Here is a 144179-nt window from a genome sequence, read left to right as displayed (position 1 = left end):
CTTTCGTTTTTATTGCTTGTGCGACGATATAATTATTCCATGAGAATTTCCTGCGACGATATCCGAGCATTTACGAGCGACCGCGAGATTGGCTTCGAGCAGCGTCGGAAGCAAAGCGTAGTTCTCATGAAAATATTGTCATACACAAAAATGTGTTAATTATATTTTTTTGAAATATATTTTACAAAATAATTGTTGATTTTGAGTGTTTATGGGGCTTTAAGTTGCACACTTATCTCTAAAATCATGTTGGAATCGTTATATGTTTTGCATTCTTGTATTAATCGGTGAATGGACAATTCGTATCTATTTTTCCTTCAACATGGTTTATTGTCCCCTACCGGTGAAACCGGAGGGGACTTATGGTATGCGCTCAGTCAGTCAGTCACACTTGTCTGGATCCTGCGATAACTTCATATTTCTTCATATTTTTTCATGAAACTTGAAACATGGACAGATGGCAATATGGAGATTATGCACGTCATTTCATTTTGTTCCTACGTCAAGAATTATGGTTGCTATGGCAACACATATACTAGAAATATTGCTGAAAATGGTAGAGCCTGCGATAACTTTAAACGTTCTTCATATTTTTTCACGAAACTTGAAGCATGGATAGATGGCAATATGGAGATTATGCGCGTCATTTCATTTTGTTCCTACGTCAAGAATTATGATTGCTATGGCAACAAATAGACTAGAAATATTGCTGAAAATGGTGGAGTTTACCCGGTAGGGGACCATATTGCTTGACAATAGTGTTGTTTCTCATGCATCAGGCCGATAACCAACGATAAAGCTAACATTATTCACCAAATCATAATTAACTAAATCGGTTAAAACCAAAGACACTATAAGCTTAGTAAATATGGTAGCAACATGTATACCCACCATGGGCCGCAGGAGAGAAATATGGGATAACAATGTCAATTAATGCTTGGAACATGAACGGCAGAAAGCGTACATTTGTATAAATATGTAAATGCCCACCGGAGCATTGTGAACATTGCTATACTATTGTATCAGCATTATACGTAGTTAACATTCATAATTCATTGTAGAAGTGAATGCTACAAATTACCGTGTACGAGTTCAATAATCGAGTATACGAATTGGTGTCGAAGTGAGCACAAATGTGAGCTGAATAAACCGCAATGCATTTTTACCTGTATATTGCACATAGGGACGGATCCAGATGTACATGTCCTGAATGGGGGCGGTGCAAGTCGGCATAAGGGTGTGTGGGCGTTTTAGTGAATTAAGATCTGGGCATCAAAACGACGGTCATTATAATTTCACCGATTTAGTAAATATTTGAGTCCGTCATTCAGTCAGTCATTCAGTCATTCTTCGATTAGTAATTCATTCATGTAGGTTGCCACGCCGACCAACGTCAAAACAAAGACATGCATGCTTTTTTATTCATTATTTAGTGAGACTCGTTGGCTATTGTATGAGAATCATTTTTACATAGTTGTATATCACGACAAACTATCATTGTTTCTTGTTTGTTGTCAATGAATATTGTTTGATAATATACATTTATACCTGGTAATAATACGGTATTATTCAAACACGTGTTTCTGGTGAATGCTTGTTACAACGCCTACATTGAGGGAATTGTAGACGGAACTCTCAGAAGAAAAATGCGATTCGCTAAAGCGGGAAAGGGATATCAGCTTATGTTTGAGAAATATATGCAAGTATGCCGCTCGGAAATAACATATATTTTACAAACATCGAGCAGTATATACAATTTACCCAGAGGAGACGGACAAATGGTCTCTCGATAGCATATCATAGACGGTGTTATGTCAACATAACATATTGCTGTAAGATCTTGAATAGTGCATTATTAAAACATAATCTCGTACAAACACATGACCACTTTGTGGTCAGATTCTGAAATAATTGATCACAATCTGAAGATGACACGCGGCAGTTACGTAATCATCCGATGTGGGCAGTAATCCAGGGGGGTCTCTGTGTCGTTGATTATTAAAATGACTTCATAACATATTTTTAATGGTTAATACCATCACAATTTAGTTAAAGATTAATAAAACTTTGCTTTAAAGGACATTACATACATATATATACTATTGCTCTCGATGAGATAATAACGTAATGAATAGTAAGGATATATTTAATAGTTTAATTCTAATAGACATATATCTAGTGTTGACACAAGGACTCTTCACTAAATAAAACGACAATTTACGCTATTACTTTCAAGTATTTCAAGGTGAGTGTTTGGGGAGTTGTGTCATTTAACATGGAATTATGTGTTGTTTTGTTTTTGCAATACTTTGTGTACATTTGGCAATGAACAGTTATTTTCACCCCTTTCCATATACTTATGTAGCGAAGATAATTAATGGTAATTGTTCACTAATTGATGCGTTTGGAGCATTGTGTACGATCGCTGTTTTTTATCGTTACAATTTAACTAAGTGCGTGTAACCATATTTGAGTAAAAACACCATTGGTTACGGCCAAGTAAAATATCCAGTAAATATCATTCAGTTCTTTGTATTGGAAAAGAACATCATTATAGTGAACATAATTTATCATACCTATTGTTTATATGTAATACATTACAACATGGATAACATTTTATGTCAAGTTATATTTTGTAAAACGATTCAAATTTCTTATATCAAAATAGTTGTAGAAGTATTCTTTATTCACTTGTACTGCACATTACGAATTAACTAATGAAATCCCTATTTAACGCAAGATAATAATTGTGTACGTATGCGAAACTCCGGTGAAACACATACCTTTTGAAGCGCGTTTTAGTAAAAAAAAATAGCATAAACGTTATGTTTGTTGCCAACACTTACCCGACCCGTAGGTATCTAATTAATTCTGATTGCGTTTGTTAATAAATTATTAAAACTTCAACAAAATAAGACACGATCAATTTAGGTTGACGATCATAAAGTTATTATCAAAGATTAATATTTTATTAAATAACAGAATGATGACGTCCATCAGAGTAACGTTAGTAAAAGTAGTTGTGTTGCGATTGTTAAATATATTGTGTATTATAAACTAAAAAATCGATACATATTCAAATAAACAAAATTGAGTAACTTTAACCGTGAAACGTATGACGACAAATTAAACATAAACACCATTTTATAATTTAATTTAACAGTTTATCTACGGAACATTATAATGCCTTTAAATACGCATTTCCAGCTTTCACGTCGACAGCCTTGTCCGCGATTCGTTTTATCAAGGGAAGCAAGTCCTACAAAACGGATATTGGGAATTAGAAACGGGTCCAGCTAAAATAAAACTATATCGGTGTACTTTTGGCAGGCAACTTCTGTATTTCAACAATCCATCATGGCATTTATCAAATAAAATTGAATAGTCTCAAAAATACAACATTTCACACTAAGTTCCAGCATTATTCTTATAATATTGTTATAAAATCAATAAAATAGTTTATTTAGCATGGATTATACTGTAAAAGTAAATTGTTTTAACGAAAGCAAACAAGCAAGTCTAAATAGTACTGCGCCCTATTCTAGTAAAGTTTGTGAGCTACCGAGCCAGGCAAAAGCTATATTCCCTACGGCGGAACCTCAAGACGAACACGGAACATGCTCGTGTTTTCATAAATGAGGACCTCACCCAGCGGCGTGCTCAGTTATTATTTGTCGCGCGTGGGCTTGCAAAAGCCAAACGAATTAAAAGCGCCTGGTCTGCCGATGGAACGAATTGAAAGCGCCTGGTCTGCCGATGGAACGAATTGAAAGCGCCTGGTCTGCCGATGGAACGAATTGAAAGCGCCTGGTCTGCCGATGGAACGAATTGAAAGCGCCTGGTCTGCCGATGGAACTGTTCTGAAACGAGTGTTGGAAAACGGCGAGTCGAAGCTCAAACGTATCGCCTCGGAATTCGAGTTAGAAAAGTACAAATAAATAAAGCTGCTCTATTCTTTTTTTTGTGCAGTTTACATCTGAAAAATACTTGTTCAATTTAGAAGCATAGATGTCACGGGATTAATGTAACTGTTTACACTAACTATCATGTCTTTCTTTATACCCCGATTTTATCTGTCAAATCCCGTAATTCTGCAGGACATCACAACAATGATTTATTTACTGCCTTTAGCTGTATTTTATATTAAATCTAAAATACTTATAAAACCCTATTGTTTGTAAATGATTATTATTGCAAAAAGCTGTATTTGAGCTAAATTCATTACATATAATTATTATAATTTAAAACACTTTCTACTGTACTTTCCATCAGTTTATTTCATATGTGTCGCCATTCAGTCGTTAAAGTACACGAAATAACTGTATCTGGTGTTGTCATAGAAAAAATGCCTTTTTTTAACATTTTAACTGAGAACATAGACAAATCATTTACGTTGTTGTAAAGTAGTATGTCATTACGCACTTGTTGCGTCTTGAGGTCCTAGTAATTGAAAACTCTTATTGTATGTGTCAATTGCGAAAAAAAGTCTCTTGATCGATTATATTGATATGTCAAAAATGTGTAAACTACACTTTGGAGCTCTAACTTATCGATCTTATATCAACAGTATGTCTATATTGTACTATTTTATGTCTGAATTCCAATACAACTTATGCAGTGTTGCGTCCTAATTGATCGATTGTATTGATATGTCAAAAATGTGTAAACTACACTTTGGAGCTCTAACTTATCGATCTTATATTAACAGTATGTCTATATTTTACTATTTTATGTCTGAATTCCAATACAATTTATGCAGTGTTGCGTCCTAATTGATGTAAACTAAGTTGTTCTAAAGTGGTATGTCATTACGCACTAGTTGTGACTTAAGGCTTCAGTAATTGATAACTCATATTGTCTGTATATATAGTAAAAAAGAAATGTCTCTCGATCGATTATATTGATATGTCAGAAAATGTGTAAACTGCACCTTGGGGCTCTAACTTTGCGCTTTTTTTGTTAACAGTCTTTTTTAGTTTGTACTCTTTTTATGTCTGAATTCCAATACAACTTACGCAGTGTTCTGATTGCTGTAAACTAAGTTGTTCTAAAGTAGTAGGTCGTTACGCACTAGTTGTGACTTGAGACTTTAGTAATTGGTAACTCATATTGTCTGTGTAAATTGTAAAAAAAATAATGTCTCTTTATCAATTATGTTGATTGTCGGAAAATGAGTAATTACACTTTGTGAGTCTAAGTTTTCGCTTTCCTATAAACAGCCTCTTTATAGTTTATTTTTTTTCTACCAGTACAATTTAAGCAGTTATGCATCTTAATTGATGTTAAATTGTACTATATGTGTAATTGTGCGTGTGTGGTGCATCCACTTGTGAACACGTGATATTTCAAAAATACAATGTAACAAATAGAGCTTAACATGTCCTTGGTCTAAATCTGTTGTTAACTTAACTATTATTCCTATTGTATCCCTAAAAACGCCACAAAGTGCGCAAATGCTACTTTATCTTATTTAAATTTCTCGAGTAAAGTGTAATACACAATGCACAATCTATTCAATACCAAACTAGAGGGGTTATGTGTTTTTTCGTTTGAGCAGGTGGCATCATACTTTCTGATGCAATGTATATCACTTAATTTTACTGTGTTTTGGCATACATATATATCTGCAATTCGTTAAATGCTTTCACATTCCCATGCATATAAGTGTGTTCGTCTGAGCAGATAGCATCATAGTTTTTGATGTAATGTATATCACCTTATATTGCTGTGTTTTCCATACATATATCGCTGCTATTCGCTAATTGCTCACACATTCTTATGCATATAAGTGTGTTCTTTCGAACAGATGTGACCAAAGTTTATGATGCATTGCAAATCAGCTAATATTGATGCTTTCTTTATTTATATGCTACTGTTTTCGTTAAATGCTTTTACATTTTGTATATATGTGTGTACTTTTACGACCATTGTCATTCTTACACAGATGCTCACTTTAATCATGTTCAATCACTATTTCTTTTTTCTTCAAGGATGTATTATTTATAATCGTGTGCGTACATTATCATCGTTACACAGATGCTCACTTTAATCATTTACAATCACTATTTTCCTTCTCTCCAAGGGTGATTTATTTATATGCAAACGGTCTAACTGATTTTTCTAGGTTTTTTGTTTCATATTATGATCTGCACACCCAACATAACCTAACATATCATTAAAATGTTACCAAACATTTTATCCTCCTTTAGCATCGTCCTCTTTGCCTTTCTTTCTCCTATACTCTCTTTTATCTCAATGTCCTATTTAAAGCAGTTGTGTAGCAAAAGACGTAATCCAATGTAAATATTAGCCTTGCAATATGTTTGTATGATCAAATGCATTAAACGAATCATGTCAGCGTTTCTGGCTCACCTCGTCTTTATTGGAACATATCATTATGTTGTACCTTAAACAGAGACCAGAAAACGCTGTCATGAATGCGTATCGACCACCAGCTATTTTTCCAATTCTCATACACGTAGTATTTGCATGCCAATTATGGCTAGTGTTGTTAGTCTCTTTTCATTACAAAGTAGTGTCTACCAGTCTATAAATATATCACGAAGTTTTGAACACCCACGTAAGCGTATCCCGATAGGAAAAAATATACATACTGATATTATCTTTCTCATAACTATCTTACAATGTTTCCTGTTTGGTTTAACTTGCTGCTGGATGTCTTAAGTTTTATTACGCTCGGGTGATATACATCCAAACCCAGGGCCTACCTTGTCTGAGACATTTTATAACACAAATGCAAATAATTCCTTACCCACTTCCGATATCTCTACAACACACCACTTAAGTTTTATTCATTATAATATTCAAAGTTTGATGCAAAAAAAAGATGTTTTGTATACAGGGCTACGTGATTTTGATATAATTGGTTTTACTGAAACATGGTTAAATAGTTCTATGCCATCTACTGATATTCTTTTCGAAGGCTTCCACCAGCCAATTCGCAAGGATCGCCTAGACTCTTATGGGGGCGTTGCTATTTACGTTAATGAAGATACTGCTTTCAAACGAAGACACGATCTCGAATTAAATAACGTTGAGTCTTTATGGACTGAAGTGTTCCCCTCAAAACATAAATCCGTTCTGTTTGGCTTGTTTTATAGACCGCCTAGTGCGGATAGATCGTATATGCATTCTATTGAAAATTCTATAGGACTAGCCAGAGACACACAAATAAATGATATCATTATTACAGGTGATTTTAATATAAATACTATCGCCGAATGATCAGCACGAACAATTAATGAATTATGTCTACAATTTGACTTAACGCAACTAATAATGAGCCAACACACTTTACTGAACACTCATCTTCCATAATTGATCTTATCTTTGTAAGTAATCCGAATACTGTATTACTTTCTGGAACAGGTGAACCCATTTTAAACCAAACTATTCGGTACCACTTGCCCTGTTTTTGTTACATTAAAATTCATAAAACCTTTACGTAAAACGTTCTATCGACATATCTGGCGTTACGACATTGGTGATTATTACAAACAAACTAATGACAGATACTAATTGGGGTCTACTTAAATGCGAAAATGTTGATATTTATGCGGATAATATTACCAAGACAATTTTACAAATTGCTGGCTCATGTATTCCTAACAAAAATGTAAGTATACGTTCTCGTGATCTCCCCTGGCTAAATAATATTATTAAGAAAAAAATTCGACAACGAAAGCGTCTTTACAGAAAGGCCAAGCAATTAAATAGCGATATGCATTGGTTAAATTTTCGTCGTGTCAGGAATGAAGTCGTTTTACTTCTACGTAACACAAAAAATGAATACTTTAACAATATTGCACGTAAACTGAAGTCATCTGACCTTTGCGCAAAAGACTGGTGGAAAACACTTCGAACATTTATTCCTACTAACAAAAACACTTCAATTCCACCTCTTTTCGACGAACAATTAGGTATCTTTGTAGCAAATGATTCCTGTAAAGCCGATATGCTAAACAGGTATTTTGCAAACCAATGTTCAATTGACGAAAGCAACCACGAACTCCCAATAATCAACAATTCAAACGCTAACACTCTTCAGAATATTCATATAACACAGGACGAAATAACTGACTCAATCACATGTCTTAAGTGAGGCAAAGCATCTGGTCCTGATGGAATTGATAATCGTATCCTCAAAGAAGCAATGCATCAATTAAGCTACCCATTGTGTAACTCTTGTCTAAATACTCACAAAATGCCTTCTTGTTGGAAAATTGCTAATGTATGTCCGATTTTTAAAAAGGGTGATCCAGCGAAAGCGTCCAAAATACTATTGAGAAGGTCTTTGAGAGGATATTGCATAAACACATTTTTAATTTTTTTCGAGATAGTTCATTCTTTGCGCCCACTCAATCTGGCTTCTTGCCTGGTGATTCGACTGTTAATCAGCTTACATATATTTATAATACTTTTTGCAGAGCACTAGACACTGGCCTTGAGGTCAGAGTAATCTTTTTTTATATAAGTAAAGCTTTTGATAAAGTATGGCATAAAGGTGTATTATACAAACTACAACAAGCAGGCATTCGTGGAAATATATTATCTTTCTTGACTAATTATCTTTCTGACCGCAAACAAAAAGTCATCCTACCGGGAGCGCACTCTATCCCTATTGAAATTCTCGCCGATGTCCCTCAAGGTTCTATTCTAGGTCCACTTATGTTTCTTGTGTATATAAATGATATTATTGCTGATAAACAAGCACACATACATCTGTTTGCTGACTACACTAGTCTGTTTATGGTCGTAAATTCGCCGAACGAATCTGCAGCTGTTTTGCAATAAGACATTGATAAAATATCCAGTTGGGCTGACAAATGGTTGGTATGTTTTAACGCTTAGTCTCAATAGAAGAACTTTATAATGAGCTAGGCTGGGAAACTATAAGCCAACAAAGACGCAAACACAAATTTATATTAATGTGTAAAATTAACTCTATTAATGAACCAAACTATTTGCAATCCCTTTTACCCGCTCCAGTTGGATCGTTTAGCAATTACTCATTACGAAATTCGTCACATCTCCAAACTATTCAAGCGCGAACGACACTGTACTCAAATATGTTTTTACCATCCACTGTATGTGAATGGAATAATCTTCCCGATGAAATAAAAAACGCCGAATCGATAAATTCCTTCAAAAGTCAAATTAACATAGATCGACACTCCGAATCCCTTATTTACATACGGTGAAAGACGCTCTCAAATGCTACACACGCGCTTACGAACAAAGTGTAGCGCCTTAAACGAACACCTTTTCCGACGCAATATTGTTGCATCCCCGCTATGTCTATGCGGACTTCATGAAACGACTTCGCATTACTTTCTTGAATGCACTCGGTATATACATATTCGTGGCGAATTTCTGAACTCAATTTCCGCATATTCCGTTCCTTGCATTGAAACTATTCTATATGGAGACAACTCGTGTGACTTCTTAACGAATACTAAAATAGCCGATGCAGTGCATACATTTATTATTAAAAGTAAGCGATTTGATTCGTAATATGCTACGGAAAGACGCTCAACTCTCTTGTCTTCGTTTGCACCAATCATGTCCTTCTAAACGTGTTTCATTCTCTGGCAAAGAAAATGAGAGAGAGAGATTTTAAGAAGAGAATGAGAAGAGAGAGAGAGAGAGAGAGAGAGAAGAGAGAGACAGAGAGCGAAAGAGAAAGAGCGAGAGAGAGGGGAGGGAGAGAGAGAGAAGAGCGAAACGAAAGAAAGAGAGAGAGAGGAGAGAGAAGCGAAGAGAGAGAGAGAGAGAGGAAAGAAGAGGAGAGAGAGAGGAGAGAGCGAGCGAGAAAGAGAGCGAGAGGAGGAGAGAGAGAAAAGGAACGGAGAGAGAGAGAGCGAAAAGAGAAAGAGGAGAGAGAGCGAGAGAAGAGAGAGAAGAGAGAGAGAGAAGCTGAGAGAGAGAGCGAGAGAGAGAGAGAGCAGGAGAGAGGAGAGAGAGAGAAGAAGCTCGAGAGAGGGGAAGAGAAAAGAGAGAAAGAGCTCTAGAGACTCCTCTCCCTCCCTCTCTCTCTCTCTCTCTCTCTCTCTCTCTCTCTCTCTCTCTCCCTCTCTCTCTCTCTCTCTCTCTCTCTCTCATACACATCCCAAATGTCCTGTTTCTCACAAAACAAACTTTACCCGTAGTTTATTTTTCACCATACCCTTAACAATTTTTATTATTTCAAATCCATGTATGTCCGTCTAGCAACATGAAACTGTATTTTTATAGGGAGAAGAACGAAATAAGACATCGTCTTTCGTTCTAATCCTATTCAAGCATGTTCTTATAATAAATGTTGTGTCATATTCTTTGTAAAACAAGAAATAAATATGTTTAAACTTAATAGTACAGTGTTTGACTGATATATTGCACATGTGTCCACACAAGATTTGTGATTATATGTTCAATGGATTGGGAAATAAAAGTACAAAAGTCACATCGAACAGAACAGAAGTTTATTAAGACTTATGCATATGTTCGTCGTCTTTAATGCGCACAATTTGAAATAAAAGAACGTCACTATAACAATTTATACATAGATTGTGTAAATTCAATTAAATTTAGAAGCAAAATAAGAACAGAAAACAAACGAAGCAAAATAAGAACAGAAAATTAACGATTTGGAGAAGGAGAAACTTTAAGGGCAGTAAGGAAAAAAAATCATTTACTTCCGTGTACATGATATAATTGTGATGAACAAAAAATCGAAATCCAATTATTCAGGAAATATCAAAGATTAAAGGAATATACACAGACTGATTTCAGAGGATGTACAAAAGAACTATCAATTTTCATTGAGAGGCATTTATAATATAATTTCATATAGATAAGGCATCCTTTACGTATGTACATACATTTATACATTAATAATGTCAAATTACCTGTTGATGTCATATATGTCAATAAACTAGTCTATGGAACGTAACAACAGGTGGATTCATGCAATAAACACGTTCAAGAATTGTCTTGTAGTAAACAGCAGCATGAATAAACATAAATGAAAATCAATGTGTCATATATGTCCAGTTTATTACAACAAAGGCTGCAACGTTCTTCACGAGGGTTTTTGTTGTGTGAGTATCTTTGGTCTGCATTATCTAGGGGTGGTCAGATTTTACAAAGTACACAGGTAGACTCTAAAGCAATAAATCTAAGTAGTATTCATGTTCAAGATTAGTTTATACATTCTATTGATTTCAACAATATAATACCAAGCCATGTCTGTTATAAAGGTGTCAATAATTTGATTTTCCATGTACACAAGGATAGTTATATTGGCAGTGTCAAACACAGAGGAAAAGCGGTATTCGGTTAACAATTGTTTAACATTTGTCCTTAACATATTTTTTATCTAAGGTAAACACATGGTTTGTTCACAAATGAGTTGCTTTTTAACATTTCATAATTGTCATATAGTTAGTAAAATTGAAACAGGACTTCCCTGATCATCAGATGAATGTTTCAAAAATCTGGAGTTCAGATTGTTAATTGTGGTAAATTGAATGGTAAAACTTATTCAATTTTAATTGCTGATAATAAGTTATGTAACAAGATTCCTTTATAAAAACATATGTATCTGACATGTTATGAAGCTTTTATTGGTGCATATTTGCAATATTTGTTTAAAAAAAAAAATTCAACAGTAATAAAAAGGATATAATTTTGAATTAAAAACCCGCTTCATGAATAAAAGGGTTGCGGGCATTAACTGTTTGATTTTGATTTTTGAAGCTTATACATCAAGAAAAAAATACGGTTTTAATTCAGAACAATAAATAATTTAAAAATATTTAAAATAGATATACCATATTCATTTTATTTACGTCTTTCAAATATAAGAGCATTAACATTCCAATCAAAATTAAACATAAATTGCAATATTCGTATATATTACTCCTTCATGAATTAATTGAACACAAATGTATTGTAATATCAATAATATATGTATAATTTGCCATTCAGAAATATGTATTTACAATCAGTTCATCAAATTGAATTATTGAAATATTTGGCTGATAAAAAGGTATTTATTTTTAGATTTTCTCTCGTGTTTTGGAGTGCCATGGTAATTAACATGTAAATTTGGAAAACAAAACAGTAAAATCTCCTTAAATTATGCGAATCCAAATATGTATTCCCTTAACAAATTATATGATTGCAATGTTCTAATCATTGAGTATGGTGGGTTGATTTTCTGTTAAAGCATACTCCGCAAGTTTATTGGTTGGTTTGGGTCTGATATAACGTTACGCAGACTTTGAATAAATGAAAGGCCGACTATTAACATACTTTGACGAATATCAAACGCGCTAAACTAAAGAGCATATTGACACAACAGAAATATGTAAAAAAAAATAAGTGATCATTTGTATACCGTGTAATGAATATTTGGGAACCACACCGGGTAAGTTGATATAATGGGAATAAAAATAGTATTACAGCCCATATATATATATTAAGTTATTGAAATATATTGTACAATATTTACGTTTTTTCCATGTTTTGAAACAAATGTTAAATAATGATAAATTCACAATACATAGGAAGTTTTAAATGCTGGTACGATAATAAAGAATAACAACACCGTTAAATTCTAATTAATCAAAACGTATACCGTTTTGATAAAACATCACTATACACACACCATTATATTTTATATGTGAGAAGTTCATAGCATGATAACATGGATTACGTCTTACTAGTCATCTAACTCATTGCCGGTAATATCTTTAACAAATGAAGTTTCCTGTCGCCTACCTGGCAGTTGGACACCGCCAGTCTAATGCCATCCTTAGACACACATATGCTGTGTGGGCACATCATATCCACTGGGTATTTACCGATTAAGTCCCCATCAACACTCATGTGCACGATTGAGTCCTTATACATACTGCATACTAGAACTGTGTTACCCGGTCCTTCACAGGTACCACGAGGTTCTCGTATGTTCTCATCAGTGACTGCTCTAGACGTGCTCTTCATGGTGTCGTAAATGAATACTGTGTGAGCGAACCTGTCAGTCAGTATTAACGTGTTCTTAGACTGGACATACGTGCACGTACTCTCATCTAGTTTGTACATTTTTGTAGGGAACACGACGTGATCAAAGTCATTCTCCACCCCGTCCAGTGATATTATTCTCGCAGGGAGAGGATCATCCCACGTACTCACGACCATGTGAGACGGAGACATGCAGCATATAGAGTAAAACATTGATGATGTATTGATCACCCTGGTCAGTCTGATGGTATTGTCTGTACTCACAGACAGGAGAACTACTACTTTCCAACCACCACCCGTTACACACAGTGCATCATGAGACACACATACTACGCAGTATGGATAAGTTTTGAACTTGTACGGTGTTCCAAGTGTCTGCAGTCGCTCATTCAGTATCATACATTTCTTATTATTGATATCCACGGCTACCAGTCTCCCGTCCGGCAGGAAGTCCAGTCCAGAGAGGAGAGGTTCCTTCTTATCAGCTCCAGTTTTTGGTAGATCCACGGATACGAGGAGCTCCAGGGTAAATGGCCTTGGTTGGGATGATGAGCTGATAATACTGGTCTCCACTGAAATAATAATAATATATAGTTATAATAATAATAATAATTATTATAAGAGTAGTAGTAATAATAATAATAATTAATAATAGTAATAATAACAATAATAATAATAATAATAATAATAATAATAATAATAATAATAATAATAATAATAATAATAATAATAATAAAAATAATAATAATAATGATAATAGTAGTAGTAATAATAATAATAATAATAATAATAATTATAATAATAATAATTAACTAGAGCTTTGTCACAGACGTGACGAATACCCCTTCCGCCGCATTGACACAGAATATTTTGCATGTTGTCTTCACAAAAAACAGCGGACACCATGCTCAATGTTTAAAACGCACTAAGTGACCCCGTGACCTAGTTTCTGACCTGCCATGACCCATGTTCGAACTTGGCCTAGCCATCATCTAGATACAACTTCTGACCAAGTTTGGTGAAGCTCGGATGAAAACTACTTGAATTAGAGAGAGGACACCATGCGTAATGTTTAAAACGCACTAAGTGACCCCGTGACCTAGTTTTTGACCCGGCATGATCCATCTTTGAACTTGACCTAGACATCATCTAGATACAACATCTGACCATGTTTGGTGAAGATCGGATGAAAACAACTTGAATTAGAGAGCGGACACTTAAAACGGACCGACAGACCGCCCGACAAACAAGCTCACTCCTATATACCCCCTACACTTTGTTCGTATGTGAATAATAATAATAAGAGCCATGAAACTCTACTATTTAAATGACGTTTAATACTTTTTAATGCTAAAAACCTGCAATTACATTGGTCGGGATTCGTACGAGTGATATGTTGGAGGAAATTCATGCTGGGCAATTCTGGGATGGGTGGGTATTGTGAACGCTCTGTTACAAATATACCAAATTAATCGATGGACAGCGTTACAAAGACATTATACATTTCCCTATGCATGTTTTATCAATAATCCAAATGACACGTTTTTTCTTGGGATATAATGTATTCTTTATATTTGGAACTTTTGAAAAGCGTTTAATGCAATCTGTGAACGGCTGCATCAAATCAGTTTTAATTTAATCGTTGCAATGCCTCTACTGTCGGAGTGCGAATTAAGAAATAATCATATCAACGATGTTCAAAGCACTGAGTTTCATAGTTACACACATCAATTCTTATCAAAATAATAAGAGCCATGAAACTCTACTATTTAAATGACGTTTAATACTTTTTAATGCTAAAAACCTGCAATTACATTGGTCGGGATTCGTACGAGTGATATGTTGGAGGAAATTCATGCTGGGCAATTCTGGGATGGGTGGGTATTGTGAACGCTCTGTTACAAATATACCAAATTAATCGATGGACAGCGTTACAAAGACATTATACATTTCCCTATGCATGTTTTATCAATAATCCAAATGACACGTTTTTTCTTGGGATATAATGTATTCTTTATATTTGGAACTTTTGAAAAGCGTTTAATGCAATCTGTGAACGGCTGCATCAAATCAGTTTTAATTTAATCGTTGCAATGCCTCTACTGTCGGAGTGCGAATTAAGAAATAATCATATCAACGATGTTCAAAGCACTGAGTTTCATAGTTACACACATCAATTCTTATCAAAATATTTACAGCGTAAACAACTTTTAAAAAGATGAAAACAACTCTGAGTCTAACAATAGATCCGAAAGGACCCTTGGTCGCTAAAACGCTGGACTACGGGTTTTAAAAGAGCCTAAAAGATTTAAGATGAGCTATATACATGTGTGTTTAGAATAGATTTACCACCGTTTGATTCGTAGTAACGATTTATGTACACGTATGAAACGCATCAACAAGCAAGTTTAATTTTAAGTGGTCTTATGTTATCTATTTAAGGAGTACTTTTTAATTTAGGCATTTTCAAGAACCGTATACAGTTTCCTTTGGAATGCATGTGTAAGTTAACCGTTTTAACTACTTGTGTAAATGTTTATGAATAAAACAGTAACAGGACATCGCGTTATTCTGAATTATGTTTGACTTGATTGTGGCTCTCACGTTTATATCTTGTATCCACTCTCGTACGATCACGAACGCACGATAGATCGTTCGTAGCTGATCGTGATCCGTCTCGGAGCTGGAATGGAAGATGTGATGCGAGACAATACGTCGTGATGCGATTTTTTTTTGCACCCGGATACAATCTGGTAACAATTTGTCATATTGCAGATACACACCGATGCTTTTATCACGTTTCAATGCCATGTGTAACGACGTTAAACGGGTATCTTAGAAGTGTTTTATAAATATAATTGATACTGATCTCTAACTGTTGCATGATTCGGTAAACGAAGCCTCGTAACTGATGGTCTTTGTATCAAACCTTGTAGGCTTATAAACATTGATATGCGTTTTCAAACTATCTGGTGTGCGACCAGTCCCGATTTCGAACGATATGATACTATACTTTGTGATCTGGTGTGTGACCAGTTCACATGCGATTACACGTCTTTGATTATGATTATCTGGAATGAGTCGCTACGTACAAGAACATTACCAAACGTGTATCACAAATTAAAGCAATCAGTTACGATGTAAAACGATTTCGGTCGCGACGTTCACGACCTAAAATGAAACGATCTGATAGGATCAACACAACTAGACGTTTTAAACAGCGAGAACCTAGCATGCAAACTAATTTTCGCGGTACATAGTTGTAATTTTAGTTCCTCAATCCATTTAGCGTAAACTTTTTGAATGTATGGACATTGAATGTTTGACACGAGTTATCAGTACGATCCAATTCAGTTCTTTGTTATTTACATTCAGAAAACAGCTTTTTGTCGATATCGTTTTAGATTTTCTTGAATATGTGATATTTTAAGCGACGATTAAGAGTAGCTAACATTTCGTTGTATTTGTAATAAGATATGTACGCTTTCCCCGATGCCTTATACTATTGCTGTTTAAAACTATATTGCATATACGGGAATCATACGGGATATGTATCATAAAGTAAAATCATGTGTAAAATCATGTAACACCTATTCCGACTTTTTTGAATATGCAGTTGGTTTGAGGCAGGGGGTGGTAACCTCGCATATTTTGTTTTCATTCTTTGTTAATGACCTTGAACTTTATTTGCAAAATGAACCTAATTTGGGATAATTATTTGACGATATTGTCTTAATACTTTTACTTTTTGCAGACGATATGGCAATTTTTGCGAAATCGCCAGATGAATTGCAAACCAATATTAATCTTTTGCACTCATATTGTAAAACATTGGGTATTACGGTCAACACAGACAAAACTAAAATTATGGTTTTCAGAAAAAGGGGTAGACTGTTGTAAAATGAGAAATGGAATTTTTATGGCAAAGAATTAACTGTTGTGGACGATTTTAATTACCTTGGCACTGTTTTCAATTACACAGGGAATTTTAAGCTGAATCAAGAATATTAAGCAGGTAAAGGTATTAAGGCATAAAACGTACTATTGCAACATTGTAAAAAGTACAAACTAAAGCCAAAGATATTGTGTCAACTCTTTGATTCATTTCTTGGTTCTATACTTATCTATTCAGCAGAGGTATGGGGATTCACGCAATCAAAAGAACTAGATAGAATACACCTGCAAGTTTGCAAGCGTATTTTAAAACTAAAAACTAATACATCTAATGCGGGCGTATATGGGGAGTTAGATCGATACCCTCTGTTCATTACAAGGTATTTAAAAATTATTAAATACTGGAGTAAAATTATACATACAGAAAATATATTATTAAAAAGGTTTATGAGCAGGCCAAAGCAGATTGTAACGATGGCTTAAATAATTGGGTATATAATGTTGCTAAGCAATCATGGATTCTCTAATATTTTGAAGACGCTGAAAATGTCGTTTTTAAATCATTTATTTGTATTTTTAATCATTGACAATTTTATTCAGGAATGGTCCCAAAGCATGCAGACAAACCAGGTTCTTATTAATTATGTACTTTAAAAAAAAAAAAATTCATTACGAATCATACCTCGATTTATTACCAAGCAGCCTAGGAATGTTTTTCTGTAGGCTAAGACTATCGGTTCACCCACTTAGAATACAAACCGGTAGATATGGTAGAAATAGAATTGCTAGGGATCAGCGTTATTGTCTATTTTGTAATTCACATGATATTGAAGATGACTATCATTTTATGCTTATTTCTCCATTTTTAGAAGAGATACACAAACAATATGTACCAAAATATTTTTACCAACGCCCATCGATGTTTAAATTTTTGGAAATGTTGGGCATTGATAACAAAACCAAATTAATTAAAATTTCTCTTTTTATTAAATACGCAATAAATAAACGAAACGCATTGTTAAATGTAAGTTCATCCTCGTAAAACAAGGACACATACTTTAACAGTTTAAATAACACAATATGTATGTATATCACAATCAAATGTAATAAGTTTTATAATAAAGACCAGGTATACCGTATATACAGGTATACCATAGTTACTGAAAATTCTGGTATATGATTGACGTGACATGAATGTTCTTAATCATGCTTTGTTTGTTTTGTTATACTGACGATGTACATTTTGCAAGTCATAATAAAACACATGTTCTGTTCTGTTCTGTTCATATAATTATTTCTGCGTTGCCTGTTCAAACATGTTTATTATAAGATCATTCATTGTATCACGCTACTCTGCTATGTTTGTTATCTTAAGTCAGGCACATTCGGAACTACTTCTTATAAAAATATCGCTAAAAAGTAAAACAAGCAATCTTTTTAAGATTATTATTTTAGTCATAGTTTTAAAAAGCGTTTATGTTAGCACTATCTTGATTCAGATGTTCTGACGAGACAAAAAACAATTCACATAAACGAAATAATACTTGAACGAATAAGAAAATGTACTTGCAAAAACAAATCACGTAATTACAATTTCAAGTAAACAATTGCCATCTTAACATATTATTGAATACAACAGATAAAATAATGCATATTACAACTTTAAGTGACTAATTGAAGCGTTTTTTTTTAAATGCACGCTCTACAATAATCCCCTGTGATAATTTAAGTGATCATGTTTAAGCTATTATTTTCGCCGTGTTTGCAACAGAGTAACACTTCTTATTAAACGACACACTTTAGTCTTCGATGTTGCTTCCAGCCATAAATTTCCAATTTCCTTGATACAAACGTCAAAGCTTGTGAATAACTCATGCATCATAGACATTTCTTCATCGCTTAATAATGCAAATATTATGTAAAAATAATAATAAAATGATATACAAGTTTTATTTTATTACGTTTTTGTTTCATAATTTTCAATACAAAGCAACATAATGCGATAAAAGTTCATAATAAAGCTCCTCAATTTTGCGTTCGCCCAACCAGTTAATAAACAACTTTCTCAAATAGCGGTTGCCGGTATGTCAATGTTAAATACATTACTTCGTTGCGTTGAAAAGATAGTTGAAGAAACACGTGTGTTTTTGTTGAGTGTTTACATTTCGCACATTTAAACCCAACTATGCATGTAGACTTCCTTCTGCTGACTGCGTGTGTTTATAGATACAATTACGTAATTTTATTCATATTATTTTAACTTCACCACATGAAACACTTTATCGGTTCAAATTGCTTTATTGATAACATTTGTGCCAAAATGTAACGAGTTATAACTTTGTCTAGAAGTATTTCTTAAGTATTATGTTCAATACAAAACGATCCATATAGAAGTCACCAGGGTGTCTCGTTCGCATAGTGTGCGGAGCTGCAAATCGCTGAATCTTCGCTGGTATTGATTTCTGTTTCTGTTTTTTTTGACAAGTGCATGTTTATACACATCATTTGGGTGTAGAAAAGTTGCATGATTAAAATCGGACACGTGACTACTGCTTTATTATAAGATATTGATATCTTACTCGGATGAATATCGGCCCTAAAGCTTCGGCAAGCCTCGGCTCTATGTCTTTAAAATCGTCGTCCGATATAAATCTGTTATCATAAGAAAGTAACTATGTTTTCTCTATGCGTCTACCTCTGAAGAAATTTGTTTAATATACTCATCAAAACCAGTTTCTGAATGCTTACACTCGGCTATAATAGCGTCAGCCCCGGATTCCAATGTAAGCAATGACTGTTTCAATGCATGTAGCTCTGACCATTTGTCAGCAGTTGCACCGGCTAACTGTTCTACCCTATCCAGGGGGTGGATCGTAAGCAAGTAACTGGCGTGGTTTAAGTGAGAAAAATAGTAACTGTTGTTCAAAGTGGCGGTTAACATGTGATTTTTGAATGTTTTCGTCGGAATTTTTGAAAGGTTTGTACATTTACCATACTTATTCGACATTGACCTTACGCGCACGATGATCTACTTATATTCAGTTAACCTCGGTATAAATCATGTAGATGCATTATCAATATGAAAAACGTTATTGTAAGCACCTGGTACTTGTCATAGAGGTAGCGTGCGCTATACCTTTGCACAACGAAGGCAAAAAAGTGTAAATACCCTTATTTTTTTTTGATTTTGACTGAATTTTCGTATCTTTGCTAACTTACTCGGGACACGATCGGAGTAACGGTCATTTACGAAATACGGCGATGTTGCATGAATTTCATTATAATTCTGATCCCTTAAAGGGACTATGCCAACTAAACAATACACGTCGGGAAACATTTTATACTAGAATAAAGTAACTCCTATACAATAACATACTGGTGTAAAACACATCTTGGAAGCTTTAGATGTATTTATGGTACTATTGACAGAGAAGTGTAAACAGATCCGCAAAATGCAATTTTTCATGTGTCGCCAATACGTTCGGTGGCGTAATTTTGTGAATATTCTTTACAAATGTTCTAGAAGTAAAATATTTGTGTTTCAACCTAAAAAACCCCAGAAGGATCTGATAATTCGGATTCTGTTCTGAAATGGTTTATATTGAGAAAATAAAAAAAAATCTTAAAAAAAACCACTCAATATCAACATAATGCCAACTTATTTTAACCAGATATGATCATTTAATTTAGATAGGTGTCTTTAACTAAATCGTGTGTGTGATAAAGTTCGCTCTTTTACAGATTTTGCTGAGATTGTTAAGTTAATTTGATTGATGAAAGAACAAACATGTTGTGTAAAAAGCTGTACCCTATCTTTTCAAACACTGTCCTGTGATTTCAGGAACGGCTTCCAAACTTTATTTGAAATTGCTTGAGTCGCATTTTAGCTTGGTTGATGGTCACAATACCGTAAATGAGTGCTATTTCGGTTTCCTACCACATCACAATACCAAATTCAAATTAAAAGCCTTCAGCAAAACTAAATTGCTAGAAATTGCAGCTATAATTATCTAAACTTCCTCGAGTCTATAACTAAATAGAGAGGAGTGCTGTGTAACACTATGAAACATTACAAACCTCATCGTCAAGAACTAATACAATTCGAAATACACGTACTCGCATTTTCATTGTACGTCTGCTATCAATTACTCAATACAGTGTTAATAATACTAATATTCAAATAAAATAATGTATTCTATATTGATTGTAGTAACATGAATATTTTAATTGATATCAACTTTTGTTTAGCTAAAGGTCATACAAATAATACGTTAAATGGTATAAAAGCTTCTAGAAAAGTAGCCGATTGTTCACGTTCAGATCAAAATAACTTAAGTACACAAACAGTACTGATGTAAACATTAGAAAACCAACACTGATTAACAACCAATAATATTCACATCAATATATTGACGTAGATGTTATCTACGTCTCTGATCAAACGTACGACACGCTATTTTGAATTATGAATTTTCTTTAAGTTCATCAGATACAGTAGTTAGTTTTTGTATTTCCTGACACAATGTAAAGGGAAAACTTCACGCCCAGGTTATCCCGATTTAGCATAGCATTAAAAGGGATTAACCTTCCTCTGAAAATCGGATATGTCCGCTAATGCACAGTTAATAAGATCCTCAAATATTCTTATGTGCATTTTCGATACAATGGCATGCGCAAAAATTTGCTACTTGATGCTTTCGAGCTTAATAAACCGAAACGTGTAAACGGCTCATATAAAAATATTTTTTTCTCTGGCGCGTTGCCAAGTGTTTTTTTGAAAGGTTAAGCGTCAGTTCTGTTCATGGATTAATTCTCATTAATAATATATTATTAAACATATTCTGTTTTTTTCTGACGATTCATTTACCGATTTATGAAGTTAACATTGCACGAATTTATTTACACCAAAGAATCGTTAAAACACATTTATACAAGTGCACACTTCTTAAAAATTTCTAGTTTGTTTGTTATAATGACGTTTCACATATCTTCTTTAAATGTTTATAAAACATTTGTTAACAAATAGTTTATAATAAAAGTGGCAACCACGACTCTTTATGGATATTGTAATAAACCGATAAGCTCATGCAATTTTGCAATCAGTAGAAATCGACAATCGTATTTCATCGACTATCTCAGAAATCCTACGTAAGATATAGCTCGTGTCTATTGATGAGCCATTTTTCTTTGATACACAAAATGCTTGATCCGTCTCTTGCTATAAGGCTGTTAACACCGAGCGCGTTAAACTAGCACACAACCTTCTAAAGAAAATTTGATGAAACGAGCACTGTCAACGTTTATTTGAAAACAACTGCCTTGGGCAATATTATTTCCGCACGCTGCAGTTCAAGTTAAAAATGTATTTCCGGTGTGAGCAATATTATTCAAACACAAGGTAAAACTCGAATATTTACGTTTCTCGATGTAAACAAGCAATATTGTTAACGTGAGGGCGCCCCAATGTCCCATTTTTGTGTACAATCGTATTTCCAATGCAAAGTTTCAATAAATTCATTAAACGTTCAGAGTAAAAGTAGTAGAATATTAATAAAAGAACTTTGTTAAAAAATAAATATGTAATTATGCAAGTAATACGTATATGGCATATGCTATATTGAAAATATGCCAAAGAGATACCATGACCGCGAGTAAACTTTTGATAAATTAGCACCCTGCCGTTTTGAAATCGTAGTAGGAACACTGATAACTACACAGTTTCAATCTTAGTTCTCAGTAAACTATTTCAAAAGGATTTTTATTATATATTTCTAATATCAATTTCCCCTAACAATGCAAACAATCGATTTTATGTTAAATTACCATAATCCACTGTCAAACGGTAAATTTTACTATTAAACATTCTATACGTTGCGTACTTAACATCTTTGATGTAATGCGCATCGTTAAAGGGACCATCAACCAGATTGACGAAAAAAAAAGTTCTAAAATACCGTATTTTTTTACAATTATTAGTTTATATTGATTAAAATATCACGACTGGTATAATACATTAATATTTTCGTTGTATTCGGTAATACAATTTCGCGATGTGAGATCGAAAGTACATCGCGAAAAAGGGTGACAACGATATGCACACTATACATAACGCAAGTAGATCGATCATTATATATATATACAATATATACAATTCACTACGAATGCACAATATGCATTCCTGGGTTTACCACGTGACGATGATGATCAATCTACTTGCGTTATTTATAGTTAACTGTTACCTGGTTCACATACCCAGTTATATTTTATTACCGAATATACTGAAAATATGAAAACTTAACAACGTTTTCAAGTAATCGAATATACCAGTCGTGATATTATAATTAATATAAACTAATAATTGTAAAAAAAAATACAGCTGTTAATGAATTTCAATGTAAATGGGCGCGTTTAATTATTGGAAGTAGTCCAACATGTCGCGAAATGTACCATAGATTGATTTATGCAGTACATTTTCTGCGGATCCAGACTTTTGAATATTTGTCTGTAATACACGAAATATGATGTAAATTATAAAGATTTTAAATGTAAACTGTGATTACAACTGTAACAGTATTACTATCAACAAAAACTATGTATTCGCAAACATCAGAAAGTTTAACAATTAAATTTGCAGGGAATTTCGGGTCATCGGGAATGCTATATAAACTCTTTTAAATAAGCATAACCACTTTGTTATGAACTTAATATTGGATATATTAACTTTTTCTCCAAACAAAGATCGAACTGTTAACGTTTATTAAAAACTTTATTAATTTACAATTAATGTACAAAAATATATCATGATGTCCACATACACTTTAATATATGTACATCGGAAATATAAGAAAGTATGAGAAAGTATGTGTGTGACTACATTTTAATATTTTACTCTATTGTAAGGATATCAGTCAGATATAATTTTTTGTCTATAAACAAAACAAACAAATGAAGATTGCATATCCAAGTGTTTGAATTCATGAGTGTATTTCATAATTGAAAGGTAATCGTCAGTGCTATTACGATAATGCAAATACTTCCAATACCTTTCTGGATTTGGAGTTTAATAAAATCCTTTCCCATCTCAAGGAGAGATGTCAGCTCCCTTGCGAAAGACAACGAAAGATGAGGTGTGACTTGTTGAGCTTTGATCATCCTATGCTTCTCCTCCATGCGTTTCGAAAGGATGTACTTTTGTTGTGGCGTTCCGTGTTCATACACAGCAGAGCATATTGGCAATATTGTATGCAGATCTTCCTTCACCTTTGTACAGACGGTGTGGCTTCTGTTGACTTCTTCAAACTTGAAAGCGTTTGCTTCAGATTGTACGTTATTCTGAGCCTCTTCAAAAAGTTGCATGACATAGAGTTTTATTGAATCTAACTCTTTATTCACGTTTGACACAGATTTGTTTAAATCACTATCCTGCTGCATACTTTCAGCTATGATAAAGTCAGTATCGGATTCCAATTTAATCAATGATGTCATCAACCCATCACTGTCTGCGAGTTCTTTTTCAGTTACGCTGTCTATTTCATGTAATTTGCCACATTTCCCATGTACAAAAAGGCAGGAAGTGCAACATAGAATTAAATGTTCCTGGCAGAAAAACTTGATCTTCTTGCTGTGCTCCTGACACCTGTCTAATCCTTTCATTTCCACGATGTCCAAAACTCCGACAATATTATGTTTTCCAGGCTTATAAACTATGTGTGGATTTTTGCAGGAATCACACAGATATTCATAACAATCATCACAATAAACCGTGGCTGTTTTAGATTCGTTACTTTTCATACAAGGCTCACATGATTGTGTAACAGAAAATTCTCCAATAAAGTCGCCCGCATTTTCCCGCTTTGAATCTCGAGGCCCCCCAGTTGCCATTTTAACTTATTTGTTTCAGCCTGTTTCTTATTTAAATCTCTAAAATATACTTAATGAACATATAAGCCGAAATAGATGAAACACATATTCGTTTTTGTAATAACTTAAATTTGATATTAACGCAAACAAAAATATCCAGCTTGATAAAACCGTCCGCTTGTGTGATCAATCTACAATGCTCTTGACATGTGTTAACTTCCGTTCATTGTTCGCAGTCCATCGCCTTTTCAGTTATGACTAGTAGTATACTGTAATCAAATTGCTGAAGGCACTTTAGTTGTTCGCTCTTTGGATAAATTTAACATTACAGTCGCTTGAAATGGACTTTTTTAACGTAGGCCAATCGAACGGCGACGAAACATGCAAATCCCAATGTTATTTCACTTTAATTGACTACAGTTATGAGATTTCGGAAAAAAACATCGGGGATGAAAATGGAATTGTTTTACAATCTCAAACTTTTATAAGGATTCACATAAACTCCACTTGTTATTAAAAATATGAAGCTTAGTTTAAAATAGTACAGTCATATATAACTTTATTGCAACTGAAAGGGAGGAAATCTAAAAAAACTGGAAATTAGTAAACTTTGTTTAACCAGTTGGCAACATAAAGTTTTTTAAGGTCAATAACAAAGAAACAAACTATGAAACTAAAACACTTTATTATTTTAAAAACGTTCACAAAGGTACATGCGTTTATTAACAAACGAATAGGCATAGATTGCGTATTGTAAATACAAATTAACTTCAAAAAGTGAACACAATCTTTTCCTTTTTTAAAAAGGTCAGCAAATGTTTGCCTGATTTAATTGTAAAATTCATTTCCAATAAGTTCTGCTTCACCCAATTCATAATGTTTGAACTATTGTACAATTACACATAAATATTGCATCATCAAATGTACTTGCCTGTTCTGAGATTCGTGTCAATATAAAAACAAGGCATCCCTCTCTTTTTTACTTGATGAGTTTTGCAATAAGATTCCCGTTTCACTTTGATACAGTCATCGCGCAAACATCAACTTTATCATTTGTTGTGTCCACTAACAATAGTGAATTTCGTCAGCTACACAAGTTCTAATCGACATTCTTGATAGTGACAGATAGTCGGCAAATATGTCGAGGATTTTGAATTTGCGGGGTTTAATGACCTTTCAGATGGTACCTGGATACTCCCTTTCTCGTCAACCTTTAGCACAACCAGACACACTGAAATAACAACAAAATATATCAAATATGTATTAACTTATTAAAGACATCTTAAGAGAACGTGTTCTTGTCGTTATCCGTCATTATTTGACAGGTTTGCGACATCGCGAAAAATGGTACGAACATACCGATTTCAAAAATCCATTTTTTCGTCAAAACTAATAGAAATACGCTCTTATTGATCGGTTTCCATTTCATGTGTTATTATCCACCATTGCAAAGATTAATATACGTTATACATCTCAAAGCGCGGAAATGTTCATTGAAATAATGCTTCTGAGTTATGTCGTTCGTATCAAAATGTGAAGTTTGCCATCGATGCGAAAAGCTAGTTTAAATATTTATATAAGTATTACTCAAACATAATTTCAAACACAATATAATCGAAAATACTTATTACAAACCTTTTTCTTTTTTCTGTTGAGTTTGAGCGAATATGTGAAAATTATGTCCGATTGTCACGATACCGATTATCGAATAAAACAAAGATGGCACCTCCCTCTACAGGTTAAACGAGGTAAAATTTATTTAATGCGCGTCTTCGTTTAAAGATACGGGTACCTTATTCTCATATGCGGACACAATTTTTGAGTCAACTTTTTAGAGATCCTTTTTATTTATTTTTTTGAAGATTTTGTTTGGGATTTTGTTTAGTCCATATTAAGTAGTTTTATTTAACGTCAAAGCTGGGTGCAATTTTCTCGGCGTAGGGTGGTCCTACGCCAATTATTAAAAAATAATTTCACTCTATAACAAGATGAATTCAGTTTCATTAATACTCATGATGTTTAACGCTTCCGCAGTTGTGTCCGAACATCAATATAACGCGATGAGGATATGTCTGCCAGATTTTTTTTCCAATAAACGCTACATGCATAGAAAGATAAAACGTTTTTTTAACAGCATTTTATTTTATCCAGTGATTATAACCATGTTCATAGTGGAATATTTTCAATATGCAAAAATGTTATGCAAATTATACTCGTCCGCGAACTATTGCTCTGCGCGTATGCAGGTTGGGAGTAAAATTATAGAATCGCAAAGAAAATACTATACAGGTATCACAGTTAGCCATCAATATTGTTAGAGGGATTTTGGTGAAAAGCAGTACTTCTTCAATTCGATTTAACAAAAGTCAGTATTAACCTTAATTGTTCGCACCCGAACAACTAAAAATGCAATCGAAAATATCGTCATTGCATTTCTTCCACGCTCGGAATACAGGCTTTGTACCTTGAGATCCCACATTTTTGTTTCCTTAAGAAATTGAACTACGTTAATCCTTCAAAGTTTGTATTGTAAGAGAGCACTTTCTCGATACTTCCGATTTTACTATTTAAGGCATCATGCATGGCCATCTAAATATCGATTGTCCTCCCTCTGCCCGTCTTTCATTCCCTCCGACCCTGTTCGTCTCTGTCTCCGTCTCTGTCTCCGCCCCTGCCTCCGTCTCTGCCTCCTTCTCTGCCTCTTTGCATGCCTCCGTCCCCTTCTCCGCCTCTGTCTCTGCCTCCTTGCCTGCCTCCGTCCGCTCCTCCTTGACTGCCTCCTTGCCCGCCTCCTTGCCCGCCTCCTTGCCCGCCTCCTTGCCCGCCTCCTTGCCCGCCTCCTTGCCCGCCTCCTTGCTCGCCACCTTGCCCGCCTCCTTGCCCGCCTCGTTGCCTGTCTCCATCCCTGCCTCATTGCTTGCCACCTTGCTTGCCTCCTTGCTTGCCTCCTTGTCTGCCTCCTTGCCTGCCTCCTTGCCTGCCTCCTTGCCTGCCTCCTTCCCTGCCTCCGTCTCTGCCTCCGCCCCTGCCTCTGTCCCTGCCACTGTCCCTGCCTCCGTCCCTGCCTCCGTCCCTGCCTCCGCTCCTGCCTCCGCTCCTGCCTCCGTCCCAGCCTCCGTCCCAGACTCCGTCCCTGCCTCCGTCCCTGTCTCCGCCCCTGTCTCAGTCTCTGCCTCCTTCTCTGCCTCTTTGCATGCCTTCGTCCCCTCCTCCGTCTATGTCTCTGCCTCCTTGCCTGCCTCCGTCCGTTCCTCCTTGACTGCCTCCTTGCCCGTCCCCTTGCCCGCCTCCTTGCCTGTCGCCGCCCCTGCCTTCTTGCTTGCCTCCTTGCCTTCCTCCTTGCTTGCCTCCTTGCCTGCCTCCGTCCCTGCCTCCGTATCTTACACGTATTGTGACTTATTTGAATGTGTTTGTTTAAGTTCAATCATGCAACTATCAGCAGATACCGTTGAAGCATGTTCAATTTCAAACAACATCGGGAAACATGACGTAAGTTTTTTTTTAATACTTTTTCTTCATTAAATGGGCATATGGACGGTAGTTCCCTATATGTAGGCAAATATTCCTATAACACAATTTTAAGTGAACAAAAAATAAACTTAAAATCATTAAATGCTGGTTCTAAAAGTTTCACAGGAAATATGTGTTTTAATTTTTTTAATTTTTAAAATACATGGTTGACGGAACATGTTTAACAGCTAGGTCCGTGTATTTCAGAAACATCAAATAAGTTCTTTGTAATGTATAAATTGATTTCAGAAAAATACAATACCGTACTAGCCATTGATATGCCCCTTTTAAAATAAGGTAGCTACATGTACAATGGATAATATATTTATGGCTTTGTCCGACTGTCTGTCATTATCATTTTGATGATTGCCCCTCTTCAAGTGCTATTGCAACATGGTATACCTTTTCACATCTTGCAACATGGTATACCTTTTCACAGCTTTCACTGTTTAAAACGTCAAACAAATATAAGCAGCAGTAGGTAGACATGCGTCTCTTACTTCAATGATATGGTTACATGTATATTTCGTGGTCAAAGGTCATATGCATCTTACTCCTATAAATATGAGGTCGATATACATTCTTTGTATAAAAACTGATTTGAATGTAAAATATAGCTGTTTAAACCTGTATCTCTTGATAATGCAATATTTTTCTATCGAAATGTGATTTTTTTATTCTTCGCTCTTCGCTCGCGATTTACCTGTTTTCAAAAAAAAATTCTCCCCTTCAACACTTTTTTTTTTAATCCGTAGACCAACAAATCAATTAGAGTGGCCTTTCAATAAAACACTCATTTTTTTTCCTTTATGGCTATAGTAAAACCTTGTTAACACTCTAGAGGCCACATTTATTGTTCGATCATCATGAAACTTGGTCAGAAGACCTGTCCCAATTATATATTGGATTTGTTTGAAAATAGTCCCGGATGGTTGAAAAACATGGCCGCCAGGGGGCGGGGGATTTTTCCTTATATGGCTATAGAAAAACCTTGTTTACAATCTAGAGGCCACATTTATTGTCCGATCATCAAACAATTGTCAAAAGATTTGTCCGAATTATATCTTGGACAAGTTCAAAAATGGTTCCGATCGACTTTCAAACATGGCCGCCATTTTGCGGGGCATTTTTCCTTATTTGGCTATAGTTGCAACTTTTTATCACTCTAAAACTCACATTCATAGTCAAATTTTCATGAACCTTGGTCAGAACATTTGTTCTTATGATATCTTGAATGAGTTCGAAGATGGTTCTAGTCTTTTGAAAAACATGGCAACCAGTGGGCGGGGCATTGTTCCTTATAGGGCTATAGTAAAACCTTGTTATCACTCTAGAGGCTACATTTATTGTCCGATCTTTTAAACTTGGTCAGAAGATTTGTCCCAATGATATTTTGGACGATTTCAAACATTGTTTCGGTTGGTTTAAAAACATTGCCGCCAGAGGGGCGTTGCATTTTTCCTGATTTTTTTAAATGGTCAAACGGCGCTTCTTCGATAGTTTCGACAGCATGATCTATTTATCATATGAATCACATGTAAACAATTTTTGTATCCATGTTCCTTAGCTTTTAAAACAACGGACAAAATGGAATTGTGCTCATAAGATGTTGATTATATTCTCCAATCGCATGAGAAAATCCTCAACACTATTTTGAAATATGACATTAGCTTTCAAAAAAGACGGCAAAGAAAGGTCACATATTATAGCGTGGCATATTAAAAACTTGATATATCTTAGCATTTTTACGCAAACTAACTCCGATCCTAATAAAACGACAAATGCTTCGGTTATTGTAGGAAAATACGTACGAAATACCTTCGTCACACTCGGCTCGAGGCGTTAATTTTTCTTTGCTGCATTTTATGAAATTCGTCTTCAATACATACTTTTTCTTGCCTATTGTGTGTTATTGTAACATATTGTGATCAATAAATTACAATTTAACAAATATAAAAATCGTATAATCTCCCTTTAAATATGTTTTTTGTACATGGGTGCTAGTTTTTCATTTATTCTGTGAAGTGCTGTGGATTTTAACGGAACCGCTCTACCTTTATCAGGAGTGAAATAATACCGCCTTTCGTCTTTTAAAGACAGTGCATTTGCAAAATCTGAGTAAGCTTCATGAACGAAATTGGAGATTTAAAGATTTGAGCATGCGCACACACACATCACGCGCTTAGTGAATAATTAAATGAGTAATGTCCATTGATGTCATATGGTTTGCAGTGTTGTATTAAGTGATTTGCTTCAAGATGATCGAAGCGAATAGTGTTTCAATTATGAGAAGAGAGATTATGTTTCCTTTTATTCCGAACCACTTCTGCGATGAAATATATTGGGATGTTGTTTCGTTTTCAAGAGCTATACGTGTTATACAAAATTCGTATTATTGTTCCCAATATCCACCTTGTTGTCAATTAACTATTTACTTGCAAACCACTTACTAAGTCCTCTAACAACTCAAAGTACTGATGCGAATATATTCATAAAAAATTATTCAGTACTAAGGTTTTTAATGGGGATTTGTAAACTGATTTCATCGGATATTCAGGGAGTTCAACTCTCTTGATCAACTGTGCTTCCAAACGAATAAACTGTATTGGTATTAATCTCAAAAAGTTGGATCTCTGTTGCTCTGGACTCCTTCCTACCATTTAGTAATTAAATGGTAATTAACTGAATGCGTTTTAATTCCCTTTTAGTATTGTTTAATTTGAGTTGCAATTATATGAGGCTAAATTTAATTTACATTTATATGTATCATGAATATTGCTGGGCCAAGTGTGAGTTTGAGCGCTTTAAACCGGTTTAAACCACAAGTTCTTAACATTGACCGTTCCAAGGCGATGACCCCAGCTTTATTCTTCTATGTGTAAATGTTGTTTCGTATTGTGCTGTTAAATAAAAGACCACGAAATTGTATATAATAAGAATGCAATACTGTTCAAGCAGCTTTAATTTCACTTCTTTATATTGATACGTGAAGACGGATCTGGGAATTGCCGCAAAAGCTTATCAGCGTTCTCGCAAAGACTAATTTTCCATTGTACAAAAATTGCAACATAAAAACTTTCTGGTTAGCCAAGTACGGTTGATAATTATTTTTGCAGATTTATTTGAATATGATTTTAATATTAAACCGTAGATTGAGGTCTGTGACATGGTCGTTTTGTTTATAGAAACAGACGGGGCTACTAATCCATTACTGAATACTAGTTCTTTGTACACTCATATGTTGCTCAAGAATAACATAAGAACATGACATATAATGTTCGGAGCACATTTCAGAATGTAAAACAAGTGACTTCCCGGGTGTTCAAATGGTTTCAATAAACTCACTTAACGAAAACTACACCCTCATAACGGTCATGTTTTCGAATTGACAGGTACCATATTCCATATTGTCGGAGAACTAATAAGATCAAATATATATTAAAAGGTTGATGACAATTGGGCAATAAATTTGGCTTCTAGAATGTTCACCTGCTTTGTTAAAATTTGACAAAACCGTTCGTTTGCTCAAATATTTTTTATCAATTGTAAAACATGCAAATACTTGTTTTCGATCTAGTATAACCATTGCGAATAATTTTGATCTTAAAATTGTATAATATGGCATTTTAATCGTTTTCATGGACTTCATTATGTTTGCATTGGCATTGGCGTTACGTTAATTTGCTGACAGGATTTCGCAACGTCAAGTGACGTCAAGAAATGCAAAAAACTGTCCGCTGTAATTTATTTATAATTATGTATTTGAAATCTTAGTGAAAGTGATTAAAATGATATGACACTCGTTGTCATTTCATACAATTCATTATAAAACTCGTCTATGAAATTTGTAAGTACTTTTTCCAATATTTTTGTATTTTAATACATTGTTATTGAGTGAGTTTATAATGCTAGGTCGGACTCTTTAATACCGTTTATATGTTGTTATGTCCAATAGGTTTGACACAATTAGACAATTGAAAGGAAAAGTTCAATTCATCTTTAAATTCATTGCTATCATATAATTTGAAAAGCCCCAAGTTTTTTACTATTCGATCATATCTGCCAGTCTTAATTTTCGGGTAATTAGCGCAAATACGAAATTTCATAATCGCTGTTTTAAAATTTCTTGACATAATAATCCCTATATATATTTGAAAAGAAAATTGTGTTTGTATAGCTTGATATACAATAAGTACAATATTTTAATTAATATCTCGCTCCAACTCGTGTATTTTTTGAAAACTGGTTGTTAAAATAGGACAAAACTTGACTTCATGGATTTGTGAGTCTTTAAAACACACATAATTAAATATATATGTAGATAATACGTCCCATGTCATTCCGAACATGTTAAATTAATTATCATTGAAATAAATAATACCGTCTTTCAATATCAATCGTAATATAATATTGTCGATATTAGTAAATTTAAACCAATATTTTACTATACGTACATATCTGTTAACATATAACTTATTTATACCAGATTCGTCTTAAACGGGTGCGATAGAAAATAATGTTTGACTCCAAGAACAGCTTTGACTTCGGTTTTAGAAAATCCCATTCTTTACACGAGTATGTAATAATTGCAGAAACAAAAGTATGAATTAACTACAAAGCTTTCTTTGGTTTATGTTTACATGTTGTCATATTGGATGAACACATATCAAGTGAATTCTGTATAAGGCGATTAACAATGAATATGTTATCCCATACATGGTATCGCGTTAAATAGTTCTTTGTTTGCGGACTACATTGATTTTGGTTTACAGTATGTTAACTTGCAAGCCATATGTGACAGAATAATCATACACACACTTAATATTCCTTGGAGGTCATCCGGCGTTTTACCTAAACATTCTGCTAACATTATTCGATTTAATCACAAAGTTGAAAATAATCGTTTTATAAAAACAATTACATTATCATTCCATCAAAACGAGATCTTATTCAGTCTGTTAAAAACAGAAACATTGATGTTACCATGTTTTTTTTGTATCGGTCGATATAAATAGGTCATTTTAAAGAAAAATAATTCATTTAGGTTGTCGCTACGATCATCAGTACGATAAAAAGCATTCATCCAATACATGTATGCTTCATAAGTTGATTCTTTGATTAACAAGACCACATTCCTTATGTATTATAAATCATATTGTACAGAAGTTTTTTTTAACTTAGTCGACATGGTATATGCTTATCAAAAAATTAAATATAAGCAGAAATCCCGTGTTTTAACATGTATTCAAACATTGATTCCTGGTATTGAGGTTTACTCCTTTGCATATTGATATGTTTTACTGCGACAGCTTCTTGCATTACAGTTCATGCACAATTATATTCCACGAACAGAGCTTTAATTTTCAAGTTTTCCGGTCACGTACACTCACAAATACTTATTATAAAGCAAAATCTCTATATTAAAAAACTCGGTTTTCGTAGAAGGACGATTGAGGACAGTTGCGTTAACATACTTGATCGATGTTATGAATTATGTTTTTACGAAAATCGTGTAACCGTAGTTGAATTAATTCAGCGTAAAGTTTTTACCTAGAAATCTTGGAAAACATATCTTTTAGTAAGTACAAATTTACAAAGGCGTTTAAATATATCGTTGCACTATAGCAAAAACGAGCTTTTCGGCATAAACACTAGAGCTGAAAATATATCTGGCAAAATTTACTAATCGTATGTTATGATTCGTCCAATGTCTATCATCGTGTGATGTGCGGTGTGATTCCTTAAATTGTATATTTTTTCATTTTTAGAAACGGAGTGTTGGCTCAATATTGATGAAACTTTGTCGGGCTCTTATACTGTCAATATTTAGGCCAAGTTCAAATCTAGGTCAAGTGGAGTAAGAAAACAGTAAAACCTTGTTACCACTCTAGAAGTAACATGAATGACTCAGTGTTGATGACACTTGTTCAGACTATGTATTTTGACAATAGACAGGCTATGTGCTTTAACGATAGACAGGCACCTTTTAGAGGGGCCTTTTGCACAGATTTTGGCATGTTTTGAAGTTTGTCATTAAATGCTTTATATTGATCAATGTAAACATTAAATTTGAAAAGCTCCAGTAAAAAATCGCAAATAAAATTAAAAAAAAGGAAAAAAAAGGGCCAATACGGGCCAGTTAGCGTACCTTCGGCGACACTTTCACCGGAAGCGATGGCACTGAGACGCCATATTGAACTTGGCGCATGCTTGACCTATCGGGACACACAAGTCTGCCAAGTTTCGTCGCTGTTGCACACCTACTCCGAGAGATAATCGCGACTTCAGGCTCCTATTATGGGGTAACGGGGCCAATACGGGCCAGTTAGCGTACCTTCGGCGACACTTTCACCGGAAGCGATGGCACTGACACGCCATATTGAGCTTGGCGCATGCTTGACCCATCGGGCCAAACAAGTCTGCCAAGTTTCGTCGCTCTGGGTCACCTACTCCGAGAGATAATCGCGACTTCAGGCTCCTATTATGGGGTAACGGGGCCAATACGGGCCAGTTAGCGTACCTTCGGCGACACTTTCACCGGAAGCGATGGCACTGAGACGCCACATTGCACTTTTGGCATGCGTGGCCCATCGGGCCAAACAAGTCTGCCAAGTTTCGTCGCTCTGGGTCACCTACTCCGAGAGATAATCGCGACTTCAGGCTCCTATTATGGGGTAACGGGGCCAATACGGGCCAGTTAGCGTACCTTCGGCGACACTTTCACCGGAAGCGATGGCACTGAGACGCCACATTGCACTTTTGGCATGCGTGGCCCATCGGGCCAAACAAGTCTGCCAAGTTTCGTCGCTCTGGGTCACCTACTCCGAGAGATAATCGCGACTTCAGGCTCCTATTATGGGGTAACGGGGCCAATACGGGCCAGTTAGCGTACCTTCGGCGACACTTTCACCGGAAGCGATGGCACTGAGACGCCACATTGCACTTTTGGCATGCGTGGCCCATCGGGCCAAACAAGTCTGCCAAGTTTCGTCGCTCTGGGTCACCTACTCCGAGAGATAATCGCGACTTCAGGCTCCTATTATGGGGTAACGGGGCCAATACGGGCCAGTTAGCGTACCTTCGGCGACACTTTCACCGGAAGCGATGGCACTGAGACGCCACATTGCACTTTTGGCATGCGTGGCCCATCGGGCCAAACAAGTCTGCCAAGTTTCGTCGCTCTGGGTCACCTACTCCGAGAGATAATCGCGACTTCAGGCTCCTATTATGGGGTAACGGGGCCAATACGGGCCAGTTAGCGTACCTTCGGCGACACTTTCACCGGAAGCGATGGCACTGAGACGCCACATTGCACTTTTGGCATGCGTGGCCCATCGGGCCAAACAAGTCTGCCAAGTTTCGTCGCTCTGGGTCACCTACTCCGAGAGATAATCGCGACTTCAGGCTCCTATTATGGGGTAACGGGGCCAATACGGGCCAGTTAGCGTACCTTCGGCGACACTTTCACCGGAAGCGATGGCACTGAGACGCCACATTGCACTTTTGGCATGCGTGGCCCATCGGGCCAAACAAGTCTGCCAAGTTTCGTCGCTCTGGGTCACCTACTCCGAGAGATAATCGCGACTTCAGGCTCCTATTATGGGGTAACGGGGCCAATACGGGCCAGTTAGCGTACCTTCGGCGACACTTTCACCGGAAGCGATGGCACTGAGACGCCACATTGCACTTTTGGCATGCGTGGCCCATCGGGCCAAACAAGTCTGCCAAGTTTCGTCGCTCTGGGTCACCTACTCCGAGAGATAATCGCGACTTCAGGCTCCTATTATGGGGTAACGGGGCCAATACGGGCCAGTTAGCGTACCTTCGGCGACACTTTCACCGGAAGCGATGGCACTGAGACGCCACATTGCACTTTTGGCATGCGTGGCCCATCGGGCCAAACAAGTCTGCCAAGTTTCGTCGCTCTGGGTCACCTACTCCGAGAGATAATCGCGACTTCAGGCTCCTATTATGGGGTAACGGGGCCAATACGGGCCAGTTAGCGTACCTTCGGCGACACTTTCACCGGAAGCGATGGCACTGAGACGCCACATTGCACTTTTGGCATGCGTGGCCCATCGGGCCAAACAAGTCTGCCAAGTTTCGTCGCTCTGGGTCACCTACTCCGAGAGATAATCGCGACTTCAGGCTCCTATTATGGGGTAACGGGGCCAATACGGGCCAGTTAGCGTACCTTCGGCGACACTTTCACCGGAAGCGATGGCACTGAGACGCCACATTGCACTTTTGGCATGCGTGGCCCATCGGGCCAAACAAGTCTGCCAAGTTTCGTCGCTCTGGGTCACCTACTCCGAGAGATAATCGCGACTTCAGGCTCCTATTATGGGGTAACGGGGCCAATACGGGCCAGTTAGCGTACCTTCGGCGACACTTTCACCGGAAGCGATGGCACTGAGACGCCACATTGCACTTTTGGCATGCGTGGCCCATCGGGCCAAACAAGTCTGCCAAGTTTCGTCGCTCTGGGTCACCTACTCCGAGAGATAATCGCGACTTCAGGCTCCTATTATGGGGTAACGGGGCCAATACGGGCCAGTTAGCGTACCTTCGGCGACACTTTCACCGGAAGCGATGGCACTGAGACGCCACATTGCACTTTTGGCATGCGTGGCCCATCGGGCCAAACAAGTCTGCCAAGTTTCGTCGCTCTGGGTCACCTACTCCGAGAGATAATCGCGACTTCAGGCTCCTATTATGGGGTAACGGGGCCAATACGGGCCAGTTAGCGTACCTTCGGCGACACTTTCACCGGAAGCGATGGCACTGAGACGCCACATTGCACTTTTGGCATGCGTGGCCCATCGGGCCAAACAAGTCTGCCAAGTTTCGTCGCTCTGGGTCACCTACTCCGAGAGATAATCGCGACTTCAGGCTCCTATTATGGGGTAACGGGGCCAATACGGGCCAGTTAGCGTACCTTCGGCGACACTTTCACCGGAAGCGATGGCACTGAGACGCCACATTGCACTTTTGGCATGCGTGGCCCATCGGGCCAAACAAGTCTGCCAAGTTTCGTCGCTCTGGGTCACCTACTCCGAGAGATAATCGCGACTTCAGGCTCCTATTATGGGGTAACGGGGCCAATACGGGCCAGTTAGCGTACCTTCGGCGACACTTTCACCGGAAGCGATGGCACTGAGACGCCACATTGCACTTTTGGCATGCGTGGCCCATCGGGCCAAACAAGTCTGCCAAGTTTCGTCGCTCTGGGTCACCTACTCCGAGAGATAATCGCGACTTCAGGCTCCTATTATGGGGTAACGGGGCCAATACGGGCCAGTTAGCGTACCTTCGGCGACACTTTCACCGGAAGCGATGGCACTGAGACGCCACATTGCACTTTTGGCATGCGTGGCCCATCGGGCCAAACAAGTCTGCCAAGTTTCGTCGCTCTGGGTCACCTACTCCGAGAGATAATCGCGACTTCAGGCTCCTATTATGGGGTAACGGGGCCAATACGGGCCAGTTAGCGTACCTTCGGCGACACTTTCACCGGAAGCGATGGCACTGAGACGCCACATTGCACTTTTGGCATGCGTGGCCCATCGGGCCAAACAAGTCTGCCAAGTTTCGTCGCTCTGGGTCACCTACTCCGAGAGATAATCGCGACTTCAGGCTCCTATTATGGGGTAACGGGGCCAATACGGGCCAGTTAGCGTACCTTCGGCGACACTTTCACCGGAAGCGATGGCACTGAGACGCCACATTGCACTTTTGGCATGCGTGGCCCATCGGGCCAAACAAGTCTGCCAAGTTTCGTCGCTCTGGGTCACCTACTCCGAGAGATAATCGCGACTTCAGGCTCCTATTATGGGGTAACGGGGCCAATACGGGCCAGTTAGCGTACCTTCGGCGACACTTTCACCGGAAGCGATGGCACTGAGACGCCACATTGCACTTTTGGCATGCGTGGCCCATCGGGCCAAACAAGTCTGCCAAGTTTCGTCGCTCTGGGTCACCTACTCCGAGAGATAATCGCGACTTCAGGCTCCTATTATGGGGTAACGGGGCCAATACGGGCCAGTTAGCGTACCTTCGGCGACACTTTCACCGGAAGCGATGGCACTGAGACGCCACATTGCACTTTTGGCATGCGTGGCCCATCGGGCCAAACAAGTCTGCCAAGTTTCGTCGCTCTGGGTCACCTACTCCGAGAGATAATCGCGACTTCAGGCTCCTATTATGGGGTAACGGGGCCAATACGGGCCAGTTAGCGTACCTTCGGCGACACTTTCACCGGAAGCGATGGCACTGAGACGCCACATTGCACTTTTGGCATGCGTGGCCCATCGGGCCAAACAAGTCTGCCAAGTTTCGTCGCTCTGGGTCACCTACTCCGAGAGATAATCGCGACTTCAGGCTCCTATTATGGGGTAACGGGGCCAATACGGGCCAGTTAGCGTACCTTCGGCGACACTTTCACCGGAAGCGATGGCACTGAGACGCCACATTGCACTTTTGGCATGCGTGGCCCATCGGGCCAAACAAGTCTGCCAAGTTTCGTCGCTCTGGGTCACCTACTCCGAGAGATAATCGCGACTTCAGGCTCCTATTATGGGGTAACGGGGCCAATACGGGCCAGTTAGCGTACCTTCGGCGACACTTTCACCGGAAGCGATGGCACTGAGACGCCACATTGCACTTTTGGCATGCGTGGCCCATCGGGCCAAACAAGTCTGCCAAGTTTCGTCGCTCTGGGTCACCTACTCCGAGAGATAATCGCGACTTCAGGCTCCTATTATGGGGTAACGGGGCCAATACGGGCCAGTTAGCGTACCTTCGGCGACACTTTCACCGGAAGCGATGGCACTGAGACGCCACATTGCACTTTTGGCATGCGTGGCCCATCGGGCCAAACAAGTCTGCCAAGTTTCGTCGCTCTGGGTCACCTACTCCGAGAGATAATCGCGACTTCAGGCTCCTATTATGGGGTAACGGGGCCAATACGGGCCAGTTAGCGTACCTTCGGCGACACTTTCACCGGAAGCGATGGCACTGAGACGCCACATTGCACTTTTGGCATGCGTGGCCCATCGGGCCAAACAAGTCTGCCAAGTTTCGTCGCTCTGGGTCACCTACTCCGAGAGATAATCGCGACTTCAGGCTCCTATTATGGGGTAACGGGGCCAATACGGGCCAGTTAGCGTACCTTCGGCGACACTTTCACCGGAAGCGATGGCACTGAGACGCCACATTGCACTTTTGGCATGCGTGGCCCATCGGGCCAAACAAGTCTGCCAAGTTTCGTCGCTCTGGGTCACCTACTCCGAGAGATAATCGCGACTTCAGGCTCCTATTATGGGGTAACGGGGCCAATACGGGCCAGTTAGCGTACCTTCGGCGACACTTTCACCGGAAGCGATGGCACTGAGACGCCACATTGCACTTTTGGCATGCGTGGCCCATCGGGCCAAACAAGTCTGCCAAGTTTCGTCGCTCTGGGTCACCTACTCCGAGAGATAATCGCGACTTCAGGCTCCTATTATGGGGTAACGGGGCCAATACGGGCCAGTTAGCGTACCTTCGGCGACACTTTCACCGGAAGCGATGGCACTGAGACGCCACATTGCACTTTTGGCATGCGTGGCCCATCGGGCCAAACAAGTCTGCCAAGTTTCGTCGCTCTGGGTCACCTACTCCGAGAGATAATCGCGACTTCAGGCTCCTATTATGGGGTAACGGGGCCAATACGGGCCAGTTAGCGTACCTTCGGCGACACTTTCACCGGAAGCGATGGCACTGAGACGCCACATTGCACTTTTGGCATGCGTGGCCCATCGGGCCAAACAAGTCTGCCAAGTTTCGTCGCTCTGGGTCACCTACTCCGAGAGATAATCGCGACTTCAGGCTCCTATTATGGGGTAACGGGGCCAATACGGGCCAGTTAGCGTACCTTCGGCGACACTTTCACCGGAAGCGATGGCACTGAGACGCCACATTGCACTTTTGGCATGCGTGGCCCATCGGGCCAAACAAGTCTGCCAAGTTTCGTCGCTCTGGGTCACCTACTCCGAGAGATAATCGCGACTTCAGGCTCCTATTATGGGGTAACGGGGCCAATACGGGCCAGTTAGCGTACCTTCGGCGACACTTTCACCGGAAGCGATGGCACTGAGACGCCACATTGCACTTTTGGCATGCGTGGCCCATCGGGCCAAACAAGTCTGCCAAGTTTCGTCGCTCTGGGTCACCTACTCCGAGAGATAATCGCGACTTCAGGCTCCTATTATGGGGTAACGGGGCCAATACGGGCCAGTTAGCGTACCTTCGGCGACACTTTCACCGGAAGCGATGGCACTGAGACGCCACATTGCACTTTTGGCATGCGTGGCCCATCGGGCCAAACAAGTCTGCCAAGTTTCGTCGCTCTGGGTCACCTACTCCGAGAGATAATCGCGACTTCAGGCTCCTATTATGGGGTAACGGGGCCAAATACGGGCCAGTTAGCGTACCTTCGGCGACACTTTCACCGGAAGCGATGGCACTGAGACGCCACATTGCACTTTTGGCATGCGTGGCCCATCGGGCCAAACAAGTCTGCCAAGTTTCGTCGCTCTGGGTCACCTACTCCGAGAGATAATCGCGACTTCAGGCTCCTATTATGGGGTAACGGGGCCAATACGGGCCAGTTAGCGTACCTTCGGCGACACTTTCACCGGAAGCGATGGCACTGAGACGCCACATTGCACTTTTGGCATGCGTGGCCCATCGGGCCAAACAAGTCTGCCAAGTTTCGTCGCTCTGGGTCACCTACTCCGAGAGATAATCGCGACTTCAGGCTCCTATTATGGGGTAACGGGGCCAATACGGGCCAGTTAGCGTACCTTCGGCGACACTTTCACCGGAAGCGATGGCACTGAGACGCCACATTGCACTTTTGGCATGCGTGGCCCATCGGGCCAAACAAGTCTGCCAAGTTTCGTCGCTCTGGGTCACCTACTCCGAGAGATAATCGCGACTTCAGGCTCCTATTATGGGGTAACGGGGCCAATACGGGCCAGTTAGCGTACCTTCGGCGACACTTTCACCGGAAGCGATGGCACTGAGACGCCACATTGCACTTTTGGCATGCGTGGCCCATCGGGCCAAACAAGTCTGCCAAGTTTCGTCGCTCTGGGTCACCTACTCCGAGAGATAATCGCGACTTCAGGCTCCTATTATGGGGTAACGGGGCCAATACGGGCCAGTTAGCGTACCTTCGGCGACACTTTCACCGGAAGCGATGGCACTGAGACGCCACATTGCACTTTTGGCATGCGTGGCCCATCGGGCCAAACAAGTCTGCCAAGTTTCGTCGCTCTGGGTCACCTACTCCGAGAGATAATCGCGACTTCAGGCTCCTATTATGGGGTAACGGGGCCAATACGGGCCAGTTAGCGTACCTTCGGCGACACTTTCACCGGAAGCGATGGCACTGAGACGCCACATTGCACTTTTGGCATGCGTGGCCCATCGGGCCAAACAAGTCTGCCAAGTTTCGTCGCTCTGGGTCACCTACTCCGAGAGATAATCGCGACTTCAGGCTCCTATTATGGGGTAACGGGGCCAATACGGGCCAGTTAGCGTACCTTCGGCGACACTTTCACCGGAAGCGATGGCACTGAGACGCCACATTGCACTTTTGGCATGCGTGGCCCATCGGGCCAAACAAGTCTGCCAAGTTTCGTCGCTCTGGGTCACCTACTCCGAGAGATAATCGCGACTTCAGGCTCCTATTATGGGGTAACGGGGCCAATACGGGCCAGTTAGCGTACCTTCGGCGACACTTTCACCGGAAGCGATGGCACTGAGACGCCACATTGCACTTTTGGCATGCGTGGCCCCTTGGGACACACAAGTCTGCCAAGTTTCGTCGCTGTGGCGCACCTACTCCGAGAGATAATCGCGACTTCAGGCTCCTATTATGGGGTAACCGGGCCAATACGGACCAGTTAGCGTACCTTCGGCGACACTTTCACCGGAAGCGATGGCACTGAGACGCCATATTGAACTTGGCGCATGCTTGACCCATCGGGACACACAAGTCTGCCAAGTTTCGTCGCTGTGGCACACATACCAAAGCCCATGTAACGATAGAACCCATTTGTTTGTTATGTAATGTAGAATATGGGGCCTCATTTGTACGGAGCTTTACAATTGGCAATTTATGTAAGTTTTCAGAGTTTTCCGGTTTTGCTTATAATAGGGGTTTTAAGGAAGTTTTTGTTAGGCACATTATTCAGTGTGGTAGAAAATACATTTTAAGCCAAAACGCGATGAAATACGTTTAGTTTTAAGAAACTACGGTCTTCGTATAATTGTAAATTGTTATGTTTTTCTGCAAAGTAACACTAACGGGCCTCAGTAATTGACGCTTGTATTCGTACGATATCAGCTGATGTGTACATGATCGATTCATGCCTATTTGATTGGTCAGTTTGAAAATCTGTTCTGTTCGAGTTCATGAAAAGCACGTTTGGGCGGTTAACACTGCCGGGTGATTACACGTATAATAAGCCGATTTGACATACACTGAGAGTTATAGAATTGCCACTAGAGCGCTAGCTGGGGACTTAGTGTTCGCAACATACGGCATTTGGGTAAGTTATTTTATTCTTCCATTAAATCTTTGATACTCTTTTTTGCTAGGTTTGAAATAAATTGTTGTTGTTTTATTTGACTATTGCAATTTATGCTTATAGGAATAAAGTAAATAACGTTTGCAAGTAAACGCCGAAGTCGTGTTTCATTTTTTATTATTTGTCAAAGCGCCTGTGCAATTTTTTACTGTACTTCTGTACATAGTATGCTAGGCATGTATACTAATGACTTTGTACATGTCTGTATCTTGTGTAGACGCTTTATGTATCGGTTGATTTAGAGTTTAATTTAAGGTTCATGTAGAGGCTTCATTTTGAAAAATGTGGAACCTCTAGCATTTAACTCACATTTGACTAAAGGAAGAGTGCCACATGGAAAATGTATACATATATGCTTTAAAGGATGTTTTTCCTTCAAACTGCTACCAATTTTGTACATCAACGTATCATAACATCCACAAACTCAATCAAAATACAAAGCGATTTTAACACTAAAATATACATTATTTTCAAAAATCTGAATCATGTTTATTCCACGTATTTCGGCGGAAAATTATATAACTAGTGAATAATATCGACATTCACGAGGGCAAGTTACGCTTAAATAGTAAAAAAAGTTTACATATCTAGAAATATCAAATCTCGAACACATGTCATTTCATTACCATGGGGGCAGCCATTTTTAAATTAATAAAATAGAAAGAAACATGCTAAAAACTCACTCATCGCCTAATTGACATTCCAAACGGATGACGATGACAAATGCATTGGATTGTAATCTTTCCGTTGATGTTTGCAAACTGCACGACCTCCTAAACACTCAAAAGAATAACTATGTAAGAAGGTGGGCATATAGTGATCGTACTCTCCGTCTGTCCGTCCGTCCGTCTGAAATTTCGTCACACTTTGCATTGAGGTTTTGCGTTTAGGTTTTCGTTTAGGTTTCGAAAAATGGTCAAAACGTTTGCAATATTGATCATAGCAACTTGATATTTGGCATGCTTGTGTATCTCATGGAGCTAAACATTTTGAGTGTGAAAGGTCAAGGTCAATGTCATCCTTCAAGGTCAAAGGTAAAAAAACACAATCCAAGGGAAGTAACAAGCTTTAAAGGGAGATAATTTTTATTAATCATTTTTCAGAAATCCCATCTCTAATTTATTTTAATTATTGTGCTATTTTCAGAGATTCCTGTGCAAAACCAGAAACGGAAGATGACAGCAACCGTTCCTTTGCCAAGACAACAATGGATGACAATTACAATGAAAGCTAAGTTACACAATAATAATAACCATACTAATAATAAATCATAAATGCGATAACACTTTAACACCGATAACACTATAACGCCGATAACACTATAACGCCGATAACGCTATAACGCCGATAACACTATAACGCCGATAACACTATAACGCCGATAACACTATAACGCCGATAACACTATAACGCCGCCCGCCGATAACACTATAACGCCGATAACACTATAACGCCGATAACATTATAACGCCGATAACACCGATAACACTAACACCGATAACACTAACACCGATAACACTAACATCGATAACACTAACACCGATAACACTTACACCGATAACACCGATAACACTAACACCGATAACACTAACACCGATAGCACTAACACCGATAACACCGATAACACTAACACCGATAACATCGATAACACTAACACCGATAACACTAACACCGATAACACCGATAACACTAACACCGATAACACCGATAACACTAACACCGATAACACCGATAACACTAACACCGATAACACTAACACCGATAACACCAATAACACTAACACCGATAACACCAATAACACTAACACCGATAACACTAACACCGATAACACCGATAACACTTACACCGATAACACCGATAACACTAACACCGATAACACCGAAAACACTAACACCGATAACACCGATAACACTAACACCGATAACACCGATAACACCGATAACACCGATAACACCGATAACACTAACACCGATAACACCGATAACACTAACACCGATAACACCGATAACACTAACACCGATAACACCGATAACACTAACACCGATAACACCGATAACACTAACACCGATAACACCGATAACAATAACACCGATAACACTAACACCGATAACACCGATAACACTAACACCGATAACACCGATAACACTAACACCGATAACACCGATAACACTAACACCGATAACACCGATAACACTAACACCGATAACACCGATAACACTAACACCGATAACACCGATAACACTAACACCGATAACACCGATAACACTAACACCGATAACACCGATAACACTAACACCGATAACACCGATAACACTAACACCGATAACACCGATAACACTAACACCGATAACACCGATAACACTAACACCGATAACACCGATAACACTAACACCGATAACACCGATAACACTAACACCGATAACACCGATAACACTAACACCGATAACACCGATAACACTAACACCGATAACACCGATAACACCGATAACACTAACACCGATAACACCGATAACACTAACACCGATAACACCGATAACACTAACACCGATAACACCGATAACACTAACACCGATAACACCGATAACACTAACACCGATAACACCGATAACACTAACACCGATAACACTAACACCAACACCGATAACACTAACACCAACACCGATAACACTAACACCAACACCGATAACACCAACACCAACACCGATAACACCAACACCAACACCGATAACACTAACACCAACACCGATAACACCAACACCAACACCGATAACACCAACACCGATAACACCAACACCAACACCGATAACACCAACACCGATAACACCAACACCAACACCGATAACACCAACACTAACACCGATAACACCAACACCGATAACACCGATAACACTTACACCCTATGTTGCAATTTTTATAACTTATGAATTTATTTTACAAGAGCTATATATATCATCACCATCATAGGCACCAACGTCGAACCAATTGAAGTGTGACGTCACAGGTCTGCACGACTCTCAGAACTAGGAATACCACATCCGTGTGCGCGCCGAGACGGAGTTCGGACCCAGCAACCCCACATTGCCCATCATCTTGAATGAAAGCGGTAAGTTTACAATTTATTCACATTGTACTTACATATTAGCCATGGTTGCCAACCATCAATCTTAAATTATTGTAACGAGGATATACGAGATTTGTTATATTGGGAAAAGTACCACGTCCTAGAGGAAATCGGAAGGTAACTGCTTGTGCATTTTCGATTACTAGGCATCTAAATAATGTTATCCATTTAACATGTGAGACGCGCTCTGAGAAAACGAGGTTAATGCATGTGCGTAAATTGTTGTCTCATATTAGCGTGTGCAATCCCGCCAGACTACTCATGGATGACACTCTCCTCTTTTATGGTAATTTTCATTTAAGGGAAGTCTCTTCTTAGCAAAAATCCAGCTTAGGCGGAGAGTGTCGTCCCTGATTTGCACATGCTAATATGGGATGACTCTACGCACTCGCGTTTAACACTCTTTTTACATTGCTCATTTAGATTATGGGATTTAATATTATATTGTGGCATTTTTTTCCATTCTTCCTTAATATATGGCAATTTAGATATAATATAGTGCACGGCCAATGTTATTTTAAGACAAATATTTCAGATGTTATTGTTTTCATATGAAAATCTTTATATAAGCCTTATACCAGACGACTAGGAGGTTGCACACAACTATGTTATTATATACGGTCAGCCATATTTCAAACTTGATAGCGTATATTTGAACCGAGTATGTGAAATACGTGATAAGGGCTATTGTTACGTCAATTTTACATAGGGATGGCATTTAAAACGGCCACCGGAAAAACTTTGCGAAACCGAAATTTCGCAAACTTAAGTACCCTTTTTCTTGAAGGTTTGCTTATTTGTGATAAAGTATAAGATAAAAGTCTAACTTGTGATAAATAATTGGTTATTTTTGCTTGTTAAATGCGTTTTCTTCACTATGAACTTTATTTGCAAAGTTGGGGTTCCCATGGGATTTTTGTAATATCCCATGGGATTTTTCATTATCCCATGGGAATTTTGGTTTCTCCCATGGGATTTTTCTCCAGCTTTTTTTATGGGAGAAAAAATCCCATGGGATTTTCAAAAACATAAAACACGTTCGTTTGTGCTTAGTTATCGATTTTAAGCATTGTTAAAACATTTGTGCTTACTTTCGTTCAATTTACTTTGATTGAAAAAAAATCCCATTTTTTATGGGAAAAAAAAATCCCATGGGATTTTTTTCTGATTTTTAGAGATTTATTCATGTAACCTTCAGAAACACTACCTTTTAACAAATGATGAGCATTTCTCGCGATTTCAACGCGTTATATCGTGTTTTAAAATAATAAAAAAAATCCCATGGGATTTTTTTGTCCCATGGGATTTTTTTTCCCATGGGATTTTTTTTCCCATGGGATTTTTTTTTCCAATGGGATTTTTTTTAAGGTATAAGTTTCTAAAAGCTATATAATAATAATAATTATAATAATAATAATAATTATTATAATAATAATAATAATAATAATAATAATAATAATAATAATAATCGTGCTCAATATGATGAATTTGTACTTTTAAGCGACTAACATTTTTATTCGAGCCGATCGTCGAGTCCGAATGGTGAGTATAAGAGCAATTTACCAGTACAAATAAATCTCACTTGTGAAGAGAACGCTACCGTACTATAAAATAATCTTGATAATAAGTCATATCATTTCTCGACAGAAAATGAAAACAGTATCCATATTGATGTCAGCAATGTCCCCTGCTATGATAAATATTGACAAAATGAAAAACCTTGACAATAATTCCGTGTCGAATACGCATTAGATTATAGCAATCAAATTCATATAAGCATTGATAAGATAATTTGCGAAAATGGGTCTTATGTCAAATACGGCAAGCGTAGCTCCATTCCATAATGTCCGGTATTAAGTCACGTCAAGTTTCGTGGTCGAATTATAGCATAATAATCATTTTCACATTACGCGAATCATATGAGTTTCCCTACATATATTGTGTTAAAATTTATGTTACACTAATGTGCGATGATGAAAAGGGGATTTCGGTAATTCTACATTCGCCCGCCTAGTACCGAAATCCCCATATTTACGCCTTAAAGGGTCAATAGGTCATCGGTATGAATGGTTTTTGACTTCACATGAATGTTAAGGTGCAAAAAAATGATATTAATTTTAATTATTAAGCACTCTTGACAGCATTAAGTTGCCTCTCAGTGGGGATTTCGGTAATTCTACACTAGAACTTAAACGCGCGCCGGTACCGAAATCCTGCTGTACAAACCTTCAAGTGTCAACAAAATTATTATAGTGTTTTTTTTCATTAGCAACCAGTGACATGTATTATCTCCCATTCGGTTACTTCTTTTGGAAAATAATTAGCGGGGATTTCGGTACTGCTACATTCGTACGCCCAGAGCCGAAATCACCCATGTTTACGCCAATCCCCCATATTACGCCTTAAAGGGTCTATATGTCATTATGTTTGGGTTTTGGCTTTGCATTAATGTTGATTTGTACACAATCATATTAGTGTTAATCATTTAAACACTCTTATCAGAATATTTTTTCCATTATTAAATAGTTTATTAATGTGAAAAATGTGTAAACGAATGTAAAAAAGGTAAAATGTACATTTAAAACATTGGTTACACAAAAGTATATGTAAATATAACATGACATAGTAATAATAAGTCTTCAGAAAGTATTTTCCAAACAAATCTGATGAAACAAATGATATCGTACTACCTTATTTACAATATGCTATACACTTTTGCAATTTAGTTATCAATGTTTAATCAAAGCATAAATCAGGATAATATGTTGCCTCTTAGCGGGGATTTCGGTAATTCTTAACAAGCACATAAACCCGCGCCGGTACCGAAATCCTCGCTGTACAAACCTTCAAGTGTAAAAAAATACTGATTTAGGTTTAAATAAAGGGAACAATAGTATTTTTGGCCACCAAAAAGCACTTCCGCGTCAACAAAACGATTGAAATTATGTCAGAAACCCAGCTTTTCATTGTGTATATTGCAATACACCATCGGCCGCCGAGAGCGGAATACTGCGCTTGGCCGCTAAACAATGTGGATTGCATCAAATTAAATGTCAATTTTCGATTTTATTACAAAAATAAACACTGCCTTTTTATAAATATGTCAAGCACGTACACTTAACAAAAAAATCGATATATCTTTATGTAATGTAGAAAAGTAAAGCGCTTTATATATAACAATGTTTTATAATGTCTCTCTGCTTGAGAAAAAAAACTAAACAAAACCATGTAGAACATATATGTTTTCATAATTAAAAAAATATATTTAATGATGCACGTGATGTTTTATAATTGATATAAGTTCACGTGTCATTGAACGAGTTAAGGGAGAGATGCGAATTAAATTACACATAATTAAAAAATGATACTATACTGTCAGCTTGATTTATAAATTGTGTTCCATCGCGCCAATATATTCATTGTTCCATGAAATTGTGTATAAAAGCAAAACGATTGAAATTATGTCAGAAATCCTGCTTTTCACATGAAATGATCTTTAACACTTTATTTATTCCAATCAGGTAATTAATAATAATAGGGGAAGTCTATACTGTGTATTAGAAACTTGTTGTGGTGATCCCTATCTTATCCGCTCAATACACATCCACCTGGCTACTGTACAGAAAAAATTAGATTTACTTCCAAAATAACTGATTTCATTAATTGCTAACTTGTTGTCTACATTTTAAATTAACAACGATAATGGATCAACATCACCGTTGCACAATTATTAAGTTCACAGTAATCTGTACTTTAAATAGATAGCCTAATTAAAGACGGTGCTAATAAAGAACAAAGCGTGAATGTGGATATTAAGAAATTAGATCCTTTTTTGCATGACACTGGCAGTATATCATTTTATCTTATATAAATAAGCCACATTTAAGACATGGATAAAATTAAAATAAGACACATTTGCATCTTTCATTTCTTGAAAAAAAAATAAGCACGCAGTCACATATAAATAAGATACATTGAAGACACAGAAAAAAATAAATAAGACACATTTGCATCTTTCACTAAATTTTCTTAAAAAAACATGTGAAACTGAAGAAAAACATTTATTACTGACACATTATTCTAAAAGTCGACTGACAACTTAAGTTCAAAGAGGGATTTACAATTAAATAAGATCCATTTTCGCATGATGCTGGTTGTAGAGCAAGCAATACATTTCTTACTGACACATTATTCTAAAAGTCGACAGGCAACATAAATTCAAAGAGGGAACCACAATTAAATAAGATCAATTTTCGCATGATACTGGTTGTATAGCAAGTAGTCACATATTAATTACAGCTTGCATTAGTTGCAATAATTTTGTTAAGTGCGCGTGCTTCTGAACGTTGCGTTAAGCGAGAGTGTTGTCATTTTGTTAGTTTTATATTTTGGTATTATGAATGATTATTGCTTGTTTTGAATTTGAAATAAACGCTTTCTGGCAAATAAGCATCGTCTTAATTTTAATACAAATAATGAAAATTTGACATACAAAATGTCCAATAACATACCGGCAATAACATTATATATATGTTAATTTCTGTGCATGTTTATACCGAAATTATAGCCGACATCGGCAGTTAGGGAAATTTAGTGACACACTTTAACACATCAACCATGCATGATAGTTCTTTTTTCATATGATATTCCCCTGGTTGCTTACCGGTGTATTGGTGCAGTTGATAACCCCGCCGGGACTACAGTAGGGTGCTAATACACACGTGTATCGGGTTCAATACAATCGTCTTAATTTTAATACAAATAATGAACATTTGACATACAAAATGTCCAATAACATATCGGCATTAACATTATATATATATGTTAATTTCTTTGCATGTTTATACCGAAATTATAGCCGACATCGGCAGTTAGGGAAATTTTGTGACACACTTTAACAAATCAAACATGCATGATAGTTCTTTTTTCATATGATATTCCCCTGGTTGCTTACCGGTGTATTGGTGCAGTTGATAACCCCGCCGGGACTACAGTAGGGTGCTAATACACACGTGTATCGTGTTCAATACCCGATCCATGCTACAACGTGTAAGAACGGGAATTTCGGTAATTCTACCTTTTTAAGCTTGCGCACCTCTAATGGGCACATATCCAAATATAATTTAATTAATTATTTTCCTAATCAGCATCATTTCACTAAACTACATGCAAATTTGTAGGTAGCTTTCCATGCTTAAAAAAAATAAACCGATTTTTTCAAAACCACCCTCACGCTCGGCTTTTGTCCAGTTTATTTTCACCCCTGGGGTATATAAAAGTTCCATAATTCATTCAAATTTCCAAATATGGGCATGCAGTTGGTGTGTACAGATGCAGTAAAGGTGTTTAAAGTTTAAACAAGATGAAATAAGTATTCTTTTACAGACATTTATTTTTTACAAATTTTAATCTATGGAATAGCGCCATGAAATGTAAGTGATTTCAGCCAAGTAAAAATTGGGTCGGTTAAAAACAAAGTGTCATAAAATTCAAAATAGTATCATTTAAGTTATATTTTAAATTAAGTTTTTATAGAAACACTATATACAGCAAAAATACCAAAAATAGACAGATTTACCGTTTACTTTTTGAAATAAAAATAAAAATGCAACATGCATCATTCGTATTTTCAGCAGTAAATTAATCAATTTAGCCATAACGTTGTTTTAATTTTAAAATTGAAGGATGTGCATACAATTTTCAACATATTTAACAATAAACATAGCTTATGTGCTATATTAAATCAAATTACGTTAGAAAAGAAATAAAACGCGTCGCAAAAAGTATGCGATGTCGGCAGGAATCGAACCTGCGCGGGAAAATCCCAAAAGATTTCAATTTCATCGCCTTACCCACTCGGCCACGACAAGTTTACATCTGTGTAACCTTAAATTAGATATATATAAGTAAACAGGTAAAAAGGCTCGCTCGATCTTTGAAGAAATCGCGAAATCGTATTTTTCAGATGACAATTGGATCAAAGTCAATATTTATAGTGAAAATAATGTAATCTAAATGAATAAGCTAAACATATATCAAAATTCGAAGTTTGAAAAAAATAAAATGCATCTCTCGGAAATAAGCGATCATTGAAGATCGGCAATGGCTTATGTATGAAGTGAAAGGACAGTTGAAAGTTTCCATTTTGCACGTTAATGATTCTGATAATATGGTGACAAAGGCAGCAGTCCTATGCAGTATTGTGTTTGACCGGAGAGTAGCGTGATCTGTGTCGGTGTTGGGCGCTCTGAGGGCGCAATCCGGCTACATAGGTACATAGAAACCTCTTGTGGCTATAGTCCATGGATCGGGTTCGGCAGACAGGGAACATGTAAATTTTTATATGTATGTTTTATATCTTAATTACCTAAACGTATATTTATCCTGGTTACTTATTTACTGAGGTATGAGTTAGTCGCAATGATTGTAGATACGTTGTACTATATTTAGTAAGTATTTGGAGGACGAGTGGCACGGGCACGCGCTTTATTATCACTTATGCAAGGAACGCGTTTTGTTTATATACGTATTTTTGATATTCCGATAGGCTTAAGGGAGGTAACTTATTCAAGTAAAACGCGATATTTTTTGCAATGCCTTTTTATAACTCTTGTTTAATTAATTACATACGAATATACAGCTAAATTTAAGATGATTTTTACCAGAAAAAAATTTCGGAGAAAGAGATATTGAGATTTTGATATTCCATAGAATGCGAGTCTCCATATATATTTTCTATTGCAGGGGAGGTAATTATAGGTCCCCAGGTCGAACCTCAAAGACCTCGTGAAGAGGCCGGTAGGACCTGTAAATAAACTCTGATTTACTCATAGTTATGAGTAAATTTATTATTCTCTATTCTCAAAATACTATTAAAATCTCATCATCTTTATAACCCATATCATCATCATTATCATTATCAAACAAATAATAAACCAAAGACAAAATAGGAGTGAGTGCTTGTATTTGACAGGACTTTCAACAAATAAATGCAAAAAACAATTCTTCTGACGCCCGTATATGTTGTATGCGCAATGGATATAGACCTCAACGGCACCGCTCAGTTGAGGAATCTCGAGACGACTGGAAACGGTGTAACATCTTTGTTCAGGTGTATAAAGAACTGAAACGATACTATTTAAATGCTGTAGGGCATGTAATTATGAATACTTCGCATACACATGTGTGTCATGTGAAAAGGTGCAAATGTATTCATAACAATTAGACGTCAAGTATATATCTCAAAAAAAAGAGTTACTATTTGAATAAACTGATCCCCGCCGATGCCCACAGTGCACACAGGACGCCCCCAATGCCCATCAATCACGCTAACTTGCTTAAATATTATAAATAAACAAATGTGAAACATTAATTTGTTCAAAGAAGCTGCTAATATCTGCAAGATTCATCTACCACCACCAATCAAGAGAAGTGTACATGACTTCACGTACACCCCATACAATAATCAGTAGTAATAAACGATTCAGGTAAAACCGCGAGCGGGATACGCAACCCTACTGCCATTTTTGTTTTCTTATTTTTTCTTTTAATGGCAGGGGGACGTATGAGGACCCATGGCTCGAGACCGGTGTCTAGGTGCCTTCATCACCTCCCAAAACCTCTAATTTAGAGAAATCTACAAATAAGCAGCTATTAAGATACTGTAACATTAAGTATTTTATAGTAAAAAAAGTAATTAAAACATTATCAATTTCATTGCGCAAGTTAACATAACAAACAAACATCAAAAGCATCCCGCACACACCCCGGACATCAACAAGAAACAAACAAATCACTCAAACCATAAAATCCATAAAGCATCTATAAAGAATGTTGATAAATCATAAATATTTCGAGAAATATATAAATGCATATGACGAATTTAACAGCTATATTAAACCGACTTCAACATCTAACCAGTCACACCAAAATGAAAATATTAAGTAATCGTAAAATAAAAATGTCTTTAAAATTAAACGTTCATTACGAACGACAACAAAAAATTATAACACTGACATTTAAACATACCAATATTTCAATAAGTATGCTGGAGGTACTATCTCCAGAAATTGAGAGTCTCGAAAAACATGACACCCATAAATTAAAAGACCTCATTAAACACAATATTATGTAAAAAATGAGTCAAAATAATCAAGAAAACTTAGCTGCTTCAGACTTAAATGAAAATACACCCATCTTCTTTACCAGTAAAGAAATCGGTTCGTGTTAAGATCCCATCTCACATGGACTAAACACCGAACTGAAAATATACTAAATATAGACTTTATAATAGCAAAATTATAAACATAATAGCAATGTAACCAATTATTTAACCATACATATGTTCATTAAGGGCGGGCGGGCGGGGTTATCACCCTTTCGTTTTCTTGCTCCATAACTTTGCCTGTCAAAAACAACCCTCGAATGGCGTCTCACTAGATGTGCAAATCATATATACCCCAAAACGAAAAACTCGTGCGCTTTCGCGCTAAAACATGCACACAAAACCCGTGCATTATACGCGCTAAACCATTACCATAATCTTTCTTCTAAATAACACGTATTCAACCATACTATAGCGTATTTATCAAACCGAGAATAATTTCATTTAAAAAAAAAAAAAAAAAAAAAAAAAAGGGAATTAAAATTTTTTAAAGTCTCCGAATTGGTCTTTGTTGTATCTATTTACGTTTATTTTCAAGCTTATGGCGATTAAAAAATTAATTATTATTAGTATATGCTCACATGGATATTGGTACGGATATATCGTGTTCATATAACTGTTACTACATCCATTTCATTCATCATTCAGGTCGGGCTACACAAATCTCGTGAAGAGGCCAGTAGGACCTGTAAACAAACTCTCAGACACACACTCTTCACTCATCGTGGCGCTCTCGCATGTCTGAGGCGATATATAAGATCGATGTCATATATAATACTGTATTCGCTGGTATTTTCGGTTGATATGTTTGATTGCTTAGGACGCAATGAATATAGTGTATTTATATTTAATCGAAGTGAGCTCATTGTTGTTTCTTGCGGTATTCAATTTCTGGTAATAGTTTCGCGATTAAAGACGTCGGTTCTCGGTTAGGTGTGGAATGTTCTTATTTGTTAATGTGCCAAGTGCTTAAAGGCGGTTTATCGCACTTTATTAGTCGGCGTTTCAAGAAAATGGATAATAAATGCAAATCAGTAGGTGCTTAGAAGACTTAAGTACGGCAAGAACCACAACTCACTCTGCTAGGAACGATTACCACTGCCTGTCTGCAGCAGACGACAAATGATTCTGCTCTAGCAGTGAATGTATATACCAGCTTGTAAACGCCATTGGCCAGTCTAGTGTTTATCATTAAAATATGCACATATTGGCTGCTTTCATGGAAAACGAGGCTTAATGCACGTCAAATAAGATTAGCCTGTGCACAATGATAAGCATATGCAATGCGAACAAGCTAATCAAGGACGACAAGAGCGAACAACTAAAGTGCCTTCAGCGCTTTGATTTATAATATACATTATGTCCTATGTTTTATGGCATATAGCTACTAATATATGTGTGTATAAAATATGGTAACCGTCTTTATTTTTTAAATAAATGAAATCATACTGAAACTCTACGAATTGAGGATTTACATGTTTTTATGAGCTGTCAAAGATTATTACAAACAACAATTATTATCTTTTTTAATGCAGACACTTTAAAAGACTGTGGGTGCGGACCCAGGATCCTGCGATAAATCAAACGGAAAGGTACTTTAGGTATTTAAGCTACGTTGAAGAAACTCGGACATTGTTGACGCCCTGTCTTCAATAAATACTGTTTTTGAGTGAGGTTAAACTTACAAATGTATTTGTTAGCCAATTGACGTGTATCGTGGTATTTTGAAATTATTTTTAAAATAACTGGGCTAAGCATTGGTTTCGGTAGAAAAGTACTGCAACAATTTCGCTAGATTTGAACACATTTTAACACTCCGCATTATGATATTTTGATTCAATTTTTCATATTTATACCAAGTGAGTTTTCATTTGACCGCCTTGCGGATACAGATCCATTAGCATGTGCTTGTGTATTATAATAACAATTAATGAGTTAATTTACTACTTACAGTATCGTTATTTTCATCAACATCATCGTTATCAACGTTATCATGATCATCATCATCAACATAATCATCATCTCATCATCATCATCATCATCATCATCATCATCATCATCATCATCATCGTCGTCGTCGTCGTCGTCGTCGTCGTCGTCGTCGTCGTCGTCGTCGTCGTCGTCGTCGTCGTCGTCGTCGTCGTCGTCGTCGTCGTCGTCGTCGTCGTCGTCGTCGTCGTCGTCGTCGTCGTCGTCGTCGTCGTCGTCGTCGTCGTCGTCGTCGTCGTCGTCGTCGTCGTCGTCGTCGTCGTCGTCGTCGTCGTCGTCGTCGTCGTCGTCGTCGTCGTCGTCGTCGTCGTCGTCGTCGTCGTCGTCGTCGTCGTCGTCGTCGTCGTCGTCGTCGTCGTCGTCGTCGTCGTCGTCGTCGTCGTCGTCGTCGCCCTCGTCCTCGTCCTGCTCCTCCGCCTCCACCGCATCATCAGCAGCAGCATCGTCATCAGCAACAGCAGCAGCATTTTCGTCACTATCACCAACAACATCGTTATGGTCGTCATCGTCGTGATCATCATCATCAGTGTCATCATCATCATAATCATCGTCATTGTTATCGTCGTTGTTCTCCTCCTCGTCGTCGTCATCGTCATCATCGTCGTCATCGTCATCATCGTCGTCATCGTCATTCTCATCATGAACAATTTCAACAACCGTAAAACCTATCGCTCAGCTCATTTTTGCAGTGAATTCGGATGTTATATCAAATCTTTTTGATTAATAGAGTTTGCTGCTTAATGTATTAATAACTAAATAATAATGTTGATAATATTGAAAATAAATGGTTTCAATTTTATTTATCCGTTTAAGATGCAGTATTTGACCAAGTCAATTTGTCGCTAAAAGTAGTCATTACACATTCAATCCAAAAAGCGTTACGAGTTGCTATTGAAACTATAATCGCATTCCGATAAAAATGGTGTCTGTATTAGGGCCTGTTTAATTTCTACGCTTAATTGCAATTCATAAAAATATTTTTAAGGGTACCGGTATATCTAGACACACTCTGTTATCCAAACAATCCTTGTGATCATAAACAAATAAACAATGAAATATAAATAAAATTAGATGATAAAAAATGGTATCTTCCTTTTTGCTGTTGCTAGTTATCAACAGAGTAGCAAAACTTTTAAATATAAATTATATTCAATTCATAGCACGCTTAAAGATTTGAAGTTTATCTAAATCTATAAGCACAAACATATTTATGTTTGTTAATACAAAGCTGTAGCAGTTTTCTGATTGCGCTTGAAAAGATGTGATTGTTGTTGTTGCATTAATAGTATCATTAGTTTGTATTTCCAGATTAGGTATTCCACCATACATTTTGTTTTTAATCAGATGTCTTATAATTGGCATTGCAATATTTCAATAACGAGTAATCAACACAATGGACTTTATGTATTTTTAATTGTTTATCCATATTATCATTAACACTTGAGGGAAAAATAAGCTGTGTCATTTTTTATTTTTTATTTTACTTATGGTTCAGACAACTCTGCTTTTACTATATGCCGTAATAATTATAAGTTTCCGTTCACTTAAAGATATTGTTTTTCGTGTTGGAAAATTTAAATACGAAAAATATTTAGAGACAAGTGTGTTATGTTTGTTTGTCAATTATTTAATTGAAGTAGAAATAATACATCAGTGTACATAATTTTATTGTGTTGTTCCCTTCGTTCTTTACTTTAAAAATGCAACTTAACAGCTTTGCAATCAACTGAAATAATATATAAAAAGTAAAAACAATAAACGTTTGGCTTTCTTAATACGATATCATTTCAAACGCTGTTGGAAGGAACCATTGCTTATTAGAGGTTTACAAGGTAATTTACCCAAGTACGCAAATGTAATGGTCGATTGCCCTTAGGCATGATTCTGTTTTATTACTTTAATCCGGTTGTAAAAATGCATGACCGAAGGGTCATCAGATAAGCAAAAACAGGGTCAAAATCTGATAAAATAGCGCTGTTTAACTGACTGTACGAAAATCCGTATGTCCGAAAATTTAGAATCATGAAAACATAAATATTTGGCTTAAAAAGGAAATGTAAGAAAATTTAGAATGTAAGAGAAAATACGGTGGTTTTATGGTGTTTAAATCGATTAGAAATAGCAAAACCTAAAGACATTATCTCAAGTGTGATTTTCAAAAGATTTTATATGAATGTACACACACGGTAAAACTAGTCTATTAAAATGAAATACCTTCATTGGTTCTCATGTTTTTAATATTTATTAAACATAGGTATTTGTGAACACTTGTTGTTATATAATATTGAAATGTACACGCATACTGAACATAAAATCATTAGCATAACGGCTAAGTTGGTTTTTACTAATATTGCAATAGTGTTTATTTTGTTATTATGAATCTTATGAGGATAATTTTGAAAGTATGACACAGAGTATCTGAAGAAGATATATACATAATCACATATGTTGTTGTTGTTGTGGTTATTGTTTCAATATTTTTATGAGTATCATACATTCAATGACGAATAGCTATTAATTTGTCATACAAACACCATAATTATTATTGGATTGCGGAGATTAAACAAATCGATTCCCTAGTAACTGATATAACTGATACATTTTTTGAGCGACAATTTGAAACTAAATCTAGTATTATTTAAATTTGATTATTTTAATTGCAGACTTTTTTTTATTAACCCCAATTATTGTGAACGCAACGTTTCTTTTACTTAAATCGCTGAGTACGAAGCATCAAGCTATTTTTTAATTAATTGACAGTGATCTTTAATGTATGTCATAATATAAATTGAAATCAATCTTAATTAAAGCTTGAGCGGTTGGTTTGTAATAAGTTTTGTAAATGTTGCTGTAGGATATGTATGCACAATAAATACTAACGCTCTGGCATATTGTGATGGTGATATGATTATATATTGCACAATGAATATGTGATGATGTTCTTGTGATAATATTGAGGCTATAATTAGTTTTTGAATTAAGCTAGCTAATTTCAAATAAGATACAAACACATCCTAATCCTAAAATTATCAGTAAGTTATAGTATTGTTTGCCTCTAGGCGCATAATTAGTTGAAGGCCTAGTTTATCTGTTAATCCTCGCCCCATGTGGTGTCCCAGTGGGTACACTGATATTAATACACGATGTATTGGTCCACAATTAAATCTCTTATAAAAACATGTCTCTCAGGTGACTGAAAAATGGCTGTGTAGATACAACAAATACTACTACAACGGAGACTAAGATAACACATGTTACAATTAATTTGTCTTCCTTGCGTTCTTCTTATACGACAAACACTTCTAAAACAAAAAAGCAAAAAGCCGCAACTGCTACTGCTTCGGCTACTCTTACTGCTACTGCTACTGCTGCCGCTGCCGCTGCCACTGCCACTGCCGCTGCCACTGCCACTGCCGCTGCCGCTGCCGCTGCCACTGCCACTGCCGCTGCCACTGCCGCTGCCACTGCCACTGCCGCTGCCACTGCCGCTGCCAGTGCTGCTGCTGCTGCTACTGATAGTGCTACTGCCACTGCTACTGCCACTGCTACTGCCACTGCTACTGCCACTGCCACTGCCGCTGCCACTGCCGCTGCTGCTGTTGCTTCTGATAGTGCTACTGCTACTGCTGCTGCTGCTGCTTCTGCTGCTGTTGCTGCTGCTACTGTTACTGCTACTGATACGGCTACTGATACTGCTACTTCTACTGCTACTGCTAGTGCTACTGCTACTGCTACTGCTACTGATTCTGCTACTGCTACTGCTGCTGCTGCTACTGCTGCTGCTGCTGCTACTGCTACTATTGATAATAATTCTCCTTCTACTTCTCTTTCTAATATTGCTAGCGATGCTTCATAATTTATTTTTAAATGTATCATTTTGTTAAAACAGGAAGAAACTGTTATATATATTTTCTTAAAGGGATCTATTCACGATTTGGTAAATTGACAAAATTGAAAAAAGTTGTTTCAGATTCGTAAGTTTTCGTTTTAGTTATGATATTTGTGAGGAAACAGTAATACTGAACATTAACCATGCTCTAATATAGCCATTATATGCATCTTTTGACGATTTTAAAACCTAAAAATTATAAAGCGTTGCAACGCGAAACGATTGAATAATTTGGAGAGTTCTGTTTTTGTCGTTAAATTTTGTGAAACTACGAAGATTGCTTATATAAGGTATAAAATACGTCGAGAATGTGTACTCGGCGGAATAGCTCAGTAGGCATAAGCGTTTATACTACAGGACTCTGCCAGGACTCCAGGGGTCACTGGTTCGAACCCTGCTCCGGGCAATGTACATTTCCTTTTTTTGATTTTTTTTCTTGATTTTTTACTGGAGCTTTTATGATCCAATGTTTACATTTATCAATATAAAGCATTTAATGAATAAGTTAAAAAAAATGCCAAAATCTGTGAAAAGGCCCCTTTAAAGGTGTAAAGAATCTAAACTTTTCTGCGATTAAAGTTTTATTTAACTGGATTAGTATAGGCCACATAACAGACGCTATTGTACTGATTTGTACTAAACAACATTTTGTCATAATCAACAGTTTTAACATGCCGCAGTTTCCTTGGAAGTTGACCTTTGATTGGAGTTATGTATAAAACATTAACAAGGTATTTGTTGACAGTTTGTCCTGTCACAATTATATATTAGTTGAGCCAAACGTGTGATAAAGATCCCTTTTGGGGTGGCGATAAATACTATTTATATTGTTCAACAGTGGGAGACTGAGAAAACATATGTTACAATTAATTTGCCTACTTTGCCTGCTTCTTCTTTATATATTTTTCTTGCTAATCGTTTAAGTTTAGTTTTAGTTAAGTAGGTATATCAATTTACATTGTTTGATAGATATTTATTTGGATAGTAATAGTATGTTTTATTTGACTTGACATCATTGAACCGGTTTATTCATTGATAAGATCGGGATCTCCATAGGTGTTTAATCTCGATTGTTAGGTGGGGAGAAGGGTCCGAATGATAATGTTGTCGTCGGCTTACGAATCACATTTCACAAGTTTTAGACAAATATGCATACGTTATAAACCTAATTTAAGTATTACATAGATAATAACTTATCTTTATTTTGATGAACTACGTTTAAGGTATAAAACTATAATTATCTATGTGTTGTGTGCCGCATACATACCATCTTGCTTTTTTAAATTTGATCACAACGGTCCGAAGTCATAAACATTCATTATGCATGGTTGCTAAAGTATGGTGTACGAACTGGTCCAAAACTATTCTAAACTGTCCGGGACGGTTTATAAACCGTCCGGGACGGTTTGTAAACTGTCCCGGACAGTTTACTAAACTGTCCCGGACAGTTTCTTACTTTTGAACCGCTCGTGCGTCTGTAAACTGTACCGGGCGATTTATTTTGTGTATTACAAACCGTCCGGGACAGTTTAGGAAACTGTCCGGGACGGTTTCCTGGAAACTGTCCGGGACGGTTTCCTAAACTGTCCCGGACGGTTTACAGGCATAAATTTTAGTACGGCAAAGGTTCTTAGGAGGAGTCAATCAACCAATCAGAACACTTCGCATTTGTGTGCCATTTCGAAAGTGAGAATTTCCGTTTTAGTAACGTTCACTCGAGTGATTGTTCGATAATTTATCATTTGTACGCGAATATGGACAGAGATCGGTTTTTAGAGACTTGTCGGGAGGTGTTAAATTCCATTACAAGAATTTTAGAGACAAATAGGTCCCTTGAGGTGATTAACTCTTCACTGACAAGATTGGATGCTCTGGCTAGAAATGTGAACAGAATGACCACATCATATCCCGAGTTTACACCTACTCGACAGTTTCAGGGCAGCGACTGTAAAAGAAGAAATTCGTTACCAATGTCAGAAATACTTTGTGGGCAAATACATTTATTTCGAGTACATAAAATAATCATTTTTAACTCTGGCGTTTTTGGCAGCAATTATTTTAAAATAATGTTTTGTCTGAGAAAAATAGCGTCGCTCGAGATGACAACGATATTACATTACGACTTCTAAAGTAAAGCATTATTGCAAGGAGTGTTCTGATTGGTTGATATAAATAATACCGTATCGGACAGTTTAAACCGTCCCGGACAGTTTACTAAACTGTCCCGGACAGTTTAAACCGTCCCGGACGGTTTATGCGCACGAACGGTCCAAAACTTTCCTAAACCGTCCCGGACAGTTTGTAAACTGTCCGGGACAGTTTAGTAAACTGTCCGGGACAGTTTAGTAAACAGTCCGGGACAGTTTACAAACCGTCCCGGACGGTTTCTAAACTGTCTCGGACAGTTTAGAATAGTTTTGGACCAGTTCGTACACCATACTAAAGCACAGTGTATACTAACTAACCTATGTTTATTGTTGTTTGCTAGGGTTATTATTATTATGTTTTATTTTTTTTTATTTTGGGGGGGGTGGGAGGGCTTTTATAGAAGATTTCAACTAGTCCTTCAATTAACGAAAAAAATATTGGTATAGGAAATATAAAAGAGTAATAGACAGCTTCATTCATGCTGTTCTATTATGGTGTTTTAACGCATATAATTATGTATGGTTGATGAAGCACATTGTATGCTACCGATGTTTATTGTTGTTTGATGATGATGTTAAGTTGGTGTTGCTGTTGTTGTTAATGATGATGATGAGGAGGAGGAGGAGGAAGAAGAAGAAGAAGAAGATGATGATGATGATGATGGTGGTGGTGGTAGTAGTGACGACGACGACGATGATGATGATTTTGATTATGATAATGAGATTTGAATTAAATTAATGCGCAAAGATTTTTCTTTTTAGCGGCCAAATGCAGATATCTGCGCTCGGCCGCTGTAAAGGTTATGTAATATTTGCAATCTACATAGGAGTCAATAGCAGATACCAAGCACCATATGCTTATGAGAAACAAAAGCAAAATATTGGCAATCGCTGAAATCTCGAATATGACTTAATCATTTTATTAAATGAAAACCGGTAACTATTTTAAACGGTTATTATATTGCAACAACTTAGCAGTGTTTATCCAAAAGACCATTGTTATAATTACAGGGACGTCAATAGGCCAAACTATTCAGGAAATATGATTTGAGTCGTCAAGGATAGATTTTGAGATCAATGTACGTCCGATGAGATTTAAAGGGAGTTGGAGGCGTAGGGACAGATTCGTTCGAGTTCGCGATCATTTGAGAACAAATTATGTTGAAGCTTTATCGGAATTCCGGAAATTTGCGATCGGTACCGATTTTTCCTGGTTCTTTTTTATTGATTCTGATAAGTTAGCGGCCGGCACGGACATGAATATTAACTGACGAAAACCTCTTCGCTACTTTCCGAAAATCTTCGACATGTTGCAAATATCCGTAATATTCCGCATTGTACTCACCAGAAATTGCAACTAGAAAGACTACAATAAATCAGTTAGCTACGGCTCGGGCGGGGATTTACCTTTTATCCCTGTAAGGGACCTAATGCCCCAGACTACCGGCTATTTTTTCCGGAATTCGAACTTGATACACTTGATATCCCTGAATTAAATATTTATATCCGCAATTTTGATCTCTAGAGTGCTGACTGTTAGTATTGTATTTGACTGGAATGACTGTCGATTATGTGTTTTTAAGATTAAAACAAGCTTACGAAGAACTTTGTGTTTGCTTTTTTGTACGCTTTCTTTTTAAAAATGTATTGTCCGCCACGGACGCAACAATTGACCAAATGTACCAGATTGTGGTCTCTTTAAAGTGCTATGTTTTTACTGCCGTGATATCTTTAACAAACTACACATTATTGATCGTGGACGTTTTATACTCTTATTGAATTTGTTTCCCCAAAATATGCTCTTCTTTTAGTAGATGTTTAGGTGACGATGTTCTAATTATAGATCTTACACGGCCAAGAAACACTAGATAGGTCTTTGCAAAGAGAGCTGTTGGATATCGTGAATGCGTTCAATGTGGCCTGTTTATTTCAGAAAGCTATGTGCAATGTTTTATGGGGATTTCTATCAAATTGCCAATTGCAAAATTTGATTTAATTCATTCGGACCTACAAGCGGGAAACTTCTTCATTAAAATTCAATGGGCTTTTAAGAAGTTCGTTGAAAGGCCAAATTTGACGTTAAACAGCAACGCCGAAAAAATTGCTACTCAGTCTTATTTATCACTTTTTTTGTAAGATTTACCAGTAGACGTTCTTCAGTGAAATTAAGCAAAACACACAGTGCCGACAAATATGGAAGGGTATTTAGGTAAAAATTACATCCTTCTTTGTGACTGTGTCATGATTCTTGATGGTACTTTCAATTAGTATGTAGACACCTTTTCATGCTTGATGACACTTACATCTTGCCTGATGTCCAATGTCTATTTACATTCTGCTTAATGGTATCATGAATGTGTACAGATGCAACATTCTTGTTCGTTAATTGCATGCTGCATATGTGTATGTTGGTTTGTGCAGAGAGACTTGTGCAATAGGCGCAGTGCATAATGAAATCAAATATTAATGCGTTGAATAAATTAACGCGATGGTAAGATGTGAGTTTCACCCAAGCACAAAGCAACATACTATCATGCATGATACAATGATGTCAATTGACAGTCATTCCGAAATGCTACGGAGGACTACGGAAATTTACGGCGTATAACGGAAATTTTATGTTATAGGAGAAGTTGCGCACCTTTGTAAGATATTTGCTACTGAACCGAAATTAACCGCGTGTTTGTAGACTTAACTTTTTTTGGTTAATGACTAACCATAATTTTTGTACAGTAATTTACCTTCAATAACCAAAGAAAGTCTATGGATATATTTCAATATATGCTACTAATGCATGTATGCAGAGCTCCAGATAAGACGCTTAAAGTCGTAAAAAATTGAATTAAATTTAGTAAAAAAGTAGACTTAAATTCTGTGCGTACGGTTACACATTGGAAAAATAAAATAAGAATTCAAAATGTGTGATCATGCGTAAAACTCAATATCAATGCATATAATGTAAACATTTTATCAATGAGTTTCGACTCGTCTAGGCCCTCATTACAATTATGAAATCAACAGCACTTTAACGTTATTATGAATAACAGACCATCTTTACAACAGTCGAAAAGCCGAACGTTTTCCATTATCTGGTCCTTTTATCGCAAAAAGTCTGCTGTAACCCGGCAATTGTCATTAGCTCTTCTTAGACTATAAACCTAAATGCGGATGTGCCAAAAATTATATTTACCTGAAAAAAAAAGAATTAATAATAGACTTTAAGGCTGGATTATTATAGAGTGTAAACCAAGATTTTGCTGAAAAAGTTATCTGGAACTTTGCATGTATGTTGAGAGGAAATCGATTACATAATTTCAAATTTACTAGAGTACTTTTATATTGCACCACATAAAAGGCTTTAAAACTATAATATTGAAGTGCACATATAAACTTTATTATAGATGGGTAGGTATTTCGTGTCAATCTCTTTCACATATGAAAGAGCTGTTGGTCATGCTGCTTTAAGTACATATAGATGCATGACACAATTTAGATTAAGCAAAATAAAACACTAGGTATTTGCCAAGAGCCAAATATATACGAGCAGTAAGAGCGTAATCGTGCACAGCGAGACTTACTCATGTAGAATTGAAACTCTTATTGCTTTCTTTCGAAATAATTTCATGTGTCCGATCTTATATGCAATATGCCCGGTGTTTTTTTTTTGCGGATTAATGTTCCGTTTTAGATCCATAATTAACGAATGCCTCAATATTTTCAAAAATTAACACCGGAATAATGTTCACCGACATTTTTTCATACAGATTGGATATAAATATTATAGAGCTTAACAAAAAATACATTAAGCCCTGTTCTCCCGGCACACGTGCTGGACACACAGGTGGTTAGCGTGTGGCTATGCTAATAATTAGTGAAAACATCTTTTTGAATGATAAATAATCATATTAAAACGAAAAATCAAATTTTCTATGTAAAAAAAATCACTACCGTTTTATATATAACAAGGTATCCAACTCGAAATCATCCGAAAACGGGGTGCATCGTTTTGAGCAGCCATTACTAAATTAATTTTGCAGCGATTTTCATGACCCGGTCTTATTCAACGCAGAAATGAATTTCCTTTTAGGAAATGTATATATATTGTTATATTTCTACACATGCTGGGTCAAATTTTAAGAAATAAAGCTATACATAATTCGCTTGACCCAGTTGTTATCGATCAGACCGTATTTATGAATGAAATCTCCAGTTGTAAAGACACAACTCCGCATTGGAGCAATGAAATCACTCTTGTGTTTAAAATGTCAGTTGGTTGAAATGTATGTAAACAAAGGTTTGAAAATGCGCTGGACAGTTAGTTTTGATGCATAATTCTACGGCAAGCACGGTAAGAATGTTTTTTTCATACGTTTTATTGAATTATGGTATCGAGGTTCGTGAACTTTGCAGGGAAAATGCCCATTTCCCCGTGAAGATTTCAGTCATGAATACTGTCTGATCGATCACAGCTGGGTCACGCGAGTTGTGTATCGTGTTATTTTTTAAAAGTTGACCCAGTATTTGTAAAAATATTGCAAGACATATACATTTCCAGAAAGGAAATTTATTTCTGCGTTGAATAAGACCAAGATCGTGAAAATCGCTGCAAAATTGATGAAGTAATGGCTGTTTAAAACGATGCATCCCGTTTTTGGATGATTTTGAGTTGGATACCTTGTTGAATATATATTTAACTTATTTTTTTTTTTTAAAGTTGATTTTTCGTTATAATATGATTACTTATCATTCCAAAATATGTTTTCACTAACTAGTATTATAGCCACACGCTAACCACCTGTAGCTGGACACTTTTAAAAAACACTATACAAATTCAAGTACTTATGCACTTAATTGATTGTAAACAATGACGGTTGAAATCCGTGCGTGGGAATTTTTCTGGTAACCAAGAGCGACGTCAACGTTCATGACAAACCTGTTTATATGACATTTATTTATTGATTTTTTCCAACTTGATTGAAAATTATGTTTTATGATATTTTAATACATGAAGATGAAGTAGTTGTTTTCTCAACGAGGAGTACAATAGTTGTACAGTACTAGACACGAGTACTTGTAACTTTCAGGTTTCTCTGTATACCACAGACATTATATAGTCATAAAATGATAAATATGTGTTTATAGAAATTGTAATTATAGCATGGTAAACAGACTAGAGAAATCTGAAAGTTTCACGCACAGGTCTGTGGCAATGGGGGTTTGGGCTACTTTATAAATATGAGGTCGATATGCAATGCACATCGGTAGATTACGTCTACTGTAATTATTTGGACTAGGGAAGGGCCACAATTCCAACACATCAGCCCCGTTATGTTCTGAATAAAATACATGTATAATTTCTTGAGTGCCAATTGCATCTTACAAATATCAAAAACATTCACGGCAGTCAATTCATTGTGTAAACTTACTGGTCTTCATGGCAATAATGAACGTATTTAGTTTAATGGAGATTATATAACGAAGGGAACTAATTCAGCTTATTCAGTTTACTAGTCAAAATGATTCGGATGTTTTCGCTTTTTTTTCCGAAAAGTAATTTATTCAACATACGGAAAATAAACGCGCGCCACCTGATGTCATAATTTAGTAACTTGCATTCTGCTTACTGCCTGTTGCTAACTGCCGTTGTTAATGACGCTTAGTGGCAAAACCGATTATGACTGGTTTCAGGAATAATGAACACACAAACATTGGATAGTCACCAAGCATGTTGAAACAATCATCAAGTATAACCGATAGAGAACAAGCATGTTGGAACTGTCATGAAGCATGTTAGAATAAACATCACGCATAATGTAAATATTATTCATGAATGATGTAATGTTGCAGCAATCATCAAGTATAAACGAATAGACAACAAGCATGTTGGAATTGTCATAAAGCAAATTAGAATAAGCATCAGTCATAATGTAAATATTCACCACGAATGATGTAACTTTTACCTAAATATCCTTCCATAGACATGTGTTGTTACTAAAATAGACATAGAGATTTGAGCATTGGGAGTGACCTAATCATACTGTGCTTTAGCAGTATTACGGAATACCGTTAGTGCCATCATGGTTACACATTAAAATCCAGAGGGCGAGAACGCGAGAACGCGATAGTACGATGGCGACAATGTGACAATACGATGATGACAGGGTGACAATACGATGGCGACAATGCGATAGTACGATGGCGACAATGCGAGAACGCGATAATACGATGACGACACTCAGACAGTGCGATGACGACAGTGCGACAATACGATGGCGACAGTGAGATAGTACGATGGCGACAATACTACAGTTCGATAGTGCGATAATACGATGACGACAGTGCGAAAATACGATGACGACAATGCGACAATACGATGGCGATAGCCGACAGTGCGATAGTACGATGGTGCCAATGCGATAACGCGATAGTATGATGGCGGCAATTCGAAAATGCGATGGCGACAGTGCGACAATACGATGGCGACAATGCGATAGAACGATGGCGACATTGCGATGATACCACGGCGACAGTACGATATGACTATCGCATTGTCGCCCCGTACTATCGCACTGCCGCCATTGTATTGTCGCACTGTCGCATTGTCGTCATCGTACTAGCGCGTTTTCGCAATCGTACGAACGCATTGTCGCCATCGTATTGCCGCACTGTCGTCATCGTACTTTCGCGTTCTCGCATTCTCGCCCTCTGGATTTTAATGAGTAACCACGGTGGCCCTAACGGTATTTTGTACAGTAAAGTGCGTAAAATCTGGTTTGGAATAACAATTTTTATGCCGAAAACAGATGTTGAAAACCCGACTTTGTTTTATAAGTAGTAGTCTAAATATACAATGAGTTTTCCGAGCATTAAATAAACATATTAAAATAAAATTCATGTTCGTATCAGTTGAAGTTCTTGTTAATAGTAGAAGCAAAGAACACAATAAAACGCTGATTGGGCTTACTAATTTGAGGCAAGAAAAAACACATCGCGCTATTATATATAACATATAACGCGCATCCGCAAAGTTCGAGCGCCCGTCTCGGTGCCGTCGTTTCCGGTGAAAGTTTCGCACAGGAGCTACCGAGTTTGGATATGAGACCACGAATCATGGCTTGACTTTATATATCAGTCAGCGTAGTACTTGACCAGACTGCGCGGTTGGACAAGCTAGGATGGACCAACTTCTGCCGCATATGACATAAGACCCATTTTCGCATGACGCGGGTCATCTGACCTTTATAATGTGTATATAGCTTTGAATGGAATTTGCTCATAGTTTTTGGCATGGACTTATTGTTATGTTAATGTGTTGCACGCTTTCAAAAGCAGAGGGCATATATAAGATCAATTATACTACGGAGTTCATTTTCTGTTGCAAAATGAAATACAATAAAGATTGTTACTCAGCGGTGTGTACAGTATGACAGCGTTGTCTGTCTGCGATGCATTTATACTGGTTCTAAGCTGGCATACTCACCAATTGGACTCAACCATCTGCTCGAACAAGAAATGATAAGTTCTACTAGCTTAAACCTTTAATTGTAACTCATTTTAAAAATATTCATGTTATTTATATTATTCAACTTATTATTCAAAATTATAATTATTATTTCCTTTATTGGTGTTTTTCGCATTAAGAAACTTATTCGGCTTATGAAACTGAAAAATCCCATTGGAAAAAAATCCCATGGGAGAAAAAATCCCATGGGAGAAAAAATCCCATGGGATTTAAAAATCCCATGGGATTTTTTGTTTTTTTTAAACACGAATAAACGCATTAAAATATCGTAGTTGTTCATCATTTCATAAAATATGATGTTTCTGAAAGTTTCATGAATAAATCTCTCAAAATAAGAAAAAAATCCCATGGGATTTTTTTCTCCCATTTTAAAATGGGATTTTTTTATTACTAAATATTTTTATATATAATTGGCATAAAACCAATATACAGTCCTTAAATAACGTTAAAATAATTGCAAACGCAAATAAAACACGTTTTTTAAAATGTTCAAAATCCCATGGGATTTTTCTCCCATTTGAAAATTATGGGAGAAAAAAAATCCCATGGGAGAAAAAATCCCATGGGGAAATCGAAAATCCCATGGGAAATGCAAAAATCCCATGGGAACCCCAACTTTGCTTATAAATTTCATAGTGAAGAAAACGCGTTTTTTGAGTGAAAATAACCAATTATTAATCAACAATAAGACTTTTATCGCATACTATGTCTCAAAGTAGCAAATCTTTAAGAAAAAGGGTACTTAAGTTTGCGAAATTTCGGTTTCGCAAAGTTTTTCCGGTGGCCGTTTTAATTGATATTTGAAATCTTAATAGCTGATTTACATCATTGCAAAACTATCACAAAGACCAATATGAAAGAAAAGAAATATTTTATGATCCGTGATAAGATACCATTAAGAATGTTTAGAAATTTTCAGCTGTGTCATAGGAACCCGTGTATATTATGCATAAGATGGCAGTATCTCAATGTTTTAGCCACTAATAACAGTATTTTAAACTGTACATCACTATAATTATACGGGGACTGCTAGTGTTAATACGATTGTTGCGATATAACAATTTAGTATGCTCCCCATATTAATAGTTACAGGGTTAGTTACTGACAGAAAGAGTTGAAATGTGCATACTGCACCCAGTTTGTGCAACAGAAGTAAAGCAGAAATGATTTTGAGGTATAAATGTTAATAACTTATTTCACCCTATTTAAAAACTGAAATTTAAGCACCAGACTTTGATCAGAAATTCAGTAATTGTTTGCTGTTATGTACAGGTACCTTTTTGAATTCCATTTGAATAAATATGAAAGTAACCTTAGTAGATTTTATATTATTATATATGTCAATCCCCTTAATTACCCAACTGAGTAAAAAACCGGGGGTGAAAAACCCAATTAAGCTCAGAAGTAGGGGGTGAAAATGTTTGCTAAAACTCTATTGAATTTACAAAAACCCTATTGTTGTCAAAAACAGGGGGTGATTACCCAATATACCCCAAAAGTTATCTATAGCGCTGGTTACTGACCCAATATGGTTTTTCACAGAACCGTATATCCCGTATTGGGTCAGTAACTAACCCTGCAACAATTATATTATTATTATATAAGGACAAACAATTTTTTTTTATAACTAAAATTATGGAAAAAATTTAATTCAAGAACATTATATAACAATAACAAATTTTCAGGAAAAATCCTGAAAAAGGAATGTAAAATACTTATTTTCGTTACTATTAGTGATCACAATGTCAAATATTTGTATATTTATCGATGTTATACCCAGTGTCACTCAATCTTGTTGAATAGTGTAAACTATTATTATGAATTTCTTACCCCAAATGGCCAAATGTCTTCATGTATAACTCGCTGTTTTCCTCCCAAATTGTTGTCCAGTCTAGCCTGATCACATAATAATTATTGCTGACCAGTTAAATTTAATGAATATTCAATAGAATTACATAAACAGGCTAGAATCAATTTTGAGAATTTATTTCCTTAGTTTACAACTTCCTGTTGGCAGGCAGACTTTTGTCTGTAAAAGGATAACGTTTTCCGCCAGTTATTTATAAATGTACCTAGGCATATCAATTAAGAGTGCTACTTTACACCTTTTTGGTAAATGTGACCAGTTTTAAAAACTGTCTTAATCCACAGATTTCTCAATTTAAAGGTTAACTCGTGCTGTTGTGAAAGTATATTTTAAGCCATCTGTTATTGATGTTGTCAGGTTACATTAAGCTAAGCTGCAGGCTACGTAGCGTTATTCTATTGTTTTTAAAAGTATTTAAAGCAAATTGTACCCGATTGGAATACAATATATGGAGTCAGCATGTGACGTCAAACAGCCAATGAGAGAAGAGCATTTTGTACATGGTGTGATAAGGGTGAGCATATAGTCGCCGCTTTGTCTGTCCGTGTGTGTCCGTCCGGATTTTTGTCCGGGCTATTTCTCGGCAACTAATGACCGGAATTCATTGAAACTTTATGGGAAGCTTCTCTTCACTACAAATACGTGATAAGGGCTGTTACGGCAATTTGCATAGAGATCGCATTTTATTGATATTTGAAATCTTTATTACACGCATAGTTTTGCGCAGATAGTCGACACAACAGCACTTTCCGGGGCGCCTCGGAGCTGGAAGTGCTGCAGATGGTGTTGGAGGGCCCCTGGAGCGTAAAGGACGCCGACTTCGACGGGTTCTCCAAGGAAGCTGTAGACTTCATTCATCCGCAGACTGCAAGTGAAGAAACCAGCGTAAGTTCATCGTGACAGAATATTACGTGATGTCCGCGACAAACGTTAATACGATTATTGCGATATAACAATTTATTAAATCAATGTGTCACGTGAACATTCTTAGCACCGCATTTCGACTACATGTAAAAGTGTCATGATCTCTTTTAAAAGTGCTCAATTATTTTAGGATATCCATGAGCATTAAAAAAAGTTCATTACCATTACGCTTTATATCATCACTGGAAAGGGATAACTTTTACACATGTTTTATTCTAGTAAATGATTATGAACATATGCATTATCTACCTTTGCATTAATGACGTGACGCTTTTTTACATAAAAATACATTGTATTATAAATAGAGCTGCATCCTGTAAAAACTGGGCTTAATGCTGTTCGTTAAGTGGTTGTAGTCGGTATAGTCTTGTGGATGTACTCGGTAGTCCTGTGGCTGTATGTGGATGATGATGATTTTAATGCTGCTGATGATGATGATTTTGCTGCTGCTGATGAAAATGATGCGTATGATGATGATTTGCTATTTTCAGAAATTCCTGTCCAAAACCAGAACCAGCAGTTGACAGCAACCACTCATAGGTAGACCGAGTTTGAGCTTGATGCAGACGAGAATGGATGACAAACACAATAAAAGATAAGTAATACGTGCATACTAACATATGGAATTTGGGGTTGTAGTCTGCACTGTTGTGGCTGTAATCGGTAGTTTTGTGGCTGAAGTTGGTAGTCTTGTGGCTCTAGTCTGCAGTCTTAGGGCTGTAGTCTGCGCTGTAATGGCTGTGGGCTGCGTTCTAGTGACTGTTGTCGGCAGTCTTGTGGCTAAAGTCGGTAGTCTTGTGGTTCTAGTGTGCAGTCTTAGGGCTGTAGTCTGCGCTGTAATGGCTGTGGGCTGCGTTCTAGTGACTGTAGTCGGTAGTCTTATGGCTAAAGTCGGTAGTCTTGTGGTGATAGTGTGCAGTTTTAGGGCAGTAGTCTGCGCTGTAATGGCAGTGGGCTGCGTTCTAGTGACTGTAGTCGGTAGTCTTGTGGCTAAAGTCGGTAGTCTTGTGGTTCTAGTGTGTAGTCTTAGGGCCGTAGTCTGCACTGTAATGGCAGTGGGCTACGTTCTAGTGACTGTAGTCGGTAGTCTTGTGGCTAAAGTCGGTAGTCTTGTGGTTCTGGTGTGCAGTCTTAGGGCAGTAGTCTGCGCTGTAATGGCAGTGGGCTGCGTTCGAGTGACTGTAGTCGGTAGTCTTGTGGCTAAAGTCGGTAGTCTTGTGGTTCTTGTGTGCAGTCTTAGGGCAGTAGTCTGCGCTGTTATGGCAGTGGGCTGCGTTCTAGTGACTGTAGTCGGTAGTCTTGTGGCTAAAGTCGGTAGTCTTGTGGTTCTAGTGTGCAGTCTTAGGGTAGTAGTCTGCGCTGTAATGGCAGTGGGCTGCGTTCTAGTGACTGTAGTCGGTAGTCTTGTGGCTAAAGTCGGTAGTCTTGTGGTTCTAGTGTGCAGTCTTAGGGCAGTAGTCTGCGCTGTAATGGCAGTGGGCTGCATTCTAGTGACTGTAGTCGGTAGTCTTGTGGCTAAAGTCGGTAGTCTTGTGGTTCTAGTGTGCAGTCTTAGGGCAGTTGTCTGCGCTGTAATGGCAGTGGGCTGCGTTCTAGTGACTGTAGTCGGTAGTCTTGTGGCTAAAGTCGGTAGTCTTGTGGTTCTAGTGTGCAGTCTTAGGGCAGTAGTCTGCGCTGTAATGGCAGTGGGCTGCGTTCTAGTGACTGTAGTCGGTAGTCTTGTGGCTAAAGTCGGTAGTCTTGTGGTTCTAGTGTGCAGTCTTAGGGCAGTAGTCTGCGCTGTAATGGCAGTGGGCTGCGTTCTAGTAATTGTAGTCGGTAGTCTTGTGGCTAAAGTCGGTAGTCTAGTGGTTCTAGTGTGCAGTCTTAGGGCAGTAGTCTGCGCTGTAATGGCAGTGGGCTGCGTTCTAGTGACTGTAGTCGGTAGTCTTGTGGCTCAAGTCGGTAGTCTTGTGGTTCTAGTGTGCAGTCTTAGGGCAGTAGTCTGCGCTGAAATGGCAGTGCGGTGCGTTCTAGTGACTGTAGTCGGTAGTCTTGTGGCTAAAGTCGGTAGTCTTGTGGTTCTAGTGTGCAGTCTTAGGGCAGTAGTCTGCGCTGTAATGGCAGTGGGCTACGTTCAAGTTCTTGTAGTCGGTAGTCTTGTGGCTAAAGTCGGTAGTTTTGTGGTTCTAGTGTGCAGTCTTAGGGCAGTAGTCTGCGCTGTAATGGCAGTGGGCTGTGTTCTAGTGACTGTAGTCTGTAGTCTTGTGGCTAAAGTCGGTAGTCTTGTGGTTCTAGTGTGCAGTCTTAGGGCAGTAGTCTGCGCTGTAATGACAGTGGGCTGCGTTCTAGTGACTGTAGTCGGTCGTCTTGTGGCTAAAGTCGGTAGTCTTGTGGTTCTAGTGTGCAGTCTTAGGGCAGTAGTCTGCGCTGTTATGGCAGTGGTCTGCGTTCTAGTGACTGTAGTCGGTAGTCTTGTGGCTAAAGTCGGTAGTCTTGTGGTTCTAGTGTGCAGTCTTAGGGCAGTAGTCTACGCTGTAATGGCAGTGGGCTGCGTTCTAGTGACTGTAGTCGGTAGTCTTGTGGCTAAAGTCGGTAGTCTTGTGGTTCTGGTATGCAGTCTTAGGGCAGTAGTCTGCGCTGTAATGGCAGTGGGCTGTGTTCTAGTGACTGAAGTCGGTAGTCTTGTGTCTAAAGTCGGTAGTCTTGTGGTTCTAGTGTGCAGTCTTAGGGCAGTAGTCTGCGCTGTAATGGCAGTGGGCTGCGTTCTAGTGACTGTAGTCTGTTGTCTTGTGGCTAAAGTCGGTAGTCTTGTGGTTCTAGTGTGCAGTCTTAGGGCAGTAGTCTGCGCTGAAATGGCAGTGGGCTGCGTTCTAGTGACTGTAGTCGGTAGTCTTGTGGCTAAAGTCGGTAGTCTAGTGGTTCTAGTGTGCAGTCTTAGGGCAGTAGTCTGCGCTGTTATGGCAGTGGGCTGCGTTCTAGTGACTGTAGTCGGTAGTCTTGTGGCTAAAGTCGGTAGTCTTGTGGTTCTAGTGTGCAGTCTTAGGGCAGTAGTCTGCGCTGTAATGGCAGTGCGCTGCGTTCTAGTGCTTGTAGTCGGTAGTCTTGTGGCTAAAGTCGGTAGTTTTGTGGTTCTAGTGTGCAGTCTAAGGGCAGTAGTCTGCGCTGTAATGGCAGTGGGCTGTGTTCTAGTGACTGTAGTCTGTAGTCTTGTGGCTAAAGTCGGTAGTCTTGTGGTTCTAGTGTGCAGTCTTAGGGCAGTAGTCTGCGCTGTAATGACAGTGGGCTGCGTTCTAGTGACTGTATTCGGTAGTCTTGTGGCTAAAGTCGGTAGTCTTGTGGTTCTAGTGTGCAGTCTTAGGGCAGTAGTCTGCGCTGTAATGGCAGTGGGCTGCGTTCTAGTGATTGTAGTCGGTAGTCTTGTGGCTAAAGGCGGTAGTCTTGTGGTTCTAGTGTGCAGTCATAGGGCAGTAGTCTGCGCTGTAATGGCAGTTGGCTGCGTTCTAGTGACTGTAGTCGGTAGTCTTGTGGCTAAAGTCGGTAGTCTTGTGGTTCTAGTGTGCAGTCTTAGGGCAGTAGTCTGCGCTATAATGGCAGTGGACTGCGTTCTAGTGACTGTAGTCGGTAGTCTTGTGGCTAAAGTCGGTAATCTTGTGGTTCTAGTGTGCAGTCTTAGGGCAGTAGTCTGCGCTATAATGGCAGTGGGCTGCGTTCTAGTGACTTAGTCGGTAGTCTTGTGTCTAAAGTCGGTAGTCTTGTGGTTCTTGTGTGCAGTCTTAGGGCAGTAGTCTGCGCTGTAATGGCAGTGGGCTGCGTTCTAGTGACTGTAGTCGGTAGTCTTGTGGCTAAAGTCGGTAGTCTTGTGGTTCTAGTGTGCAGTCTTAGGGCAGTAGTCTGCGCTGTAATGGCAGTGGGCTGCGTTCTAGTGATTGTAGTCGGTAGTCTTGTGGCTAAAGGCGGTAGTCTTGTGGTTCTAGTGTGCAGTCTTAGGGCAGTAGTCTGCGCTGTAATGGCAGTTGGCTGCGTTCTAGTGACTGTAGTCGGTAGTCTTGTGGCTAAAGTCGGTAGTCTTGTGGTTCTAGTGTGCAGTCTTAGGGCAGTAGTCTGCGCTATAATGGCAATGGACTGCGTTCTAGTGACTGTAGTCGGTAGTCTTGTGGCTAAAGTCGGTAGTCTTGTGGTTCTAGTGTGCAGTCTTAGGGCAGTAGTCTGCGCTATAATGGCAGTGGGCTGCGTTCTAGTGACTGAAGTCGGTAGTCTTGTGGCTAAAGTCGGTAGTCTTGTGGTTCTAGTGTGCAGTCTTAGGGCAGTAGTCTGCGCTGTAATGGCAGTTGGCTGCGTTCTAGTGACTGTAGTCGGTAGTCTTGTGGCTAAAGTCGGTTGTCTTGTAGTTCTAGTGTGCAGTTTTAATGTCATAAATACTGACCTGTTATCGTATGCGTATACTTTCCAAGGGGAAATAACTCATCCGGAATTTTAACTGGGAATCCGCCACCTCAATACCGTAATACAGGCCAGGTTAAACATAATGCAATGCAACCTAGCCAAAAATCGGTAACCAACCCTCAATATTCTTTACGGATCAACCAGGTGTATACGTGTCTTTTACGGCTCTGAATTAAAATATTGTTTTTCACTTGGTTGATTGGGGTTTTGAATAGATAAATTGTGTTATTTATCTTTTTATTTCTCATTCGGATTAATTTGTGTGGATTTAATGGATTTTGTTTCATTTGTAAAAGGTAAGCCAGCTTGTTTTTATCGAACAATGGTTTATTTCTACCATGCTGGGTGTTTTCAGGCGCGAACGACCGCGTGCAAAACGTGCTCTTCTAATACATTGCTAGAACGTGCAAAGCATGTGCTTCTAATGTGTTACGAGATCGTGCAAAGCGTGTTCTTCTATTGACAGATTGTTTATCATTTGCCATTGTGTGCAATAATGATTTTAACGTTCCGTATGACAATCTAATTGATCGTCATTTTATTTTTCATCTGTTTTGAATTAAACTTTTGTTTAATTTATGATCTACGGCAGTATTATTATAATTTTCATTATGGTCAAATAATGATTTTATGTGCCGTATGATAATCTGGTCTGTGACCAGTTTATGGTTGAATATGCTTTGCTCTTGTTTTTCATATATTCGACTACATGATGGTCGCAGAAACAAGAGTGGATAAATACCCGGTGACTTCGCAGATCATGGATGATAGTTGCAGTATCAGTCACCGGGTATCGGGCACGATCGCGACCGTACTATGCTAAGTCTCTTAGACAGTCGGTCAACATCAGACCATATGGCGACACCCGTCAGCCGGTCTTTGCCCGATGGCATTGGTCAAGGACATCGACCAATGCCGGACCATTTGGCATCCGCCATACGGTCATTATCCGGTGACAACACTGGTCATGATATGACCGGTACGTCACCGGGGACGTTGATCACGGACCATTGATCGACGTCTGACCGGCCGGTCCGGTCACCGGTCATGTCACCGGTCCGGTCCGGTCATTGATCACCGGTCCGGTCACCGGTCCGGTCCGGTCACCGGTCCGGTCCGGTCACCGGTCATGTCACCGGTCCGGTCATTGATCACCGGTCCGGTCCGGTCACCGGTCCGGTCCGGTCACCGGTCCGGTCATTGATCACCGGTCCGGTCCGGTCACCGGTCCGGTCACCGGTCATGTCACCGGTCCGGTCACCGGTCATGTCACCGGTCCGGTCCGGTCACCGGTCATGTCACCGGTCCGGTCACCTGTCCGGTCCGGTCACCGGTCCGGTCATTGATCACCGGTCCGGTCCGGTCACCGGTCCGGTCCGGTCACCGGTCATGTCACCGGTCCGGTCACCGGTCATGTCACCGGTCCGGTCCGGTCACCGGTCATGTCACCGGTCCGGTCATGTCACCGGTCCGGTCATGTCAACGGTCCGGTCCGGTCATTGATCACCGCTCCGGTCACCGGTCAACAGTCATCAGTTAGGCCTGCCACCGATAACACCAGTCACCGGTCAAGAAGAAGAACTCGGTCTTCTTCATTGAATTATTCTCCTATTCTTCGTTGAATACATCGTCTTCATCAAGGATTAGACATCGGACACGCTCTTCTTCGTCGAGCAGTTCTCATCGTCGCGGCTCTCGTAAGCGATCACGTCGTCACTCACGGAGACGTTATTCTAGAAGATCTCGGTCTCATCGCAGCCGATCCACATCTCGGCCGATCCAGATCTCGACATCGCAGAAAACGAGGACGTCGTCAACCTTCACGTAGACATCAGCGGACTGCATTGAGCACCCCTGGATAGTTATCGAACATACCTCTCCTTCATTGAGCAGTTCTCGGCGTTGATACGCTCGTAAGCGATCATGTCAATGCTCACGGAGACAATATTGTAGAAGACAATATTTCCAGCGTAGCCGAACAATATTTCGGCATCGAAGTTATATGGATGTCGCCACTTCTCACGTAGGCGTTAATGAACCTACTGGTCATATCGACGTTCTCCATTTTATTCCTTTAGGAATATCATGTCTCCATTCCACGTGTGATGGTTCTTCTTATGGCATCCACACATGTTGCAGTCACCGAGCCGTAGTTGTATACGAACACTAGTTCGTTTAACATTCAGGCTTCGGGATAAGCTGTTCTTTTCTCCACTACGACTACAAGGACACTTATGCCTATTAATACTGATAATCTACCGTTGTTTTCCGGTTAACATTATCAGATGACTTCGTGGATGGTCATTCTTCTGCACCAGATATTTCCATTCTGACGCAGTTATATTATACCGGTCCCGATCACCGGACATCGGTCACCATTCATCGGTCATATCACCGATCACTGATCACCGGTCAGAATAAGTGATGTCTCATCGCCATCGGATTGGATTTTTTTGGCATGATCTTCTTTTCCGAGCAGTGCTTGACATTGATAACAGACCATATGGATTCCACCATTTTTCGGTCTTTAACTGGTAACGTCACCGGTCATATTATGACTGGTCCGTTCACCGGGCTACAGTTACCGGTCATTGACCGGTCCGGTTCGGTCACCACTTACCAATTACCGGTATTCCGCTGTGTTTTCATCGGTCAATTTTTAGTATCACGGGTATCGTCTACATTACATAGTTGTATACCCCTGGCTATGATTGTATTGAATACTATATTTTATGGATTCAACAATCTACATGACTTTTTGTGTTTTTCAATACTGATGTTCTACTGGCGACGGTTATCAAATTATGCTATATCTGTTATTTGTACTTCTATCTCAACCGGCTACATGCAGACTGCTGGTCTTGCAGATAGATCGGCTGAAGTGGGCTCGGAGACTAGCATTGAGGTCGAACATTACTAGTTGACCTCTATTAATTTATGTTCGAGACCCGAAGGATTAATTGTTTTAACCGCCTTTACCTGTCGGCTACAGACTTTGCAGTCAGTGTCACGGAACAGTTGGGACACATTAATGACGCTAGCAGGATTAGCAAGACGACATTTGTATCGACTTCTGCTTTTCTATTGCTCCTACGGCAGTGCATATTTTCAAGCTACTGGAATCAACAAGAGTTCTGATACATAGGATTGCCTATCAGATTGACCGCATAGCGGCTACAGTCTTGTAGATGGCTTAGGACCTATTGAACTCAGATCTTAGATCCTAGGATCTGGAGGGACCTCATCTTAAAGTTATTCTTCTATTACACTTCTGGCCATAACAGGCCGTCTTCCTATAACTGGTCGTATTCCTTTCGGAATTCGTCTCGGTTAGAAGTCTTGAAGTAAATGGATTAATCAAGTCAGAATTTAAGACTTCCATGCATTCTACCGGCAAGCGTGGACCCGCTTAAGGTTACCCCTAGGGTTTTCACCTTTTTCTGCCATCACACCTCCGATTCCGGAGGTACCACTATCAATCATATTTCCGTACTTCGCAAATCGATGACTTCGCGATCTGTATTATCCAGGATTTTAAAGGCGCCTGTTATTGGTTCAAGAAGAGGCTATATTCTGTAGATAGGTCATAAACTTATAAAGTGTTAAACACTGTCCTATTCTACCAATTTTCAAGTGTGTTTGGAGTGGGAAAGTTCGGCTTGCCGTGGTTTCTTTGCCCACCCATCCTTGACAAATGGTTCCGGTCACCGGTCGGTATTTACCGGTCCGGTCACCGGTCCTTCTGCTGAGACGTCTTTTCTTACGTCCGTTTCAGCTTTATTTTTAAGATAATTATATTAATCTCGGGATTATTTAATGACACAGATTTCCATCTTTTTGTAATTATTTACCACTATTCAGTGGTGTCTAGACTAGAAGATTATCTTGGCAAGAATATAGTTTATTCTACCACAACCTTCCTTACATCTTATACAGATGTGAGCAGATAAGGTTATGGACGATCACATAGAACAACGTATCTTGATTTTCTTAATTATGTGGTATCCTAACGAATATCACCTGCACATCTACATCTTGAAAAGCGAAAATTCTTTTTAGCTGTTTTTCATTTACAACACATTTTCACGATTCCTTTGTGATGGTTTCAACTATCACACATCGGTCGTGGTTTACTTACAGACACGGAGGTGATCATATTATCACTCCTTGTAACTGGAAATCAGGAACTTATTCGTTCTTTGCAAGAACAACAAATTTTCTCTATCGTCTTTCTCATACCAGTTCGTCTCAACGCCCTGTTGGACGTTTTTGTCCTGCAGTTCTTTCTTTCGAATTATTTTTCCGTTGGGTTCAATAATGTAATTGCGCATGCGCGGCAGTGAAGTTGCAGACGAGTTGCATGGTGTACATAGTATATCAAAGAATGTTGTTTATCATCAAACGCTAGTTATTAGCGTTATGCGATCGTATATCGCAGTGTATACCGGTATGCTGAACAACGTCAACAATGCAGTTCACAGAAATCGATCCAGCAGTGTGTGCGATTGTTATACATTCGTCCATTGACATAAACTGGAATATCTTGCCTTCTTGGTGAGTTTTTGCAATAACTGAGTTTTTGCCATGATTTCATGAAATATACTTAATGAACCATGGGATTATGGTTCTACGACCTTTTAAGTCTCCTGTACAATTATTTTCAGGAAACTTCTTCACAGGTCAAATATCATATCTCACTGAGACATATTTTTACTGATCCAAACATGTGCCACTTCATGTCTGGCCATTAATAACTTTTAGTTATCTCTACAGAAGAACGTTTTTCTGTTAGAGTTTCAATCCTTGTTACTTGTGCAAGGATAATTCCATCAGAACTGTATAAAGGTTCTATGGAAATTCATTTTTTTTACTGGGTAATTGAGAGCATAGTTATTACCTTAATCACTCTGCTAGATACATAGAGGTTTTTCTCATCTTTTTCTTGATGATAAGAAATTTGTTCTTTTCTTCATCAAAGGATAGAGATTATGCTTTCGTATACCTTGTTTTGTGTAAGTCATAGCAACTCTGTGCTGTCTTACCTATTTTGGAACTGATCCAAACTATGGAACGTCAACACTATGTTTTTCGTTCCTTTACCTTCTTAAGCGGTTTTGACTTGTGTAACATGTTGGGATGCTTAATGAGCTCCCTATGAACCTTTTTCATCAGGCTTATTAACAGTTCCAATATAATTTTAAGACGGTTTTCCTTCTTATTATGGCTTTTACCATACGGAGAAGTGAAATTCATGCTTTTTCTGTTGAATACGACCAATTCCAGTTGGATCTATTGTCGTTTTCACTTTGTTGTGTCAGCCAGGATTCCTTGCTTAATATCAAGTCCTCTTTATGGCTTCTACCTTCAAGTTTCCAAGTTTTCTTAAACTGGTAGTCATGAAGATGAGGATAAACTTCTTTGGGCAATCAGGGCTTTGAAGTTCTATCTCAGCAGTGTTAGTCAGAAGTCCATTCGAGGTTCTCAAAGACACTCTTCATTTCCCCAAAAAAGGGGGGGGGAGATGTGTCTGCGGCTTCTATTTCTCGGGGTTAGACCTCGACTAAGGAAAGTTAATCTTATCCTATCTAAGGATTCATTCCTTTTTAGGATCTGACCGCATGAATTAAGAGCTCTGTCTGTTTTGTGGGCATATATTAATCACACCCCACCTTTTGACGTGCTCTAAGCTGTTTACTGGAGGAATCCGACCACCTTGTCATCTTTTTATCTTCGTTTTCTGAAGTGCCAACAATACAATTTGTATACGTTTGGGCTTGTTGTGGTTTCACTAACGGTAGTGTATTCTTTACGACATAGACATATTACTCTGTCCGAGAAGTCATAATTAATACCGTTTTAACGAAGATTACTTGATATCATTAGCTGATAACCCTGTTTATGGGTTCTACTGTGTTGGGAAAATATATACGAACCTTCCCACCGCAGCTGCAAAATAAGCATACGATAACAGGTCAGTATTTATGACATTAAAACAAATTTTTAAAATAAAATTCATTTTAATTATTAAATACTTACCTGTTATCGGTAAGTCCCACCTCCCACCCCGCTATTCGATTAATATTTTTGTATATATATTGAAAGAATATTGAGGGTTGGTTACCGATTTTTGGCTAGGTTGCATTGCACTATGTTTAACCTGGCCTGTATTACGGTATTGAGGTGGCGGATTCCCAGTTAAAATTCCGGATGAGTTATTTCCCCTTGGAAAGTATAAGCATACGATAACAGGTAAGTATTTAATAATTAAAATGAATTTTATTTTAAAAATTTGTTTTAGGGCAGAAGTCTACGCTGTAATGGCAGTGGGCTGCGTTCTAGTGACTGTAGTCGGTAGTCTTGTGGCTAAAGTCGGTAGTTTTGTGGTTCTGGTGTGCAGTCTTAGGGCAGTAGTCTGCGCTGTAATGGCAGTAGGCTGCGTTCTAGTGACTGTAGTCGGTAGTCTTGTGTCTAAAGTCGGTAGTCTTGTGGTTCTTGTGTGCAGTCTTAGGGCAGTAGTCTGCGCTGTAATGGCAGTGGGCTGCGTTCTAGTGACTATAGTCGGTAGTCTTGTGGCTAAAGTCGGTAGTCTTGTGGTTCTAGTGTGCAGTCTTAGGGCAGTAGTCTGCGCTGTAATGGCAGTGGGCTGCGTTCTAGTGACTGTAGTCGGTAGTCTTGTGGCTAAAGTCGGTAGTCTTGTGGTTCTAGTGTGCAGTCTTAGGGCAGTAGTCTGCGCTGTAATGGCAGTGGGCTGCGTTCTAGTGACTGTAGTCGGTAGTCTTGTGGCTAAAGTCGGTAGTCTTGTGGTTCTAGTGTGCAGTCTTAGGGCAGTAGTCTGCGCTGTAATGGCAGTGGGCTGCGTTCTAGTGACTGTAGTCGGTAGTCTTGAGGCTAAAGTCGGTAGTCTTGTGGTTCTAGTGTGCAGTCTTAGGGCAGTAGTCTGCGCTGTAATGGCAGTGGGCTGCGTTCTAGCGACTGTAGTCGGTAGTCTTGTGGCTAAAGTCGGTAGTCTTGTGGTTCTAGTGTGCAGTCTTAGGGCAGTAGTCTGCGCTGTAATGGCAGTGGGCTGCGTTCTAGTGACTAGTCGGTAGTTTTGTGGCTAAAGTCGGTAGTCTTGTGGTTCTAGTGTGCAGTCTTAGGGCAGTAGTCTGCGCTGTAATGGCAGTGGGCTGCGTTCTAGCGACTGTAGTCGGTAGTCTTGTGGCTAAAGTCGGTAGTCTTGTGGTTCTAGTGTGCAGTCTTAGGGCAGTAGTCTGCGCTGTAATGGCAGTGGGCTGCGTTCTAGTGACTGTAGTCGGTAGTCTTGTGGCTAAAGTCGGTAGTCTTGTGGTTCTAGTGTGCAGTCTTAGGGCAGTAGTCTGCGCTGTAATGGCAGTGGGCTGCGTTCTAGTGACTGTAGTCGGTAGTCTTGTGGTTCTAGTGTGCAGTCTTAGGGCTGTAGTTTGCGCTGTAGTGGCTGTGGGCTGCGTTCTAGTGACTGTAGTCGGTAGTCTTGTGGATGTATATGTATGATGATGATAGACCTTGTAAATAGTTTTCAACATATTTTCTACCCACATGTACGTGTTATATCAGGTTCCGTGCTGGCTTGAAGGTCTTTGATGATGCAGAGCGTGATCACCTCTGCCTTCGAGACGATCACGACTCCGGAGGATGGAGTGGAGGTGCTTGATATCTTCATTCATCTCTCCGGTAGAGAGGTATGTAGAGAGAGATATATGGAGAATTGAGCTTAATGTACAAGCTAATCAGGGACGACAGTTTGTGTCTCGTCTACATGTTTGCTAAGAAGACACATCCTTTAAACAACATAATCCATAAAAGGGGAAGTCTTTTCCCTGATTAACCTGTGCAGACTTTTGACACAATTGCATTAAGCCCTTTTTCCCAGAGCCAGACTCATATGGTTGTATGCTCACTTTGTTTTTGTAAATTCTTGTACAAACAGCCTTAGACAATCAGAGAGACATAGTTATCTTGGTATTTTTAAACACTTTGAAACTCTTCAATCGAAACAAATATATCTACTGTTTCTCTGATGGTTTAACATTTGATTGCATCTGCCAATCTATTTGCAGGCGATCAAGTGTACGATTGACAAGAAGACAGTGGGCGTATATTCGATGTTCAACGAGGAACGGAACACAGTAAAGGAGCTCACACAGAAATCCATACCACAGCCCCCCTTCTTACGTTAAGTTTGCGGGACAGGCACTTTGGGCGCGTCAGCTGAAGCACTGCATTGAGAGGAGCATGATGGTATGAGGCGATATTTATCAAATCAATTTTAATCATAATCTAATTAAGAAGTTATAGCAAAGCTTTTAATGTATGATTTATAACAAATTAAAATAAAAAACACGTAACCCTGCTTATATGGAAAAAAAAATGCAACGTTTGTTTGCATAAAATTCTCTGTCCGAAGATGCCTGCCCTTTTCTGAAAAGTTGAAAAAAGAATTGATCTGTGTCAGTGTGTTTTTTGTGTGGATATTTATTACTGTTAATATCTCTTGTTTATACATAAAGGCGTACTGCGATCAATCGTCATTTTTTGGCCAATAATTAGTGATATTTCTTGCTCAGAGGCATAGTGAAATAAATGCAGCCAGCATAAAACCAGAACATCCGTATAGCAGTCTGCACAGGCTAATAAGGAGCAACACTTTCCGTCTAAACTGGATTTTTGTTTAGAAGAGACTTCCTTTAAAGGGACTTTTTACTGTTTTATACAGGAGCTCTTTAGTTCCACTGTTTACATTTATCAATTTAAAGCATTTAATGACAAACTTCAAAACATGCAAAAATCTGTGAACAAGTGATTTTAAGCTCATCTATTTTTTGAAAAAGGTTAGGTTTTGCGTTTAAGTCCACTTTTCTCAGAAAGTATCAATGCTATTGCATTCAAACTTGGTACACTTACTAACTATCATGAGGGGACTGGGCAGGCAAAGTTAGACAACTCTGGCGTGCATTTTGACAGAATTATGTGCCCTTTTTATACATAGAATATTTAAAATTTTGGTTTAGTTTTGTGTTTAGGTCCATTGTATTCCTTAAGTATCAAAGCTATTGCTTTCATACTTCCAACACTTACTAACTATCATAAGGGGACTGTGCAGGCAAGTTATGTAACTCTGACTGGCATTTTGACAGAATTATGTGCCCTTTTTAACCAGGTTTTCAGAAGGAAAAAACTGGTTATTAGATTGGCGAATGCGGGCGGGCTGGCTGGCGGGCTGGCGGGCGGGCGGAACAAGCTTGTCTGGGCCATAACTATGTCGTTCATTGTCAGATTTTAAAATCATTTGGCACATTTGTTCACCATCATTGGACGGTGTGTCGCGCGAAATAATTACGTCGATATCTCCAAGGTCAAGGTCACACTTTGAGTTCAAAGGTCAAAAATGGCCATAAATGAGCTTGTCCTGGCCATAACTATGTCATTCATTGTGAGATTTTAAAATCATTTGGCACATTTGTTCACCATCATGGGACGATGTGTCGCACGAAAGAATCATGTCAATATCTCCAATGTCAAGGTCGCCACGACTAAAAATAGATTAAAAAAAAACAAACTTACAAAGGGGGTTAATTTTGTTTGTTCATTTCAAAAGTTCAGTTTGAGTTTTCTCCCTTTATCAGATTTTTTTTTCACAATGAAAACCTGGTTTTGTGACAATTTTGTCCCTTGTTATACTTAGAAAATTGAAAATTTGGTTGAGTTTTGTGTTTAGGTCCACTTTATTCCTACAGTATCAAAGCTATTGCTTTCATACTTGCAACACTTATTAACTATCATAAGGGGACTGTGCAGGCAAAGTTATGTAACTCTGACTGGCATTCGGACGGAATTATGGGCCCTTTATACTTAGAAAATTGAAAATTTGGTTAAGTTTTGTGTTTTGGTCCACTTTACCCCTAAAGTATCATAGATATTATATTGCTTTCATACTTGGAACACTCGCAAACTATCATAAGGGTACAGTAAAAGGACAAGTTGCATAACTCTGGTTGTCATTTTTACGGAATTATGGCCCTTTTTTGACTTAGTTACTTTGAATATATGGTTAAATTTTGTGTTTCGATCCACTTTACTTCAAAAGTATCAAGGCTATTGCTTTCAAACTTCAAAGACTTTCATGCTATCATGAGGTTACTGTACCTGGCAAGTTGAATTTTACCTTGACCTTTGAATGACCTAGACTCTCAAGGTCAAATTATTAAATTTTGCTAAAATTGCCAGAACTTCTTTATTTATGATTAGATTTGATTGATACTTTGACAAAACTACTCTTACCTGACATACCACAATAGACTCCACCCAAACCATCCCCCGTGCCCTCCCCCCCCTCGAATCCTCCCCCCCCATATTTTTTTTTAAGATCATCTCACAAATGACCACCACACCCTCAAACTTTACCCCCCCCCCCATCACCCCACCCCACCCCCCCCATTTTTTTTGAAACGGTTAAAAAACACAAATATTTATTTTTATTATTTTATTTTTGAAATACCGTCCAACCATCGCACCCAAGAATCCCCCCACCCCCGAATTATTTTTTTCTTCATTTTTTTCGCATTTTTGGAAGTTAATTTAATAAATGTCCACGTTAAGCTAAGCTGCAGGCTACATAGCGTTAGTCTATTGTTTGTAAAAGTATTTAAAGCAAATTGTACCCGATTGGAATACAATATATGGGGTCAGCATGTGACGTCAAACAGCCAATGAGAGAAGAGCATTTTGTAGATGGCGTGATTAGGGGGAGCATGTAGTCACCGCTTTGTCTGACCGTGTGTGTCCGTCCGGGCTATTTCTCAGCAACTAATGACCGGAATTCATTGAAACTTTATGGGAAGCTTCACTTCACTACAAATACGTGATAAGGGCTGTTACGGCAATTTGCATAGAGATCGCATTTTATTGATATTTGAAATCTCTATTACACGCATAGTTTTGCGCAGATAGTCGACACAACAGCACTTTCCGGGGTGCCTCGGAGCTGGAAGTGCTGCAGATGGTGTTTGTGGGCCCCTGGAGCGTAAAGGACGCCGACTTCGATGGGTTCTCCAAGGAAGCTGTAGACTTCATTCATCCGCAGACTGCAAGTGAAGAAACCAGCGTAAGTGCATGGGAGGCGGAAAACTACAACGGGCGAGGCATGGTATGGTATTGCGCAAGGGGGGGGGGGTTAGAGGGTTAGGGTTAGGGTTTGTGTTAGTGTTAGGGGTCGGGTTAGGGTTTGGGTTAGCCTAAACCCAACCCTTACCCTAACCCGACCCCTAATCCTAACCCTTACCCTAACCCTTTTTTGGGGTTATCACCCCTGACCATGCCTCGCCCGTTGTAGTTTTCCGCCTCCCTAAGTTGCATCGTGACAGAATATTACGTGATGTCCGCGACAAACGTTAATACGATTATTGCGATATAACAATTTATTAAATCAATGTGTCACGTGAACATTCTTAGCACCGCATTTCGACTACATGTAAAAATGTCAAGATCTCTTTTAAAAGTGCTCAATTATTTTAGGATATCCATGAGCATTAAAAATGTTCATTACCATTACGCTTTATATCATCACTGGAAAGGGATAACTTTTACACATGTTTTATTCTAGTAAACGATTATGAACATATGCATTAACTCCCTTTTCATTAATGACGTGACGCTTTATAACATAAAAATACATTGTATTATAAATAGAGCTGCGTCCTGTAAAAACTGGGCTTAATGCTGTTCGTTAAGTGGCTGTAGTCGGTATAGTATTGTGGATGAACTCGGTAGTCCTGTGGCTGTATGTGGATGATGATGATTTTACTGCTGCTGCTGATGATGATTTTGCTGCTGCTGATGAAAATGATGCCTATGATGATGATTTGCTATTTTCAGAAATTCCTGTCCAAAACCAGAACCGGCAGTTGACAGCAGCCACTCATATGCAGACCGAGTTTGAGCTTGATGCAGACGAGAATGGATGACAACGACAATAAAAGATAAGTTATACGTGCATACTAACATATGGAATTTGGGGTTGTAGTCTGCACTGTTGTGGCTGTAATCAGTTCTTTTGTGGCTGTAGTTGGTAGTCTTGTGGCTCTAGTCTGCAGTCTTAGGGCTGTAGTCTGCGCTGTAACGGCTGTGGGCTGCGTTCTAGTGACTGTAGTCGGTAGTCTTGTGAATTAAGTTGGTAGTCTTGTGGTTCTAGTGTGCAGTCTTAGGGCAGTAGTCTGCGTTGTAATGGCAGTGGGCTGCGTTCTATTGACTGTTGTCGGTAGTCTAGTGGCTAAAGTCGGTAGTCTTGTGGTTCTAGTGTGCAGTCTTAGGGCAGTAGTCTGCGCTGTAATGGCAGTGGGCTGCGTTCTATTGACTGTAGTCGGTAGTCTTGTGGCAAAAGTCGGAAGTCATGTGGTTTGGTTCTAGTGTGCAGTCTTAGGGCAGTAGTCTGCGCTGTAATGGCAGTGGGCTGCGTTCTAGTGACTGTAGTCGGTAGTCTTGTGGCTAAAGTCGGTAGTCTTGTGGCTCTAGTGTGCAGTCTTAGGGCAGTAGTCTGCGCTGTAATGGCAGTGGGCTGCGTTCTAGTGACTGTAGTCGGTAGTCTTGTGGCTAAAGTCGGCAGTCTTGTGGCTCTAGTGTGCAGTCTTAGGGCAGTAGTCTGCGCTGTAATGCCAGTGGGCTGCGTTCTAGTGACTGTAGTCGGTAGTCTTGTGGCTAAAGTCGGTAGTCTTGTGGTTCTAGTGTGCAGTCTTAGGGCAGTAGTCTGCGCTGTAATGGCAGTGGGCTGCATTCTAGTGACTGTAGTCGGTATAGTCCAGTCATTCTAGCCTTAAAATGGCTAAAGGTAGAAAAAATTGCAAAAGAATTTATTTGTTTGTTTTTAGGTATTTTAATATACGTAGAATTGCATGACAAGGTTAGAAATTACTTTTCTTTGGCGGAAAGTGCTCAAATTTGTAACGAAACAACATGCCTAGAACTTCAGCTGAAACCAGTGGAAATTTACAAAATTGCTTATATGAAATGCATCTGGCCAGTAAGTATTAGTTTTCATAGTTTTTGAAGCATAGACGACATACAAAGCATGTCTAGATGCCGGTGATGATTCTTAAATTGACTTCTCTTTTTATTTTGATCATATTTATCGTATGTCGTGGGTCAATTTACCCCACCCACTTCTTACAAACAGGTCCATTGTAAACTCAAGATCATTCTTCTAAGAAGATAATTCATTGCAACCAGAAACATTTATGCAGCCCAAGAATATATAATTTAAGTAAAAATAAGCAACTAATTTTTTACTTAAATTCCTTTTAATATATTCATGGTTAATATAATGTGAAGACAATATATACTTCACACCTTTTATATGAAATGCATATTAAAATAAATGTACATAAATTGTCGAAAACCATATTTTTGACAAGCTTATATTTTCTATTTGTTCAATATGGAATTAAAGATCATATATTGATTTGATGTCGTTTAATAATATTATTATTAAATGAATGATTAAAGTATATTTTATATTTCAAAATTTTCCACAGATACTCTATTTTGGATACTTATCATAGAAAATAAACATCCACAATCAAATACACTCATTTGCAAATCTGGCGTTGTCTAATTTGAAACAATAAATGTATATGCACACACTAAACTAACTGCATTCTTAATGCAATATATAATTATTTAAATTTATACTTCTTTGCTTATATACATATTGCATCAATTATATCGTGCGAATGCTATTTAGTACAGAAATATACAAATAAATGATGTGCATAATTATTGAAATACCTGAATGGTTTAAAATATTATCTTAAATGCATTGAATCCTTTCACAATTTTTTATCTCTCTATACAGGTCGTTCATATGAAACGTTCAGGTTTCAGACACAAGGTCGTCATCATCATTGACGGAGGAGGAGTTTGAACAGTTTCCTCGACAGTTCCCACAGCCTTGTGAACATTCGAGTCCATGTTTTCTACACGTGCATCGTTTTGAGTCACAACTTTGTCGGCAATTACAGCGTATGACTTTGAGTAGATGTTCAGGAGCAGGCAGCAGATGTGTCCTTACTGGAATCAATTTGTTGTTGGATATTTCCCAGCCCCAATCTACTGCATCCAGATTGTTGTTTCCTCGCCATATCTGTGTCTGTAGGTATGTGCGCAGTGAGTGAAAGCGAAAGGCAGCCGTGGTCGGTGGTAATGTCTCTACTTGGACGGATGTTTTACTTGTGCAAACCTTCTGGGTGAACTTCCGGAATCTCAGGATATCGAGCCCTTCAGAAGGAACACCGTTTTTGAGAAGAATCATTGCCTCTTCACTACGAGTTGTTATTTCGTTAACGTCTGGTTCCTCTTCATTAAATATCGCAATGGTCCGTCTGAATTCGGAACTGGTTTTGAACAACTTTAGTACGGCTTCCTTGCTGATACCATGTATCCTAGAAGTCGTATCACAACCTGTGTATGCATGTATGAACGGAAGCATGCTGCATAACTCTGGTCCAAGTACAGTTTTCGTTTTCTTGATATCCCAGACTTTATTTGCCTTATTTGCTCGCCTTATATCTGATTTATAAAGCAGATTGTGACTTTAATCGTCCCCATGGTGACACAATAATACAAGCACGTCAGTGTCTTCACCGACAACGACCGTCTCATGCGATGTTGCTTCTTGAACTGCAGTGCTTACTATCAACGTATCAGCGTCATCGACTGCTTGTATTGCATCCACGTTGTTGTCTCTCAGGTATTTGCTCAGGATGGTTAAAAAGTTCTGCTTGTTTTCTGTGTTGTTGAGGAATTTTTCCTTATCTGACCTGAACGTCGTATCAAGGTTAAATAATGCCTTTGTCCCTATTTTTCCTTTCGTTCGCCTCATATGTGTAACATCCTTGAGACTTGGTGAGGAGGAATACCCGTCAAACACAACTTTTGCTCTGTTGCCATAGTGTTGTTGAATACTTCGAAGGTATTGTTGGCATATCTGCTGAAATGTACTGTTTTTCTTCCATGGAACACGTTGCAGCAATGACCCACCATCTAAAACATATGTTGGTGATTGTGGGAAGGTGTTAGCTTGACAGTCACCCATATTCCAAATAGCTTCGGATAAATTCGGTTTGTTAGCCTCTCTTAGAAGTCCGCTTTTGTCAAACATAGACGATGGAACTTGGCACAATTCATACTTGAATATATCTGGCATATTTGGCATGTTTCTGTCAGCAACAGTTATGAGACGCTGAAACAAAAGTTGTGGATCGACTTCTATCAGTTCATCATCAACTTTCAGAGTGGACTTGACATTCATTCTCACAACTTGGTCTGCTCTTCTAAATGTATACACATCTACATTTTTGTCTTTCATGTCCTTTAAAACACTGCTTCCAACGTCCTTTGCTTTGTCAATATTTACGTTCAGTTCAGCAAATACACCGGTTTCAATGTTTCTTAGATCTTGCACAGCCTCGTCAAACGGGTTTCTCTCTGACAGAAACTTGATTATAGTTCTAGTGTCTGTACTGTCCTTTGAGTTTCTTGTTGTTCCTACGTCTTTGTGTTGATCACTGGTGGGATAATATACTCCTGTCAATTCCTGTACTGCTGCGTTCATTTCTGAACACGCAGGCATGGATAGTACCCATAGCGATCTCCGATTGTCAGTCATGCCTCGGCCACGTGTTAGTCCACCACTTGTCTTAAGCGCACGCATCAAAACTTGCTCGATAATCAAATCAGTTGACAAGCCCGCCCAGTACCGATCTGTTCTTCTGACCACATGGAGTCCCTGTGAGAAAGCTTCACTAACGTCTGGATGATCAGTGGACAAATTCATCATATCCATTAGGTATAGGTAGCACGACTTCAGATAGTGTGTATGACCCGCAGCTGCAAAATAGGGTAACATGCTTTTTACACTTGATAAGTGACCTTCCCAATCGCCTGTTCTCTCAGCCATCAAGAACTGCTGCAAAAGTGATACCATGTCCATGAATTGGAACCAAAGCTGAGCTGTCCTATTTTCTTTCAACTTCTGTCTGAAATGTGATATATTTTCATCAATCGCTTTCAGGTGTGTGTTTGTTTTGGTATCATCTAGTGCTGCATTGTCGCTTGAAATGGCGTCGTATAAGTGACCGATAGCTTCTACATCATCATTAGGAGCGTCGTAGATATTTTCATTATGGTCTATCGATTGTCTTGACGACTCTGATTCCTCTGTTAAACCTGTGTTTGGAAAAGCGATTGTTGAACCATTCGCATTTTCTACACCATGGTTACTCAACTGCTCAGATATTGGTGCGTCCAGCGGTCTGTTATACAGTTCAGACAACATCAAAGCATGGAGTGCAGTGTCAAGCATAAAATAACCTCTAACAGCTCTATGGACAGACTTTCCAGTCAACATGTGAACAACTGCGTTTGAAGCATAGACTGTCTCCAATATTTCTTGCAATCCAGTGTCAGTAAAAATGTGCCCTATGCACCCCAAGAAACTCATCTGCATATGGAATCCACCCAGTCTCAATACTACACGTCTTAACGGACTGTCGGCATTCTGTTCTCTTATTAATGTATGAGCTTTCAGGTACAGTGGTTGGTCAAAGGTTATGATAGGTGTCACACTAAATTTCTCTGCTTGGTTTGCAACAAACCATACAGTAGAGTTGATACATGTGAGATCACTAGGCGCCATGTCTATCATTGGCAAAAATGTCACATTTGCTGCCCCTGGATGTGTTCCTTGCTGAAATGTCTGCATAAATCCTGACCAATTAGGTCTTGTCTGTCTTGCAATCCAAACAGATTTGATCAACAAGTTGGCAGAATGGAAGAAATTCTTATTCTTTGGGGAAATCTCAGTCAGTTCATTAAATTTGATGGGCGGGACTGAAGCCTCGGATGGCTTGTAATACTTAATTTCAATGTTGGCCTCTGATAACTGGCTATAGTTGGCATCCGTCCTTGGTATATTCCAACTGGTCTTCTGCCCTGGGGTTTTACAAGAAATTATACCCATTCCATGAAAAGTATTCAGTCCATCAAGTGTCCTCGAATTGTGGTCGACATTGTCTGCTACAAATTGCATGAATTGTCCAGGGAAGTAATTTTTGAACAATGTTGAGTTTGAAGCTGCTGCATTGATTTCAAACTTTTGTACTTCACCATATGATGAGCATAGGCCTAACTGAAACAAAGTATCAATAAGGAACCTCGAACTAAACTGGTGATGCATTTGTAAGCCTAAGGCTAACTGCAAAGGACAAATAACATTTCTAGGGGCACAAGCTTGCATTATTGCTTGCCCGACAACAGCGATTTTCAACTTACAATCTTTCTCAACAAATATGTTGTTCAAAAATATCAGTAAACTCTTTGGCAAAAATGCTAAGTTGTCTTCAATTGATTTAACATTTTCTGATGCTGGGTAGAACGACTTAACATACTGCATGGATTGGATGTCATTTTTGATAAGTTTAGCTGCTGTTAACAAGATATTTTCTCGTTCATTTGATGCCTCATTTTTCTGACTCTTGTGAAAATTATGAATGATATATGAAGCTGTAATCTTTAAGGTTATAATGTCACTTTTACCATCTAATTCTCCGATAACAATATCAGTACCAAAGTGTTCTATCAGTTTGTTTTTCATATGTTTTGTACTGTAAGACTTGTCACCACAGAGTTCAGTCATTTTTTGGACGAGGTCACTCACTGATATGACTTTACCTTCCGAACTTTCTACATATTTCACAACTTCTTGAAACGCTAACAATTGGTTCTTATCAACAGGCCTTCCTGGACTTTTTGAACTTGTTTTTTGTCTTTTATTTGAACGATATTTCAAAGGTATGTCTTTTCCAGTCCGGAAGTTTGTATTACATGTCTGGTGGTAAACTGCATCAGCAGCAGGCAGATCTATGATGTGCTCAATTCTTCCAAGCACTGATATACCCCAAAGGTCATTTCTTTCTTTACATTTCTTTATTATAGTTTCTTGAAAGTCAAAAGTTTTGACATCCCATACATCCCCACCCCTTTTCTTTTTGTCCGATTTAGCATAATTAGCACAGAATAAGCAGTCAGACTTAATATCAAAAGTCTCGTCCGATCTTAATATTCTGCTGTTCGCCTGGTCATCCATCATACCTTGTCCTGCAACAAAAATAATGTTTGCATAAATATATTTTAATATAATTGTAATACATACCACTGTAACTGAAGTAGAATAACGTTAAATAATGATTTGTGTTACTTCCAATAAAAGCCGCCCGGCGTTTTGAATCAGTGTTGGTTGCATTTTTCGTGACCGACTCGATCGTGAAATATATGTTCTTTATATAGTAACATTCTTCAGTATACATGTAAATAAGTACAAACTGCTGGGTGGCATGAGTGGCATAGTGTTAATAACCACTTGTGAAAAGACAAAATCCAAATATCATGGACTAGCAGTATAATTATACTTTTAACTTATCTTTTTTTCTGATTATAATACATGAAATATTTCATAAAATCGATTGTTCAGTTAATGTAACATACCGTGCTGAATGAGAAAGATGGCAAAAACTACATGATCTGCTGGTCTTCTCACATGCTGTATATCACTGATGCAGTGACCTGAAATGGTGTTAATATAGATAATATTTAATATTTAGCAATTTCATGTACTTAATGAACTTGTTTAAATCAAAGAATATACATAAAATGCGAAAAACTAAGAACTCATATTCCCCGAAATTTGCGATTTTTGACACAAACACGCTTCCGTAGTTTTAAAAATTGTGCAGACCTCGGTTTATAAGTTGTCAAAAAAAGTTTTTTTCATGTATTTAGGATGCCTTTGGTAAATATCAACTCTCCATGTGTATTTTATATGAAAAAAAGTCTACAAAGATGTATAAACGCCTCAATTCAATAACTTGATGATGCATGTCTTTTAAGAGGGCTCTGATATTCTTATAATCTTCTTTCAACTAGATTTATGCTAAAACAGCGGCACCATTAAGCATTGCTCTATATTGAAATATTACAATTCACATCGTTTGAAAAACAAAACTTCTACTTACTGTCTTTATAACGTCAAATCACAGTTGATTCCACATCGATCAGAACTTTCAACTGACTTTGCCCGCCATATTGAACTGTTTCACGTCATTTAATGACGTCAAATTTATTGGAAGAAACCGTATGGTGTACTACATGGGACATAATAAAACTTCGCATTTTTCGCCATTTTCAACGTTGAATTTTAACACTTTCCCCATTGAGTTGAGACTTGAAAAAAACACTATGAATTAATAAGACGTATGAGAATACGACCCACACGGAATAAATTTCTTTGCAATTTTTTCTAGGTTAAAAATAGACCGACTGGAGTAGTAGTCTTGTGGCTAAAGTTGGTAATCTTGTGGTTCTAGTGTGCAGTCTTAGGGCAGTAGTCTGCGCTGTAATGGCAGTGGGCTGCGTTCTAGTGACTGTAGTCGGTAGTTTTGTGACTAAAGTCGGTAGTCTTGTGGTTCTAGTGTGCAGTCTTAGGGCAGTAGTCTGCGCTGTAATGGCAGTGGGCTGCGTTCTAGTGACTGTAGTCGGTAGTCTTGTGGCTAAAGTCGGTAGTCTTGTGGTTCTAGTGTGTAGTCTTACGGCAGTAGTCTGCGCTGTAATGACCGTGGGCTGCGTTCTAGTGACTGTAGTCGGTAGTCTTGTGGCTAAAGTCGGTAGTCTTGTGGTTCTAGTGTGCAGTCTTAGGGCAGTAGTCTGCGCTGCAATGGCAGTGGGCTGCGTTCTAGTGACTGTAGTCGGTAGTCTTGTGGCTAAAGTCGGTAGTCTTGTGGTTCTAGTGTGCAGTCTTAGGGCAGTAGTCTGCGCTGTAATGGCAGTGGGCTGCGTTCTAGTGACTGTAGTCGGTAGTCTTGTGGCTAAAGTCGGCAGTCTTGTGGTTCTAGTGTGCAGTCTTAGGGCAGTAGTCTGCGCTGTAATGGCAGTGGGCTGCGTTCTAGTGACTATAGTTGGTAGTCTTGTGGCTAAAGTCGGTAGTCTTGTGGTTCTAGTGTGCAGTCTTAGTGCAGTAGTCTGCGCTGTAATGGCAGTGGGCTGCGTTCTAGTGACTGTAGTCGGTAATCTTGTGGCTTAAGTCGGTAGTATTGTGGTTCTAGTGTGCAGTCTTAGGGCAGTAGTCTGCGCTGTAATGGCAGTGGGCTGCGTTCTAGTGACTGTAGTCGGTAGTTTTGTGACTAAAGTCGGTAGTCTTGTGGTTCTAGTGTGCAGTCTTAGGGCAGTAGTCTACGCTGTAATGGTAGTGAGCTGCGTTCTAGTGACTGTAGTCGGTAGTTTTGTGACTAAAGTCGGTAGTCTTGTGGTTCTAGTGTGCAGTCTTAGGGCAGTAGTCTGCGCTGTAATAGCAGTGGGCTGCGTTCTAGTGACTGTAGTCGGTAGTCTTGTGGCTAAAGTCGGTAGTCTTCAATCGAAACAAATATATCTACTGTTTCTCTGATGGTTTAACATTTTATTGCATCTGCCAATCTATTTGCAGGCGATCAAGTGTACGATTGACAAGAAGACAGTGGGTGTATAGTCGATGTTCAACGAGGAACGGAACACAGTAAAGGAGCTCACACAGAAATCCATACCACAGTCCCCCTCTCACGTGAAGTTTGCGGGACAGGCACTTTGGGCGCGTCAGCTGAAGCACCGCATTGAGAGGAGCATGATGGTATGAGGCGATATTTATCAAATCAATTTTAATCATAATCTAATTAAGAAGTTATAGCAAAGCTTTTTATGTATGATTTATAACAAATTAAAATAAAAACATGTAACCCTGCTTATATGGAAAAATATGCAACGTATGTTTTCATAAAATTCTCTGTCCGAAGGGACCTGCCCTTTTCCGAAAAGTTGAAAAAAGAATTGATCTGTGTCAGTGTGTTTTTTGTGTGGATATTTATTACTGTTAATATCTCTTGTTTATACATAAAGGCGTACTGCGATGAATCGTCATTTTTTGGCCAATAATTAGTGATATTTCTTGCTCAGAGGCATAGTGAAATAAATGCAGCCAGCATAAAACCAGAACATCCGTATAGCAGTCTGCACAGGCTAATAAGGAGCAACACTCTCCGTCTAAACTGGATTTTTGTTTAGAAGAGACTTCCTTTAAAGGGACTTTTTACTGTTTTATACAGGAGCTCTTTAGTTCCACTGTTTACATTTATCAATTTAAAGCATTTAATGACAAACTTCAAAACATGCAAAAATCTGTGAACAAGTGATTTTTAGATCATCTATTTTTTGAATTTTTTTTATGACGATTGTCATCACCTTGGCGTTGGCGTCGGCGTCGGCGTCCGGTTAAGTCCACTTTTCTCAGAAAGTATCAATGCTATTGCATTCAAACTTGGTGCACTTACTTACTATCATAAGGGACTGGGCAGGCAAAGTTAGACAACTCTGGCGTGCATTTTGACAGAATTATGTGCCCTTTGTATACTTAGAAAATTTAAAATTTTGGTTAAGTTTTGTGTTTAGGTCCATTTTATTCCTAAAGTATCAAAGCTATTGCTTTCATACTTGCAACAATTACTAACTATCATAAGGGGACTGTGCAAGCAAAGTTATGTAACTCTGACTGGCATTTTGACAGAATTATGTGCCCTTTTTATACTTAGAAAATTGAAAATTTGGTTAGTTTTGTGTTTAGTTCCACTTTATTCCTACAGTATCAAAGCTATTGCTTTCATACTTGCAACACTTATTAACTATCATAAGGGGAGTGTGCAGGCAAAGTTATGTAACTCTGACTGGCATTTGGACGGAATTATGGGCCCTTTATACTTAGAAAATTGAAAAAGTTTTGTGTTTTGGTCCACTTTACCCCTAAAGTATCATAGATATTATATTGCTTTCATACTTGGAACACTCGAAAACTATCATAAGGGTACAGTAAAAGGACAAGTTGCATAACTCTGTCATTTTTACGGAATTATGGCCCTTTTTTGACTATAACTTTGAATATATGGTTAAATTTTGTGTTTCGATCCACTTTACTACTAAAGTATCAAGGCTATTGCTTTCAAACTTCAAATACTTTCATGCTATCATGAGGTTAGTGTACCTGGCAAGTTGAATTTTAACTTGACCTTTGAATGACCTTGACTCTCAAGGTCAAATTATTAAATTTTGCTAAAATTGCCATAACTTCTTTATCGATGATTAGATTTGATTGATACTTTTACAAAACTACTCTTACCTGACATACCACAATAGACTCCACCCAAACCATCGCCCGTGCCCTCCCCCCCCCTCCCCCCCCTCCCCCCCCGAGTCGCCCCCCCCCCTATTTTTTTTTTTAAGATCATCTCACAAATGACCAGCACACCCTCACACTTTACCCTCCCCACCCCACCCCCCAATTTTTTTTTGAAACGGTTAAAAAACACAAATATTTATTTTTATTATTTTATTTTTGAAATACCGTCCAACCATCGCACCCAAGAATCCCCCCACCCCCGATTTTTTTTTGCATTTTTTTCGCATTTTTGGAAGATAATGTAATAAATGTCCACATTAACCTAAGCTGCAGGCTACATAGCGTTAGTCTATTGTTTTTAAAAGTATTTAATGCAAATTGTACCCGATTGGAATACAATATATGGGGTCAGCATGTGACGTCAAACAGCTAATGAGAGAAGAGCATTTTGTAGATGGCGTGATTAGGGGGAGCATGTAGTCGCCGCTTTGTCTGTCCGTGTGTGTCCGTCCGGATAATTGTCCGGGCTATTTCTCAGCAACTAATGACCGGAATTCATTGAAACTTTATGGGAAGCTTAACTTCACTACAAATACGTGATAAGGGCTGTTACGGCAATTTGCATAGAGATCGCATTTTATTGATATTTGAAATCTTTATTACACGCATAGTTTTGCGCAGATAGTCGACACAACAGCACTTTCCGGGGTGCCTCGGAGCTGGAAGTGCTGCAGATGGTGTTGGAGGGCCCCTGGAGCGTAAAGGACACCGACTTAGATGGGTTCTCCAAGGAAGCTGTAGACTTCATTCATCCGCAGACTGCAAGTGAAGAAATCAGCGTAAGTGCATCGTGACAGAATATTACGTGATGTCCGCGACAAACGTTAAAACGATTATTGCGATATAACAATTTATTAAATCAATGTGTCACGTGAACATTCTTAGCACCGCATTTCGACTACATGTAAAAATGTCAAGATCTCTTTTAAAAGTGCTCAATTATTTTAGGATATCCATGAGCATTAAAAAAGTTCATTACCATTACGCTTTATATCATCACTGGAAAGGGATAACTTTTACACATGTTTTATTCTAGTAAACGAATATGAACATATGCATTAACTCTCTTTTCATTAATGACGTGACGCTTTATAACATAAAAATACATTGTATTATAAATAGAGCTGCGTCCTGTAAAAACTGGGCTAAATGCTGTTCGTTAAGTAGCTGTAGTCGGTATAGTATTGTGGATGTACTCGGTAGTCCTGTGGCTGTATGTGAATGATGATGATTTTACTGCTGCTGATGATGATGATTTTGCTGCTGCTGATGAAAATGATGCTTATGATGATGATTTGCTATTTTCAGAAATTCCTGTCCAAAACCAGAACCGGCAGTTGACAGCAACCACTCATATGCAGACCGAGTTTGAGCTAAATGCAGACGAGTATGGGTGACGACAATAAAAGATAGGTTATATGTGCACACTATCATATGGAATTTGGGGTTGTAGTCTGCACTGTTGTGGCTGTAATCAGTACTTTTGTGGCTGTAGTTGGTAGTCTTGTGGCTCTAGTTAGTAGTCTGCGCTATAATGGCTGTAGGCTGCGTTATAGTGACTGTAGTCGGCAGTCTTGTGGCTAAAGTTGGTAGTCTTGTGGTTCTAGTGTGCAGTCTTAGTGCAGTAGTCTGCGCTGTAATGGCAGTGGGCTGCGTTCTAGTGACTGTAGTCGGTATTCTTGTGGCTAAAGTCGGTAGTCTTGTGGTTCTAGTGTGCAGTCTTAGGGCAGTAGTCTGCGCTATAATGGCAGTGGGCTGCGTTCTAGTGACTGTAGTCGGTAGTCTTGTGGTTCTAGTGTGCAGTCTTAGGGCTGTAGTCTGCGCTGTAATGGCAGTGGGCTGCGTTCTAGTGACTGTAGTCGGTAGTCTTGTGGCTAAAGTCGGTAGTCTTGTAGTTCTAGTGTGCAGTCTTATGGCAGTAGTCTGCGCTGTAATGGCAGTGGGCTGCGTTCTAGTGACTGTAGTCGGTAGTCTTGTGGCTAAAGTTTGTAGTCATGTGGTTCTAGTGTTCAGTCTTAGGGCAGTAGTCTGCGCTGTAATGGCAGTGGGCTGCGTTCTAGTGACTGTAGTCGGTAGTCTTGTGGCTAAAGTCGGTAGTCTTTGGGTTCTAGTGTGCAGTCTTAGGGCAGTAGTCTGCGCTGTAATGGCAGTGGGCTGCGTTCTAGTGACTGTAGTCGGTGGTCTTGTGGTTCTAGTGTGCAGTCTTAGGGCAGTAGTCTGCGCTGTAATGGCAGTGGGCTGAATTCTAGTGACTGTAGTCGGTAGTCTTGTGGCTAAAGTCGGTAGTCTTGTGGTTCTAGTGTGCAGTCTTAGGGCAGTAGTCTGCGCTGTAATGGCAGTGGGCTGCGTTCTAGTGACTGTAGTCGGTAGTCTTGTGGCTAAAGTCGGTAGTCTTGTGGTTCTAGTGTGCAGTCTTAGGGCAGTAGTCTGCGCTGTAATTGCAGTGGGCTGCGTTGTAGTGACTGTAGTCGGTAGTTTTGTGACTAAAGTCGGTAGTCTTGTGGTTCTAGTGTGCAGTCTTAGTGCAGTAGTCTGCGCTGTAATGGCAGTGGGCTGCGTTCTAGTGACTGTAGTCGGTAGTCTTGTGGCTAAAGTCGGTAGTCTTGTGGTTCTAGTGTGCAGTCTTAGGGCAGTAGTCTGCGCTGTAATGGCAGTGGGCTGCGTTCTAGTGACTGTAGTCGGTAGTCTTGTGGCTAAAGTCGGTAGTCTTGTGGTTCTAGTGTGCAGTCTTAGGGCAGTAGTCTGCGCTGGAATGGCAGTGGGCTGCGTTCTAGTGACTGTAGTCGGTAGTCTTGTGGCTAAAGTCGGTAGTCTTGTGGTTCTAGTGTGCAGTCTTAGGGCAGTAGTCTGCGCTGTAATGGCAGTGGGCTGCGTTTTCGTGACTATAGTCGGTAGTCGTGTGGCTAAAGTCGGTAGTCTTGTGGTTCTAGTGTGCAGTCTTAGGGCAGTAGTCTGCGCTGTAATGGCTGTGGGCTGCGTTCTAGTGACTGTAGTCAGCAGTCTTGTGGCTAAAGTCGGTAGTCTTGTGGTTCTAGTGTGCAGTCTTAGGGCAGTAGTCTGCGCTGTAATGGCAGTGGGCTGCGTTCTAGTGACTGTAGTCGGTAGTCTTGTGGCTAAAGTCGGTAGTCTTGTGGTTCTAGTGTGCAGTCTTAGGGCAGTAGTCTGCGCTGTAATGGCAGTGGGCTGCGTTCTAGTGACTGTAGTCGGTGGTCTTGTGGTTCTAGTGTGCAGTCTTAGGGCAGTAGTCTGCGCTGTAATGGCAGTGGGCTGCGTTCTAGTGACTGTAGTCTGTAGTCTTGTGGCTAAAGTCGGTAGTCTTGTGGTTCTAGTGTTCAGTCTTAGGGCAGTAGTCTGCGCTGTAATGGCAGTGGGCTGCGTTCTAGTGACTGTAGTCTGTAGTCTTGTGGTTCTAGTGTGCAGTCTTAGTGCAGTAGTCTGCGCTGTAATGGCAGTGGGCTGCGTTCTAGTGACTGTAGTCGGTAGTTTTGTGACTAATGTCGGAAGTCTTTTGGTTTTAGTGTGCAGTCTTAGGGCAGTAGTCTGCGCTGTAATGGCAGTGGGCTGCGTTCTAGTGACTGTAGTCGGTAGTTTTGTGACTAAAGTCGGAAGTCTTGTGGTTTTAGTGTGCAGTCTTAGGGCAGTAGTCTGCGCTGTAATGGCAGTGGGCTGCGTTCTAGTGACTGTAGTTGGTAGTCTTGTGGCTAAAGTCGGTAGTCTTGTGTTTCTAGTGTGCAGTCTTAGGGCAGTAGTCTGCGCTGTAATGGCAGTGGGCTGCGTTGTAGTGACTGTAGTCGGTGATCTTGTTGTTCTAGTGTGCAGTCTTAGGGCAGTAGTCTGCGCTGTAATGGCAGTGGGCTGCGTTCTAGTGACTGTGGTCGGTAGTCTTTTGGCTAAAGTCGGTAGTCTTGTGGTTCTAGTGTGCAGTCTTAGGGCAGTAGTCTGCGCTGTAATGGCAGTGGGCTGCGTTCTAGTGACTGTAGTCGGTAGTCTTGTGGCTTAAGTCGGTAGTCTTGTGGTTCTAGTGTGCAGTCTTAGGGCAGTAGTCCTGCGCTGAAATGGCAGTGGGCTGCGTTCTAGTGACTGTAGTCGGTAGTCTTGTGGCTAAACTCGGTAGTCTTGTGGTTCTAGTGTGCAGTCTTAGGGCAGTAGTCTGCGCTGTAATGGCAGTGGGCTGCGTTTTAGTGACTGTAGTCGGTAGTCTTGTGGTTCTAGTGTGCAGTCTTAGGGCTGTAGTCTGCGCTGTAATGGCAGTGGGCTGCGTTTTAGTGACTGTAGTCGGTAGTCTTGTGGTTCTAGTGTGCAGTCTAAGGGCAGTAGTCTGCGCTGTAATGGCATTGGGCTGCGTTCTAGTGACTGTAGTCGGTAGTTTTGTGACCAAAGTCGGAAGTCTTGTGGTTTTAGTGTGCAGTCTTAGGGCAGTAGTCTGCGCTGTAATGGCAGTGGGCTGCGTTCTAGTGACTGTAGTCGGTAGTCTTGTGGCTAAAGTCGGTAGTCTTGTGGTTCTAGTGTGCAGTCTTATGACAGTAGTCTGCGCTGTAATGGCAGTGGGCTGCGTTCTAGTGACTGTAGTCGGTAGTCTTGTGGCTAAAGTCGGAAGTCTTGTGGTTCTAGTGTGCAGTCTTATGGCAGTAGTCTGCGCTGTTATGGCAGTGGGCTGCGTTCTAGTGACTGTAGTCGGTAGTCTTGTGGCTAAAGTCGGTAGTCTTGTGGTTCTAGTGTGCAGTCTTTGGGCAGTAGTCTGCGCTGTAATGGCAGTGGGCTGCGTTCTAGTGACTGTAGTCGGTAGTCTTGTGGCTAAAGTCGGTAGTCTTGTGGTTCTAGTGTGCAGTCTTAAGACAGTAGTCTGCGCTGTAATGGCAGTGGGCTGCGTTCTAGTGACTGTAGTCGGTAGTCTTGTGGCTAAAGTCGGTAGTCTTGTGGTTCTAGTGTGCAGTCTTAGGGCAGTAGTCTGCGCTGTAATGGCAGTGGGCTGCGTTCGAGTGACTGTAGTCGGTAGTCTTGTGGCTAAAGTCGGTAGTCTTGTGGTTCTAGTGTGCAGTCTTAGGGCAGTAGTCTACGCTGTAATGGCAGTGGGCTGCGTTCTAGTGACTGTAGTCGGTAGTCTTGTGGCTAAAGTCGGTAGTCATGTGGTTCTAGTGTTCAGTCTTAGGGCAGTAGTCTGCGCTGAAATGGCAGTGGGTTGCGTTCTAGTGACTGTAGTCGGTAGTCTTGTGGCTAATGTCGGTAGTCTTGTGGTTCTAGTGTGCAGTCTTAGGGCAGTAGTCTGCGCTGTAATGGCAGTGGGCTGCGTTCTAGTGACTGTAGTCGGTGGTCTTGTGGTTCTAGTGTGCAGTCTTAGGGCAGTAGTCTGCGCTGTAATGGCAGTGGGCTGCGTTCTAGTGACTGTGGTCGGTAGTCTTGAGGCTAAAGTCGGTAGTCTTGTGGTTCTAGTGTGCAGTCTTAGGGCAGTAGTCTGCGCTGTAATGGCAGTGGGCTGCGTTCTAGTGACTGTAGTCGGTAGTCTTGTGGCTAAAGTCGGTAGTCTTGTGGTTCTAGTGTGCAGTCTTAGGGCAGTAGTCTGCGCTGTAATGGCAGTGGGCTGCGTTCTAGTGACTGTAGTCGGTAGTCTTGTGGTTCTAGTGTGCAGTCTTAGGGCTGTAGTCTGTGCTGTAATGGCAGTGGGCTGCGTTCTTGTGACTGTAGTCTGTAGTCTTGTGGTTCTAGTGTGCAGTCTTAGGGCAGTAGTCTGCGCTGTAATTGCAGTGGGCTGCGTTCTAGTGACTGTAGTCGGTAGTTTTTTGACTAATGTCGGAAGTCTTGTGGTTTTAGTGTGCAGTCTTAGGGCAGTAGTCTGCGCTGTAATGGCAGTGGGCTGCGTGCTAGTGACTGTAGTCGGTAGTTTTGTGACTAAAGTCGGAAGTCTTGTGGTTTTAGTGTGCAGTCTTAGGGCAGTAGTCTGCGCTGTAATGGCAGTGGGCTGCGTTCTAGTGACTGTAGTCGGTAGTCTTGTGGCTAAAGTCGGTAGTCTTGTGGTTCTAGTGTGCAGTCTTTGGGAAGTAATCTGCGCTGTAATGACAGTGGGCTGCGTTCTAGTGACTGTAGTCGGTGGTCTTTTTGTTCTAGTGTGCAGTCTTAGGGCAGTAGTCTGCGCTGTAATGGCAGTGGGCTGCGTTCTAGTGACTGTAGTCGGTAGTCTTGTGGCTAAAGTCGGTAGTCTTTTGGTTCTAGTGTGCAGTCTTTGGGCAGTAGTCTGCGCTGTAATGGCAGTGGGCTGCGTTCTAGTGACTGTAGTCGGTAGTCTTGTGGCTAAAGTCGGTAGTCTTGTGGTTCTAGTGTTCAGTCTTAGGGCAGTAGTCTGCGCTGTAATGGCAGTGGGCTGCGTTCTAGTGACTGTAGTCTGTAGTCTTGGTGTTCTAGTGTGCAGTCTTAGTGCAGTAGTCTGCACTGTAATGGCAGTGGGCTGCGTTCTAGTGACTGTAGTCGGTAGTTTTGTGACTAATGTCGGAAGTCTTTTGGTTTTAGTGTGCAGTCTTAGGGCAGTAGTCTGCGCTGTAATGGCAGTGGGCTGCGTTCTAATGACTGTAGTCGGTAGTTTTGTGACTAAAGTCGGAAGTCTTGTGGTTTAAGTGTGCAGTCTTAGGGCAGTAGTCTGCGCTGTAATGGCAGTGGGCTGCGTTCTAGTGACTGTAGTTGGTAGTCTTGTGGCTAAAGTCGGTAGTCTTGTGTTTCTAGTGTGCAGTCTTAGGGCAGTAGTCTGCGCTGTAATGGCAGTGGGCTGCGTTGTAGTGACTGTAGTCGGTGGTCTTGTTGTTCTAGTGTGCAGTCTTAGGGCAGTAGTCTGCGCTGTAATGGCAGTGGGCTGCGTTCTAGTGACTGTGGTCGGTAGTCTTTTGGCTAAAGTCGGTAGTCTTGTGGTTCTAGTGTGCAGTCTTAGGGCAGTAGTCTGGCTGTAATGGCAGTGGGCTGCGTTCTAGTGACTGTAGTCGGTAGTCTTGTGGCTTAAGTCGGTAGTCTTGTGGTTCTAGTGTGCAGTCTTAGGGCAGTAGTCTGCGCTGTAATGGCAGTGGGCTGCGTTCTAGTGACTGTAGTCGGTAGTCTTGTGGCTAAACTCGGTAGTCTTGTGGTTCTAGTGTGCAGTCTTAGGGCAGTAGTCTGCGCTGTAATGGCATTTGGCTGCGTTTTAGTGACTGTAGTCGGTAGTCTTGTGGTTCTAGTGTGCAGTCTTAGGGCTGTAGTCTGCGCTGTAATGGCAGTGGGCTGCGTTTTAGTGACTGTAGTCGGTAGTCTTGTGGTTCTAGTGTGCAGTCTTAGGGCAGTAGTCTGCGCTGTAATGGCATTGGGCTGCGTTCTAGTGACTGTAGTCGGTAGTTTTGTGACCAAAGTCGGAAGTCTTGTGGTTTTAGTGTGCAGTGTTAGGGCAGTAGTCTGCGCTGTAATGGCAGTGGGCTGCGTTGTAGTGACTGTAGTCGGTAGTCTTGTGGCTTAAGTCGGTAGTCTTGTGGTTCTAGTGTGCAGTCTTAGGACAGTAGTCTGCGCTGTAATGGCAGTGGGCTGCGTTCTAGTGAATGTAGTCGGTAGTCTTGTGGCTAAAGTCGGTAGTCTTGTGGTTCTAGTGTGCAGTCTTATGGCAGTAGTCTGCGCTGTAATGGCAGTGGGCTGCGTTCTAGTGACTGTAGTCGGTAGTCTTGTGGCTAAAGTCGGTAGTCCTGTGGTTCTAGTGTGCAGTCTTTGGGCAGTAGTCTGCGCTGTAATGGCAGTGGGCTGCGTTCTAGTGACTGTAGTCGGTAGTCTTGTGGCTAAAGTCGGTAGTCTTGTGGTTCTAGTGTGCAGTCTTAGGACAGTAGTCTGCGCTGTAATGGCAGTGGGCTGCGTTCTAGTGACTGTAGTCGGTAGTCTTGTGGCTAAAGTCGGTAGTCTTGTGGTTCTAGTGTGCAGTCTTAGGGCAGTAGTCTGCGCTGTAATGGCAGTGGGCTGCGTTCGAGTGACTGTAGTCGGTAGTCTTGTGGCTAAAGTCGGTAGTCTTGTGGTTCTAGTGTGCAGTCTTAGGGCAGTAGTCTACGCTGTAATGGCAGTGGGCTGCGTTCTAGTGACTGTAGTCGGTAGTCTTGTGGCTAAAGTCGGTAGTCATGTGGTTCTAGTGTTCAGTCTTAGGGCAGTAGTCTGCGCTGTAATTGCAGTGGGCTGCGTTGTAGTGACTGTAGTCGGTAGTTTTGTGACTAAAGACGGTAGTCTTGTGGTTCTAGTGTGCAGTCTTAGTGCAGTAGTCTGCGCTGTAATGGCAGTGGGCTGCGTTCTAGTGACTGTAGTCGGTAGTCTTGTGGCTAAAGTCGGTAGTCTTGTGGTTCTAGTGTGCAGTCTTAGGGCAGTAGTCTGCGCTGTAATGGCAGTGGGCTGCGTTCTAGTGACTGTAGTCGGTAGTCTTGTGGCTAAAGTCGGTAGTCTTGTGGTTCTAGTGTGCAGTCTTAGGGCAGTAGTCTGCGCTGGAATGGCAGTGGGCTGCGTTCTAGTGACTGTAGTCGGTAGTCTTGTGGCTAAAGTCGGTAGTCTTGTGGTTCTAGTGTGCAGTCTTAGGGCAGTAGTCTGCGCTGTAATGGCAGTGGGCTGCGTTTTCGTGACTATAGTCGGTAGTCGTGTGGCTAAAGTCGGTAGTCTTGTGGTTCTAGTGTGCAGTCTTAGGGCAGTAGTCTGCGCTGTAATGGCTGTGGGCTGCGTTCTAGTGACTGTAGTCGGCAGTCTTGTGGCTAAAGTCGGTAGTCTTGTGGTTCTAGTGTGCAGTCTTAGGGCAGTAGTCTGCGCTGTAATGGCAGTGGGCTGCGTTCTAGTGACTGTAGTCGGTAGTCTTGTGGCTAAAGTCGGTAGTCTTGTGGTTCTAGTGTGCAGTCTTAGGGCAGTAGTCTGCGCTGTAATGGCAGTGGGCTGCGTTCTAGTGACTGTAGTCGGTGGTCTTGTGGTTCTAGTGTGCAGTCTTAGGGCAGTAGTCTGCGCTGTAATGGCAGTGGGCTGCGTTCTAGTGACTGTAGTCTGTAGTCTTGTGGCTAAAGTCGGTAGTCTTGTGGTTCTAGTGTTCAGTCTTAGGGCAGTAGTCTGCGCTGTAATGGCAGTGGGCTGCGTTCTAGTGACTGTAGTCTGTAGTCTTGTGGTTCTAGTGTGCAGTCTTAGTGCAGTAGTCTGCGCTGTAATGGCAGTGGGCTGCGTTCTAGTGACTGTAGTCGGTAGTTTTGTGACTAATGTCGGAAGTCTTTTGGTTTTAGTGTGCAGTCTTAGGGCAGTAGTCTGCGCTGTAATGGCAGTGGGCTGCGTTCTAGTGACTGTAGTCGGTAGTTTTGTGACTAAAGTCGGAAGTCTTGTGGTTTTAGTGTGCAGTCTTAGGGCAGTAGTCTGCGCTGTAATGGCAGTGGGCTGCGTTCTAGTGACTGTAGTTGGTAGTCTTGTGGCTAAAGTCGGTAGTCTTGTGTTTCTAGTGTGCAGTCTTAGGGCAGTAGTCTGCGCTGTAATGGCAGTGGGCTGCGTTGTAGTGACTGTAGTCGGTGGTCTTGTTGTTCTAGTGTGCAGTCTTAGGGCAGTAGTCTGCGCTGTAATGGCAGTGGGCTGCGTTCTAGTGACTGTGGTCGGTAGTCTTTTGGCTAAAGTCGGTAGTCTTGTGGTTCTAGTGTGCAGTCTTAGGGCAGTAGTCTGCGCTGTAATGGCAGTGGGCTGCGTTCTAGTGACTGCAGTCGGTAGTCTTGTGGCTTAAGTCGGTAGTCTTGTGGTTCTAGTGTGCAGTCTTAGGGCAGTAGTCTGCGCTGTAATGGCAGTGGGCTGCGTTCTAGTGACTGTAGTCGGTAGTCTTGTGGCTAAACTCGGTAGTCTTGTGGTTCTAGTGTGCAGTCTTAGGGCAGTAGTCTGCGCTGTAATGGCAGTGGGCTGCGTTTTAGTGACTGTAGTCGGTAGTCTTGTGGTTCTAGTGTGCAGTCTTAGGGCTGTAGTCTGCGCTATAATGGCAGTGGGCTGCGTTTTAGTGACTGTAGTCGGTAGTCTTGTGGTTCTAGTGTGCAGTCTAAGGGCAGTAGTCTGCGCTGTAATGGCATTGGGCTGCGTTCTAGTGACTGTAGTCGGTAGTTTTGTGACCAAAGTCGGAAGTCTTGTGGTTTTAGTGTGCAGTCTTAGGGCAGTAGTCTGCGCTGTAATGGCAGTGGGCTGCGTTCTAGTGACTGTAGTCGGTAGTCTTGTGGCTAAAGTCGGTAGTCTTGTGGTTCTAGTGTGCAGTCTTATGACAGTAGTCTGCGCTGTAATGGCAGTGGGCTGCGTTCTAGTGACTGTAGTCGGTAGTCTTGTGGCTAAAGTCGGAAGTCTTGTGGTTCTAGTGTGCAGTCTTATGGCAGTAGTCTGCGCTGTAATGGCAGTGGGCTGCGTTCTAGTGACTGTAGTCGGTAGTCTTGTGGCTAAAGTCGGTAGTCTTGTGGTTCTAGTGTGCAGTCTTTGGGCAGTAGTCTGCGCTGTAATGGCAGTGGGCTGCGTTCTAGTGACTGTAGTCGGTAGTCTTGTGGCTAAAGTCGGTAGTCTTGTGGTTCTAGTGTGCAGTCTTAAGACAGTAGTCTGCGCTGTAATGGCAGTGGGCTGCGTTCTAGTGACTGTAGTCGGTAGTCTTATGGCTAAAGTCGGTAGTCTTGTGGTTCTAGTGTGCAGTCTTAGGGCAGTAGTCTGCGCTGTAATGGCAGTGGGCTGCGTTCGAGTGACTGTAGTCGGTAGTCTTGTGGCTAAGGTCGGTAGTCTTGTGGTTCTAGTGTGCAGTCTTAGGGCAGTAGTCTACGCTGTAATGGCAGTGGGCTGCGTTCTAGTGACTGTAGTCGGTAGTCTTGTGGCTAAAGTCGGTAGTCATGTGGTTCTAGTGTTCAGTCTTAGGGCAGTAGTCTGCGCTGAAATGGCAGTGGGTTGCGTTCTAGTGACTGTAGTCGGTAGTCTTGTGGCTAATGTCGGTAGTCTTGTGGTTCTAGTGTGCAGTCTTAGGGCAGTAGTCTGCGCTGTAATGGCAGTGGGCTGCGTTCTAGTGACTGTAGTCGGTGGTCTTGTGGTTCTAGTGTGCAGTCTTAGGGCAGTAGTCTGCGCTGTAATGGCAGTGGGCTGCGTTCTAGTGACTGTGGTCGGTAGTCTTGAGGCTAAAGTCGGTAGTCTTGTGGTTCTAGTGTGCAGTCTTAGGGCAGTAGTCTGCGCTGTAATGGCAGTGGGCTGCGTTCTAGTGACTGTAGTCGGTAGTCTTGTGGCTAAAGTCGGTAGTCTTGTGGTTCTAGTGTGCAGTCTTAGGGCAGTAGTCTGCGCTGTAATGGCAGTGGGCTGCGTTCTAGTGACTGTAGTCGGTAGTCTTGTGGTTCTAGTGTGCAGTCTTAGGGCTGTAGTCTGTGCTGTAATGGCAGTGGGCTGCGTTCTAGTGACTGTAGTCGGTAGTCTTGTGGTTCTAGTGTGCAGTCTTAGGGCAGTAGTCTGCGCTGTAATTGCAGTGGGCTGCGTTCTAGTGACTGTAGTCGGTAGTTTTTTGACTAATGTCGGAAGTCTTGTGGTTTTAGTGTGCAGTCTTAGGGCAGTAGTCTGCGCTGTAATGGCAGTGGGCTGCGTGCTAGTGACTGTAGTCGGTAGTTTTGTGACTAAAGTCGGAAGTCTTGTGGTTTTAGTGTGCAGTCTTAGGGCAGTAGTCTGCGCTGTAATGGCAGTGGGCTGCGTTCTAGTGACTGTAGTCGGTAGTCTTGTGGCTAAAGTCGGTAGTCTTGTGGTTCTAGTGTGCAGTCTTTGGGAAGTAATCTGCGCTGTAATGACAGTGGGCTGCGTTCTAGTGACTGTAGTCGGTGGTCTTGTTGTTCTAGTGTGCAGTCTTAGGGCAGTAGTCTGCGCTGTAATGGCAGTGGGCTGCGTTCTAGTGACTGTAGTCGGTAGTCTTGTGGCTAAAGTCGGTAGTCTTTTGGTTCTAGTGTGCAGTCTTTGGGCAGTAGTCTGCGCTGTAATGGCAGTGGGCTGCGTTCTAGTGACTGTAGTCGGTAGTCTTGTGGCTAAAGTCGGTAGTCTTGTGGCTCTAGTGTTCAGTCTTAGGGCAGTAGTCTGCGCTGTAATGGCAGTGGGCTGCGTTCTAGTGACTGTAGTCTGTAGTCTTGGTGTTCTAGTGTGCAGTCTTAGTGCAGTAGTCTGCACTGTAATGGCAGTGGGCTGCGTTCTAGTGACTGTAGTCGGTAGTTTTGTGACTAATGTCGGAAGTCTTTTGGTTTTAGTGTGCAGTCTTAGGGCAGTAGTCTGCGCTGTAATGGCAGTGGGCTGCGTTCTAATGACTGTAGTCGGTAGTTTTGTGACTAAAGTCGGAAGTCTTGTGGTTTAAGTGTGCAGTCTTAGGGCAGTAGTCTGCGCTGTAATGGCAGTGGGCTGCGTTCTAGTGACTGTAGTTGGTAGTCTTGTGGCTATAGTCGGTAGTCTTGTGTTTCTAGTGTGCAGTCTTAGGGCAGTAGTCTGCGCTGTAATGGCAGTGGGCTGCGTTGTAGTGACTGTAGTCGGTGGTCTTGTTGTTCTAGTGTGCAGTCTTAGGGCAGTAGTCTGCGCTGTAATGGCAGTGGGCTGCGTTCTAGTGACTGTGGTCGGTAGTCTTTTGGCTAAAGTCGGTAGTCTTGTGGTTCTAGTGTGCAGTCTTAGGGCAGTAGTCTGGCTGTAATGGCAGTGGGCTGCGTTCTAGTGACTGTAGTCGGTAGTCTTGTGGCTTAAGTCGGTAGTCTTGTGGTTCTAGTGTGCAGTCTTAGGGCAGTTGTCTGCGCTGTAATGGCAGTGGGCTGCGTTCTAGTGACTGTAGTCGGTAGTCTTGTGGCTAAACTCGGTAGTCTTGTGGTTCTAGTGTGCAGTCTTAGGGCAGTAGTCTGCGCTGTAATGGCATTTGGCTGCGTTTTAGTGACTGTAGTCGGTAGTCTTGTGGTTCTAGTGTGCAGTCTTAGGGCTGTAGTCTGCGCTGTAATGGCAGTGGGCTGCGTTTTAGTGACTGTAGTCGGTAGTCTTGTGGTTCTAGTGTGCAGTCTTAGGGCAGTAGTCTGCGCTGTAATGGCATTGGGCTGCGTTCTAGTGACTGTAGTCGGTAGTTTTGTGACCAAAGTCGGAAGTCTTGTGGTTTTAGTGTGCAGTCTTAGGGCAGTAGTCTGCGCTGTAATGGCAGTGGGCTGCGTTCTAGTGACTGTAGTCGGTAGTCTTGTGGCTTAAGTCGGTAGTCTTGTGGTTCTAGTGTGCAGTCTTAGGACAGTAGTCTGCGCTGTAATGGCAGTGGGCTGCGTTCTAGTGACTGTAGTCGGTAGTCTTGTGGCTAAAGTCGGTAGTCTTGTGGTTCTAGTGTGCAGTCTTATGGCAGTAGTCTGCGCTGTAATGGCAGTGGGCTGCGTTCTAGTGACTGTAGTCGGTAGTCTTGTGGCTAAAGTCGGTAGTCTTGTGGTTCTTGTGTGCAGTCTTTGGGCAGTAGTCTGCGCTGTAATGGCAGTGGGCTGCGTTCTAGTGACTGTAGTCGGTAGTCTTGTGGCTAAAGTCGGTAGTCTTGTGGTTCTAGTGTGCAGTCTTAGGACAGTAGTCTGCGCTGTAATGGCAGTGGGCTGCGTTCTAGTGACTGTAGTCGGTAGTCTTGTGGCTAAAGTCGGTAGTCTTGTGGTTCTAGTGTGCAGTCTTAGGGCAGTAGTCTGCGCTGTAATGGCAGTGGGCTGCGTTCGAGTGACTGTAGTCGGTAGTCTTGTGGCTAAAGTCGGTAGTCTTGTGGTTCTAGTGTGCAGTCTTAGGGCAGTAGTCTACGCTGTAATGGCAGTGGGCTGCGTTCTAGTGACTGTAGTCGGTAGTCTTGTGGCTAAAGTCGGTAGTCATGTGGTTCTAGTGTTCAGTCTTAGGGCAGTAGTCTTCGCTGTAATGGCAGTGGGCTGCGTTCTAGTGACTGTAGTCGGTAGTCTTGTGGCTAAAGTCGGTAGTCTTGTGGTTCTAGTGTGCAGTATTAGGGCAGTAGTCTGCGCTGTAATGGCAGTGGGCTGCGTTCTAGTGACTGTAGTCGGTGGTCTTGTGGTTCTAGTGTGCAGTCTTAGGGCAGTAGTCTGCGCTGTAATGGCAGTGGGCTGCGTTCTGGTGACTGTGGTCGGTAGTCTTGTGGCTAAAGTCGGTAGTCTTGTGGTTCTAGTGTGCAGTCTTAGGGCAGTAGTCTGCGCTGTAATGGCAGTGGGCTGCGTTCTAGTGACTGTAGTCGGTAGTCTTGTGGCTAAAGTCGGTAGTCTTGTGGTTCTAGTGTGCAGTCTTAGGACAGTAGTCTGCGCTGTAATGGCAGTGGGCTGCGTTCTAGTGACTGTAGTCGGTAGTCTTGTGGCTAAAGTCGGTAGTCTTGTGGTTCTAGTGTGCAGTCTTAGGGCAGTAGTCTGCGCTGTAATGGCAGTGGGCTGCGTTCGAGTGACTGTAGTCGGTAGTCTTGTGGCTAAAGTCGGTAGTCTTGTGGTTCTAGTGTGCAGTCTTAGGGCAGTAGTCTACGCTGTAATGGCAGTGGGCTGCGTTCTAGTGACTGTAGTCGGTAGTCTTGTGGCTAAAGTCGGTAGTCATGTGGTTCTAGTGTTCAGTCTTAGGGCAGTAGTCTGCGCTGTAATTGCAGTGGGCTGCGTTGTAGTGACTGTAGTCGGTAGTTTTGTGACTAAAGTCGGTAGTCTTGTGGTTCTAGTGTGCAGTCTTAGTGCAGTAGTCTGCGCTGTAATGGCAGTGGGCTGCGTTCTAGTGACTGTAGTCGGTAGTCTTGTGGCTAAAGTCGGTAGTCTTGTGGTTCTAGTGTGCAGTCTTAGGGCAGTAGTCTGCGCTGTAATGGCAGTGGGCTGCGTTCTAGTGACTGTAGTCGGTAGTCTTGTGGCTAAAGTCGGTAGTCTTGTGGTTCTAGTGTGCAGTCTTAGGGCAGTAGTCTGCGCTGGAATGGCAGTGGGCTGCGTTCTAGTGACTGTAGTCGGTAGTCTTGTGGCTAAAGTCGGTAGTCTTGTGGTTCTAGTGTGCAGTCTTAGGGCAGTAGTCTGCGCTGTAATGGCAGTGGGCTGCGTTTTCGTGACTATAGTCGGTAGTCGTGTGGCTAAAGTCGGTAGTCTTGTGGTTCTAGTGTGCAGTCTTAGGGCAGTAGTCTGCGCTGTAATGGCTGTGGGCTGCGTTCTAGTGACTGTAGTCGGCAGTCTTGTGGCTAAAGTCGGTAGTCTTGTGGTTCTAGTGTGCAGTCTTAGGGCAGTAGTCTGCGCTGTAATGGCAGTGGGCTGCGTTCTAGTGACTGTAGTCGGTAGTCTTGTGGCTAAAGTCGGTAGTCTTGTGGTTCTAGTGTGCAGTCTTAGGGCAGTTGTCTGCGCTGTAATGGCAGTGGGCTGCGTTCTAGTGACTGTAGTCGGTGGTCTTGTGGTTCTAGTGTGCAGTCTTAGGGCAGTAGTCTGCGCTGTAATGGCAGTGGGCTGCGTTCTAGTGACTGTAGTCTGTAGTCTTGTGGCTAAAGTCGGTAGTCTTGTGGTTCTAGTGTTCAGTCTTAGGGCAGTAGTCTGCGCTGTAATGGCAGTGGGCTGCGTTCTAGTGACTGTAGTCTGTAGTCTTGTGGTTCTAGTGTGCAGTCTTAGTGCAGTAGTCTGCGCTGTAATGGCAGTGGGCTGCGTTCTAGTGACTGTAGTCGGTAGTTTTGTGACTAATGTCGGAAGTCTTTTGGTTTTAGTGTGCAGTCTTAGGGCAGTAGTCTGCGCTGTAATGGCAGTGGGCTGCGTTCTAGTGACTGTAGTCGGTAGTTTTGTGACTAAAGTCGGAAGTCTTGTGGTTTTAGTGTGCAGTCTTAGGGCAGTAGTCTGCGCTGTAATGGCAGTGGGCTGCGTTCTAGTGACTGTAGTTGGTAGTCTTGTGGCTAAAGTCGGTAGTCTTGTGTTTCTAGTGTGCAGTCTTAGGGCAGTAGTCTGCGCTGTAATGGCAGTGGGCTGCGTTGTAGTGACTGTAGTCGGTGGTCTTGTTGTTCTAGTGTGCAGTCTTAGGGCAGTAGTCTGCGCTGTAATGGCAGTGGGCTGCGTTCTAGTGACTGTGGTCGGTAGTCTTTTGGCTAAAGTCGGTAGTCTTGTGGTTCTAGTGTGCAGTCTTAGGGCAGTAGTCTGCGCTGTAATGGCAGTGGGCTGCGTTCTAGTGACTGTAGTCGGTAGTCTTGTGGCTTAAGTCGGTAGTCTTGTGGTTCTAGTGTGCAGTCTTAGGGCAGTAGTCTGCGCTGTAATGGCAGTGGGCTGCGTTCTAGTGACTGTAGTCGGTAGTCTTGTGGCTAAACTCGGTAGTCTTGTGGTTCTAGTGTGCAGTCTTAGGGCAGTAGTCTGCGCTGTAATGGCAGTGGGCTGCGTTTTAGTGACTGTAGTCGGTAGTCTTGTGGTTCTAGTGTGCAGTCTTAGGGCTGTAGTCTGCGCTGTAATGGCAGTGGGCTGCGTTTTAGTGACTGTAGTCGGTAGTCTTGTGGTTCTAGTGTGCAGTCTAAGGGCAGTAGTCTGCGCTGTAATGGCATTGGGCTGCGTTCTAGTGACTGTAGTCGGTAGTTTTGTGACCAAAGTCGGAAGTCTTGTGGTTTTAGTGTGCAGTCTTAGGGCAGTAGTCTGCGCTGTAATGGCAGTGGGCTGCGTTCTAGTGACTGTAGTCGGTAGTCTTGTGGCTAAAGTCGGTAGTCTTGTGGTTCTAGTGTGCAGTCTTATGACAGTAGTCTGCGCTGTAATGGCAGTGGGCTGCGTTCTAGTGACTGTAGTCGGTAGTCTTGTGGCTAAAGTCGGAAGTCTTGTGGTTCTAGTGTGCAGTCTTATGGCAGTAGTCTGCGCTGTAATGGCAGTGGGCTGCGTTCTAGTGACTGTAGTCGGTAGTCTTGTGGCTAAAGTCGGTAGTCTTGTGGTTCTAGTGTGCAGTCTTTGGGCAGTAGTCTGCGCTGTAATGGCAATGGGCTGCGTTCTAGTGACTGTAGTCGGTAGTCTTGTGGCTAAAGTCGGTAGTCTTGTGGTTCTAGTGTGCAGTCTTTAGACAGTAGTCTGCGCTGTAATGGCAGTGGGCTGCGTTCTAGTGACTGTAGTCGGTAGTCTTGTGGCTAAAGTCGGTAGTCTTGTGGTTCTAGTGTGCAGTCTTAGGGCAGTAGTCTGCGCTGTAATGGCAGTGGGCTGCGTTCGAGTGACTGTAGTCGGTAGTCTTGTGGCTAAGGTCGGTAGTCTTGTGGTTCTAGTGTGCAGTCTTAGGGCAGTAGTCTACGCTGTAATGGCAGTGGGCTGCGTTCTAGTGACTGTAGTCGGTAGTCTTGTGGCTAAAGTCGGTAGTCATGTGGTTCTAGTGTTCAGTCTTAGGGAAGTAGTCTGCGCTGAAATGGCAGTGGGTTGCGTTCTAGTGACTGTAGTCGGTAGTCTTGTGGCTAATGTCGGTAGTCTTGTGGTTCTAGTGTGCAGTCTTAGGGCAGTAGTCTGCGCTGTAATGGCAGTGGGCTGCGTTCTAGTGACTGTAGTCGGTGGTCTTGTGGTTCTAGTGTGCAGTCTTAGGGCAGTAGTCTGCGCTGTAATGGCAGTGGGCTGCGTTCTAGTGACTGTGGTCGGTAGTCTTGAGGCTAAAGTCGGTAGTCTTGTGGTTCTAGTGTGCAGTCTTAGGGCAGTAGTCTGCGCTGTAATGGCAGTGGGCTGCGTTCTAGTGACTGTAGTCGGTAGTCTTGTGGCTAAAGTCGGTAGTCTTGTGGTTCTAGTGTGCAGTCTTAGGGCAGTAGTCTGCGCTGTAATGGCAGTGGGCTGCGTTCTAGTGACTGTAGTCGGTAGTCTTGTGGTTCTAGTGTGCAGTCTTAGGGCTGTAGTCTGTGCTGTAATGGCAGTGGGCTGCGTTCTAGTGACTGTAGTCTGTAGTCTTGTGGTTCTAGTGTGCAGTCTTAGGGCAGTAGTCTGCGCTGTAATTGCAGTGGGCTGCGTTCTAGTGACTGTAGTCGGTAGTTTTTTGACTAATGTCGGAAGTCTTGTGGTTTTAGTGTGCAGTCTTAGGGCAGTAGTCTGCGCTGTAATGGCAGTGGGCTGCGTGCTAGTGACTGTAGTCGGTAGTTTTGTGACTAAAGTCGGAAGTCTTGTGGTTTTAGTGTGCAGTCTTAGGGCAGTAGTCTGCGCTGTAATGGCAGTGGGCTGCGTTCTAGTGACTGTAGTCGGTAGTCTTGTGGCTAAAGTCGGTAGTCTTGTGGTTCTAGTGTTCAGTCTTAGGGCAGTAGTCTGCGCTGTAATGGCAGTGGGCTGCGTTCTAGTGACTGTAGTCTGTAGTCTTGGTGTTCTAGTGTGCAGTCTTAGTGCAGTAGTCTGCACTGTAATGGCAGTGGGCTGCGTTCTAGTGACTGTAGTCGGTAGTTTTGTGACTAATGTCGGAAGTCTTTTGGTTTTAGTGTGCAGTCTTAGGGCAGTAGTCTGCGCTGTAATGGCAGTGGGCTGCGTTCTAATGACTGTAGTCGGTAGTTTTGTGACTAAAGTCGGAAGTCTTGTGGTTTAAGTGTGCAGTCTTAGGGCAGTAGTCTGCGCTGTAATGGCAGTGGGCTGCGTTCTAGTGACTGTAGTTGGTAGTCTTGTGGCTAAAGTCGGTAGTCTTGTGTTTCTAGTGTGCAGTCTTAGGGCAGTAGTCTGCGCTGTAATGGCAGTGGGCTGCGTTGTAGTGACTGTAGTCGGTGGTCTTGTTGTTCTAGTGTGCAGTCTTAGGGCAGTAGTCTGCGCTGTAATGGCAGTGGGCTGCGTTCTAGTGACTGTGGTCGGTAGTCTTTTGGCTAAAGTCGGTAGTCTTGTGGTTCTAGTGTGCAGTCTTAGGGCAGTAGTCTGGCTGTAATGGCAGTGGGCTGCGTTCTAGTGACTGTAGTCGGTAGTCTTGTGGCTTAAGTCGGTAGTCTTGTGGTTCTAGTGTGCAGTCTTAGGGCAGTAGTCTGCGCTGTAATGGCAGTGGGCTGCGTTCTAGTGACTGTAGTCGGTAGTCTTGTGGCTAAACTCGGTAGTCTTGTGGTTCTAGTGTGCAGTCTTAGGGCAGTAGTCTGCGCTGTAATGGCATTTGGCTGCGTTTTAGTGACTGTAGTCGGTAGTCTTGTGGTTCTAGTGTGCAGTCTAAGGGCTGTAGTCTGCGCTGTAATGGCAGTGGGCTGCGTTTTAGTGACTGTAGTCGGTAGTCTTGTGGTTCTAGTGTGCAGTCTTAGGGCAGTAGTCTGCGCTGTAATGGCATTGGGCTGCGTTCTAGTGACTGTAGTCGGTAGTTTTGTGACCAAAGTCGAAAGTCTTGTGGTTTTAGTGTGCAGTCTTAGGGCAGTAGTCTGCGCTGTAATGGCAGTGGGCTGCGTTCTAGTGACTGTAGTCGGTAGTCTTGTGGCTTAAGTCGGTAGTCTTGTGGTTCTTGTGTGCAGTCTTAGGACAGTTGTCTGCGCTGTAATGGCAGTGGGCTGCGTTCTAGTGACTGTAGTCGGTAGTCTTGTGGCTAAAGTCGGTAGTCTTGTGGTTCTAGTGTGCAGTCTTATGGCAGTAGTCTGCGCTGTAATGGCAGTGGGCTGCGTTCTAGTGACTGTAGTCGGTAGTCTTGTGGCTAAAGTCGGTAGTCTTGTGGTTCTAGTGTGCAGTCTTTGGGCAGTAGTCTGCGCTGTAATGGCAGTGGGCTGCGTTCTAGTGACTGTAGTCGGTAGTCTTGTGGCTAAAGTCGGTAGTCTTGTGGTTCTAGTGTGCAGTCTTAGGACAGTAGTCTGCGCTGTAATGGCAGTGGGCTGCGTTCTAGTGACTGTAGTCGGTAGTCTTGTGGCTAAAGTCGGTAGTCTTGTGGTTCTAGTGTGCAGTCTTAGGGCAGTAGTCTGCGCTGTAATGGCAGTGGGCTGCGTTCGAGTGACTGTAGTCGGTAGTCTTGTGGCTAAAGTCGGTAGTCTTGTGGTTCTAGTGTGCAGTCTTAGGGCAGTAGTCTACGCTGTAATGGCAGTGGGCTGCGTTCTAGTGACTGTAGTCGGTAGTCTTGTGGCTAAAGTCGGTAGTCATGTGGTTCTAGTGTTCAGTCTTAGGGCAGTAGTCTGCGCTGTAATGGCAGTGGGCTGCGTTCTAGTGACTGTAGTCGGTAGTCTTGTGGCTAAAGTCGGTAGTCTTGTGGTTCTAGTGTGCAGTCTTAGGGCAGTAGTCTGCGCTGTAATGGCAGTGGGCTGCGTTCTAGTGACTGTAGTCGGTGGTCTTGTGGTTCTAGTGTGCAGTCTTAGGGCAGTAGTCTGCGCTGTAATGGCAGTGGGCTGCGTTCTAGTGACTGTGGTCGGTAGTCTTGTGGCTAAAGTCGGTAGTCTTGTGGTTCTAGTGTGCAGTCTTAGGGCAGTAGTCTGCGCTGTAATGGCAGTGGGCTGCGTTCTAGTGATTGTAGTCGGTAGTCTTGTGGCTAAAGTCGGTAGTCTTGTGGTTCTAGTGTGCAGTATTAGGGCAGTAGTCTGCGCTGTAATGGCAGTGGGCTGCGTTCTTGTGACTGTAGTCGGTAGTCTTGTGGTTCTAGTGTGCAGTCTTAGGGCAGGAGTCTGCGCTGTAATTGCAGTGGGCTGCGTTCTAGTGACTGTAGTCGGTAGTTTTTTGACTAATGTCGGAAGTCTTGTGGTTTTAGTGTGCAGTCTTAGGGCAGTAGTCTGCGCTGTAATGGCAGTGGGCTGCGTTCTAGTGACTGTAGTCGGTAGTTTTGTGACTAAAGTCGGAAGTCTTGTGGTTTTAGTGTGCAGTCTTAGGCAGTAGTCTGCGCTGTAATGGCAGTGGGCTGCGTTCTAGTGACTGTAGTCGGTAGTCTTGTGGCTAAAGTCGGTAGTCTTGTGGTTCTAGTGTGCAGTCTTAGGGCAGTAGTCTGCGCTGTAATGGCAGTGGGCTGCGTTCTAGTGACTGTAGTCGGTGGTCTTGTTGTTCTAGTGTGCAGTCTTAGGGCAGTAGTCTGCGCTGTAATGGCAGTGGGCTGCGTTCTAGTGACTGTAGTCGGTAGTCTTGTGGCTAAAGTCGGTAGTCTTGTGGTTCTAGTGTGCAGTCTTATGGCAGTAGTCTGCGCTGTAATGGCAGTGGGCTGCGTTCTAGTGACTGTAGTCGGTAGTCTTGTGGCTAAAGTCGGTAGTCTTGTGGTTCTAGTGTGCAGTCTTAGGGCAGTAGTCTGCGCTGTAATGGCAGTTGGCTGCGTTCTAGTGACTGTAGTCGGTAGTCTTGTGGCTAAAGTCGGTAGTCTTGTGGTTCTAGTGTGCAGTCTTAGGACAGTAGTCTGCGCTGTAATGGCAGTGGGCTGCGTTCTAGTGACTGTAGTCGGTAGTCTTGTGGCCAGAGTCGGTAGTCTTGTGGTTCTAGTGTGCAGTCTTAGGGCAGTAGTCTGCGCTGTAATGGCAGTGGGCTGCGTTCTAGGGACTGTTGTCGGTAGTCTTGTGGCTAAAGTCGGTAGTCTTGTGGTTCTAGTGTGCAGTCTTAGGGCAGTAGTCTGCGCTGTAATGGCAGTGGGCTGCGTTCTAGAGACTGTAGTCGGTAGTCTTGTGGCTAAAGTCGGTTGTCTTGTGGTTCTAGTGTGCAGTCTTAGGGCAGTAATCTGCGCTGTAATGGCAGTGGGCTGCGTTCGAGTGACTGTAGTCGGTAGTCTTGTGGCTAAAGTCGGTAGTCTTGTGGTTCTAGTGTGCAGTCTTAGGGCAGTAATCTACGCTGTAATGGCAGTGGGCTGCGTTCTAGTGACTGTAGTCGGTAGTCTTGTGGCTAAAGTCGGTAGTCATGTGGTTCTAGTGTTCAGTGTTAGGGCAGTAGTCTGCGCTGTAATGGCAGTGGGCTGCGTTCTAGTGACTGTAGTCGTTAGTCTTGTGGCTAAAGTCGGTAGTCTTTTGGTTCTAGTGTGCAGTCTTAGGGCAGTAGTCTGCGCTGTAATGGCAGTGTGCTGCGTTCTAGTGACTGTAGTCGGTTGTCTTGGGGATGTATATGTATGATGATGATAGACCTTGTCAATAGTTTTCAACATATTTTTTACCCACATGTACGTGTTATATCAGGTTCCGTGCTGGATTGAAGGTCCTTGATGATGCAGAGCGTGATCACCTCTGCCTTCGAGACGATCACGACTCTGGAGGATGGAGTGGAGCTGCTTGATATCTTCATTCATCTCTCCGGTAGAGAGGTATGTAGAGAGATATATGGAGAATTGAGCTTAATGTACAAGCTAATCAGGGACGACAGTTTGTGTCTCGTCTACATGTTTGCTAAGAAGACACATCCTTTTAACAACATAATCCATAAAAGGGGAAGTCTTTTCCCTGATTAACCTGTGCAGACTTTTGACACAATTGCATTAAGCTCTTTTTCCCAGAGCCAGACTCATATGGTTGTATGCTCACTTTGTTTTTGTAAATTCTTGTAAAAACAGCCTTAGACAATCAGAGAGACATAGTTATCTTGGTATTTTAAACACTTTGAAACTCTTCAATCGAAACAAATATATCTACTGTTTCTCTGATGGTTTAACATTTTATTGCATCTGCCAATCTATTTGCAGGCGATCAAGTGTACGATTGACAAGAAGACAGTGGGCGTATATTCGATGTTCAACGAGGAACGGAACACAGTAAAGGAGCTCACACAGAAATCCATACCACAGTCCCCCTCTCACGTGAAGTTTGCGGGACAGGCACTTTGGGCGCGTCAGCTGAAGCACCGCATTGAGCGGAGCATGATGGTATGAGGCGATATTTAAGAAGTTATAGCAAAGCTTTTCATGTATGATTTATAACAAATTAAAATAAAAACATGTAACCCTGCTTATATGGAAAAAAAATGCAACGTTTGTTTTCATAAAATTCTCTGTCCGAAGGGACCTGCCCTTTTCCGAAAAGTTGAAAAAAGAATTGATCTGTGTCAGTGTGTTTTTTGTGTGGATATTTATTACTGTTAATATCTCTTGTTTATACATAAAGGCGTACTGCGATGAATCGTCATTTTTTGGCCAATAATTAGTGATATTTCTTGCTCGGAGGCATAATGAAATAAATGCAGCCAGCATAAAACCAGAACATCCGTATAGCAGTCTGCACAGGCTAATAAGGAGCAACACTCTCCGTCTAAACTGGATTTTTGTTTAGAAGAGACTTCCTTTAAAGGGACTTTTTACTGTTTTATACAGGAGCTCTTTAGTTCCACTGTTTACATTTATCAATTTAAAGCATTTAATGACAAACTTCAAAACATGCAAAAATCTGTGAACAAGTGATTTTTGTTTAGAAGCGATAATGTTTATGATCCATTATGTAATTTTAGCAACAGGGACATTTTCACTAGCCTGCCTGCACACATAATGGAATTTCTATTAGCCCAAATAACATGTAATGTTGATTATGTATTATATATCATAGGGTGTACAGAACCATTACATTTTAATGCCCCCTTCTTTGAAGAAGAGGGGGTATATTGTTTTTGGCCTGTCTGTCGGTCAATCTGTCCCAAAACTTTAACCTTGTTTAAAGTTTGGTCATAACTTTTGGAATATTGAAGATAGCAACTTGATATTTGGCATGCATGTGTATCTGTACATTTTGAGTGGTGAAAGGTCAAGGTCATCCTTCAAGGTCAAAGTTAATAATAAAAAAGCGCGGTAGGGGTCATTGTGTTTCTGACAAACACAGCTCTTGTTACCATTTAAAATGCTAAGGAGCCAAAGTGTTAAAAAATACTTGAGCTGCCCACAGGAAAACAGTTCCCAGATAACCCCAGTCGTTTAAAAGAATCATCTCTTAAACAAAAATCTAGTTTAGGTCGAAAGTGTAATGCCTGTGTGGACTGCAAAGTGTAATAAGGGACGACACTTAATGCACAAACATTAATCCCCGTTTTCAGAGAATGCCGCAAATTCTAATAAATAAACACAAAATATTGTTGACAATTCACTCTAATCCCACAGATCCAGGAGACGATCCTGAACATCCAGTTTGTGCTGCTAGATTGCTCTCACCGGCAAAACTCAATCCTCCCGCACTGCACGGAGTAGCACAACAAGTTTACGACGCTGCTCAGCGAGATCGCCACCAGCAACAAGGAGCTACACTGCAAATTACCGAAGCATAAGGAAAATTAACAGTTCTGGCGCACTGGAAACCTGAACTACAAATAATGGATACGTTGAAACAGTGCATTACATGATTAACATTGTCTATACTACGTGGAATTAACATTAAAAACATGCGTAAGACATTTTGCACCTACGAATTTAACTACCCGATTATTTTTATTATCCCCCGCCAAAGGCGGAGGGATATTGTTTTGGCGATGTCCGTCCGTCCCGCCGTCCGCCTGGCCGTCTGGCCGTCCGTCCGGCACTTTTGTGTCCGGAGCCATATCTTGGAAGTGCTTTGGCGGATTTCATTGAAACTTGGTATGAGTATATATATGGATAAGAGGATAATGCACGCCAAATAGCATTGTACACCATCTATTAATAACGGAGTTATGGCCCTTTGTATCTTGAAAAAATGCTTTTTTTCTGTGACAAAGCGCTAAATTGGCGGGGGGTATCAATTCTACGACTTTGCTTGTTACAGTGGAATTCAAATGGTTCTTTTGAACATACAAAAGAGGCACTTATGAAAGGCTGTACTTATGTGAAATATTTCAGTGTGTTACACATAACAGCTTAGCATATTAATATATGAACATATAATACATTTTTTTGGTACTTTTTATGTGCAATTTACAGCTGTTATAATCATGAATGCCAAGTGTTAATTGTAGCATGTAAGATGTACTCGGCTTAATTGATTGCATTCTTTATTAATTATATACACACCAAATACATTTAAGTAAATAGTAAATGCACATAGCAAAAACAGAATGATAACATGTCAAAATTGTTCCTTTTTTACGTGATGACACATATTAGTGAAATACACATCAGCATCCAAAACTGAACTAAAGCAACATCACAACAATCAACAGCATAGTGCTACAACTATAGCATCAATAACAAAAGTAACAGCTTGTTCTTCGGCTACTTTCTTTCTATTCTATTTATGTATTATTCTACTCAATTATATCTTCGCTGCTGCTGCCCCTGTTGCATTACCACTGGTGCTGCTGACCAAAGTGCTGATTTTTCTGTTACTACTACAACTACTGCTGCTGAAACTACTGCTGCTGCTGATACTGTTGCGGTAACTGTAAATGCAAACGATGTGCTTACTTCTACTGCAGATGCAACTGTCGATAACAACTTTAATAATGGTAGAAATAAAATAAATATAATAAATAAATTTAAAAAAAAGTTAGGTCGGCTATACAAGGAGACCAGATGGTACTAGTAGTTACTGTGAGTGTGTGGGGAGACTTGGGAGAGGTGTAGTTTAGTATAGGGTTCACAGTGCCTCTGGTCTGGCCAGCCTTGTTTGTCGAAAAAAAATAAATAAAAATAAGTATGCAATATTTAATTAAAAAATTAAAATATCGGAATAATTGATCGAATAAAAATAAAATTGCCAAAATTACAAAGCGCAGGCATTGAAACTATTTTGCTTATGTAACTTCATGATACATCTACAGATAACAACTATCAATGTTGCCGCTGCTACTGCTGCTGTTGTTGATACATACAACTACTGAAGGAGCTACAAACACTTTTAATGCTGGAGCTCGTTCTGTTGCTTCTATCAATGTTGCTACTATTGCAGCTGCTAATGCAGCTGGTTATGCTACTATCACTACTTAATACTAACATTAACACTACATCTAATAATACCGCTATCGCTAAATGAGATGCTAAAAATTAACTTGCTGTTGCTGTTCTTATTGATGCTGTTAGAACTTATTATGTTGTGTTTTATTTTTACGTTCCTTATACTCAAAAATAAAATTACACAAAAATCTGGATTTTGTGTTGTTATCATATCATTATACACAGTAAAATATCTTTCATTTAACATCATTGCATTCATTATCAAAAATGGAACTTCAAAATTGCGTAATCGTGTCCTGTACATGAAGTTCAGACGCCAAGAAGAAATGTGGCAATTTTTTTTATCTCAACACCGTTTTTACTGCCTTTTGTTTATTTATCTCTTGGGTATATTGTTTCTTTGTGTTTATAAATATAGCGTCCTTAGATTTCTGGTTTTGGCAGAGGTTTAATTTTTGAAAAATAAACTTTATTTACGAAATATTTTTAGTATTAATTGGGCTTTAAAAAGTACTTAAAATTTCTTCATGAACAAAACTTTGAGCACAAAGTTACTGTTCATCCTCAATAGCTCGGATCGCTTATAGTTAGTAATATATATGCCACATTCATTCTTACAAACAGTCCAAGACACTTTTCAAGTTCCATAACTAGGATATGAGCTCATAATGCAGACTAAGAGTTGTATCTACATGACCTAGGTATTGTTTTGAGGTCTCGTTTATCCGACCCAAAGCGGTGTTCTTCAGCACAGTGGCTCAAGGTCTATAAGAGTGGAGCAGACGTCATAGCTTATATTATGTCATTCTCATTGTCAAAGAGTTAAATAACATTTTGTTAAAATTAATAAACGGTTCCGAAACCAACCAATTTATTAAATGCAAATCATTAAGCTAGTTAGACGAAATAATATCCAAACCTTAACCCACATACACGTTACAGAAACAACAGGTTCTAGGTTTGAGATGCGTAGTAATTTGCCATATATGTCCCCTGCATTGAATAGACATTTACTCAAAATTTAATTGCTTTTAATGATAAAATTAATTGGTTGCTTTTGGGCATTACGAATATAGCAAATGTTTTTCTTTGTGATAGGAAGCTTGCTTTATTATTTAAGAACTGAAAATCCCGACCTGACAATTGACACCAACTTGTAAAGCCACTTTTCCATTTGAATTGGTGCCCTTAAGTTTAACTTTTCTTGAAGCTTTTACTTTTAGAAACATTCACATTGGAATATAATAGTTTTTAATTATAAACAATATAATCAATAATGATTATTATAATACTTTGTTTAGCCAAGATTTCAAAATAAACATAGGAAATACTTGGAAATGTTGGTATCAATTATTTAGGACCTGACTGAAAACATAGTGTTGAATTCACGGGCAAACATAGAATGTCAAAGAATTTGTTTGCATTAATATAACATAGTGTATTGAACTAAATTATATGAATATTGACCGTTAATACCAGTTCAAGATTTTGGCTTTTAATTTCCAATTGTGACAAATTTGTGACTATTTTTTGTGCTAATCTGTACTAAAAAATATATCCATATCAGTACTTGAGCACATTAAGTCACCACACTGTCCCCATAGAGGGAATTGTGGGTTTTCTAATTGTAATATTCTGACTAGAATTTTTTGGTAATGATTATGTTTTTATTCAAAATAATGTTTAATTCTTGTGTTTTTCTGCTCACTCGAAACTATTTTAATTTATTTCAATATCCAAGATTTATTAGATTGCAGACAATTTAAATACGAGTTACATTTGTGGAAGAATCTGTAAGACCCAAAGTACGGTAGACATGTCGGCTAAATTTATTTGAATATGCAATAATATGGCGAAGTCTTCAAAATAGCTATTAAGCATCATTTCTTTTTGTCATTTTATAAAATACTTGTAAAATATGATCAAATGTTACGAATCATCACGCACTTGATAGTATTACTCAGGCAAATGACTCTACTACAGTTCTCAGAACACCATACTAGCATAATATTCTATATTTAAACAGTTCATAAATCAATACACAATGTATATTTGAAAAACAAAAACACTGTCATTAATTCCTTGTGTCAATTAATATAAGCATTACAATAATATAGTTTTTATAATTGATGAAAAATCATTATGAAACCATGTTGGAAAGTTGATGCAATGTTTATTTTTAATATATTACCTGTTTTGGGCTTTGGCGAGACATAACAAATCAGGAGTGGTCCTGAAAAGTAATAGAGGGCCTGAAAAGGGGCAGGGTTAACTCTTTCTTGGAACATCATTGGCTGGTAAAATTGTGAATAAATGTGCTGTTTTCACTAAAGAACCTATATTCAATCATGGAGAATATATTCCATGTGGTATGTTCTTTCTAATATAAATGACTTGATGTTACTTTCAGGTAATTCTGTATGTTAATTTCTTTACTCATCAATAGCTAATACAAAGAAGTTGGGGTTTGTCTGTATTTATGAGAATATTGACTAATGAAAAAACAAGGATAAGACATGTGTTAAAAGAGTGGGGCATAAAAATTGAAGAGGCCCCCCTCACTGCCTTTCCACTTTAACTAAATCCCTAATGTTCTGCTCATTTACATTATTTTTTATCTTTCTTTTGTAATTAATTACAATATATATTATTAGGCTATTTAATCCTAATTTGTACAATACCGAATGGTTATTGTTTAGCGCTGTATACAATTAGATGATATATTTGGTTGAGTTTTTTTCCATTTCTCCATAAGTCCGCACAACAGTGCTCATATTATTGTATGACTGAGCAACGTTATTTGTAAACATTGTTTTTGTTTCTACCCTAAAAAGGTGATAAAGAAAGTTATTTTAAGCATTTTTTAAATGTGTTTAATATTAAACCGCTCTTTTGAAATAGATTTAGTTTTTTTTATACATAATACTTTCGGAGTAGTCTTGATAAGGATTGTTTAATCTTGGAACATCCAATATGGAATATATTGGATGCTCGTCCAATATGGTGAAAAATTAGACGGTCACGTGGTGCGACTGATGACAGATGATTGGGCGAAATAAATTATTAATAGGTATATAATAAATGATAAATTTTAATCAATGAGAACATAGCTGACATAGGAAAGGTAAAAATTTTCACAATTCATTATCTTTTATTGCAATAGGTGTTTTCAATAGTGTAATGCAATACGCTTTTAAGGCATGGCAATATATTAAGATATTTTTTTTACGAGTATTTCATTATAAATCACAAAGAGAACACATTTTCATGAAGCTTCCACTAGGATTCATACTAAAAATGTGCTATTATGATCCAGCATATTGAAAAAATGAGCCCTGCTCTGTGAAAACGGGGTTAAATGCATGTCCGTAAAGTGTCTCCCAGATTAGCTTGTGCAGTCTGCAATCACGGACAACACTTCCCACTTTGGATTTTTGTGTGTGTGTGTGGAAGTCCCTTCTAAACGAAAATCCACTCTAGGAAAAAAGTGTTGTCCCAGATTAATCAGTCCACACGGGCTAATCTAGGACGACACTTTACGCACATGCATTAAGCCCCGTAGTCACAAAGCGCGGCTGAAATATAATGAGATTTTTCGCAAAGAATAAATTGTGATTAATTGGTGTTGGTTAAAATCTACTTTTTGTACACAAATAAAAGTAATAAAACATGAACATGATTTTTCCAACCTCCATGTTGTATTTTTTTCAAAAACAACAAACACAGAGTCTCTTTATACTTATTTTCTATTAACCTTAGGTATTAGGGCCATACTTTGGTAAAACCGGGCTTACTGCATGTGCATAAGATTTTGTCCCAGATTAGCCTGTGCAGTAAGCCCAGGCTATTCTGGAACAACACTTTCTGCTTTTTATGGAATTTTTGGTTTAAATAAAAGTTTCTTCACAACGAAAAGCCAGTATAGGCAGAAAGTGTTGTTCATGATTAACCTGTGAAGACTGCACAGGCTAATCTGGGACAAAACTTTACACACATGGATTAAGCCCTGTTTTCCCAGAGCACGACTCATTTATATTATAAGTTATAACTATATTTATGTTAGGCCAAGGACAAATGAAAGTGGTTCATGGATGCTTACGAAATTTGAAGTATAACCAGGGGTTTCAAAGGGATTTTTTTATAATTTGAAGTTAAACAAGGGCTTTTTGTGAAACATGCATGCCCCCCATATGGGCTGTCAGTTGAAGTGGCAGCCATTGTGTGAATACGTTTTTGTCACTGAACGGTGGTGGTGGTGGTGGTGGTGGTGGTGGTGGCTGTGGTGGTGGTGGTGGTGGTGGTGGTGGTTGTGGTTGTGGTGGTGGTGGTGGTGGTTGTGGTAGTGGTGTTGTTGTTGTTGTTGTTGTTGGTGGTGGTGGTGGTCGGAAACCATTTTACTGTGTTGAGTCACCGTGACCTTGACCTTTGACCTAGTGACCTGAAAATGAAAAGGGGTCATTTGCCGGTCATGACCAATGTCCCTATGAAGTTTCATGATTCCAGGCGTAAGCGTTCTTGAGTTATCATCCGGAAATCATTTTCCTATTTCCAGTCAACCATTTTACTGCTTAAGGTCACTGCGACCTTGACCCCTGACCTAGTGACCTGAATATCAATAGGGGTCATCTGCCGGTCATGACCAATGTCCCTATGAAATTTCATGATCCCAGGCGTAAGCGTTCTTGAGTTATCATCCGGAAACCATTTTCCTATTTCCAGTAACTGTAAAATTGACCTGTGACCTTGACCTTTAACCTAGTGACCTCAAAATCAATAGGGGTCATCTGCGAGTCATGATCAATGTTCTATGAAGTTTCATGATCCTAAGCTTAAACGTTTCTCATCCGGAAACCATCTGGGGACGGACCGCCAGACAGACCGACAGACAGACAGACCAACATGAGCAAAGCAATATACCCCCTTTTCTAAGAAGGGGGGCATAAAAAGGACATGAACATTCCTGATCTTGTATTGTGACCTGACCATGGGAATATCTTGGAGCATAAGAATTGTACCAGGCACAGGTTAACGAATAAAATACGAAGTTACATTAAAATCACCCCAGGCATTAAACAATTTCAAAGCAGAAATTGTTTACCTTGAATTGTGACCTTAACCTTTCACCGAGAAGCATGGGAGTTACATGGGAGACATCTCTGGTCATAGGGACTAGTAATCTGACAATTCCTCCCAGGTATTGTAAAACGTAAAAAAAAATCTGGTTGGACCGACACAAAACATCCAACACGGACAGTGCAACGTCCATATTTGTAGGAAATTTGATTTTAGTTTTAAATGACAGAAGATACTTAGAACACCGTGTTTACACAAATAAGCAGCAGCACCTCAACCACATCTTTTTTGCCTTGTCCTAAAAAGTACCTTGTCTGATAGGCTAAACAATATAATGCACAGCTACCTTTTTAAAGTGAGTATGCACGATTTTTATATGTGTTAAATTGAAATATTTTGATAAAAATATGTTACAATAACATAAAAAAGGCAAGAAAAATTATACATTGAAGACGAATTTTATTAAATGCAGCAAAGACAAGTTAGCGCTGGTTAAAGCCGATGCCGACACTTACTCGTATTTGTTATGAAACAAAATTGTGTCTTTGTGTTGTATGAACGAATCTGCACTAAAACTAAAGATTCACATTGTAAATGCATGATATATTTGCTGGCGAATTCGACTTGAAGACATTTTTGATTTCATATTTAAATATCTGGCTTATTTCGCATTTTTCTTTCGACACATGTGCTTCTTAACTTTTATTTTAATTTATATTGAAATATATGTATAATAAGTTTTTTTTTATACATTTTATATAATTTCATAAATATTTGACAAAATCGTGCATACTCTCATTAAGGGCCTACATAAAATTTCCTAAATCCCAAATAAATTGTTATGACATTAATACAATTTAAAAATCTTTCCTTGACCCTAAAGTAAATAAATCCGGATTTTAAGATCGATATTTACTTAATATAAAATATTGCAAATGCATGGATTTCTTTGTCATAACCAAAGAAATCTGTAAGCAGAGTTGTATAAACGTATATACGATAATTAATTACATCAGTTTTAAGTTCTTAAAAATGGCAGAAACACATTTACAAAATACTTAGATTAAATAAAAATCTTCCTTTCTCCTGATTATTTTTAGAAAAAGTGCATGAGAAACAACTAAAAAATTTGGTTTAAGCTTAATAAAAAATAAGTGATGTGTTTGAGAAACACTATGCCCCATTTTGAGCGATTTTGACCCATATATTTGACCTTTGACCTTGAAGGGTGACCTTGACCTTTCACATACACATGCATGACAAATATCAAGTTGCTATCTTCAATATGTACAAGGTTTTGGGACACACACACAATGACAGACAGACAGACAGGCAAAAAACAACATACCCCCTCTTCTTCGAAGAAGGGGACATAAAAATTCAGAAGTCATTCAAAGGAGGGAAACAACACCTTATGAAAACCTAATTGTCACATGAGTTGCAGCAGTGAACAACCAGGAAAGCAAGCCATAGTGAGGGACAGACTTCCAATATGCTATGTTTTAGAACTTTTCTTTTTATGGACACGTTTAAGTTACATGTACTTGTAGCAGCTTTAAAATATACTGGGAATTTAGTTCAATAAACGGTAATTTATTTGAATCGCAATGTCTTGTTTTCTATCCATGTTCGTCATTTACATAATTATTGGCAAAAGGAATGATTAGAACAGTTATTTATACACAATAGTGTAAGCCTTGTTATTTTTGTCCATGTATCAATTGTATAAACTTGTTTACGTCAAGTAATACAAAGTATTTTGTTGCTTCTTGCCTATTTTTTTTACACTGCAAACACCTTAAAACTTTATACAGTTTAAATTATCATGCATTAATTAATATATTTCTTGTTAGCAAATTAGTCTGGTCATTGGACTTTTTATTTCATGTACTCGAATGCTTGATATATATTTTTTTTAATTTCCCATTCTTTGAAAATCTGTATTGTCAAAATTCACACATGACCAATTTTGGTCATGACCAATTGTGTAATTGTAACAATGTCAAAAAAAGACTTTGTAACATGTTCCAAAATAATGGAGGTACTCCGAATGTAAATTAGTTAGAAATCCCAAAAAGGAAAAATAATAGCTATTTATTGAAAGCCACCAAAGTCCATTTTGAATAACAACATTTCAAATACATCACAGGCTACTGTGACATTGACCTTTGACATAAAAATCAATATGCATTTTCCTTTCCTCATTAGAAACCAGCATACCAATTAATCTGGATGATTGTAGGTCAAAGCATTCTTTCGATATCGTGCGGAAACAAATTTAATGTAACATCTCATGTAAATTTGTTGTTAGAACTCAAAATCAATACGCGTCTTCCTTTTGCGAACAAGGTACGCATGTGCAGCATAACACACGAACTAACGGACTGTCCAAATGACTGACCGATAGGGAAATCCCAGAATACCCCGCGGTAACTTTGTTTGCGGGGGAACAGCAAGAATTGTCTTGTTTTTAAACAGATGCTATTAACAGTTGCATTTTTCACTGTAACTTATGTACAGAACTATTTTTTACAAGCACATCATTATAATACCAATGAGCAAAATAATGTCAATGCACAGAGTCTCAATACGTTGCTGGAATCCTAGACACACTGTGACCAGCCTACCTGTACTGGAAAGATGCTGTCTGTCCTAGTGCCTGAAAATTATAAAAAGAATCATATTGAAGATGGAAGACCAACACCATGTGTGTGCAAACCAGAGTAAATTATACAGACACCCAACTAGCACATTTATAATTGTAATGACAGTTCTGATTATCATTCTTTACCTGTTTGATTTTTTAATAAATTAAATGTATTGAATTCCTTCTACAAGAAATACTTTTATTTCATTAAAATAGTAAATTTTCAGTGATTATCCTTGAGACTTGCTACTATTACCCGGACTAATGATCTCAAACTTTTACATAAATGCAATTATATGCAATATCTGTACTAAATGTGATATCGGTAAAGTATTATTTAGGTGTAATACTCCTGTTTATTTCGTCAATTATTTTTATGGTTAGATTACTGTTACCAGCACTGTACTGCACATTCACAGAAAATTCTTATCGTAAACAATAATAATACAATTATCCAAACTTGTGAATTATTGTTATCTCTATGTGTACAAATGAAGTTTAAATCTGATTCCAAACAAATGTCTAAAACAAACTTGATCATCGGTGCAAATTGGTGATTTTTTTGTTTGTATGACAAATATGGTGTTAATACTAACGTTCTAACATATGCCCACACAGTCTTGTAAGAAGGCAATGATGGACTCCACCCTGCGTCTCAGTTGGAAGGCACACAGGTACTGCAGGATTTGGCACACCTAACACAAGCGCACAAAACATGGGCTTGATTATTTGAGCTGCGTTTTGGGAAAAGTGGGCTTAATGCATGTGCGTAAAGTTTCATCTCAGATAAGCCTGTGCGGACGGCTTATCAGAGCCGCCGCTTTCCATATACACTGCATTTTCAATTTTTAAGATACTTGCTTTAAAGGAAAAAAAACAATAAAAGGGGAAGGTGTTGTCCCCTATAAGACTGTGTGTACTGCACAGGTTAATCAGGGATGACACTTTTTCGCTTAGTTTTCCAAAAACGAGGCTCATTTTAACAAGCACTTTATGCAATAATGACACAGTTCAACTTGCAAAATAATTTCACAAAAATAATATGCAGATAAGCTATTAAACAAATACATATTTAGTAAAATCTCAAAATTAAACCACTGTAATTAATTGTATAATTATATGAAGAAGCAATTTCAAATAAAAACCTATATCAATACTAGATCATAGCAAAATTTAAATACATTAAGATATATATTATTCAGTTTACTTCAAATGCAAGTTAACCTCTGATTTTGCGGGTTCTGCAAGTTTCATGTGCAGCAGTCCATGTCTCTTCGAGCCTGATATAATTATAAGGAAAATAGTCGTCAAATTTAAATGAAAATGCCATTAAAACAGACAATGAAATTTATCATAAAGGCAATTGCAATATTCTACATCTAGAAACATGTCCATATAACATGTCCATAGTACATGAATGGGTAGGTCTGGTGACATGTATTGATTAATATGTTGTGGTTTTTTATGAATAGACAACACACCCAGTAAAAGCATCATACAACATGCTTTCAAACTTCTTGCCATGCAGCCATTATTCATATGAAAAAACAAAATACTTAGATCAGAAGCCAACCATTTGAGAGATTAATCATACAAAAGAGCTAAGTTATAAATATCGTTACAAGATTTCAAAGAAGGTATTGAAGCTATATGTATTGAGCCATACCCACATCAATCGTTATTCAAGGTCATCAAATGTCTCGGGGTCATTTCAAATACTTATAAGAAGATATTTAAGCCTTCGGCCATTTTATGTATCCATTTGACAAATCATTCCAAAATATTCTTTTATACTTTATGCTCATATATGACATTTCTGCAGTGAAATAACAGCAGTGAAAAGAACAATTGTTCTTATCACGAGTGACAAGAACAAATTTTCGGAACTACTTTTTTACTACTAGTAAAAGGGAGACCACTGCGTAGGAGATTGTTAAAAAGTACTTGCAAAGTAATGTCCCTTTTTTAAGCCGTCTGCATTGTAGCAATGTACACTATACATTTTATGGAGGCCAGAACTAGATGTACTTTCATCAGTTTATTAATTTCGAGCTTAATTTTGTAAATTTAAAATTAATATTATATTTCCAATGAAATTTTTACACTTACATTATCAAATAATCAATTCGATTTAATAGCCAATATTTTTGATGATCACTACACTGTAGTTGCTTATGCATTTTTCTAAAAATCATTATCATCATGAATTATCCTGTTTGTTTACATCATTATCATTGTCAGTGTGACCAGTAGAGAAAACTGGTAGAGCGTACGGACAATGACGGACAGCCTGACAATGACGGACAGCCTGACAATGATGCACAGCCTAAAAATGATGGAGAGACTTACAATGATGGATTTAATGACAATGACTGATAATGACGGCTAAACTGACGATGACAGCTAAACCTGACATTGACGCACAACCTGACAATGACGGACAGACTGACAATGACATACAGCCTGACAATGATGGACTGACTGACAGTGACTGACATACTGACAATTCCTGACATACTGACACTAATGGACAGACTGACGATGACAGACATACTGACAGACACTCATATAATGATGAACATACATATCATGACAATGACACACTGACAATGGCAGTCACATAGATGGTAACATACACATGCAGAACTTAGATGTACATGTGTTTTTATGTAGAGCTGCAGAACAGGTGATTTCCATTTTATATTGCACATGCACACAAATAAATCGTAATGTTTCAATATGTCATTGATCTAAAAGCATGAATAAATGATAGAAGTTTCTAGAAGATTGGACAATAAATGTGATTTCATTAATGTAAACAAGCTTTTTTTGTAATTTAATTTAATATGATATTATATATGAATATATATCATTGCAATACAAAATGTAAAGGAACTAAGAGTATACTGATATTTGAACTCGTGTGCAACTGTTCGTTAGCTTTGTAGCAAACAGTTCTATCCTTTGCACCACTTTGGCTTGTGGTTTAATTGGTATTAAATTGAGATTATGTTGCTTCTGTAGATTATAGAATCTAAATTTAGAAAAGGTCGCGTGATTGTTTACTGTTATTTTTCCTTTGAAAGGATAAATAAATGTGTCAAACAGCCAACATCAAAAGACTCTATAGCACAGTGGTTAACGCAGTTGATTTGAGAGGCTCGGGAAATTCAGGTATGGGTTCATATACTGTTCTTGTCATGTTTTTAATTGTTAACTTAATTAGATATGAATGTTAATGATATATAAATGTTTCGAACCAAAAACTACAGAAGCCTCAATAGCTCAGTTAGTAGAGCATCAGTCTGCAGAAGCTTCACTAGCTCAGTTGGTAGAGTTAACCAGTAGAGCAAACTGGTAGAGCAAACTGGTAGAGCAAACTGGTAGAGCAAACCGGAAAAGAAAACCGGTCGCGCTCAGTTGGCAGAGAGCTCAGTTGACAGAGAGCTCAATTGGCAGGGCTCAGTTGGCAGAGAGCTCAGTTGGCAGGACTGTTGGTAGAGCGAACCGGTAGAGCAAACCGGTACAGCTCAGTTGGCAGAGAGCTAAGTTGGCAGAGCTCAGTTGGCAGAGAGCTAAGTTGGCAGGGCTCAGTTGGCAGAGAGCTAAGTTGGCAGAGCTCGTTGGAAAGGCTTAGTTGGCAGGGCTCAGTTGGAAGGGCTCAGTTTGCAGAGTGCGCAGTTGGCAGAGAGCCCAGTTGGCAGAGCTCGTTTGCAATGCTCAGTTCGCAGGGCTCAGTTGGCAGGGCTCAGGTAGCAGGGCCCAGTTGGCAGAGGGCTCTGTTGGCAGAGCTCATTGGCAGAGCTCGTTGGCAGTCCTCGGTTGGCAGAGCTCGTTGGCAGGGCTCAGTTGGCAGGGCTCAGTTGGCAGAGCTTGTTGGAAGAGCTCGTTAGCAGGGCTCAGTTGGCAGAGAGCTCGTTGGCATGACTCACTTGCCAGAGCTCGTTGGAAGGGCACAGTTGGCAGAGCTCAGTTGGCAGAGCTTGTTGGCAGGGCTCAGTTGCCAGAGCTAGTTGGAACAGAGCACAGCCTGACAATGACAATAAACATGATGTCCTTTATATGTGCATAACATTTCATCAAAGCACCCTTAGTACTTTTTAAGTTATTGTAGTATCCATTGTATGTGAGTTTTTTTTTTCTATTTTTAGTAACATAAATATTTACATTAACAAAGATACTTTATGAACACAAGCTTGTGAGGTAGTGGTGATTAGAAGTGCAATCGAGTAATTTTATAATTAACAGAGAAAAATACTTAGTATACAACTTTGTAATTTTTTCCACTGTTTATACCTACTCATGCCTCCATCCCCACCCCCACCTTACCAATGCCATCCCTAAATAAGTATTCAATATATTTATTAAGTGAGTAAGAATATTAAAGGTGTTAACTGAATTGGTAAATGCTATGCCTCTGTTTATTTTGTATATTTTGACCATTTGCCATTATGTTGTTTTGAATTTCTTTCAAAATATTTCTAATAGTCCTATTAGATTTTAATCAATTTTTCAAAATATGCACGGGCAAATTGCTTTTTTACTCCGATTTCAGCTAATCACATATCTCTAATAAAATAAAAATGCTCACATTCTAAAGAAACTTATATATAACTTATAAAAAAATATATAATTTGGTATGGGTCATTTTTGCATAAACGGGTCGAATTTATTGTTTTGAAGGACCTTACATATTAAATCAGATTTTTTTCATAATTGACATCTCTAAATAGTATTTTATCACATGCTATACCTCGTTTTCAATATAATACATACATTAGGTATTTTCTTTATATTACACATGTATAATACAATATTTTTAAGCGTTGGCTACAGAAACAATCACTAACCAATCGCATGGCTTTATTTTGGTGAAATGACGTCGTCAACCTGAAATGACGTCACAATAGTAAACAACTTTTGGATCTATCAGCATTTGTTTAATCAATTAAGATGTATTTTATTTAGTTCAAAGGCATGTGATAAAAAAGATATGACACTCGTTGTCATATCATACCATATTTTATTACATTCCTCCAGGAAATTTGCTAGTATGCTAACCAAAGGCTCGCTTACTAACACAATTCGTGAACTCGATTAATAAAAAATGGTATGATATGGCAACTCATGTCAGATCCTAAATGTATTATATGATTTTTTCATCTACTATCATATCCTGTACTAAATAAACAAAAATTGTTAAAAACAATTCTAAACAAGTGATGTGTTGGTGAAACACTATGTCCCCTTTTAAGCGATTTTGACCCATATATTTGACCTTTGACCGTGAAGGATGACCTTGACCTTTCACCACTCAAAAGTGCAGCTCCATGGGATACACATGCATGCCAAATATCAAGTTCCTATGTTTAATATTGCAAACGTTATGGCCAAATGTTAAAGTTTGTGCAAACCAACAAAGCATCAAACCAACAGACAGGGTAAAAACAAGATGTCACCAAGTATAGACTGGGGGACATACGAATACGAGTTAATTGAATTTATTTATCCCCATGGGTAATTTAAGATTGAAGAAAATTCAAATTATGGGTCGTCAAACAGAAAAAATCATGGAAACATTTTTGGAATGGAAAGCCACCCTAAACATCTGCAATAAGGCCATATATGGTTTGAAGTTTATGAAATTAATACTTTAAAAGGGGTTAGGAATATTGCCCATTACAGTTTTACTACCTTAATACAATGTATCGCATTATAACTTGTGTTGCCTGACAATGAAGGACAGACTGACAAAGATGTACAGACTGACAATGACGGACAGCCTGACAATGACGGACATCCTGACAAGGACGGCTTTAATGACAATGACTGACAATGACGGCTATATTGACAATGACGGCAATACAAGGTTGCACATGTAGTGTGCTTCCTCAAACGAAACTTATTGTACAGTTTGATTTTCGTTAGTTTTATGAATTGTACTTCTATTAGGAAGAATTTAGTCATCAGGCTATGACTTCTAATTTGTGACGATTTCAGCATTTCATAATATATACTTGTGTAAGATTTCAATCGTTTAGTGTTTCTCTGGAGGTTACTAAAGGTTGTCTACCGTCTATCCATCCCATGTCTGGTTGTTTACCTGCCCATAAAATTGTTCACCATTTGCTAATTGACCAAATTGAAAAACCATTGTTTCAGATTTTTAAATTTGTGTTGTATTTATGATATTTGATACGACACATTCAAATACTGACCGTTAACAATGATCTATAATATTCAGTATATGCATTTGTTGGTGATTTAAAAACTAGATAATTATGAAGGGTTACGATTAAAAAATTTGGAGAGTTCTGTATATCATTATATTTTGTGATTCACGGTGATTGCTTATATAAAGTATAAAATACAACACTCACTGTATGAGCACGGATGACCAAGTAGTTTAAGACTTTTCCTCTAAGAGTCAGTGGTTTGAGCCCAGTCAATGATTACTTTTTTGTCTTTAAATGTATTCTTGTTTTTTAACTGGAGCTATCTATTTCTAATGTTTACAATTATATATTTTTGAGCATTTAATTACAAACTTCACTATGATAGATAGACTACTTGAACCAAGCAAATGAGTATTATGTTTGACATTTTATTCGCTGAAAAGTAAGCTGATTGTTACTAAAACTAGAACAAACAATAAATATATTATATCATTGTATTGCAAGTGGTCTATTTGGTGTACATTTTTGCCTTTTGTCTGTTAATACAACCCTCTATTCATCCACCTGTCTATCCATCTGTCTTTAAAGACTAAAATAACTTTAGACGTTCCTAAGGCGTCCCCATCAATAGATGACCGACCAAACTCAGTGGTCCATGATACTCAATAGTAGCCCATAGATAATAATACTTAATATCATAATTCAAGTGTTACTTTTAACAAGTTGTAATCCTTCCGAGTTTACTATATAGTCTTATCATCTCTATATGATGTTGTTTTACTTCACAATGTTTGTTCAATTGTTTCTTGTTAATCCATAGACGAGTTTCACATTCACAAATAAACAGAATATCAGGACACAACAATTTATTTATTAATCCAAAAACTGAATTTACTCATTCTTTTAAGATTATGATAAGTTTCATCATAGCAGTAAAGTGTCGGTGTAGCTAATTTGAAACAAGGTAATTTAAACAAGTGAGACTGCCTGTCAAAGTATTGCTGTCAAATCTTGTCTATTAAATAATAAGATTATAATATAATCGAATATGAACACATGACCACTTTGTGATCAGAGTGTGTGCAGTAGGGTTCTAGCTTAATGATGGCTTCATGCAATTAAATAATCATTGTCGTATCATACTTATAATCAGTGCAGTAGTTAGCACTGTTGACAATTATTACATTGATGTCATGAAATTAGATAACTAGTAAAGCAAAATTCAGTATACAAGTACTTCAATTGTATTTTTTGAAAACACATGGAAAGTATTCATGGCTCAACATTAACAGTCGTCCTATTGCCCCTGGCAAGTAAAATATGGGTCCGGGCAAGTTATTTTATAATCTAGTTGTCCTCTCGGGCAAGTGGAAAAAGACCAAAGAACATGTATTTAGACTTTAATTAGACTTACATTGCTGTAATAATTTTGTTAAATGTGCAAAAATAAAAAAGGTTTTGTGGTGTATCATTTTGATCTTTATTTACAAAATATGAGGTTCACAGTAAATGTGATATTTCATATTTGGGCAAGTGGCTTAACGTTTTGAGGGCAAGTAGATTTTCTAAGTACATGCCCGGTAGAGCAAGTTGGCTTTTAGGTTTATGTTGAGCCCTGATATTGCTTTTGATGAGAAAAACATTGTTCGTGCGTTTGAACCAAGTTCTATTAAAAAGGGGGAGGATCATCTATTTTGTCATCAATAAATGTGTTATTTTTATTATATTGCTATTATGTTCTGTTAATCTAACTTACATATTTATCAATCAATAGGAAGTGTCATGTTTTTGAAGATGCTTCGGTAATAAAGATAATTGATGATTTTTGTTGACTTTTTTCTCTTTTTGACGCTTTTTCTACGACCCTGTATTGTTATCTTTACAAGTTGACTGAGTGATACCACACTTGAGCAAACACGCAATGGTCAAGGCAAAGAAAAATATAGTTTCTTAGTTTCCTGGCCAATATGATTTTTTTTGTTTTATTTATCAGTTATTTTCTGTGTTGTTTCTGAATAAACTTGTAGAATGACACACCTTTTATGAAGATATATTTTCTAAAATAATTTGAAAAGATATGCGAAAATGGATTTAAAACAGGGTATCTATTATATTTGGTCTTTTGGCAATATGGTCATATGCATTAACTAAAGAAATCAAAGCAAAGAAATCTTCTTGAATCTCTGATACAAACATCTTAATACTTTGAAGGACCACCTACAATTCAATGGGCATCACCACGTTGCTATATACGTAATGCTTATTGTCGAACATTACACAAGTCATCGGTACCCTACGTCCATTCTAATTGATTTGGTAAAAAAAATATGTAAACTTATGAAATATGCCTCGATAAATTTACGTTGACTATTAAAGAAGTGAATTATAAATAAATAGGAATATTTGGTTCAAACAAAGTCATAGTGGCTATCACAGTAAAAATACCGTGATTAAATATATTTAGTTTTGTAAGTTTAAAAACTGTAGAGTGTAATCTTGGAAAAGTGAAGACGTGGCTTTTTTCGCACGTGTAAAAATGTGTTTAAAAGTCAATTTAGACTAAGTGTTAACCATAAAAAGTGATAAATATATGGACTTAAACAACCGGTAACAACTTTGTTTCCTCTTATTATTAATGAGAAAAGAAATTGTGTTAGAAAAACCTCAAAATAAAATAAAACATGAAATGACGTAATCACAAAGAAAGGGCGAAGCCATTTTGAATTTCGCAGACATATTTTCCACGAGACGAACTGTTTAAAAAGCACAAGGTAGACTATAGAAATTATACCACAAAATAAATATGCAACAAGATAAACAGGACGTGAAAGCGGGTGATAAGCGACCACGAGACAATATAAGCAGCGTAAGCAGCGTGAGTGATACCAGACTGTGTGAAAAGGCTGGTGTAAAACAAAAGAAAAAGAAACAGAAAAACGTTCAAAGTGATACAAGTAACGATAGTAACGATACGGATACAGATATGGTGATTGCAAAAGAGCTTAAAAGCATAAACGGAAAGCTGAGCAATGTCCATACAAAAGACAGCAACGATCTCAAAAACTTAATTAAGGAAATAGTTATCCAATTAAAGAAAAAACTTCTAGGTACAATTGTACAAAGAGTGGATAAACTCGAAGGAGCGTTATTCGAAAAAGAACTTGAAAATGCCAAGAATGCCAAGCAAATAAACCAGCTTCGTGACGAACTACTTGAGCAAAAGATGGGAAACGAACGCCTTAAAAAAGCAATGAAGTCCATCAAGTCTGCAAATGAGCTCCATTTTAACGAAGTGGAACAATACAGCAGTAAAAAAAAATAAGAATAGAAGGTATCGAAGATAGCGAAACAGAGAACTATACTGAAACATCAGAAAAACTGATCCAAACTTTAAACGCTCACATTCCTGACTTGAACCTAGCAAAATCCGACATCGACATCAGTCACCGACTTGGACCCTTTCAGCCACAGAAAGAGAGACCAACAATAATTAAATTGGTCTCAAGAATGAGGAGAAATCAAATTATGAAGGCAGCGAAAATACTGCGCTCGAAACCAAAGCCTGTGTATGTAAACGACCACCTTACGAGGACAAACGCCGAAGTGTTCGCCTGTGTTAGGAAAAAAAGTTCGATATTGTGAAATCGTCATGGACAAGAGAGGGAACTATTTTCTACAGAGACAGAAACGACCAGACACATAAGGTAAACGCGGAACAGTATCGCTTCTGGCTTGACCTCCCTTGGCCGAAGTAAAAACTCAAAGAGTTAACTGAGCCTTTTTTTATTAAACACTATAGAACATACTTTTTGATAGTTTTTGCTCAACCAACGCTGACGAACTACGGGAACCACGTGGAAACCATTCAAGCCAGAGACAGAGAATTAATTATGACAACCTGAATTATCTAAATTGTCTGTATGCAGGCGTTTAAAACTTTATGTAAACAGCTTATACATAAAAAACATTAAATATTTCCTACATCAGTACATGTAGTTTATTAACATAACAATCAATAAACGATAATATAAATAACATTCATGTTTGGATTATATATTTCATTCATGTTAGTACTATTTGTCATGTTTTTTGATGGGGTAGATGTCAAAAATATCTTTAATCTTTGAAGATACTTTATCGTTAATAAAAATTGAAACTAAACATAAACCACGCTAAAATATGTATATACTTCATTCATGTTAGTACTATTTGTATTGTTTTTGATGAAGTAGATGTCAAAAATATCTTTAATTTTTTAAGATACTTTAAATTTAATAAAGATTTAAAGTAAACACAAACTACGCTAAAATATGTACAAGTACTATTTAAAGCTGTACTGTAAAAGCGTTGTACAACTGGTTATAAAAACACTTTAACCCATTTAATAATATTAATCATTTATGCCTAGTGGACTCTCCCATCCTTCTAAATTATATCAATTTATTTTCAAAATAAGGGATTTCTAGTATATTTATTTATATATTTAGAATATTTCATGCAGAAATTCCTTTAAGCAGACTGCGCAGACCCAGATGAGACGCCGCATCATGCGGCGTTTCATCTGGGTCTACGCTGTTTGCCAAGGCCTTTTTTCTAGACTCTCGGCATAAATGGGTTAATAGCCGTTATACATTGTTCAGTGTTTGTGGAAAAGTAATATTTTTGTTGTGCAAACAATTTCTGTATGTATATGCTTTTTTTAATTTTGCAACTGTATTTTTGTTGAAGTTTGTTCATTTTTATTTCACGTACGATATAAGTGTCAGTACAATTCTTTATAACAAATAGATAACATATAGATAATGAAAACAAAATCATATGTATAATACTTGAATTTAATTGGTACTAACAATTATCTTAATAATGTATTTAGCAAATGTACCGCTCAGGCTGTATGAATTAATCAGGACTGTAGATATGCACACATTGTTGTTGTTTATACGCCTTGTACGTGCTCTTAATTGTATAAAGTGTTGTGATTGTAAGAACACATTATTTGTTGCTGTTGTAGATAATGTTTTATGTAGATCTACAGTAGTCTTGTACGTGTTTTGTTACTCTAATTAACTTGTATGTGTTTTACTTTAATTGATATGATTGTATGAACACACTCCTTGAATTACGTCAATATTTCCAAGGTCAAGGTAACACTTTGAGTTTCTAAGATTAACAATGGCCATAAATGAGCTGGTCTGGGCAATAACTATGTCGTTCATAGTGAGATTTTAAAACCATTTGGCACTTTTTTAACAGCATTGGAAAGTGTGTCGCGCGAAAAAAATACGTTGATATTTCCATGGTCAAGGTCACACTTTAAATTCAGGGATCAAACATGGTTATAAATGAGCTCATCCGGGCCATTTTTACACGTGCGAAATAAACCACGTCT

The 144179-nt window shown here is 39.5% G+C and overlaps 4 protein-coding genes and 1 pseudogene across 5 annotated transcripts; 3 read left to right on the top strand and 2 right to left on the bottom strand.

The window, feature by feature from the left end:
- Window positions 1-10511: 10511 nt before the first annotated feature.
- On the bottom strand, window positions 10512-25019 carry LOC127855192 (uncharacterized). Its single transcript, XM_052390606.1, has 2 exons — window positions 23964-25019; window positions 10512-13598 (listed from the first exon to the last, which is right to left on the bottom strand). The coding sequence occupies exons 1-2, from the start codon at window positions 24799-24801 to the stop codon at window positions 12733-12735; spliced, it is 1704 nt and encodes a 567-aa protein (XP_052246566.1). The 5' UTR covers window positions 24802-25019; the 3' UTR covers window positions 10512-12732.
- Window positions 25020-27347: 2328 nt separating this feature from the next.
- On the bottom strand, window positions 27348-31696 carry LOC127854625 (circumsporozoite protein-like). The gene is made up of 3 exons (XM_052389689.1): window positions 31687-31696; window positions 28016-28159; window positions 27348-27967 (listed from the first exon to the last, which is right to left on the bottom strand). The coding sequence occupies exons 1-3, from the start codon at window positions 31694-31696 to the stop codon at window positions 27348-27350; spliced, it is 774 nt and encodes a 257-aa protein (XP_052245649.1).
- Window positions 31697-45810: 14114 nt separating this feature from the next.
- LOC127854624 (uncharacterized) lies at window positions 45811-88955 on the top strand. The gene is made up of 8 exons (XM_052389688.1): window positions 45811-46032; window positions 72356-72513; window positions 73044-75630; window positions 84395-84480; window positions 84585-84674; window positions 85053-85167; window positions 87939-88096; window positions 88887-88955. Exons 3-8 carry the CDS (start codon window positions 73173-73175, stop codon window positions 88953-88955), a joined length of 2976 nt encoding a protein of 991 aa, XP_052245648.1. The 5' UTR covers window positions 45811-46032; window positions 72356-72513; window positions 73044-73172.
- On the top strand, window positions 61509-61706 carry LOC127856696 (small nucleolar RNA snR44; annotated as a pseudogene).
- LOC127855194 (uncharacterized) lies at window positions 84092-123420 on the top strand. 2 transcript variants are annotated; one of them, XM_052390608.1, is made up of 4 exons: window positions 84092-84568; window positions 121252-121357; window positions 121733-121912; window positions 123131-123420. In XM_052390608.1, exons 2-4 carry the CDS (start codon window positions 121259-121261, stop codon window positions 123215-123217), a joined length of 366 nt encoding a protein of 121 aa, XP_052246568.1. In that variant the 5' UTR covers window positions 84092-84568; window positions 121252-121258; the 3' UTR covers window positions 123218-123420. The 2 variants fall into 2 exon arrangements, with proteins under 2 accessions (XP_052246568.1, XP_052246569.1); XM_052390609.1 differs by having other exon boundaries at window positions 84100-84497; window positions 121181-121357.
- Window positions 123421-144179: the final 20759 nt, after the last annotated feature.

Source organism: Dreissena polymorpha, chromosome 13, assembly GCF_020536995.1.
Source record: "Dreissena polymorpha isolate Duluth1 chromosome 13, UMN_Dpol_1.0, whole genome shotgun sequence".
NCBI lineage: Eukaryota > Metazoa > Mollusca > Bivalvia > Myida > Dreissenidae > Dreissena > Dreissena polymorpha.
Note: the sequence above shows the minus strand (reverse complement) of the source record. Positions and strands in the feature narration are given on the sequence as shown.

Bases quoted from the DNA above. Each gene is read 5' to 3' on its own strand.
- LOC127854625 (XM_052389689.1), bottom strand. The intron at 27,968-28,015 runs GCAAGGAGGCAG...AGGCATGCAAAG, and splicing joins GGAGGAACGGACGGAGGCAG to AGGCAGAGAAGGAGGCAGAG.
- LOC127855194 (XM_052390608.1), top strand. From the start codon at position 121,259: ATGATGCAGAGCGTGATCACCTCTGCCTTCGAGACGATCACGACTCTG. The intron at 121,358-121,732 runs GTATGTAGAGAG...ATCTATTTGCAG, and splicing joins TTCATCTCTCCGGTAGAGAG to GCGATCAAGTGTACGATTGA. The intron at 121,913-123,130 runs GTATGAGGCGAT...CTAATCCCACAG, and splicing joins GCATTGAGCGGAGCATGATG to ATCCAGGAGACGATCCTGAA.
- LOC127855192 (XM_052390606.1), bottom strand. From the start codon at position 24,801: ATGGCAACTGGGGGGCCTCGAGATTCAAAGCGGGAAAATGCGGGCGAC. The intron at 13,599-23,963 runs GTATTGGAAGTA...TTATTATTTCAG, and splicing joins TAAACTCCAAATCCAGAAAG to TGGAGACCAGTATTATCAGC.
- LOC127854624 (XM_052389688.1), top strand. From the start codon at position 73,173: ATGGAATTTGGGGTTGTAGTCTGCACTGTTGTGGCTGTAATCGGTAGT. The intron at 75,631-84,394 runs GTAGTCTTGTGG...TTGTGGTTCTAG, and splicing joins CGTTCTAGTGCTTGTAGTCG to TGTGCAGTCTTAGGGCTGTA. The intron at 84,675-85,052 runs GTATGTAGAGAG...ATCTATTTGCAG, and splicing joins TTCATCTCTCCGGTAGAGAG to GCGATCAAGTGTACGATTGA.